General features: G+C 37.9%; 1 protein-coding gene across 1 annotated transcript; it reads right to left on the bottom strand.

Moving 5' to 3' along the window:
* Positions 1 to 49618: 49618 nt before the first annotated feature.
* Positions 49619 to 123824, bottom strand: GULP1 (GULP PTB domain containing engulfment adaptor 1; the record flags this gene model as incomplete). The annotated part of the gene is made up of 11 exons (XM_084264580.1): positions 49619 to 49849; positions 58106 to 58200; positions 62783 to 62921; positions 65534 to 65758; positions 75735 to 75827; positions 76193 to 76309; positions 78537 to 78674; positions 80135 to 80233; positions 90397 to 90468; positions 112663 to 112724; positions 123797 to 123824. 11 exons carry the CDS (start codon positions 123822 to 123824, stop codon positions 49778 to 49780), a joined length of 1140 nt encoding a protein of 379 aa, XP_084120706.1. The 3' UTR covers positions 49619 to 49777.
* Between the last annotated feature and the right edge of the window lie 20355 nt (positions 123825 to 144179).

Genomic DNA, 144179 nt, shown 5'->3' with positions numbered 1-144179 from the left:
GGACTATCCAACAGAAAGGTGTTAGGGAGCACAAACCTGAAAGCTAAGTAAGACTTAGTAGAACTTAAGGTCCTTATAGACAGCCAAACTATTTATGGGGAGTGTCCTTTTTGGTACCTCTTTCATCTTGGAGGAGGACTGGAGGGGAAATGTTACTGGCATTCATTGTATGTACCCTACATCAGCAGACCTTCAGGGTTTAATTAGATGAAGAATTTTGTTCACATGAAAATGCAATAGTCATCCAAACTGTGGTGTGTGTCACAACTGTTTGAACTCTCTCAACAGTTTCCCAGATATTGCTGAGATCAGTAGCCAAAGCCAAATATTAAGATAGATACCAGATTCCAGGTGTGTGGTGTTTCTGGACTTAATACAGTCCAACAATATTCACTCATACAGGACTACTTTCCACTCAGGAAGGTCACATTTTACCTTCCATTAGGCAATATACATGTGAGCTGGTCTTAATAAAGAATGCCCATTTGAAAAACTGCCATCATAAAGTTCAGTTACCTCAGTTTCTCCTTTCTATTGAGAACAAAACTTACATAATAGGACAATACCTATAATGCCAAACCCCAGGCAATGGTTTCTCTCATGCAATAGTCAGTTCACAGAATCACAGAATCACAGCATCACAAGGTTGGAAAAGACCTTTGAAGATCATTGAGTCCAACCATTCCCATCCTATGCTAAACCATATCCCTAAGTACCTCATCAACCCTTTTTTAAAACACACCCAGGGATGGTGACTCAACCACATCCCTGGGCAGCCTGTTCCAGGACCTGACAACTCTTTCAGTAAAAATTTTTTTTCTAATATCCAATCTAAACCTGCCCTGGCACAGCTTCATGCCATTTCCCCTTGTTCTATCTTCTGTCACCTGGCTGAATAGACCATTGCCCACCTCTCTACAACCTCCCTTCAGGTAGTTGTAGGTGCTGATAAAGTCTCCCCTCAGCCTCCTCTTCTCCAGGCTAAACAGCCCCAGCTCCCTCAGCTGTTCCTCATATGATTTGCCCTCCAGCCCCTTCACCAGCCTGGTTGCCCTTCTCTGCACTTGCTCAAGGACCTCAGTGTCCTTTTTATGGTGGGGAGCCCAGAACTGCACACAGAACTCAAGGTGTGGCCTCACCAATGCTTAGGACAGGGGCACAATTACCTCCCTAGACCTATTGGCCACACTGTTTTTGATACAAGCCAAGACGCCTTTGGCCTTCTGGCCGCCCAGGCACACTGCTGGCTCATGTTCATCCTGCAGTCAACCAACACCCCCAGGTCCTTCTCTTCCTGACAGCTCTCCAGCCAGTCTCCCCCAAGTCTGTAGTGTTGCATGGGGTTGTTATGTCCCACGTGCAGCACTCTACACTTGGCCATGATAACCTTCATCCCATTGGTCTCAGCCCATCTGTCCAGTCTGTTCAGATCCCTCTGAAGAGCCTCCCTACCCTCAGGCAGATCACCACTTCCTCCTAGTTTAGTGTCATCTGCAAACTTACTGAGGGAGCATTCAATCCCTTCATCGAGGTCATTGATAAAGATGTTGAATAAGACTGGACGCAGGACTGGGACCTGGGGGGCGCCACTTGTGACCGGCCTCCAGCTGGATTTGGTTCCATTCACCACCAACCTTCGGGTCCAGCCAGCCAGCCAGTTTTTAACACAGCTGAGGCTCCACCTGTCAGGCCAGTGGCAGCCAGTTCCTCAGTCAGAATGCTGTGAGAAACCATGTCAAAGGCTTTACTGAAGTCCAGGTAGACCACATCCACAGCCTTCCCCTTGTCCATTAAGCGGGTCACCTTGTCATAGAAGGTGATCAGGTTAGTTTGACAGGATCTACCTTTTGTAAACCTGTGTTGACTAGGCCTGATCCCCTGGCCATCATGCATGTGCTGCATGATAGCTCTCAAGATGACCTTATCCATGATCTTCCCCAGGACTGAAGTCAGACTGACAGGCCTGTAGTTCCCCATATCCTCCTTCCGGCCGTTCTTATATATGGGTGTCACATCTGCCAGCCTCCAGTAGAGTGGAACTTCCCCAGTCTGCCAGGATTTCTGGTAGATGATGGAAAGGGGTTTGGCTAGCATATCTGCCAGCTCTCTCAGCACCCTCGGGTGAATCCCATCAGGTCCCATTGACTTGTTAGTGTCTCACTGGCCAATAATAATTCATAATAATTGTTGTGATGGGCCCCTTAGACACAAAAAACGTCATCCCTCTATTGGATTGGAGCAAGCTATGTACCATGAATGCCACAATCCAGTTTTAAGAGATAATGGATATATATACGATGTCATATTACATGCCTGAGAACACATTCATAACATTGCTCTTTTCAAAGCTCAGGCTGTCACTCCTGATTTATCCTGAATCACCATTCTATTAGTGGAGACACCAAAAGAGATTTTGCATATATTAGAACAGATTGTTTAAAATTGCTTTCATTTCTTTTATTTCTGAGAGGAAAACTGAATAAAACGCTCTGTGAGGAAGAACAGATATGATGGGCCCAGTATATGAGAGTTATGAAAGAGCAGTCAGGAAGGGATGAAATAATTCTCCTAGGAGAAGAGAGTAAGAGTTGCAGTTAACAGGAGTAATAAAAGATGTGAGCTACGGGAAACAGTGAAAGGCAGAAATCAGCAATGCTAACATCTCCTGAAAACAAGACGTGGCAAATTGGCAGAAAGCTGTCCGAAGTTAAAAAAATAAGGGTCTAGTACAACTCTGCTGAGAAGATCCCAGAAGACCTTTGTGTCTCACAGCTTCTGACTCCTGCCAGCACCAAGTGAAGGAGTGGGAGAAAAAGGCCCCTTGATCTGGATGCCAGCCGGCAGCACTGCAGAACTTCTACTCTTTCTTATTTTTTTAATTTTTTTTTTTTAATTTTTTCTACAAATCAAAACCCTCCATGTGTGTCTTTTCTAGAAGGAAGCCTGGCCTCAGCAGCCCAGTCTTTTTGCTTAGTAAATTCTTCCTCTTACACAGCTTATGTTTTGGCTTTTCAACTATTAACAATTCCTTTGCTAATAGCATCAACCTCTGAGGAACAAATTTTTCCAAATCACTACACTGGATTTTATGTTTTGTATGTAATGAACAATGTTAATATTAATGTATAGCTTAAATCACCATCTTATACCTCCACTACCTTTTTTTTATAGCAAAGACTAGATTATTTCCTGATTTTTGAGTGGTTTTCATGACATGAATTTGTTTTTTTCAACTATTTTTCAATAAGAGTAGATGTCCTAAATTAATTAACTATCAATGAACATTTTCCTTCTTCCCAAGGATTTCTAGTTTGTCAACGTACAGAATTCTGCTAAGAACATTATGTGATTTTCACATTTTCCAGCATTCTGTGAAACACCCTTTAAGGTCCACTGCGTAGCCAGACTAATGAGTTTCTTTTTCAAAGCCATCTTGCCCTGAAGCTTCAAGATATGTGTAGTTTTTCCTATTGCTCAGTTCCATCAAAGCAGCTCACCAGGTCTGTGTGAAACTGAAATAAACTGGGACAGAGGCTGAGATGGGAATATATCAACTGAAAATCTGCTCTCAAAAATGAAGAATCTGTTGTGACCAAGATGGACATATATCACTTCATTAGTTCAGCATGACAACTGATTCTTTAAAAATCACGAATGAGCAGATGTTCCTTATCTGAAACACTATGATTTTTTTTTTGGTGGTTTGTTTGGGTTTTTTTTCCAAAATATCCTTCCATGACAGCACAAGGTCTACTTACTCCTGGTTGTTGGAATATTCCCTCTGGCTACACTTGCTCCAGGAAATGAAATTTGCCTGACAAGGTGTTTGAGCCCTGAGGCCAAGTGAACTGGGATGGGCTATGTCAATGCTAGACAAGGGCTTTTGGTCTCCAAAAGGAAAAGTTCCAGGAGGTATGCCTACAGGGAATGGCCACCACAATCATTTAACTGCCAGAACCCCAAAATTTGCCCAGGAATTGCTTGCATACAGCATTGTGTGGAAAAGGAGGAACTCATGCCAGGTAAAGTTCTGCTTACTAACACCAGACATCCACAGCCCAGTGCTTGGAAATATTCCCAGGCATGCTTGGATTTACTCATATAGACACAGCTTGTAAGTGTAACAGCATTTCAAGGGCGCCATGCAGTAGAGATGTGTTTTAGGACCCATATTTAATGTAGATCATCTCTTACTCATGTCCTACAATCTCAAGGGGAGTAATATAGTTTTAAATGACACTGTTCTGCCTTTGTGTAACATGGAAAAGAGGGAACAAACGTGGGGTGTTTGTATTTTTAATATATCACTGGTTTGCATAAAGCATGTTCTAGCTAAGCTACACAACAGGCACATTAGGGATTTGTAAAGAAAGAAACCATGATTAATAGTGGATATTAAACAGATCTTTTCAGTCATTCAACTGCTGATTGTTCCAGCTCACCTTCAAAGCATTTTTAAAATTTATCTTCTTAATGCAAAAAAGTTTCCTTTTCTGAATCAAGACAAGATTGCTAAGTAACCCAGAGCACACACACACTCACAGACACACAGCCCAGACTCCATAAATTTTGTGAAAGTGCAAGTTCAGATTCATTCTGATTGCCAGAAAAACCCACCAAAAAAAGAGCAGCAAATGTAAACCAGAACAAAAATCAAAATAAAGTATTTCAAAAGGTTCCCTTATCCCATTGTATTCCAGTAAATTATGCATGCTTTCCTGCGTGTTCTGGCACTAGAAAAAAATTCAAAGCTGTCTGAATTCTGCAAACATGAGGGATATACACGCCTTGAAGTTACTTCAGCTCTGCTACAAATTTTTTTTGAGCAAGTCATGTCATCCTGTCACTTCAAAGCAAGAATGTTACATTTCAGCACAGGAAAACTGGTTTGTGGAATTGGGCTTTACAAGGTATACCACCTGCAAAGTGCTGCACAGCATCTTTCAGGGTTCACCTAGATTTTTGTTCAGGAGGAGGAACGCCTCAGAGAAGTGCTTTGGCAAATGCTTCCTTTATGCAATTCTGAGTATCTTAAAAAAGTCATGGACATTTTCTAGTATGACTAAAGACATTTGCATATATATGGTTTGTGCCTGAGTGCAGGACCTATAGGGAATGGCTGAAGAAAAAACAGGATTTGCTTAGTGTATCATCATACATCATCAGCTCATTGACAAGATAAAAGAGATTGTTTCCTACCTGCAGCCTGGTGACTTCAGTGTTCTATAAATGAAATCATCAGAACAATTGGCTAATTTTTGAAAAAGGCAGATGGTAACCAGTCTGGCTGCCATTCAAATGCATAGAATTGTTTCAGAATGAGCAAAGAACATGATGAGGCCATGTGAGGCCAGCAAGAGGAGAGGAGGGAAAGTTTGGATTAGAGGCTTCCTGTATGGAAAACATCTGCCTTGGATCTGGATATACCGGGCTTTTACTGTAGTGTGGCTTCAATACTTACCGAAGTACACAGCCAATCCAGTGCCCATTGCTCACCCAACCTGCCCAGGTACACTGCTTTGGGAGATCCAGGGATGCAAGAGCATGTTCAGAAACACATCCCCTGTCCAAAAGGCAGCAACCCTATTTAGTGGTGGTTACTCAAAACAATCTTCTGAAACAACTGCATTTTGTTATCAGGCTGAGTGTCAGGTTCCCCCTGAAAATAAAACCTTGTAAATTATTCAGTTTGTGTTTCATTCAGGATGGTTGGATGCTTGAGCCATGGAGGTCTGTGTATTCACAGAATGTAATAATAAACAAATTGTACTGTGTGAATTCTAGTGACCTTCTGGGGAGAACGGACTAGTTAACATTTTTAGGAACACATTGCATATATGCCTCATACCCAAGGTGAATCAGCCAAAGTAAAAAACCTCATCTAACAAGTCAGAAAAACCAACAATAGAGGCCATAAGAAGAGAAAAGAGAGACATACGACTACAACAATGTTCCAAATTTCTCTTAGGAAACTGTTATCTCATTTAAAAGATGGTAGTACTTATGTTCGATTTCACAGATATGGATTTCTTTAGTGGTATAAACACTATTTAGTGAGTGGGCCTGGGAGGATCATGGTGAAAAAACAAAGTGGTTATAAATGACACCTCATCCTGCTGACACCCTGCAGGAATCTGTCCCCCTACAGGTCTTTTTATTATTTTTCTCTCTATAAAAACACTGCTCACCCACGCACTCTCCCCTTCCCACCCCAGCATCTCTCCCCCTCTCCATTCTATATGCAGGCTACCAGACTAACAGGAACAGAGGGCAACTTGTTCAAAGTTATGCAGCACATAATTTCCAGAAGACTATTCTCCAATTACATAACTAAGTATCAACAGGATAGGCAAGACACTCCTATGGTTTAGGAATTACATTAGGAAAAATATGACTCAGAAAGGCTTACGGTAATAAGGTCAACAGAAATAGCGGCATAGAAGAAAATACAGACTATCAGAAGAAGCTCTTTCTGTGGATGGTTATACTGGATAGCACTGTGATATTACCACTCTGTACGTAGTTCCAGTGTTTATCCTTTGGGAACAATCAGTAAGAGAATTACAACAATGTTTCAGGAACTAGAATACCTACCTTACAGGTTACTAATGGAGATCCACTGAATTGACATATCACTGGCATACGCTTAGCGTATGGTCTGTAAGAAAGAAAGTAGCAAAGCATTCTCAATTTATCAGAAAAATGCAAAATAAGATTGAACAAGCAACTCTTAAATCACAAAAAAAAAAAAAAAACAAAACCAACGAAAATCAGTAATAGTTTACTAATAAGAATTAACTGTTAGAATTGTTTTTCATTTTATGAGATATGTTGAGGTCTCTGGATACTTTCCAATAAGGCTTCATATCTCTTAGAGCTGGTGAAGCTCTAGCACAAATCATGGACTTGCTACTAAGATCACTCAGAACAACCCAAATTATCCTTATTCACTTCTGACTTTACTCTGCACATAGACGGTGTATCCCTCATAAACAGCAAGATCCAGCCTGTCCAACAGCTGGATCATATGAGCCTGAAAGAACACCACACATCTATGAAAGGGTAAGATCAGACCATCACACCATAGAAAACATCATTAAGAGGGAGCAGGACAGGCACTGGCTGTTCCTGCTCTTTTCCCTTTCTGGGTCATTAAGAGACTTGCTATAGAACAGGTACCTATTGCCAGGGGGATAACCAAATGGTGGAAGGAAGCTAAAGAAAGGATGTAAACAAGACCTTTCCCCCAAAACCACAAGGTCACAGTGGGAGCACAGCTGGTTTCTCCTATGCAAGTGAGGTACCATTCTTTTATTCCCATTGCACTCAAGTGAGGCAGAACCCCAATCTAAGCCAGCCTCTTCTGACCTCCTGTGAACCTAGTAGGAGAAGATGATGAGAAGGAGCCTAGCTAGATACAGCTTGCCAGTGGGTGCAGTCACTGAGCAATTCCATGTCAGACTCAGTACCTTGACTGTCTGCCAGTGATCTGGCATGCCTGAACATTTCTTCAGACACGTATATGACTGAGTGACTTCAGTGTGTTAGGAAAGAAGATTGATGCAGTGAGCAATGCTATAGTTCGCTATATCCAATTTAATTCGCAGAGAACAAATGCTCTTCTAAGAACACTGAATTCTTTCAAGCTGAAACAAACTATGCAAGTTGTATTGTTCTGGCTACTAAAGCCTATTATATTCTATTTTATTTTATTAAGTATGATATTTACATACTATGCAATTTCTGATTGGTAACATGAAAGCAAAATCCAAGATTACTTTCTAGTATAAATCTTTATTTCAATTTGCAATACTGAGATCATCATTCTACAAAACTGATACACGTGCTCTCAGGCTGGAAGTACTTGTGTTTATGTGGCATGAATCATAAAATCCTACACGGAAACCTCAATTTCTGTTATAATTGTTTCCACTTTAAAACTCAGGTCATTTCCAATTTACAGACATCCACTCTGACAGTGGTATTGCCTTGTAGGATGAAATAATATATTTGGTAAGAGAAACAATTCAATTTCAAATAAAGGACAGAGCATCATGTTCCCCAAAACACTGGATTACTGAAGACCAAACTGAAATCCCCACTTGGATTATTTTATCATTTAAATTTAAATTTATCTCCTTAGGGAGATACCATAAGAAAGAATGGAAACAAAACATTGCATCCATTTGTCATCTTATTAAGGATCGATACACATTAGGTTGCATCTGAGATCTTAAGACCTTTCTTTATGTGTGTTAGCACTTTATCACTACAAATCCAGGGACTTCTGATTACTCTCCTTGTGCAGAAATTATAACTCTTGTTTTGAAAAACAAAAACAATCCAAGAGCAGATGTAACAGTGTTGGAGAACTGCTAACTGATTGGTAAAACTTTCATTTTTTCTACAGCTCCTCCAAATGCAGGAAATGTAATTGTATGATTAGATTACTCTTCTGGCAGTCTCACAAATTACAACCAAAACAGAGCGGAAAAATCTTTGCTACCTGTACTCTGCAACACATCATATGTGCTACACATATTTGATTTGCTCTGACTCCTCTTGATCACATCTGTTCATCTTCTCTGGGGTGAAAAACATGATCCTGGAGAAAACAAACTGGCAAACAAACTCATATCACATACAATATATGAGTATCTGAGTTTAATCATGGTGGGATGAGAGTCAAAACTTCTGGACACTGAGAATGGACATTTCCTTGATCAGGAAGATAGAAGAAATAAGACTGAACAAGTTTTTTATAGAAGTATATCCTTCAATTTACCTTAACTGTAGAGAGATGCAAATATACTTTGTTTCTTTCTATGATAAAAGAGAATAGCAAGCTTGCTTTTTGAAGCTTCTTTATTTACTGGTATCTATTGTTTTCCATGACAGATGTTTCCCTGTCTGTTTCTTATGAAAACATTCTCTGCAGCTCACTGTGCTTTGAATGGAAGACTGCAGTAGACAGCAGCAGGAGGAAGACATCTATTTGTTCATTATCTATCTGTACATAAGTTCTATTCATTATAGTTGCAGCCTGGAAGGGGGAAGAACGGGAGTGAAGAAAACGGATACAGAGTTAAAACAAAATATTATGCAATCTAGCCTCAGTTTTTAAAGAAAAAAGGTTTTTAAGAACTGACAATTGTGATAAGAAAATTCTTGCAGAGATTATTTCTTAAGATTTATCCTACCAAATCAGTCATTAAAATGCATGAATATCTTGGTGAACCTTTGTATCCTTAAGGAAAAAAAAAAAGGCAACTTGTTAAGTAAGGTATACAGAGTAATGAATATCTGGGTAAACAACGAAGGTTTTGTAGAAAGTGTTCTGACCATACTGGCAAAGACTGTATAAGCCATTAGCAGGAGGTTATAGGGCTAGCAATTACTTTGTGTATGACTGCATCACTTAAAGATGTCCTTAAATAAAACCAGGGAATGAGTACTGGGACACAAAACACATGGCCAGTCCTTTCTATTGGCCTGGGAAAGTGATCTCAGCCTTCTTACAGTAAATGTTTTAACGAAGCAAAGCAATAGGCTCTGTCTGTGCTAGGAGCAGACATAGTGAATAAGAAAAAGCAAATGCAACAAATCAGCAAGATGTCGAAATAACCTTTCCGGCGAGGAAAGAATGTGACACAGAACAAGTTAATCTGAGTGAAGATATCTATTGCATTTTCATTCTTGGCGGTTCCAGCTAAAAGGCTAGAAACATCCTTGACTCAACAGTAACTCTGAGTGGCAGCAAACCTCTGGTGCATAAAAGCTGCACGGCACAGACGAAGCCAAGCCACGTGTCCCACCTGAAGCCCAGTATGAGGCAGGAGGCTCACAGCCTCTTTGGATTTAAGCTAGCAGATCCAACACTATTGCATGATGACCATCCCTGCTCAGACCAGAAGCAGTACAGCTTATTTCCTGCAGTGCTGTGCCCAAACTCTCTGCCTTTTGGCTGCCCAAGGACAAAGCTGTGTGAGGACAAAGCTGTGCTGTGTCCTCCTGCACATCATTTGTTTGTCTGGAACCATCACATGGGTCACAGCCTGCTCTCTGAAGTGGCATGCCAAGTCCCTGAAGACCTCTGAAAAACCCTCTCAAGGCAAACACGCTTGGCATTTAGGAACACAGATATGTCTGTTACATGATAATCATTATGCTCAGAGCACTTGGAGCCGTTCTTCAGCATTCATTTCGGTTGAGATGGAGGCTTTTTAAGCCCCCTTACTGCAGGAAGGCTTGCATGACAGGGCAACATTGTTTGTACTACAGAACTGGCTCCTCTGCACTCCATTGCCTCACTTTCCTGTTTCCTACAGAAGAGGTAGGAGTGTCTTCCATTACACTGTCCTCTGGCACTGGCTGGTAGTTCAGCCCTGGGCTGAAAGCAGGACATTTACCTTAACTGTGTATGTCACGTTTTTTTCAGAAAACAGGGGCTATTGGAGTTCACATCCTCCATAGACTGTGGCAGAGAAAAATAGAATTATGTCCAAAACAAGGTCCTATTTGCAGAAGAAAGAGTTATTTTGCTTGTGTTCAGTGTTGTTAGTGTTGATAGGGATGGCTGGATGGTATTAGCTATTTAATAAGATAAAGATGAGTTGGAATTTTAAAGTGTCTGGAGGGATTTCTGGTTTCCAGGAAATGTCAACCCTATTCACTCCTCAAAACTGAAAAACAGAAGAATCTTGATCTATGAGGATCTGCCTTATTCAACACAAGCCAGTATTTTCTAATAGCACTCTACCTCTTTAGCATGAATTCCTTTATTCTTTACAGTGTTTCTTCATGCTCACTTATCACTTTAAAGAGTCTATGTTTGCATGTTTTAAGGTTGGAGAGAAGACAGCTGTATTGTTTGGGTTTGGGAGACACTCCAAACCACAGAAGGTAGCCATGCATGCTGGCAGAGCAGTTTCTTGAACATATTATAATATGATCGTTCTTCACTGGAAATGTATAAGTGCATTATGACTGTGCACAAGGGTGTAATCCATCCAGACTCTCCTGATGTGTGGGTAGATAGATACAAGACACCTTTCCTGGGACTCAGGAGTCTTAACAGCTGCTCACTTCTGCAGGAGCACCATGGAGAAGATGCTGCCCATACTCTGTGACCACCCTCCACTGATTTGCTACTGTTAACCAAGAATGAGTTGTACATAGCTGAGAAAAAACAACCACCCCATCTTCATGAAGTTACAAGCAAATGTATAATCAGAATAGGGGAAACAGAGGCACAGTAAAGACCCAAATGGTTGGAAATTTAATTTAGCCTGCTAATGATGACTGTCATCCCTCTGACTATTACCAACAGCTTCTTATTTCTTACAGTGCCTTATTTCTTACTCAGTGATGTATCACAGTTGAACATATATATATATATATATATTCCTGGAATGTGATCTTGTTCCATTTTTTCCTAATTCTACCCCAAGCAGTTGTTTCTACTCAATTTGTCCTTGTCATGAAAATCCTGGTAATGTGTAGGAAGGACTTATGTTTTTCAAAACTTGCATATATGCTACAGCATATTCTAGAGGTGCTGTGTAATTTTCTGTGTTACTTCTGTGTTGTCTAGATTTCTGACATTGCCATGTACTGCATTTTTTCCTCCTCTAAAGGATGTTTCAGCTAACATGGTACATAAGTAATTAGCACTATTTTGTAAACCAGAATATGAGAATACCAAGTGATAAAAATAATAAGTATCAAACAATACTTTATCTAAAGATCACATATGTCTTTTTTTTTCTGAAAATTAGCCAATTTCATGTAACTAGGTGATTGCAGCATGAAGATATTCATAGTTTCTGAATGCTGAAAATAGGCACAAACATGGACATGGATGGTTCCCACTTTCACATCCTCATTATTCTTCTGTTGTGCACATCTAATGGTTATGCCTAATTTCATTTGATGGTCATCTTCTGCTTAGAAACGCAGAAGGTGCTGCTGACTTTTTGAAAAAGGAGCTGGAAGGAACTAGCTATCATTCTTTTTAGCAATAAGCTTTGTAATTATCAAGATACATTGTACAGTCCTTTCACTGTAGTTGCCTAAAAATGGAAACTATGTTCAACGTGTGATTTCATCAAAATAAGGAAAAAAAATCATAGAATCATAGAATCTCCTGTGTTGGAAGGGACCCATAAGGATCATCAAATCCAACTCCTGTCTCCACACAAGGCCAGACAAGACAGAACATGTCTTGAGCACATCATTCAGAAACAAGAAAAATACTTCCTCCTTTTTCGCGTTATTTTGGGGGTCAAATATGTGGTGGCATTCCTAAAATGCACTCATAACATTTATAAACTAATTTAATAGTATAATATTATCAACTAGGTATGGAATGTCGTCGTTGACATGAGCAGACGTTTGATCCTGTAAATGTGTATTGGAAAGACATTGGAAGCTTCATGAACCAGGAATCATTCAACCAGGAAATAATCTCTAGTTTTACAGTACAAATAGGTAATTAACATTACTCTGTGCACAGGTACTCAGTATCTACTCTTGTTTCCATTTGGCCATCTATTGTATGTAGTATACTCCTGCCATCCACATTAATGTCTTAACTTTTCATACCAACAGCTTATTCCATATAACTGTAATAATGGAAAAATTGTTTCTCTGTGTGCAGGAGGACTAAAATAGTTTCATTCTATTTCAGACGTGCTTGTACTCAACACATTGTATAAGACAAATCAGAATTAATGAGAGGCACTTAGACTGCAGAGAGAATTTTCTCTTTTAAGATTCTTAGCAAGCTAAGCAATTGAAGATACTACTGCAGTGTTTCAAATATTGTGGCACAGACCTGAAGCAGTTGAACAGTGCTGACACCCGTTGCATGTTCTCCACATTTCCTTTGTAGTTTTATTTTGTTAGCCAGATGCTTTGTCCCTTAGAAAAGCCTGGTTTATTACATTAATCAAGGAATGGTTGTCTTAGTCAAATAGAAATGCATGGAATGGGTTTCTCACATATCTCCCTTTTTGTAGGAAGGAAAGAAACCAAGCAAACACAGCAATGAAGTATGTTTTCAGCTTTTCTGACCCTCTTTCTGGTAGTTAATAGGTTTTGTGTGTGCGTATGCATAAGGCAAGAGAGAAAAGAATTAGAATCCTGGACTTTGCAACTCTTGAATGCAGAGAGTTGGTGGTTATGATCTTTCAATGCATCATTCAAAGCCCTCTATATCAGGAATGACAGAATATGCCACATCATTCAGGGAATTCCCAAGGTTAATAATTAATTCATCTAAAATAGAAGTGCTCTTTGACTACTTTTAAAGAGTGCTGGGAAATGCAATTCAGCCATGGACCACTTTGCTGGATTAATTTACAATGTATGCCTTCAAGGACTTCTTTTCTTAATTCAGAAGGGGAAGAGATTTATACAGTATTTATATGTTATTATGTAACCGACTGAGGTAAATCTCACTGAAAGGTTCATGCAAGGATTCATTGCGGATGTGGAATTTTACCTGATTGTGCTTTCATGAAAGCAGCCTGGTTAACATGCAGAAGGCAATGTTATCAGTAAAGCTGGGACATAAGGTGAGCAGCAGATGTTCAGACTTGAAATATATTTTATATACCATATATATTGCACTTGGAATTGTAATTTCATATTTTGGCAATTGTTTTTCTGTTTTTTGAAGCATTTATTTCTCTCTTCAATTAGTGTGAAAATCCTTCATTACCCTTTTTGCTTGCTTTTTAATCTTTAATCTTTTGGGTTTTATTCTACTATGTCTTAAAACACAGATCTAAGGATACTCTTCCAAGCTTTTTCTTCATCACGTTCTTATTTTAGGATTCGCCCTGCTGAAAAGCATGTACTCTTAGATCTCACTTATATCAGCACCTCTGAATATAGTGCCAATGATGGTACAGCAACCCCTATACATGACTTCTCATACAGGTGATCTGTGTTGGGCCTGTATGAATGTAGGTTCGCACTGCTACTGGTCAAAGCTGACAGCTCTCAGTTTGTTGAGGCTTAAGTAGGTGTGTCTTTTAGCAGTAATTTACTCACTAGAAGTAATCCAGACTGAAAAGTATTTCTTGCCTTGTTTGCAAGACTAAAACTTCCTTGTGAGTTGGAAGCTCCTGTGCTGTATATAGCCTGTGAAGGTTTTTAAAGCACATGGATGGTCTTGCATGAAAACAAAGAAACACGAGATGAGCATACAAACCCCAAAAACCCAGATGACATCTATCCTGTCTATTTGTATCATCTTGGATGGCTTTGATAATTTGTACCTTGGCTGCCTGGTTACCAAGACCTGTGTCATAAGTGTTTATAGGAAGTCATGTAGGTACGCAGGGAAAGGACACATGTCCTTCAACATTTATATTCAGATCACATTATTCTCATGCAAAAAGTGGATGTCTCTCAACATATGAGGCAGAGTTAAGTTTTTGTTTGCTAAAATCCTGTTTTGATGAAGCTTGCCAGACAGTCAAGTAAATAAGAACAATCACACTGAAACAAATTCAATCTTTCTTTTCCTGTGTGAAGGGCTATCATGCCATCAAAAGCTCAGATCAGCACAAGCCTAGAGATGCTTGTCCTAGCCAGAAAGATCCCTAGGACTTGGAAGCACATGCAGGGAGGGTAAGACTAAAGGGAAGCTTATCTAATGAACTGTTCTGATTGTCCAAGAATTATTATTCATCTCACAAAGTTGTGAGATAAATAAAATTGTCCATAAAAGGCAAAAATGAAGACTAGCTTTAACTCACATAAAAGATTAGGAGAAGAAATGATGTAAGCTGTACTATTAATTCTGGTTTAGTACCATAATTGCTTCAAACAGTTGAACACGATTAAAAGAAATGCATATGATAATTTTTTTTTATAGATGTAATTGATCTCTGATGTTAATCGTTCATCTTTAAGATCTGTGTTCATTTTAAAAGAGAATTATAGACTGGACAAGACAATTATCTACTGCTGAAGAGCCTTGTGAAACAATTTTCTTCTGTGGTGGCAGAACAAAGGACAGAGCAAGTGTTCCCCTAACTGTGAAAAGTTCACAGGGGACAAATAGATCTCATAATCCACAGCTCAAGGACTCAAACTGTGTATTCTTTAATGAGTATACAGTCTGGACTACTAAAACTAGTGTAGAACTGTCAACAAATAGCATCCCTGGTACTGTTAAATAATGGATTTGACTGTCTCACTCTAACAAGAATTGTATTTTAGTTAAATTAGCTCTTGATAGCAACTGGAGGATGTCTGGAGAAACTGAAATTGCAATGTTCTTTAGACAGGAAACTGTGAGAATGATATAACCAACTGCACATAAAAAATGCAACATTTTGGCCCTTCAAATGCTCTGCAAATAGGCAGATATGTTCTGTGCTGATTACAGTGTGTGCAGATTACAGCACGTTACTGATAAAACAGAGTTGCACCTGGGAGAAGAATGAAGCAATTGCTCATCTAATTAGGCAAGCGAATAGCAGTAAAGTGACTGTCAGCAGTTTTGATGGGTGCTCCCATAGTGTGTGATCACATTCCTGGGAACAAGGACTTGGAGTTCACTAGCAGAAGCTGCCTTGCATTTTACCTGCAGTACTGACAAGAGGATGCTGTTTTGAGGTACGGAGCAGCAGTAGAAAATCCAAAACCAATCAGCAACCAGTACAATCTCCCTCTGTCAGAATTAATTGTCAGCCTGCAGATGAACAGAGAAGGTCCTCATCCTAAGCACATCTCTGTCTTCTTTCCATAGCTCCCACTTTTGTGTCCAAGGCATAACATAACAGCAGCTTGACATAGAGCTGTTCACCAGATGTTTTCACACCTACCTGTATGAGACTGTTGGCTGATTCAAATTAAGAAATTCAGGATGATGCAACAGACTTCCAGGTGAACATCTTGTTTTAGGGAAAACAAGAACCTTCCAGCTTCAGGACGTGTTTGGGTATGTAATGAGGCAACAGCGTGGGCTGATCTGTGATCACATTCTTTGCCACCAGACGCCTGATAGAAACACAACTGCTGTGAAAAAGTCAAAGGTCACGCAGAATTTAGCTATCCTATGCATATCTGAGAAAAATATCACCCAAATGAAGAACAGATTACCTTTTCAACTAGTAGCCTTGTCATACAAGATGTTGAAGACCTCAGATGAACCACTGCTTTACCAACAAGGTTCTGGAATGGGATTTGCAGTGGTTGAATATTGTTACATGTTGCAGGCAGCAATTCAGTGTGCAGTGGCCGTAAGGGAACAGGAGGATACAAAACAAACTCAGGATCAATGCTGTGATCAATCCATCCCACGGGATCTCAGAGAGGGCAGAGAGGACGTGGACAAAATGGGCTTTGTAAAGCTTCTGTTCCAATGGAAAGATGTGCACAAGTTTCAGGGGTGAAAGTATGACATCTAACTGCTGAGCAAGGCCACTACAAGGAACTTAAAAATGTCCTCAGACTAGTGCTCAATCTCCTGTAATCCAGAAAATTCAAGTACCTCATTGAGTGACTAGGTGAGTAAACCCAAACCACCTCTGCAGGGACTAGGAGCAGACACTGAGCACTAGGACCCTGTGACAGCTCTGTTACTCCCTGCTCTTCTCATGCTGGCCAAGCTAACATCTGCATGGGACTTTCAGTGGGCGCCTTTAAGAGATCTCTGTCACGTACAACAGAAAATTTGAAGTAGCAATACTCCAAATTTCTTACAAATATACCAACTATTATTCTTTTATCATACTATTATTCAGTTCGGTTGCTACATATTATCTGGAGAAGCAAATTACTTTATCACACATTATTTGTTACATACTCAGCACTCAGCAGTCTGCTCGCTGATGCAGTTGGTTAATCCTATCTTCACTGGTTCCAGGAAAGAAAGTTCCCTTGGGTCAGTTTATAATTCTGTCTATAAAAGCATTGCCTTTCCAGATCCCCTTCTCTCTAAAAGCTTTGGCATAGATATAAGCTGTAGATGATTTCCTGAAAGGTGGACATTGCAGGCCACAGATGGGTCTGCAGATCCACCTTTCATAATACCTCTTTCTCTTACAGATTTTTGGATTTTGCTGCTGCATGTCACTGATCTGTGGCAGGATTTGGTCTGAAATGGGGGAAGAAAAAATGACCTGTTCTCTCATGGTAGTGCCTGACTGGGTCCAACACAAGTGCCCTTGACTATCCAGTTAGCATTTGCTGTGTGCAACGCTTAATCCCTTCTCTGAGTGGAAAAGTGTAGGGTGGAAAGCCGACAAGTGTATTTGTATGCATCAGTGTTCTGCAGTGTGATTTAATCACAAGTAATGCACAGGATTAATGAAAGGTTATTTGTCATGACCAAAAGCAAACAAATCCTGATGTCTGGCTCTACCACATAATAGAAGAAATAGCTTTGCAGTTTGCCATTCACATTTCTTTGAGAACAGAAGAACATACATATTTTGTCATGAATGGGACACGTAGGGCTGGTTTTTTTTTATATGTAGGACATTTCAGTAAAGGAGATTCTGATTTAGTTGTTTTAGTGTGTAGCCAAGACTTTGCTCAGCTCTAGGACAGGATTTAAACCAAAGAAGAATGTAATTGCTCTTACTGCACTAAACTACTTAGATTTTATAAACAAAAATAATATCCAGATGGTAGGGTAGGGGGTTTTCTTGTTTTGTTTTTAAGTTAAAGTTGAAGTATCAGTAAAATACACTTAAAGGAGAATGGGTTTTCATCTATTAAATTCAATAGATTCACCTAAAACATGAATTAAGCATATATATGAGCATAGATAAAATAAAAATACGGGACTTCACTACTTTTGTTAAAAGACACCCATATATATCCTGAGCTTTCTGTGGGATTGTTTTCTAGAAGGCTGTCTGCAGTAAATTGTACCCTTAGAATCATTTTAATGACGGCTGCAATACATGACAAGGATTTTCTGCTTACAGGGAGATGTTGCAGTTGGTGTCAGCAACCCCAGTTGGCACCACGTAACTTGTCTTTCCCATCACCAGGTCTGGTCTCCTACGCATTGAGGAGAATTATGGGGTTTTATTGCTTCAAATTCTTGCCCATTTTCCATAGGACCTGACCCTCTTTCTTGAGGCTGGAATGTTTATGGAGGAACACCATCAAGAGAAACTTCTTGGATGTTTATGCATATCTACTCATAACAAGGTTTAGTTGCCAGAGAAGTGTTTTATATTTACGCCATTTGCCAGTTTTCTATAAAAACCAAAAGGATCTGGAATCAAAAGATCTGCATTCAGTACAAGCCATTAGCGTATCCAAGCACTGTTGGACGTTGAAGCAGAAAATAATAGCTTAGTTTGATAATGATGTCTTTCACAAAATAGACACCATATTGTACTTAACTGTGGTAGACAGAAATAATTGCTATTGTGAATATATTCAACCTCTAAAAACTATTTCCTTTTATCAACATTTCTGCTTCTATGAAACTTTGAGGAAAAGATTTTCCTGACCAACAATGCTTTCTACCTCTAAGTCCTTGTGTAGCTTAATAAAATTAAAAGTTTTAATGAAGTTTAATTAAAGCTACAGATTTAAGACAACAGAATCACTATGTTCAGCATAAAGATAAGATCCACAGTTCCTTTTTGATCACATAATTCTAATTCAAAAAAGAGAAACAGACCTTTTAACATCTCTTACTCACATAAGTAGTGTGCACACAAGTGAACAGACCTTTTACTCACTCCAGTTTTCAATGGAAAACCTTCAAAACTTCAAGAATGTGTTCCCAAATTGACCCCTGAGCAAAAAAATTTGCCTCAATCCAAATGGTGTGAAGTTGTCCCAGTAATATAGGTTTGGACTAAGCAGGAGACAAAGCTATAAATGGCTACAGTTCACAACGTGGAATACTGTAACTGAAGGCAATAAACACTAGGCTGTTTTACAAACAGGAACACATAAGTTTAATAACTTTTCTGTTCCATTAACAAAGAAAGGAAATAAATTGAGCTGAAGAACTATTTTGGCTTATAAAATGAGAAAAACAAAACATAGGAAAGGAATTCTTCAAACAAAACACAATTAAAGAATAAGACACTGGGCCAGGATGTCAGTAAAGCACTGCAGAGCTCAGAAGGCTTTTTGAATTACAGCCTGGAAGTGCTACATGTGTCTTTCAAAGTATGTACACTGGGTCTATAAACTTTTAAGTCTGCATGTGTTCTCAAGTTAGTCATGTCAACTAAGGTTAAACAGAAGTATTCAAAACATATGTCTCATGAGTATTTTCCAGAAAGAAGTATAGTTGAGGAGGAAATAAAATAAATAAATCAATAACCCAAACAAAACCTGGTCGAAAAACAAAGTGGAAGTTGATCATTACAGATTTTTCTGGGGTTTTTTTCCTTAAAAACATTTAGATATAGGGCAAAAAAATATGAACACACAATTTATAATACTCTTATCTGTCTACTTTTGGTAAACAATAGACTAAATACTAATTAAATAACCAAATACATTTGTGGCCAGCATTCTTGGGACACATTAGAAATTGTCTACAATTTCTACATCTGCACTTATGTCCAGAGTATTTATGCCAAGATCCTATTCATGTTTTCCTTCAGCAAATGCAAAGATACTGCAGCAAGCAACCTGCAGTACAAACACTTGCATAATTTGAATATTGTGAATTTGAAATTATTGATTTGTTTCTTTCATTTTTGCCAAACTAGAGCTGGTGACTCTCCCCTCAAAGCTTCCTGATCTTCATTTGAAACACAACCAGAAACAGAACCAGGGGGCTTTTAACTTTGTGAGTTGAAGATGAGGGCATTTTATTTCTGGTATTGAAGTGTAAAAATAAGATAACGAGTGATTTACCAATAAACATGGGGAATTTAGGTGCTTTAGTCCTCGTGCCTCCTCTCTCGAAAAATGCAGACACCACTGCTGAGAAGTTTACTCTCCAGGGATATGATGTGTAGTATGGCTCATTCCCCATTTATACACTGGGGACTACGGTACAGGTTTTGTATAGTGAATGCTCTACTTCACTAGGCTCCAGGATTTCCTCTAAGCTGGTTGGTACCTTCTTTTGCTTTCCAGATGGTGCACATCAGAACCAGAATAATTCAGGCTGGAAGTCCCCTGGATGCCACACAGTCCCATCAGGTGCTCAGGACACAGCTAACTTCAGAGTTAGGTCAGGCTGCTCGGGACTTGTCTAATACAGCAACAAATGCCTATGAGGATCGAGAGCCCACAGACTCTCTGGGCTACCTGCTATAGTGCTTAGTCCCTCCAGTTGCAGATTTGTACCCTGCAGGGTTTCCCTAGCTGCAGTATGTGCCTCTTCATCACGATCTCTTGCTCTGAACATCTGAGAAGGGTCTGTCTCTGTCCTCCCTGTAACATTCACCCTGAGGGAGCTGAAGACAGCAACGAGATGTTCTCTGCCTTCTCTCTATGCAGAACCAACCCAAGTCCCTCAGCCCTTTTGTACATGACACAGTCCAGACCTAAGCACCTTGTTGGACCTCTGATGGACTCCCTGTTTGTCATCTCTCTTGTCCTGGGATGCCCAAAATAGGACACAGTACTCCAGATGTTACTCTACAAATGCCACATAGAAAGGAATAATCATTTTCCTCAACCTGCTGGCTATGCCTGTGCTTCAAACATGGCCTGTTTATTTTAGGGCCCCTAGGACTCAGCCTGGGCTGTGGTCCAGCTTCTGTGCTCTCAGCCTTTCTTTCAGACTGCCTTCCAGCATTCTGAAAAAAAGAAGTTTATCCCTATTTGCCTCCCGCCCCAGGGTTCTTGCAGACTTTTTTCTTCCCTCAGCCTGACCTCCAGCCCATCATTTCTGGAACCACTCCCAACCTACAGTCATTGTTAGTTTTTGTCTATCTGACAAGTCCGCGCCCCTTCACATGCTTTGTTGTCCTGCTGAGTAGCCCAGAAGCTATAAATTACCAATGTCCTTGCTTTGTGGCCACACGGCACATCCTTATGCTAAAGCACGGAAGAACTTAGCTTAAAATCCAGACATAATACAAGGGTTTCCATTACAGAAAGTCTGTTTGTCAACAGCTACCACAGCACCCCTGTGTTAGGAACAGGAAATGGTGTGGTATCTCAAATACTGCCCTACAAAAGGCTTTTCATAGCTCTTAATTTTTAACACTCTTGGACAGTCACCAAGTTGCTATATTCATCCTGGCAGCAAACCAGAGAAATTCCCTTAGTCTGGTACATCTGGTTTCTTGTCAGTATGGAGGACCTTAGGACAGACTGACAGAAAATACGTGTTGCTCTTAAATGTGGTGATGTTCCTTCAGAAAACTCTTACAGCAGAAACAGATGAGATGCATTCATGTATTATTATGCACAAAGTACTTATCAGTAACAGCAGAGAAATGTAATCTTTCTGTAATACATCCTTGCCACTGATACTGATATCTGAACAAAAATCTTCCCTGCTCCACCAGAAAGGCAGGTTTTGTTATTAGCTAAAACAGGCTGCTTCTAAATGAAGAAGCACAGCTAGCTAGGATAATTGTCATTTTCTTGTTGACATGAATGTAACAAAAGCAATACCCATATAGTGGCGCCAGGGCTCTGGCCAGAAAGGCTAGCTGAGTACTTGGCAAAGCTTCATTTTTGTCCTGCATGGGATCACAGAATCACACAATCACAGAATGTTAGGGGTTGTAAGGGACCTCTGGAGCTCATCCAGTCCAACCCCTCCGTCAGAGTAGGATCACCTCAGGCAGACCACTAATCATGTCCAAAGAGACTTGTTTAGTCACATACCACATCTAAATTAGTGGCAGGGAAAAAGACTGACACAGTCTAGTGTAAAAGAAGTTAGCAGATGACTCGGTGTGTTTAGAAAAGTTGCTACTGTTTAATTATCTGGTTTACTAAACAAAAAAAGGCTCTTATTTAAACAAGGACTAAAATTCTATTCCATTCATCTAACAATTACTAAGCGGCAAATAGCAAAAGTGTTTTACTTTTAAGAGCTCTAAATGTGCTGAAGACCCAAGGGCTATTCAAACACACTGAAAAAACTTTACCTTGATCATTTTTCCCTTGCTCATGGAGACTGTATCATTATTACGATGCGGCACAATCAGTGGGGTGGGCATGTTGATCATGGTTACACGTCATGTCTGGACCAGATTTTGCAGTTATTTTGATGCAACGCTGGCACTGCCAAGAGCTGCTGAGGGTGTTGTAAGTCACCAGAGTCCTGGTTTATTTAGAAGGCAGGCATACTATGCTGTTGGGGTAAGCTCTTGTGCAGACGATTGTGCTAGCTTCCTCTAGAATATTTTATATATTAAGTCTACTTTATCTATCAAATCAACTATATCTGATACTTACACTGTAGTTTGTAAACTATGAGTATTCTCCTTGTACTACCTGCTCCATGCTGTGTAGAAACATAGCTCTTCACTTTTTTTTTTTTAAATACTCTGTTCACAGACCTAAGTGTGCCATCATGCAAATTAGAGATGTATACTCTTGAAGCAGAAGCGTTCATATTTGGGTGTTTGAGAACTGCCTCCTTTGTTCATTTGCTGTTTTCTAAATGCAGCCAGTGAGTGAGAGCAACCCGGGCAAATTACTTCTCAGTAATTAAGCCTGAAGAGGTCACATGACTCTCGGCCCCTGCTTTCCTGCAGATGATTTCCATCAGCGGTCAGCAGGGATATGCCTTTGGGAAAGCTCCCAAACAGATGCTCCGGACAGTGTTTCTGCTTCTCTGTCACGTCTTTGCCTGGAAGGGTGCTGTGGGCTACACAAGCCTAAAAGGAAAAAGGGGGCAGGAGAGAGAAAACAAGGAGAGTATATCAATGCCCCGGTAAACTACTTCTTTACATTAACGATTAGTAGATCTTACACGGAAGGGAGAGGAAATCACAGGTTGGCCGGGAGGGACAACTGCGCTGCTGGTTAGAATCAAAGCCCCAACAAGATGAAGGCTGTCATGAGAAAACTGGAGACTAATGAAAAATTTCTTCATTGCATTAGTCAGAGTCAGAATGCCTGTGCTGCAAATTTTACTGTCATTAATGCCTGGTTTGGTTTTGGCTCAGATAGAAGCAATCTCCACTCATTACATATTAAACATTTATATATATATATATGTATATATATATATATAAAATCATGTTTTTTTAAATGTTTTGGGGTTTTTTTATTTGACCTTTACTATGAAATGAAAGGATGACATGTAACATCTGTACCTCAAGCTGCACACTGTGCAACAAACCGAACAGTACAAAAGCACAGATTAGTGCAAGCTGCACTTAGCTGCTCCTGGAAACGCTTCTCATGTCTTGAAGTTAGACTCCTTGCTTTGTTTGAACTTGCGACATTTATAAAGGAAGCATTTTTTTTAGCAGTTTTATAATGAGAATAAGATGCTTCAGTGATGGAATGAACAAAACTAACGCTGAAAATACATGCTGTGAATTACTCCACAATTCTGCATTTTATTTAACATTACACTTTAGGCTAAGACTGCTAATTAAGTTCAAATAGTAATAACACTACTAAAAAAGATTCTACATAATATAAACACCTTCTGAAAGTTAATAATAATGTCAGAATGACACTGGTGATTATGTTTTCTTCTCCTAATATTACCACCACCACCACCCATTTTAAGCAAGATTTGTTACCAGTGAATATGTGCCAAAAGAAGTTTTCATGTTAAGCAAAAGTATTTAACTGGGTTTTTTTCCCCTGATGAGTGTTATCAGATAATGTTTTTGTGTTATAATTGATTGCTTTAGCTTTAACCATCAGAAAGCCATCAGGAAGCAAAACTGCTGTGTCTAAATATATAGGCCAGAAAGCCAATTGGTACTGAATGATTTAGGTTCAGCTCCATATATACCTCCTTGCAGACATTTGACAGTCTTAAATTTCCTTGATCTGGAGTAAGACTACTTACAAGATTTGCTATTGATATGCTTTTTTTTTTTTTTTTAGAGAGAGCCAAGAACTGTTTTAAGCCTGAATTGTTTGAAGGCCTGCACTTCTTGATTTTGCACTTGCACTTGGTTTTGACCACAGTCCCCTATCTCCCTCAAAAAGTAAATTAGAAACTTTCTCATGTCTAATGACCTTATGTAAGGCCGGTTTATAGCAAGTTGCTATCTGCATGACACCGCTGTCATAATTCAGTTTCTTTGGAAATGCTGGTTTGGACAAGTCCCAGATGAATCCATCCTTTTATGTAAAGCAACTGCTTTCCTGTAAGAGTTAAAGTTGAAACAAAGGCTAGTACCGTCCAGACAAATTCTGTGCTGTCATGCATGCCATTAATTATATAGCTCATCCTTTATCTCATATGTGATATGCTCATTAGGATGAAGCATGTATTTCTTAACGAGACATTTGACTTCAGTATTGTTTCCAAGTGTTAAGGGAAATTTATATTTGTAAGTTTAAAGCACAGCCAAATTGACAGTGATAGACAGTTTGGCACTAGCCACGTTTTTCCAAGATCTAGTCCAACAGTGTCTTATTGAATACAGCTGCAAAATTCAGATCTTACAGATGGTCACCACAGTTCTTGGAGACTTAAAAAGCCAAGAGGTTGGTGCCAGCTTATGTAATGACCCTTAAAATACTGACATGTACAAGGAAATTCACGTGCCTTTACTGTGGCTTTTTACATAAGTAGGCATGATTGGAAAGGGAATCTTAACTGTATGATAGTTATAGAGATGGTTATAACTTCATGAAAAAGTTAGTGGTGAAACCAGAGATGAAAGCGAGGGTGTAAGCTTTGAGTCCCTGATTGGAAAGAAACCAAACCAGATTGTTAATGATGGCTTTCTCATGGTAGAGGGAAAGAAGGACGGCAGACAACCTTTGTTATCTTAATTTCTCTCCAGGGCATATTGACTTTCTCATGGCAAATAATGATTTTTATTTTTTTTTTTATCTGAACGTAGCTTTTATTTTGTGTGGGCTGTTCTGCAGGGAAAGACAAAATAAAAATCAAGCTGCAGTCAGTGAACCAGGATTTTTTCTGCCTGCCTAGCTCCCATGGTTATGAAATGTGCTTGTATCTCATGGAAGACATAACTTAGGCTATAATGGCTTGTAACAAGCAAGAGGAGAGGTTCTTCCAAGGCTTCTGGGTTTTGTTCACTACAGCTTGGAATCTGTGTTCTTGATATTAAAGAATTGTCTCAAGCTAATAATGAACTAGTACCATCGTATAAAGAAAGCTCTGTCCCTGTTAAATACTTACCACCAGTCCTAGTGGTCCCACTTCTTACTCGTCAACTGACATCTTAGCATGCAGTTCGTTGCTGATTTTGAAGTCACAAAGGGGCAGTTATAGAATGAAAAAGGAAATAAGAGTTAAAAATGCATAAACTTCAGTTCCAAAAAGAAAGATCCTGTTTTTATAAGGGACACAACAGCCTCCTGACAAAGCATGATGCTACAATTTTTTTCTGACACATCTTTGAGGCATCAGCACCTCCCTGAGAAGGAGGAGGAAACTGCATGATAATTCAGATGATCCAGCAGGCACTTAAACTAATGGCACAGCCCTTTCCTGTAGCCCTGTACAGCACTTTGCTTACCAAAATCTAGACAGAGTGTATGAGTGTAGAATTAATCACAACATGATAAAATGACATTCCTTTTTTTTTGCCCAGTTGCAGAGATCCCTTGCTACAAAATCCTGAGAAGTTAATTTCATGAGGTGTTTGGTATTAATTAATTATATGTGCTTTAAATATGACTTTAAAATAAGATTTAAATTGTTCTTAAATGGCTATATTAACAAATCTATACAATAAAAAATACATGGTCTCTTTCATCTTAGGCTTATTTGGTCTATTAATTAGAAAATATACAGTTATATACATTATAACTGTATAGATTATATATATTATAACTGTATATACAGTTATATATATAGCTATACTCTTACTGATTAATGCTTCGATAGCAGGAAGCATGATGTATATGTACTGAGCTCTAGACACATGGACAGATCCTTTTCAAAGCTCAGATGAATAAAACAAAACCATGCCAATTTAAATCAACTGCAATCCTGGACTGTGATTATGTTGTTTTCCATCTGGACAGAGGGATGTGCAATGTGTCAACTGGACATATTACAAAATAAAATAAAAATAATAAAAAAAAATCTAGGAGTTCTTCAGCCAGAGAAATCATTAAGCTGTATGATTTTGCACTTTTTTCTTCCCAGAAGAAAATTGGCCTAAATTCTACCTCCTTCTCCTCTGCCCTATTTAAAAGAGCTTAGCAGCACTGAAAAGTCACCACTGAACTGTAGGTCTCTACTGTGGTGCAAGGCTGAAGGGCTTGAGGAATGGCCAGCACCAGGATAAGGATAATTGCAATAGTTTGGGAGAGGAGATGGAGGGGAGGTGGGAACAAAACCATCTGGGACAAGGGTAACCCAAGCAAGGGGAGAGGGACCTGAAAGAACCAAAAATGTAAAGGAAGAAGGGAAATAAGATGATGCAGAAACAACATGTTACAGATACCAAAAAATTAGGCCTTAGAGGAATATGCATTCAATAACTGTTATGCACATTCATATAATAATTTTTGGGTTGGGTTTTTTGGGGGGAGGAAGTTTCCCAGAAGTTGGCCAGAACCTCGAATGCTTCCTGCTCTCATTGCCCTTTCCCTGTCCTCCCCTTTCAGCACTTCTCTCTAAGCCCACCAGCAGCCACCTGCACAGAGAAGCCTGCAGCACTTAGCCATGTGCCCGGCCTTCCTGCCCCACTTCACTGAAGCTGCTGGAGGAAACAGGACAAGCTTCCACCTGGCTTTTTCCAGTGCCATTTGAAAGGCCCAGATCCCAGGCGTCCTGGTCTTGGGCAAACATCACCATAAATACTTGGGTTACCAGTGTGCTGTAATTACCACACTAAACACCCTTAATACTCAGTGATCACCAAAATTTCCACATTATGCTGCCATCTTTTTTTAGGTAAGCACTTAACTATTTCAAAACCTTCTCACCAACCTGAAGGAAAGAATACTTAGAACTTACCCCATACCACACAGAAAATTCTCAAGGTGCTCACTGAGTTACCGCCATCTGCCAGACACTCACTTAAAATACATCACATGTAGCAAACTTGATTAAATGAGATCTCACAAATGTATTTTGACTTTCTTACTCTGTCAGAGTAAGCCAAATATCTCATCCCCCACCCCCATTCCACCCCATTCCAAAGCTTATCTGCACTTATTCCAGGGAGTTGCTTTTTCTATTTTACTGACATCGTCTACTTTGAGATATTTTTTTAAATAATCTTTGGCACAAGAAAAAGCCTTAACAATTTCCTTGATGTTTGCTGTTTATTTAGGGCCAGAGTAAACAATCTATTATATATCCCAGTCCTTAGATGACCATTAAATGTCCACTTAAACATATTTTTCTCAGAATGAGTACTATTGATGTAAAAAAAATCCATCTAAAATTGGTACGGACTAATCCTGTGCTGCAATGACCACGCTACTCTAATAAATTCAATCCATTTTATTTAGTCTTATCCTTCACAGGAGTTCCAGGACTTGCCGATCAAACTCTTTTGGAGTCTAGACCAGTTTATTTTTTTTTGTATAAAGTTGAAAAATATAGTTTCTCACTCTGCACATCAATGCTTTTTTGCCATACAACTAGAATGGTGTTTCTCAGGCATCAGCTGTCTCACGTGTTTGTAAACAACTTGTTACTTTCACAATTGTCACTAAAAAGTGATCTTTTTAAAAGCTGTTTGCCAGATCCCCATTGCTCACCAGGTCCTGCCTACAGCCCCTTGTCATAGAATCATAGAATCATAGAATTATAGAATGGTCTAGGTTGGAAGGGACCCCAAGGATCATAGAGCTCCAACCCCCCCGCCACAAGGCAGGGACACCAACCACCAGCCCGGATCTACACAAGGTTGCCCAAGGCCCCATCCAACCTGGCCTTGAACACTTCCAGGGATGGGGCATCCACCACCAATCTGGGCAGCCTGTTCCAGCACCTCATCACTCTGTAAAAAACGCCCCCTAATATCTAATCTAAAGTTTCCTTCCTTTAGTTTCAATCCATCCCCCCTTGTCTTTCCACTATCCACCCTTTTAAAAAGTTGATTCCCCTCCTGTTTGTATGTTCCCTTCAGGTACTGGAAGGCTGCAATGAGATCCCCCCGCAGCCTTCTCTTCTCCAGGATGAACAAGCCCAGCTACCTCATCCTCTCTTTGTACGGCAAGTGCTCCAGCCCTCCATCTTTGTGGCCCTCCTCTGAACCCTTTCCAACAGTTCCACATCTTTCTTGCATTGGGGGCCCCATATCTGGGTACAGTACTCCAGATGGGGCCTCATAAGGGCAGAGTAGAGAGGGACAATCCCCTCCCTGTCCCTGCTGGCCACCCCTCTTCTAATGGAGCCCAGGATACCATTGGCCTTGCGAGCTGCAAGAGCACACTGCTGGCTCATGTTAAGTTTCTCATCTACCAGAATCCCCAAGTCCTTCTCAGCAGGGCTACTCTCAAGGAGGTCTTCTCCCAGTCTGTATCTATGTCTGGGATTCTTCCTGCCCAAGTGCAAGACCTTACACTTCGCAGTGTTGAACTTCATTAGGTTCACCTGGGCCCATCCTTCCAGCCTGTCAAGATCCCTCTGGATGGCTTCCTTTCCTTCTAGGGTGTGGACCACACCACTCAGCTTGGTGTCATCCGCAGACTTGCTGAGGGTGCACTCAATTCCATCATCGATATCATTGATAAAGATGTTAAAGAGCACCGGTCCCAAGACAGACCCCCTGGAGGACCCCGCTTGTCACCGGCCTCCACATGGACATAGACCCATTGACCACCACCCTTTGTCTACGTTCTGTCAACCAGTTTCTTATCCGCTGGATGGTCCACCCATCAAATCCACATCTCTCCAATTCAGAGGTAAGGATGTGGTGGGGCACTGTGTCAAAGGCCTTGCACAAGTCCAGGTAGATGACATCAGTTGCCTTCCCTTTATCTACCGATGCTGTCACTCCATCATAGAAGGTCACCAGGTTGGTAAGGTATGACCTTCTCTTGGTGAAGCCGTGCTGGCTGTCCCGGGTCACCCGCTCATCCCTCATGTGCTTCAACATGTCATCCAGGAGGATCTGTTCCATGATCTTCCCAGGCACAGAGGTGAGGCTCACCAGCCTGTAATTCCCTGGGTCTTCCTTGCTCCCTTTCTTATAAATGGGAGTGATGTGACCTTTTTTCCAGTCCCTGGGGACTTCACCCGACAGCCACGACTTTTCAAATATGATGGAGAGTGGCTCAGCAACCACATCAGCCAGCTCCTTCAGGACCCTGGGATGCATGTCATCCAGCCCCATTGACTTGTAGACATTCCTTCTGTTCCACTGCTGCAAACACTGTCCCATGGCTGATCATCTCCTAATTGTTGCTGTTCTCTTGCTTTTCATTGCTCCCTGTGTCATGAACACGACTTTGGGTTGTTGCAAGTCTCCATCCAATTTGTAATTATGAAAATTTCCATTTTCTTCTAGAAAGACAATTCCACCACAGGTGCTCTTGTGTCCATTGATCCCTGCAGATACACTGGCTCCCGTGATCCTGGCACCCCCTCCAGAGGGGTGGAGGTGTGTGCAGCTTGCTCATCCATTGTAACCAGCCACAGGAAACCCCTGAGACTGTGGGAGAGCACAGGCTGGACGGAGAGGCAGCCAACAGCTGAGGCAACGCAAGAGACACATGGCAAAGGTGAGGATGCAGAGCAGCTCTTTTCCTCTAGGAAACTGTAAAATGTGCCACAAAGTAGAAAGCAATAGAGTATCTTTTGACTGAGAGTAAGAAAAGGGAAGATGTCCTCTCTTTCAAAGACAAAGAGGGCTGGCAAAGGTTATGTTCAGACTCTTATTTTCATCTTCTTTCTTTTTAGTTTTCTTTATTTCATCAGTTACCTTGTCCCAGACATTATGCAAACAAACCTGATTTTTTAAACATTTTTTTGGTATGTTTGGTTTGAACAAGGGTGCAGACAGATCTCAAAGTCTTGGCTGACTTGGGATCCTGTCATCCTTCCTAAACTAACAGAGCTCTTGTCACCCTATCTGCCAACACACTGATCACTCTTCTGGCGCTTTCAAAGCAGTTGTGCGCTTCCTACAGAGGCTGACCACTGTTTTGGTTTGTATATGCAGAGACAAATAGGAGAACACAATATGCTCTTTTTTGTGTACTCAAGTTCACAGAAATATTTTGGATTCTCTGTCATCCCCTGGATACAATAAGATAATCTGCTTTCTACACCTACCAGCTGAATTACACCAACTGGCCAATCTTTAATTACTTTATCAGGGTGTTCTTCTGGTCCTGCTGTAGTGTCCAATAAAATTTTGTCCTGGATCCTAGTTCCTGTCTTTATTAGATTTTTTCAGCACCCTTTTTTCACATGGTGTTCAGAAATCTCTTACTGTATTTCGTAACTTCCCCCCTCTTCTTACTCTCCCCTGATCAACATCACTTTATTCTTGCACAACACCCAAACCCCCAATATCAACAGACCTAGGAGACAGTCTCTAAAAGGAAAGTTATTTGAAAGGAAAAATGGGCCAGATTCATCAGTCCAGTAAGGAAGTCCCACTTCTGGAACTTCATTGCTTTCATAAAGAATTAGCTTGATGATTTTCATGAACATAATTTTTTAAGTGGCAAGAGAAAACCGGAAAATAAATTATTTAAATTGAACCATGAGAACCAGAAGAGAGAAACCACGACCTAGAACCTGCTGATTTTCTTTACAGCTGTGTAAAACTTCCAAGTATGTGATGTCAAAATGGAGGTTGGACAAAAGAATTTATAGGGTGGCTATTATTATCTGTGCATATCTGTAGTAATCTATATAATACTAGGGAGATTTACAAGACTTGAGCCTCTCTGGGAACTTTCAGCAGTTTTATTAACAAAACAAAATAAAAGATACAACAGAAATATTATAACAGACTGCAGAATTTAATATAGATATTCCTAGAGGATTTTGTTCTTGCATATTTTTACTGACTTATTTGAATACACAATTGTGCAGAGTCCCTGATTTAGTTAGAGGATATTACCCTGTAAAATAGGTGCAGCACAGTAATTACGGAAGAGTTTTCTAGAAACACAGAAATGTAAAAGTCCTTGGAATAACTATATTTATTATTTCTTATTTGTGATTTACTCTATTTATTTACGGCACTTACAGTTGCCCTCACTTTCAGTTAAAGGTTGCAATCATGGTATTTACTCACCTACATTTACTTCATGTCTTTCTTAGATATTGTCTGTTATAGCACGTGTTTTCTGTCTGTGTGTCTCCCAGTGTACACAATCCAGCCAGCACAGAGTCATGATACTGCAGATGCATGAAAATCAACATGAATAAATGAGGCATCAAGTCACCTCACTTAACATTTTTCAGTGGTTTTTCAGACTGTAAAACAAAGCGTGGTCCTGCAGCAGAGAGCTTTTAGACATAAGGTTTCATGAGAATGGACCGGATTAGTAAAGAGATTGCTAGGTGGAAACAGAAGAGTCAAAGTCCACACACAACCTAATGCTCAATATCCTTGAATAGCAAACATCAGGTGCATCATCTCAGCCTCTGCCTCATCGGTGCCTTCACTCTTGAGATTGTTTTTCATGTAGGTACATCCTCACAGGTAATGAAGAAAGCTTTATATTTGAATTGAGTCAGGCCTACAGCACAGTAAGCCTGGAGAGGAGAGAGAGCCCAGAGTTACGTGTGACCAATAATGCTTGGCATAGAGCCTAAGAGCCAGGGAAGAGAAGATGATATTCATAAGAGATTTAAATGAGGTTCAGGGAAAAAAAAAAAAAAAGATGAAGAGCTGGACACTTCAGGTGATCGATACTGCTTCAATCTACGTGGTAAATAACAAAAGAACCTTTGAATCTTAGTCCCTGAGCAAACTTATTATTTAATGGCTACATCAGGTACTGGTAGACTTATTCATATGACTCATATATTGATATAAAATTATGTAACAAGTCCATTGAAACTACACTTCACACTGTGAGATTCAAAATATACAGGGAAGAGAGAATTGCTTGAAGTCTCAGAATAGCAATTAATTGAGAAAAGAAATTGGAAATTATCATGGTGGATTTTTCTTCTATAGACTTCTAAGCCAAAAAAACCCTGGTTAAATTTATCTCAGCATGATATAGATACTTTATTAATAGATTTTTTCTTTTTAAAAAAAAAAACCCTAAAGTTGTTGTCTTTAGAAAAGATTTTAAAATATCTTTTTTATAGCAAAGTGGTTTAAATTATCTTGTTTGTAGTTCTAGTGAGAGGTATAATTGGTAATCCTGTTTTTACGTTGCACTTCAGTAACTTGATTTGTGACATAATATTCTATCTCTGCCACGTGGCAAAGGGAATATCAAGTATTTTCCACAATAGATGGAAAAAGATCCTTTCCTGACCATGGATAACAAGCAAATAAATACATAGATAAATAATCCCTCTTTTGGTACCATCAGGAAAACTCCACGTTTGGAACCACCCAGTAAGGCTGACCCACAAATATGTCTCCAAAGATTCCTTATTGCAGTTTTCACTTAAATTTTAAAAAATTCTAAGCATCCATTTTTGTCTACTCTCAGTAGTATTCTTTGCATGGGAGCAATCTTTTTTTTTCCAGTGAGAACGCATGCATCAGATAGAGGAGAGTTTATATCCCCTCCAGCAGCCAGAGGGAAGCCTACAGATCCTGAATCTCATAAAGCGACTCTTAAAGCTTTCATACAAATCAAAGGACAATTCCCTCTGTTCAGGCATGGGAGAAGATGGCCAAATAGCTTGACTGCATCCATTTCTTGGCAAGGCCTGGCACAGGGTGGGCACTTGCCATCAGCACTGGGGATGGTGGTTAAACACCCTGTGAGGAGCACCAAGGGAAAACACTGAGTACAATGGGGGCTCAGTCAGTCAAATTAAATCCAGGGATCAGGCAAGGACTATTAGGATTCAAATGACCCGAAGTACCCAGAAGTACTCAGGTCCTTCTTGGCAGACGTCTGGGAGTTCTGTCTCTTTACGACCACTAGAATCCGAATTTACAGCGAGTTGCTGCAGTTTCAACTTTCCACTGAATTTCTGTGGAATTTGGATACTGAATTCCCCCTAGGTCATGAGAAAATTGTGTATAAAATGTTGGGAAATCAATCTGCATATAAGTGAGGGTATCTAAGAGAGGTTACACCTAGACAGGCTATCTTTTAATGCATTTTTGATGAATGTTCAGTTTTGGAATGTTGCTGGTTAGAAATGCCAGGACTCTTACAAATAGAAAATATTCAATGTAAACCACATAATGACAGTCATCAAGAAGAAAAGCATGCAGTTGCACTTTCTATTAACAGATGGAAACAGTGGACAAGCCCAGATAATTTAATAATCTTTGGTAATATTAATTTCAGGTCCCAAACATTTTGAGAAAAAACAATTGTCCCCTAGGACATTGATAAAACCAAAGTCAACTAACTCCCAAATAAAACAGCCTAATAAGCATATGAGTAAGTTCTTTTGCTAATCTGCTCAGTAATTTGGTACAGTGTCACCTTGATACGGAATGCTGTGGCAGCAAAGTAAACCACATAAAGAGAGCTATCTGCATTCAGTAGAAATTAAATCAGCTGTGCTGTGGTCAGCATTTCACCAGGCAATCATTCAGAAGGGCTGTTATGAAACATCACAGGCCCCTCCTGGGGTTGGGTTGCTATAAATACGGGGCCTGTGTTAATGGTTTAAAATCGTAGCCGTGTGATACGCTTCACTAAAGTACAGCAGTGGAGTTAAGTGGGCAATACATCCCCAGTGATAAACAGAAACGAATGAAATGAAGATCCTCATTCTGTTTAGGGTTTAGAAAGCAATGCTGTCATCAGTCTGACAACTACTCCTTCCATTCCTTTCCCTGCCATCATTCACAAGCGTACAGCATGTCACTGAGCCCACCACAGAGTTTCAGTGTGAAAACAAACTGCGCTCAGCTCACATGTGACATAGATTTTTACATCCACAGTTATGGTAGTTGGACCGTGTGGTATATATAGATATATGTATTTTGGTGTCAAATAAAACCACAAAAATATTGTGGACCCTTCTTATGGCAGATATTTCTTACCAACCTCTGCTCAGTCAGTGGTAAGATAATGACAGGAAATGCATTTTAAAATTGCATAGAATAACAAAATTTTTCATTATTACACTTTTTCTTCTCCCCACCCCCATTTTTTTAACTCCATGAGCTGTGGTCTTTAAAAGGATTCAAAGTCTCCTGTTTAAAGGAAGGTGCTTTGAATTCCCTTGTTTACAGTTCTAGGGAGACACAGAGATGAGTGGCAATGCCTGTTTTCCCAGAGCACTCTCCTAGCTATCTCCTCCAGCTCCCATCATCCAACGTCTGTCCTTCTGCCCTCTAAAGAAAATATTACTGCCCAACAAGATTCCTGCCAGACTGCTTCACTCCTAATCCTATGGCAAGTACTCTTCCTTTTGGAAGAGAAGTTCATGAGGTGTGGTCAGCATGGATTCACCAAGGGGAGATCATGCTCGACCAATCTCATAGCCTTCTATGATCTCATCACTGGCTGGGTAGATGGAGGGAGAGCAGTGGATGTCATCTACCTTGATTTCAGTAAGGCTTTCGATACTGTCTCCCATGACATCCTGATAACAAAGCTGAGAGAGCATGGGATAGATGAATGGACAGTGAGGTGGGTTGAGAATTGGCTGTTGGAACGAGCTCAGAGGGTGGTGATCAGTGGGGCAGAATCTGACTGGAGACCTGTGACTAGCCGTGTTCCCCAGGGCTCGGTGTTGGGTCCAGTCCTGTTTAATATCTTCATTGACGACCCTGATGAGAAAATAGCATCCACCCTCAGCAAGTACCCGATGATACAAAGCTGGGAGGAGTGGCTGACACGCAGGAACACTGCGCTGCCATCCAGAGAGACCTGGACAGGCTGGAAAGCTGGGCAGGGAGAAACCAGATGAGGTTCAAGAAAAGCAAGTGTAGAGTCTTGCACCTGGGAAGGAATAACCGCTTGTATCAGTACAGGCTGGGGGATGACCTGCTGGAGAAGTGCTCTGTGGAGCAGGACCTGGGGGTCCTGGTAGATGACACGTTGGCCATGAGCCAGCAGTGTGCCCTGGTGGCTAAGAGAGACAGTGGGATCCTGGGGTGCATCCGGAGGAGTGTGGCCAGCAGGTCGAAGGAGGTGATCCTCCCCCTCTACTCTGCTCTAGTCAGGCCCCACCTGGAGTATTGTGTCCAGTTCTGGGCTCCCTGATATAAAAAGGACAGGGATCTCCTGGAGAGAGTCCAGAGAAGGGCGACAAAGATGATTAAGGGTCTGGAGCATCTCCCCTATGAGGAAAGGCTGAGTGAGCTGGGACTGTTCAGCCTGGAGAAAAGAAGACTAAGGCGGGACATTATTAATGTTTATAAATATCTTAAGTATGGGATGCAGGGGGGAATGGCCAGCCCCTTTTCAGTGGTCTGTGGAGACAGGACAAGGGGCAATGGCTGCAAGTTAGAACATAGGAAGTTCCGCACCAACATGCGGGAGAACTTTTACACAGTGAGGGTGACAGAGTACTGGAATAGGCTGCCCAGGGAGGTGGTGGAGTCTCCTTCTCTGGAGATATTCAAGACCCATCTGGACGCCTATCTGTGCAATATGAGCTGGGGAGCTGCTTTGGCAGGGGGGTTGGACCTGGTGATCTCTTGAGGTCCCTTCCAACCCCTATGATTCTATGATTCCTCATCTGTTAAAACAAGCGAATAAAAAGCCCCAAACCAACCAAGCAAACAAAAAATCCCTGCAGCATTAGCAGACCCAAATGACACAGCATCGCTGCTTCCCAAGATACCCACAGCAGCGGTACTCACAGCTGTCAGACCAAACCACAGGATGTTGAAGCCACATCCTGGGTAACACACTCGAAATTAGTGTGCAAAGGTGCGGAGACACCAAAGCTGACAACCTTACTTGTTCCCCCAACTTCCCCTAAATTCCACTGTGGTTTTGATCACTGTTGCTGTGCTTCAGACTAACACCAAGCTGCCCAGGTTCTATGTACTTGCCATGGTCAGGTCCCGGGAGGTCTCCTACACTGTTCCAGCCTGGGAACACCACATGGAGATGAGATGAAGCTCTTCTTCCTCGCCTCAGGCAAGATTATTTCTGTCTTGCAGACATCTGAAGACACAGACACTGTCCCGACCAATAACTAATCACTGCTGTTACGGTATGGCCATTACTAATTCAATACAAGCTTCTCTCTCTGCTAAGCTACTAAAGGAGGACAAAAATGGGACAGGCCTGATCTGACACTCCTGTTGTGCCAACAGTGGCAAAGCTAGGCCAGTGACTAAAATAAATCCCAGATTTTGGTAAGTAAAATGAAGCAGATGGTTGTCACGGTTTTCCTATCAGAGCAGCCTGGGATTTGCAAACTGCATGTTCAGACTTAGATCTAAACCACAGAGCATGTTGGAGTTTAACTTGGATTTGTGCTTTTCCAGAAACAACGGAAACTTGATATCACTTCAGATCAGGGAAAAAAACAAGAGAAGTAAAATCTTCCTTGCAGAGTTCAGCTTGTGGTCATGTCATGTGAAAGGAGGTCAGGTTCCTAGTGACAGCGCTAAAAGCTTGTCTGATAAATGAGCTAAGATATCATGAGAAGTTAAAAAAGCACACTAATATTTTACCTAAAAACATTCCAGCCTAGAAGTAATAAAGAAATTAAATTCAGTTAAAATTTGCTAAATAGATAGCTAAAGATAGCTGAAGATTGCTAAAGCATCAACTCATAGAAAAAAGTAATTCAGCTCAACAGAAAGCACCAAGAAACTCTTCCATTACTTTTAATAGTTTGGGTTTTGGCATTTTTTTGCCTTGGAAATGCTGGCTGCATGTTACTTTACATAATGGCATTATATTGTTCAAAGTGTGGGGGGTTTTGGCTTAAGAAATGCAATATTTGTGAATACTACTACTACTGCTAAATGTATTCTGCACTTTAATGTATAGTAGCATTGCATTTGTTAAGCACATAAAATCTTTCTTTATAATCTCTTTATTCTGATACTTAGCTGAAGGCCAGAAAATTGGCCAAAGGCTGCATGAAGGATTATGGAGCATCCATCCTCAGAAGCATGGCATGTTTCTTCAAAAGCCTGCAGCTATTCCCGTGAAACTTGATTGAGGATGTACGATAAAATCTTGTCCAAGTCATGATAACCTAACCTTTGAGCTAGTGACAGTTTCACCTGGTACAGAACGGACAATCATAGACTGATTCAAAGCTTTCTTAGAAATGCAGTAATATTAGAATACTCTTGGTACATGTTGTCCTTCTTTCCTTTTTAGTTAGGAGCACAGCTTTGGGACATGTGGATAGATTGAAAGTACTGGTAAGCTCAAAAAGGATAAAATGAAAAATACATTAATGTCCTTTGATTAAAAACATAACACATAAATCTTCTGAGCAATTTTTAACCCTTTGAATGGTGGCTTTGGATGATGTTCTGTATGCATTTGCAGAAAGAAGACCATATCAATCATGTTATTTCCCGGGTTTTATTCCTATTCCAGAAACACCCCTCTCTCCCTTTTTCACCTCAAAGTTAGCTCTATATTCCTGTCCTTTCAGTGGCAGCCCTGTGTCTGAGAAAGGACCACCTTAGCTAAGGACGTCTGCTGCTTAAGGTGTGGCACATTCAGAAGCTGGCTGTGGCAAATTCAGAAGTCAATCACTGAAAGCCATCCTGGGTACAAGTCTTGCACAGAGAAGATGGTCTTGCATGATGCAGGATCAGCAGATCTGGGGAAGGAGTAAGACCAGACTCCTAAGGAGTGCTTTCCTCTCTTGCACCCTACCGCTTTACCTCAGTATAGGGTAGCTGGAACTTCCAACCAACAGAATGTCTTGGGTGAGAAAGAAAATTAACTCTTTAGAATGCTAAAAATTTGTGTAATAAAAACCAAGTAGCAGTATGCACATATCTGAAAACACAGACATAAAGAAGAGAGATCCTGCAAATAATTATAGCTATTATTATTATCCTGCAAATCATTATAGTTATCTCGGCTCATTCTGAAATGTACTGATTTTTTCTTCCAACAAAACATCTTCAAAATGCAGTGTATATTTTGACAAAGCTGCCCTTATACTGTCACTCTCCAACATAGAACATAATTTATTTCTACGTAAGACTCCCTTATCCATGTTAAAACAACAGGACATGTCATCCATATCCAAACTGTAGCAAAGATACATCATAGAATCATAGAATCATAGGGGTTGGAAGGGACCTCAAGAGATCAGTATTTATCCATCTGGGTTCCAAACCACAGGTCTTACACCTAATTCATCTGGTTACTCACGGTGCTGTTGTGGGCTCTTCCACGAGGTCTTTGGGGTTTTTTTTGTTTAAATATATATATGTATAAAAATATGCACATAGAAGTCTTTGCATTTAGACACACACACACAGATACAAGTATTTGCATAATTACAGCCAAGAGGTGGAACGCACTGTGTCTGCTGATAACCCATTCCTGCCCCATATTGAGAAGCAAAAGGGTCATACTCTTATTTTGCAAACTGCAGGTTGACTTCACACAAATTTAGGGAATTATATTGTTTTATAATATAAATTACAAACTTTACTTACATATTTTCAGAAATACATTATCAAAAATGTGTTATGCTAGTTCACACAGGGGAGGAATGATGTCTGCCAACCCTGGGGGAGAGGTGCTTATGTTACCTGGCAAGTGCCTAAGGGTACTGTCGTGGTTTCACCCCGGCTGAGAGCTGAGATCCACACAGCTGCCTGCTCCTTAAAGGAAAAAAAAGCAGGGGAAGAGGGAAGGGGGGTGTGAGAGGCAAGGGAAGGGAAAAGGAAGGGGCAAATAACCCCAAAACCAAGAAACTAAAAGGCCCGTGGGTTGAAATAAGGATAGTTTACTAAGATAACAGAAAGATAAAATATAACAATGCTAACAGGACTTCAGAGCAAAAATATATGAAGCTGTTGATACACAATGCAGTTTCTCACCGAACCCACAACTCAGGCCGTGCCACCCAGAGCCGTGCCGGAACCCGACCGTCCCCCAAGAACCGCGCGTCCTGGAGCCGCCCCTGCTCTTCCTCCCGTCATCCCCCCGATATCCTGGGCAGGATGTAATTGGCATGGAATACTCTCTTTGGCCAGCTTGGGTCACCTGTGCTGGCTTTGCCCCTCCTTTCTCATGAATAGAGAAATATGAAGAGCTAAGAAAGTCCTTGACTGTCTGACAGCAACTAAAAACATCAGGGTGTTATCAGCACTGCTTTCATTTTAACTCTCAAACACAGCATTCCATCCCCTGCTACAAATGAAGTTAACTCTATCCTGACCAAAACCAGGACAGGTACCTACGGGACAATCACAGAGACAAACACTGTTGGCTTGGAATAGTTTATTATAACCTGTCAATAATGGGTATTATGAAACAGTATCAATTAAATGAAATGCATAATAATCCATGAAAGGCTCCTATGCACCAACAGAAACATATATCCCTCGAACCAAGGGATTCCTGCTGTTAGCAGTTAATATGTTCCATGGCTTTGAACTACACAGTGGCTGGAGAAGGACTTTCTTCATGCATTATCCAATTTGAAAACTCATTTTTTTTGCCCCCAGCTCAAACCTTCTCTCCCACCAACCCTTTCACTTATGCTTGTTTGCTCAGCTCCAGACACAGCTTGCAAAGGGAACAGCTAAAGCTGTCATAATCTGGCTTGGCCCAGCCAAAGGCTTGACAGCCCTTGCATGGACAGACAGCATCCTGCAGTTCCCCTAGGCCAGATTGCAGCACACACCTCCCTTTTCTCCACCAGAACTATCTGACTAAAGTGTGTTTTACCTACAGCAGAAGTCAGGAAAGACCCTGGCCACACCGGCAAAGACTCAGAAGAAAAGCTACTCATACCCAAGGCAGTTGAAGATAAAAAAAGTTTGTGGGAAGACTTTGACCACACAAACCTTCTAAGAACCTGCCTTCTCATTGTTGCTTGACATGCTTCCTCCAACCATCAAGGAAATCCCTTGCACAGGATCCTGTCTGTGTCCCAGGACTCAAGCTGGCTAACTAGGACAGCCTGAGGCAGTGGTGCATTTGGGAATTAATCCATTAATCAGCAGTGGAGATGAAGCTGTAAGCTTGGATGTGTGGTCTTACCCTGAGTTAATGCACAGATGTGGAGGATGCACTGCCTTTGGTCCCTATTTTGGAATTCCTAAGCAATAGCGCCCAGGCATGCAGCAATACACACAAGGATGCAAATATTAACAGGAATATTGGTCACAGAGAATTGTGTGGGTGGCAGAGTTTGGATAGTGGAGGCAGCCAAGCCTGTGGGGCAGCAATTCACTTTTCCATGTGCATTTAATCTGCCATAGCCACAGACCAGTCCTGAGAGAGCACTGTGGAAACGAGGAGTACATTTGGCTTGGCCTCAACCAGCATCTCCTCACCAAAGGAACTGCTGAGGACTATGATGGCAGCCACACACATAAACTGTTCCAGACAGACTTTAAAGAGAATCCGGGACTGATTCATGAGAAGTATCTAGTCTGCTTTCATGAGGTTTAAATACACTTCAAACAGGTCCTATAGCAGTGGGGCTTCGAAGCCTGGTTTCTCTCCCAACACAGACAGACACTCCACAGGAAGCAATTAAAGATTGTGGAGAAAAAATAAATAAGGTCTATCAAGTGACCTTCAATCCATGAGCTTGTTTCAAGAGCAGAAAGGAAAGTCCCATATAAACTAGTCAAGAGACCAGAGTAATGGATGTGGCTGTAACAATGCAAGCATGACTCTGGTGCCTGCGCAGGGACTGCCAGGGTGAGGAGCAGGGGAGCTGGAAGAGTAAGGTGGAATCCAGAGCTGAAATATCAAAGGCTCATTTAAGTCCAGAGTGGGATACAGATCCCCATCAGCATCTGCACAGGCGGTCTCAGCACTGGGAGTTGCTGCTTCTGGTACCTTGGGTCAGAAAAAGCAGAGTGGGGCTCTTCAAGCAGTTTGAAAAACTTCAAAACCCTTGAATTGTCCCTGCCTTTCAGCAGGGCTCAGGACATGGAGCACTGGCTTCCCTGTACACTCACACCGAAATAGGTACCAGCTCCCCATTAGCTCGTGCTTAAAACAGTATTCTCCACAAGTGCTACTTCCCAAGTGTGTAATCCTGGATCCCTTTCAGCCACTGCTCAAGCCGTGTGATGCTGTTGCATAAGGGGTGTGTGTGTGTGTGTGTGGGGGGTGTCTGTGTGTGAAAGAAAAGCACAACCATGAGGAGACCCAAAGCTGCAGACTACTTCAGCATTCCTGGAAGACAACATGCTTCCTGGGGCCAACCATGGGATGTTTTCCAACTTTCCTTGGTAGGCTTGCTTACCCTTAGAGACATCAACATGCAATTTGTAAGTCCTGGGAAGAAGACTGGATTTTAGGTTTTAAGAGAGAAAAATTTCTTGCCGTTATTTCTAGGCAGAAAAATCGGAATATTGAAATATACATAGCCTGCATACTCAACACTTTTCTAGAAAGTTCTGTAGGAAAATTAATATTGTGAAAAAAAGAAAAATGAACACATAAGATCTGAGCAATTGTAAGAAAACTAAGTAGCATTCAAACAAAGGGAATTTTGAATGGTCTCTGAGCAAGTAACCACCCCAAGTTTCAAAAGCCTGCATGTATAAAGCATAGGAGTAATGCATTTTTTATATATATTTACACCATTAAACTCTCTCTTGTTTACTCTTTGCTTTTTAATTAAATATGGGGAGTCAGAACATGCCCCTATTTAATCTAAATTCTGCCAGAATGTATCTGAAGATCCCTTTTCCCATGGGTTTACTCTCCAGCAGGAAAAAAGAAAGTTTTAAATCTCCTCTGCTTTATAATAGCTGAAAGAGGGGCCAGAGTCTGGAGTGCCTTCGACATCTGTCTGCACTTATTTGCATTGTACTTGAAATCCTGATGGAGATTAGCTTGACATTTCCATAAACTCTGTCAGTCTGGTGATCTGTATTTTCGTCCAAAAATAGCGCTGTCTGAAGCATCTCCCCATTTAACCAACTCAAACTCCCCTCTTGATTCCAGAGCTACGTTTTGAAGCACCAGCCTCCGTAGGAAAAGCCTTCAGCATACTCTCTTGCACGTTACCGCCTGCATATCACGCAATGCTGTGTGTGCAGTAACAGCTATCAGATTTCCTGTTCTAACACAGATAGATCACTAAGCAAAAGTTACATTAGATAACTGTGAACAGTTTGTTCACATTTCTTTCTGAAAACTCATATGAGCTGCCCCCATTTGCCTTTCTCATTGCTTCCCAGCATCCTTTGTGACCACAAAGTCTGCTTATGAACGCACGAAGAATCAGGATGATCCCTCCATGAATACTTTAAAATAAGAGTGTTAAAGCCATAATAGAACTAAATCTTCCCTCAGGCTTTTCCAGCCTCCTACAAGTAATGATATTATTTCCAAAAGGTTGCACTGACTCATTGTACAGTCTGCCCTACTGCTTGTGATGATCATAGTTCTACTTCAACCTTATGTAAACTTATCTATGGCAATACAGTGGATCAGAGTCAAGCATTGTTTAGAATATCATGTAAGGTTGGTTTTTTTCCCCTTTGGTATTCAACTTGTTAACTGGAGAGGGCTGTGAGAGACTTAATCCATGGTCTTGAGAAAACAAATCCCTGTTATCCTAAGTTTCAAGTAAATTCATTGTGGCTACATGACTCATGAGCCTTTGGTGGCCTTACTGGTTTGTTTGTTTATTATAGTGCCAAGTGGCAATTTATCTTGTGTACTTAGGTCTCTAGTCACATATTTGAGTTTTAAGCAATGCTCGGTTCTTTTAAAATACTTACATTTTTAAAGGACTACTAAATAATGGAACCTTCTATGACATTACCTTGAGTTTCATACATCAATCCATTGCGACGTTAGGACAGCATCCAACTGTGATGACACAGGCTGCACCAGGATCCCTGGCAGTGCTCAAGGCCAGGTTGGATGGGGCTCTGGGCAGCCTGGGCTAGTGGAGGGTGTTCCTGCCTGTGGCAGGGGGTTGGGACTAGATGGTCCCTAAGGTCCTTTCCAACCTAAACAGTTCTATGATTCTATGAAACAGTGTAAGGCATTTTAATTATCCAGGTGTTTGCTTCTCAGCAGCACTATGTCGGCTTTGCAGTTAAAACTACATAAACCTCACTTAGGAATAGAGTAAGGCTGAACCCTGTCAGACAAGCAATCCCACTGAGCATTTTCATTCCATTACAGGATCTCATTAACTCTTACTTATCTCCAAAACTCTCTCACCTTATTTTTCTTTCCAAATGCAGTTGCTTTTTGTGCTCATTTTGCACCCCAGGCACAAATTACACGTGATCATGTCATTATTCTACAGGGTTGAAGTGTCTCAGAAATTCAGATCTATTCCAGCTTCTTCATAGTACTCTAATACTTACAGGGTTGTAAAAACATGAGCCCATTAACTGCATTGTTTAAACTGTAGGTGACTTTAGTTGCTATGATAGTAGTTCTCTTCCACTACAAAAAAAATAGCAAAGTAGGTCTGTGATTAATATTCTTCAAACATACCCCCCAAGTTAATGATGAGCATGAAAAAAACAGACTTTTAGTCTATCAAGGCCTTTCAAATAGGTTTTGTTGTTGCTTCCCCAGCCAGACCCGTATCTTGTTATTGCAACGCAGCACACAGGCTAAGTGTTTTCTCAGTCTTTCCACAAGTGTCAAGGATTGCTCCATTTGAAAACAATGATGTTCCCTTAACAAAAACACAAGAACACCAGAGTATTTTAAATGCACAGTAGTTTTCAAAAGTGAACCACTTGCTGTGAAACACACGTAAAATATTACAACTATAATTTTTGTGCAGAAGCTTCAAAAAGCATCTTCTTTTCACTGAATTAAAATGCTTACAGAATACCATCCTATGAGAAATAAAGCTCACAACCATTTAAACACAATACATGGTGGAACCTTGTGCAGTTTTCACAAATGATCAGTTCAATAGTTTTTCTGAGTTGCTTTTTTCCTCAGAAAAGCTTGTGTGGAGGGAAGAAGCTGCAAAGGAAACTGAATCGATGAATACTGTTAAGGGTCTATTCCAAGAGTCCTCTTTTGGGAAAGCTCTTGTCATAAGGAGATAAATTGATATAAACAACTTATTAATAGGCATTCAGAAATCATGGAGGATCATTATTCTTTTTGTCACACTTTCCAATCAATATGGGAATAAGAATAATTAGCTAAAGCACTTTTGTAATGGTTTAGTACAGAAGACTCTCCTTCTGGAAGCCTTCATCAGATAAACAATTTAGCTAGGCCTTTAATATGGTACAAGCTACTAGAAATTAAGATAAATGGATGGAAACTGGGGCTTGCGGCAGTGTGAGCCACCTACTCTGCGTAATGATGCTACATGGGGTAGGAAAAACTCTTCTCGTTCCTGGCTAGACAAAACAGCGCCAATAGCAGTCCTTGTGGGCTGCAAATACAGCAAATCTGCTTCTTGGCAGCCCTGGTGCAATCCTGGGATAGGCATAAAAAGTGAGGGGGTACAATGAGAGAAGTTATCAAATCAGCTGGGTTCCACAAAAACCCCACGGTGTTATGAAATTGCCTGCTGGTGGCCCAAGATGACGTTTCTCCCCACTCCCCTTTATTTTTCTTATACTTCCTTCCTAATCTATGCCTGCTGCTTTTGGTCCTTATTCCAAGGCATAAACTTTGATGAAATAAAGAGTGGAATATGTGGAGGGGAAAAATAAAAATGAGGGGAAAAGAAAAAAAAAAAGAAGAAAAAAATGTCCAAAGGCTCCAATATACTGATTTTGGCTGCTGTCATCTGTGTGAGCCTTAAAATAGGTCAAATCCATTCCAGAATTCACTGTAGGAGACTAAACCTGCAGGGCTTATTATCCCAAACTCTATATAAATTACTCTCTCAAGAAGTTTCTTAAGTACGAAAGGTAAATTCCATATTTATATGCTGGGAAACTTTTCCCCCACCACACGCAAGCATTGCACATGCAGCTCATGAAATCCACCAGTTCCAGGAAGTGTTTTGGTGTGATGAAGAAATAAACATGCAGCCCTCCTTTACCTACGCACCACCACTCACTGAATGTCGAACATCCCCAGAAGGCTACACACATTACTAATGATGTCAGACTTCCAACGTCGAGAGGACACTGCCTACCATTCTGGAGTTACGGAACAAAATGATGTACCTGAAGTCCTGTTCACCATTTCAGCACTGAGAACCACTAAATACATTTCAACAGCTGACAAAACAACCTATGTCTCAGTCTCTCATTAAGAGTGTGTCTACAAGGGGGGAAAAAACCCTGCAGGCTAATTACCTACCAAAGCTAAACTTGCTGTCTTTTAGCTGCAGCTTACAGAACAACCTCTAGCAGGAGGATTCGCTTGCATTTTAAAGCGCATGGCCAGTTACACAGAATTTTATTCTTTTTTAAGCATGACTTCTGAATCCTCTGATTTTGAAAGTCACAAGAAAACCTCATCATCCAGTTAGGCAAGTTGGTTGCTTGCCTGTAGTTATTAATGCATTCCTTAAGAGGGTGTCCAAAGGGTGATGATCTCTAGGGATGAAGGGGATACATGAAAACAGGAGCTCTGGGCGTCTGACTAGGGATTTCTCAGGCAGTGGCACTCTTCCTCTGCTGAAGGGACTCTTTTTGTGAAGCAGAATCACTCAGTGAGAACAAGCCCATCCTTACCTCCATAAATTGAAAAATAATCATCATAATGAAGTCTCTGAGCCAGCTCCGTTCCTTGGCACGTTCAACCACCTCTGGGATTACACAACCACTCTTACTTCTGCAAGTGTGAGAATTTTCTTTCTCCTGTCTTCCTTTCCATAACTGAAGCCAAGATGAAACAGAATTCCTTTTACCACATGAAGGATTTGAACTTTGCCAATTTGAACAATTTGATCAATTACATATTTAGTGTGAATCACATCTGTCACAGGGAAGGATAACAGATGGCCACTTACAAACCCATATTATCTAAAGACAAAGGGTTAAGCTGAGAACATCCTGCACTGATGCTCAGTAACTTATTAAAGGTTAAAAAGTCACATGCACACTCACCTTGTATCAGCTTATTTGACCCAGGATGAATTCTAACCTAAATACCTGTTACTCAGGTGTGGTGCAAGGAGCAGGTACGAAGATTAAAATATTTCCTATCATGCAAAAAGAAAAGGAGTAGAAAGCAAGCAGTCTTGTTTCCAGAGTTTAATACAACTTGGTATGACACACTGGTGCAGTACCTGGGCAGGCAACAAGCAGAAGAGAAGTCCAGAATGACACATCCACAAAGCAATACAGTCACAGTTGGCATGACCAGCAGCATGATCGCAGTTTAGAGAAGTTTGGGGGGGGGGGGGGGGGGGGGGTGGAAAGAAAAAGGCAATGAGAAGATATCTAAAAGGAAGAAAAAAGTGTGGACAAATCTGGTATCACCCAGTTGCATGGATATTTTAGCTTTTCTGGAAGACAAATTTACCAGTCCAAAAAAAACCCCAAAAAATCTTTTCTTCACAACTTAGCACTGTGTCTGTAACCTAGTCACTGTAGTCAGCGTTACTCTCTCCTTACACACTTCTCTCTGAAATGCCTGTGGCCACATAATTTGCAGAACCCCTTCACATTCTCAAGTCCAAACCAGCCATCAAGCTTTTTTTTTTCTTCTTTTTCTTTCTTTAGAAACTATGCTTTTAATAGCTATTGCAAAGCACAGGAATTTGTAGCAAGAGACATTCCACAGGAGAAAAATAAAATCTATTCTGAGCAACAGGAGCACTCCTGTTTAAGCAGAGCAGAGCAACCGTCTAGACTACTTACATTGCTGTCAAATACCTGTTTTCAAAGACAGTCTGAAGATTCAGCACTACATAATTACACTATCTGTAAGGAACTGTAAGAATACTAGCAGGAACAGGGAGATGTGTACAGAGGAAGAATCATCAGATGACAACTTCACTTGCTAGCCCCAACCACGTCTGAACTCCCTTTCCCAAATGGCTTGGGAATTAGCGTGCAGAGAAATTTTGCACTGGAAGTAATTACCAGGCAGTTTAAGATTAGTCTGGTTGTCTCAAAGGCGTCAACACCATGTGCTGCAGTTTACAGAGGTTGCTGCCTAGGATTCAGAAGGACTTCAAGTACATCCTTTACTCCTTAAATAACCATTAGGGTTATTTAGTAGCTAAAGTATATTTAGCAGCTAAGAATATAAATTAAAAAGCAATAAAAAAGTGTCCATTAAATCCACGAAGCACTGTGGAGAGACTTACCCCCCAATTACTAGTATTGGGTCGTTACGTATAGAATACAATTTTTCTCTCCTGATTACAGATGAGACTGAACTCAACAATAAAGGTCAAAGGTTGGAGTTACTCTAAAACAACTGAGATCCAGCATCTAAGGTGACTTTGACACGTTTCGGCACTAAATCATTCTTTGTGGCAGGTCCCACCCAGCATTTAACCACCTCCCCATCACACCTTCCACCGGGCATTTTACTGAAAGAACATTGTGTTCTAGGATGCAATTTATTTAAAAACATTTATTTTAGGCAAAATTAAACAGATATTTGAGATTACATAGAAATACAGTTTCCGATTGGATGACATAACCGTTTCATTAAAAATGCACTGCTGTGTTGATCTGGGTATTTCTGTATGGATCGAGCAGGTGACAGTATCTAACCATGCCGTCTGCAGTCAACTAGTGTAAAAATCAGTAACGAAAAAGGTTTCTTAAAATGTGCAAATATTATCTTAGTGTTACCGCTGATAATAAATGACCGCTAAATAGATGCTTATTATGTAAAGCTTTTTAAAGTACAATAAAAATACAAATTCTATTTGTTAAAAAAGGCCATTGCTATGGCTACTAAACATTCTCATTATACAAATTCCAAAATACTATATGACAAACAAAATTATAAAGACTTTTCTTTATGAAACATATACTATTCTATTTGTTAGTGACTTTATATATTTTAATATATATACTTACATATAATACTCTATATGAATGTTTAACACAGAGTAAGAGAGAAAGGCTAATGTAACGCAGAACATTAAGGCCCCTGTTCAGCAAGGTACCAGAGCACATATCAGACTCCGCAAAGGAACAGTCCCATCCATTTCAGCGGACTCTGAAGGTACACGCTAAAGTACCTTGTTGAACACGGCAGGAAAATATACATGTCATAACAAACTTGCAAAATGTGTTTTTGGTGTAAACTGTAACCGTTAAGGACAAAACCTCTCGTGAAAAAGGAAAGGAAATATTTTTAAAAATCTAAAACGTCTCTTTTTTCCACCGCCACATCCGTTTCCCCTCCCATTCTGAGGCAAAACGTAGAGTTTTTGAAGTTTTTGAATTGAACTAAGGGGGAATTTGGACATCAAAACACTGATGATACTAATTTTCTGAGATAGCTTTAAGTTGGCATTTTATTGCTTATGCTAAAGTTTAATGAGGAGTATGCATAGACCAGTCAGCATTCAACTCACTAACAGCTGAAAATTCTGGTGTGCAGTTAATTCTGTAACATGAACGACCAGTGGGTACGAAGGGCTTACTAACTTAATGCTGAATTCTTGCAGCAAGCTTCAAAATGGTAGTCAGACAGAGAATGTTAAAGCAGACTGCAAAAAAGCCACTCAACAGAGCCTGACTGTAACCACTCAGGATTGAGCCCAGTGTATGAAGCGCCTGCTTGTACACAAAAAATCAGGCCAATTCCAAAATAAATTCAGGACCATAAGTTTTCAAGTTATGGTCATCATGCAATGAGTTCCAGATTACATACTTTGCATTTCAGCTATAAAATATCAAACAAAGGGGCAGGTACTTTGTCCATGCTGAAATTCAGCAGTTGTTCTATGCTCATTAAACACTAATTAGCATACTAACAATTCATTAGGTTCTCAAACATGAATTAAGGGCCCAAAAATCTTCTGGATTTTATAAACTAATAACAACATATATACAGCACAGTAATCATAGACAGTAATGGAAATCAATTACGTGGCACGCCGATTCACCTTTTAAGCATATATTAATGGTTAGTAATTTCCTCTTTTTCACTGCAGTTTGAACTTTTTGTACTAGATATTAATCATTTTACAGCTTGAATAATTAAATAATGTCTTAAAAACAGAATTTCAAAATGCTGCCAGGTAAAGTATTATGTAAAAAACCATGCTTGCATGTTTGCAAACAGAGAGAGGTATGTGTGAGCTTTCTGAATAACTTCTCCAGGCTAATAGTCATAAAGCATAGTAAACTCGGGCCAAAAGGTGAGAGAAAGAAACACAACAGCGTAATTTAATTCATATTTCATAAACAAATACAACTTTTTACATTTGTACAGGGAAAGGCTGTAACTAAATTGGGATTTTTACAGAAGCAAACCTCACAAGAGTTTACATGTTGAAAAAAGCAATTTTTGGCACACGGATAGTATCTGTGAATACATGTTCAGAATCCAAAAAGGTAACACACTGCGTAGATATTTCACATTTAGTTTCTTGGCATCAGCACCTGCTGTCTAGTGGGTCAAGACAAAATACTGTGCCTTCAAGAGTTAATCCCATTTTGAACCCCTCCTGCAATGAAACAAGACACAGTTAATAAAAAGGAAAGTGATTTCTGGAGGATTAAGCTATCTTTCAAAAAAAATCTGAAGTTGGACTTATCTTTAGGTAGATAAACCATAAAGAAACTTCAGGGTGAAATCACAGACATTGGCATTATTTGGTCAGGTGATTTTCAGTAAATCATAGTGGTGAACTTACAAAAGTATGCATCTTGCACAACAAAAGAAATATAGTATGGATATGAAATGAAGGCAGGGTTATAAAATAAAAGTGTTGACTATTCATCTACATAGCTTGATGGAAAAAGAAATAAGCTTGACTTGCACCATGTTGTTCCTGAGTAAAATTCAAGATTATTTTGAAGCAGGAAATATTCGGGCTGTACGAGCAAAGAGTTCACTGTATTTATACTTCAAAGATTCAGATAAGTCATGAACATTGTTACAAACACCAGGTGTCTCCTGCATTCAGTAATCCCTTTTCTTAGAAGTAGTCTAACAGAAAAGTATAGTACTACCTCTCAGAGGGTTTCTGAATAGCTCCCTGAGCAGTTCAGTTGACAGTTACATGCTTTATAGCTCCCTGCCACCCAACTTTCACTAAAAAGGCAAAAAAAATTCTGTTTACTCATCTGCAAATGAACAAACCATGCACCTGAAATGCATATCACTCAGTGAAATAAAGCACAATGGTCTTTAGAAGGTGCAAAGAATTTCTTGGAAAGTTCTGACAAAAATTCCTCTTTTTACTCACATTAATTTGATTAGTAAAGGCACAAAAATGGTAATAAGCCTGATGCTACCACCCCCTCTACTGAAAAGACTTTCACTCTAGAAGTACTTGTGTTTGGTTTACCCAACGCACTCAGTCCGCACCACTCCTAAAACAAGAGCATTTTTAATATAGGGAAACTGTTCTTGTTTTCATTTCTTTGTGCTTTAAAAGAAGCTGAATAACTTTGGTGTTGAGCTTTAAGAGAAGTCACCTTTGAGTCAAAAAAACTTCAGCCTGTTAGGTGAACATGCTGTAAAGCTATAAGCAATCAGAAACAAGGGCTCGGAATAGAAATGCTGTGAAAACATCAACTCCGGTGGCAGCTGTCACAACGTTCAGTTCGGTGTTGTCTTAACTTCTAAGTTCACTTAGAGAAAGCTGATTGTATTCTATGAAATCAATAATACGTGCTTTCATGAAGAAAACATAAACAAAATAAATCTTTTTTTGTAAAGCAATCTGTATTGGGATTAGGCATAAACTCACGGCCTTTCTCATAATGCACAGCAGTACCTCAAGAGCATACCTTTTATTTTTAAAAGATAAATCCCAAGTCAAACCAGCTTAATTTCAAATAAATGTGAACAGCAGGCTGGAATTTTAAAAGCCTGTGAATACTTAATAACCCCACCATCCACTGCCATCAGAAGAGTTATGTTGAGAAACAGAATAAACTTCCTGGCAATAGCTACTTAATGATCTGAGATTTTCCAAGTAAAGTTTAATTTTTCCTAAAACCAGATCCATACTATAGTATGATGGGTCAACAGCAGTAATGTGGTGTAAAGCCCTTCCAACCAATTTACTCACTTTACCCTACCTGGGTGACAGGGTGCTGCCAAAGCTCACGGCTCTATTTGACTTGTATTGCCCTCTATTTGACAAAGGGCTAACAGGAAGAGCATTCGATGCAAAAGATACTTCAAGCAAACAGTATCTGACATTCCAAGTCAATCACATCCTGTGATAACCACACATTAGTCATTTACCCAAAGGATACTATTAATTGATGTATTAATTGACATAAAGGAGGACAGCTTACCCAGAAGAAGAATTCAGCGAGCTAGCCCTACAGCCTAGCCTGTAAAGCCGCCAACCCCCCCAGTTACAGTGTGCATGACAAGCTGACCTTTCAAAGTATTGAAAGGCTGCTTCCAGCTTGGAGGGTGTAACAGGGATAGCTTGTGCTTCAACCTGAGGATGCTAGCTAGATACAGATGCAATAGCAGGAAGGCTGTGGCAACTGCTTCCACAAGGACAACCAGGTTCATCCTCAGCCATACAGAAAGCCCTTTCACTGGATGTGCATCCCATTCATGTTCCTTATCTTTCTTCTGTACATTTAGGCACTGTAGGTGTCTGAGGTAGCTGCAGCTCCAACGCCCACCTGCTGGATAGCTAAGAGCAAATCAGATTGTGCATTTGGGAAGCCCACACCTGTCACCACTCTTATGTTGATCACATGGGGTTTTCAATTTTTGTTTTATTACACAGAAACTGATATTTTTGTCACTTAAAACTTAGCTTGTGTTTGCTGTGACTTTACTTTGAACTATCTCTACATTCAAGAACGGTTGTCTCTTTAAGCTCTCCTTCTCAGCTTTATTCCAAACCCCTTTCCCCCGCGTTTAGTCCCCCTCCTCTTTTAAGCAGTGACATTTTACATTTAAAATGATCAGATTTTCACATATTTGCAACATGATCAATGTTAATCCATTAAGAGATTGCTACATTCTATGTACCATGATTATTTTAAAAGCCTTTTAACTTTATTACCATAATGAACTATTGTCTGTTCTGAAAGAAAATAGCAATGTGGTTGCCAGGTGCTGTTATAGCAGCTGCATACCGAGAACCCAGCTTCCATCCAAGGCAGAATCATTAAGGAAGCAAAACCTACTATTACAGTGCTGGGAACTACAGCGTTAACACTGGCACACTTAAACGTGGTTCACGCACGTAGCTGTCTGCAACAGGAACGTAACATTCAATGTCTGCCTGTTAAATCACACAAATGCCACTATCATCACCAGCTAGATACTACAGTTACTGGTAGCCTCAGAGTTCCATGCCAGTCACAGGATCGAAGAAGATCAACACCAGAAAGAGGACATCAAGGCACTCTATGTGGCTACCTCAGCTTTTTTCAGATTTTAATATTATGTAAAATCCAGGGTTTTTTCTTCCTGAATATCTAAGTGGAGGACAAGAAATGTGTAGGAGTATAAATATAAGAAATTTGCACTGTCTTGAACAATAGTCCCACTAAATCAAATGCAGCTCTCAAAAGGGAAAAAAACCCCAAAACATCAGAACATCCTTGTCCAGCAGACTCTTTGACAAAGTGATTGCAGCCAAATTTCCATAGACCCTGAAAGCATGGACTTCAGATCTTTCACAGACATTTTAATTTCTAATCCCTCAAGTCTGTCAAAATAGCTCCAAATCTGAAATAATTTTGGAATCTCCCAAAACTGTACTTCAGTAAATATATCACAGAATCACAAGGTTGGAAAAGACCTTTGAAGATCATCGAGTCCAACCATTCCCATCCTATGCTAAACCATATCCCTAAGTACCTCATCAACCCTTTTTTTGAACACATCCAGGGATGGTGACTCAACCACCTCCCTGGGCAGCCTGTTCCAGGCCATGACAACTCTTTCAGTAAAAATTTTTTTCTCTAATATCCAATCTAAACCTACCCTGGCACAGCTTCATGCCATTTCCCCTTGTCCTGTCTTCTGTCACCTGGCTGAAGAGACCGTTGCCCACCTCTCTACAACCTCCCTTCAGGTAGTTGTAGGTGGTGACAAGGTCTCCCCTCAGCCTCCTCTTCTCCAAGCTAAACATCCCCAGCTCCCTCAGCCGTTCCTCATATGATTTGCCCTCCAAACATATATATAATATAACATATAATATTATAAAAACATTCCCACAGGCTGTAGTTAAGCAAGTGGTGAAAAGACAAGGTTTTAAGAACAGATTCTTTAAGTCCAGCTGTGATTACTGCAGATTACAGAATAAGCATCCTAATGCTGTAATTCTCACAGCAATGCTTTATGTCTGCTTTCAGGAATGCAGCTTATAGATATACCTGAACTGCAGAAGTCTCTCAAGTATTACAGCTCCTGCTTGAAGCTGCTGTGTGATTATTCCAGTACCCATCCTACCACATATGCCTGCTTTCGACTCCCCAGTCCAAAACCCAGAATTTGCAGCTGTAATAATAATGAAGTCAGTTGGAATGACTGATGGGATTATAACTTGATTTGCTTTTATCTTTTTTTCCTAATAAACTTGGTTAATGTGTTAGGCAGAATATTTTTTTCTTTAAAAATAACATATATACTCAGCCCTTGGTACACATCACATTCTATATATATTTTAAAAATGCATAATTGATTTTAAAACATAGCATTTAAAATATTTTGCCTTTTGAAATTTAAGATATTTCAGCTTCTAATAATGTGTTTTAAACATAACACACTGTCCATCCATTAAAAAATACGTGTGCCATGGCCCTCTGTACTTCAAAGGTTCAGGAAACAGTAACTCCTCCTGTGGTCAGAAAAATCTCTCTCATTTGCTGATTTTCATGGAGTGCAGAAAACAGCCGTCCTTGGGGGTGGGCACAGGAAGAGCTATGAAGTATGCATAGACACTGTGCCTGACTTCTGTACTCTCAGCCCCATGATCACAGTGTCAAGTTGTTTTTTTACTTCCAGGGTGATTTAAACCAAAGACTAAACATCCTAGTTACTCCGATAAAAAATGGGATCGTACTGATCGTACAAGATGGGTCTTGTAATGATAGGAGCAAAGCTTGGTTTTGCTAGAGAAAGTAACCTAAAAACAACCTCTCTTCCAGAACCTTTTATGTCTCTGATAACACAACGTGAGATATTCCAGATAAAAGCAATAAAAAGAAGACAAAGAACTTCCACTGTATCAGAAGATAAAACTTGCTGAAGCCAGTCGTCATGGCTCTGAAGTTAACTCACTTATCACTTCACAATGACTTCATTCAATGAGGTTAAGGCAGCACAAACCCAATGAACCAATGACAAATTTACACATCTCTGAGACGATAATTCAGAGGGCTGGACATTACTTATTTCAGATGGGAAGATGACAAGCCTAATGTCTGCTTCTGGCAATGCAGAGAGAATGGCTTGCAGCTCCTGGAAGCTTTGTGATATTAACTACCTTGAGATTTTAATAAATTATAGCAGCTGTTGCTGATACGATTCACGATCCAGGGAAACTCCCCTCCTTTCTCCTGCTAGATTTCTGGGAAAATAGATTCATTTTATTAATGTCTGGATACAGTCAAAATAGAGAGGATGAAAATATGTTTCAGCAGAAGGGCGGGGGGGGAAAAAGGAGGTTGGACAGTCATCAGAGAGAGGCCTGAACTGTGAAAGCCACATCTCGGCACATGTGTGAGGTTTGAGCTCTCCAAAAAAATCAATGGAGACTGGACTGATAAAAGCAATAGAAAGAGCTTAAGTGTGAAATCTGGATCTTCACTAAAGTTTAAACATAAAAATATTCCCTGAGAGATCATAGAATTTGATCTGATTTCATTAAGTTCAGAATATCAGATGCAAAGGAAAAGCACCCTCTGCTTAGGAGTTTATTCTCTGACACCTTTTCTGCTTGCTCTGTCTTCCTCTCCCACTTTGCTTCTGCATCCCCTCCCAAGGCACACACATGCTTTGTTGAGAGCAAGCTTTGCTGAGGCACCTGCCATAGCTCTATGTGATACAAACAGGTTCAGAGACAAACAGGAATGAGCCACTCTGACCAGGCTGGCACTGCCTGGCACCCAGGCACCTTGCTTGCCACTCAGCATCAGATAAACTGCATTTAATACCCTCCCAGAACGAGTTTGTGTTTTGAACTACTAGGTGTTTTGAACTACTTGTAAACAAGTTATCTTTGTATATTTAATGGAATACATATTTACTGAAACTCAGGCTGTACTTTCATAAAGCGAAGATAACAGATCCCTTCAGTTGATATTCCAAAGAAAGACAGAAGTCTTAGTTTTGCTCTCCTGTTTCTTAATGTGTCCCAGAGCACATTATATGTTGAGTGGTTTCAATTTTGTAGGTCCATTCCAGGTTCCTTCTTAGAGGCTGGGCATCTAACACCCACCGACTTCAAGCACCACTATCTTTTTCTTATTGAGGTTTTTAAATCATTATTTCCAATTAAAAGCACAGTCACAACTGTGGCTGTACTAACAAAAAAAATCTCTGTGTCAAAGGTTTTGCTTAAAATACATCACTAATGATAATCTGATGATGAAAACTGGAGATTTTACTGCTACGCATGGAAAACAAACAGCAATGCAAATGAAGGCTTATTAGTACTAGAAGTGATAAAGCAGACTGAAGAAAACTACGACCAGCTGCCCCACCTTAAAAATTGTAGGACCCTAAAAATTAAAATTGCCCTGACCGTTCTTAAATATTTTTATATATATATTATGTACACACATATGGATAAAAATGAAAACACCAGACATGAAAACATGCACACTTCAACTGTAAATGCTTTAAATACCATTATTAAAATATGATATACCAACCATCGCTGACGCTAGGTACCCAGGAAAGCACAAGGAAATAAAAGAGACATTAGGAAAAAAAATTTTTAGTCTGTATTTTGCACCAGTTGCTTAGTAAAATAACGCCACATAGCTTTTGCTTTGACCAAAATAAACCCTTCCCCCGCCCCAACTTGTCAGCTTTACACTTGTTTTTAATTGGATTATACACGATTAAGTTTTGTGCCTACATAAAGACCCACAAATTAATTTTCTGTGAAAATGTCAGGGTATGCTAAGACTGGAATGCCAGACTCTCTACTTGTGAGACTACTTTATAAAGCAGATCAAAAACGAAGAAAAAATGAAAGATGGATGTGCAGGAGGGAATACCTGAGCAATGCAATACTCTTTGCAACAGAACACAGCAACAACCTAAGGTTGATAAACCTTATCTTTAGTTTTGATAAAGATTTCCACTGTTCCATTCACTAATGTTTTGTGAGTTGATAACACTTTGTAGCCTTATATGCTAACAACATAACATTTCACCAAAATATTACTAGTAAGGAGAACTCTTAGTGCATTTAGCTATAGTCACAGGATTCTTCCTGGCATCCACAGATACCACAGGATATTTTTGCCTAAAATGTGCTACCCACAATGGAAACACTGATACGTGTCATTGTGAGGTGCTAAAAGACTTAAGGGGTTTTGTGCTAAAAGGCTTGGTAGTAACATGACAGCTTTCACAAAACACAAGCATTTTTACCAGAGTTGCAAAGAAGCCAGTTTTGCCTTTTAGCTGCTATCAGAAATTACAGGGGCCAGAGTACCAGTGAGCAAGAATCTAAATGTCTTACTTGGCTGAGAGGAGTTTGCCAGTAGCACCATCCTAAACTGATGTGGAAAATGAAATTTCACAGTGAACAGGACTTGAACAATTTCACTTAGGTAAATTAAACAGTATTTAAATCTTATTTCAGCCATTTTGAAATGTTTCTGCTGTTCTTGAGGCAGAAGTGAGGAACTGAAGGAGCCTGAGAGCTAGCTCTCTTGGACTTTGTGGGCTCCTGAGATACAAGATGGCTGGAAGCCCTGGGAACACTTTCTGCTAAGGAGCCAGGATCCTAGAAATTCAAGTTCCCAATATTTTCAGCCTTCCGCTTTGCTGGCAGGCTGCTGAAGGAAAAACAGATAAGCAAGCTGGCAAGGAACTAGCATTTTGGAAAGTCTGACTGAACAGAGTAATTTATTCCAAAACTTGAAGGCTTTATCCTAGAATTACTTCAAAACTGGGTCAAATAACCAAAGAGTTTTTTTAAGCATCTCAGAATCAACAAATATTTTTTCTGATAAAAGTACATCAGTTCAGAATTCTTGAATCAATTTCTTAATAGTTTAATTGCCCCGGAGTGTCACAGTCCAGTACAGGTATTTTTAAAGGCAGCGGAAAGCTGCCATGGCCCCTAAGCACATACTCTGCCTACGCTAAAGCTATGAAAACAGGGCTAATGCTGCTGAGGGTAAGATCAGGGTATAGCAGTGGTGGTACCTGCTGGCAGTGAAAAGTGAAAGCATCAGTATATCCATAGGACCCTCATCTCAGGTCTTATGTGAGGTCCCCTCAGTCCCTTCCCAGGCAAAAGCAGCAGTATTGTAGTTTGAATACATTATGGATAAACCCTAAAGTAGTGCCAGGTGTCTGTAGCAATATGGTAGGCTAACATTTGTAAGGACCTTCAGGCAGACAAATTCAAGTTCCAACTCAAAACCCATGAGATATACTTACAAGAACAGGCAGAAATAGGTGGGTTTTTTCCTACGAATGCCAGACTGTGTGAACAAATACATGTCCAAAGGATGGTAGCTATGTATTTCAAGAACATTCATGCAGCCACAGAAAACTGCATACTTGATAACCCAATAGTTACCTGCATCTCATCTAGTTTGGACTGAATGTCTGGAGGGAAATCTCCTGCTCCACAGCTAAAAGGGTCAAAAGGTTCTGCTCCAAAAAGGTCTCTCTCTGGAACAATAGAAAAGTCAGTCACTGAGAGAAAATGCACGGGCTATGACAACAGGTCTTTGAAAAACTCAGCTTACATCTCCTAACAAGCTGTAAAACTGCACCTCCAGATATGCAACTCATTAACCACACCTTTTAACATCCAAATTTGAAAGCCAGGTCTTGATTAGTTTTCCAAAGTTTAAAACTCAAACAGTCTTCCAAGAACACCATCAACTTCTGTTTAAGCTTCTCGTTAGCTTTCATTAATTCTCTTGCCTTCTAGAGGAAATCTAAGGATTGGATGAGTTCCCATTTGAACAAGGCATCTCCCATCTCCCACTGAAGTATGCTCTGGAATCGGCGTGTATAGGAATTTCATAAAGAAGGAGGGAACAACTGGAAATCAGTTGTAAAATTTTGTCTTAGCATTATGTCAGAAACATATTCTTGCAAACAGCGTAGCATTCATGTCCCCTGCCTGCCTCTGCCTACCATCTGGTTAAGGACATCTTTAGAGAACTACCCCTACTCATGGAAGGTACAGCTGGCGCTTGACAGTTTCTCAATGCATGGCTCAGAGTAACTAAAACCAATTCTCAGGGGATTAAAATCTTGGTTAATATCAGGGCAAGAAAGAATGAATGCAGGGAAAAAAGCACAGGAACGTGAAAGGTCACTTACCCTAAAGTTCCACTACATCTGGATTCATAAAGAGAAAAGATGCAAATTTCTCTCTCTCAATATCATAAAGTTTGTCACTTTTTCTTAACTGTAGTGTGGTTTCTAACAGCCAAGGGTTTTTGTTTTTCTTTTTTTTTTTTTGTTGTCTGGACAAGGAGAAACACCTCCAATGCATTTTTCTTTTTACTTATTAAAACAATACAACACCAGATCCTCACATCTATAGACAAATACTTTGGGTTGGGAGATTTTGCTTGGGTTTTTGGGTTGTGGGTGTTTTTTTCCTCCTTGTCAGTAATGGGATTTTTTCTTTCTTCTTTACATGTGGTGCCATCAATATAAACTTTTTTCTATCGTATGCTGGGTTGAACTAAACCAGTAATAAGATAAATTTGCTAATCCAACCTGACCACACTGATTGCAAAATTTGCAGAACCAAGTTAATACAGTCTTGTCATTTATGGAGAGAAAATTAAAACCATAGCCTATCTCCTAACTTTCATGCCTGTCCAGGAAGAATCGTAGTAAGCATACTATGTACCTGAAAACAACTATAGCTTCAGAGTATGAAAATGAAAGGGGCTCTTAGTCATTTTGAAGATACTAGTTTTCCGGCTAAGCACAAAATTTTACCCTTAAAATCTGAGATATGGAAGCTGATAAATGACTACTTGACACAAAATCTACACTGGAGTATTACCAGTTACCTTAACAATTCTAAAGATTGTGCATATCGCAAAATCAGTGTCTTTATTCTGGCCTCCTTGAAGTCAAAGTTTTAGACCTGTATTTAATCAGGCTCTTCAACATTTTATTGTGCATGTCAGTCTCCCTGGGGTTTGAGCTAATCATTTAGGTGTTATCAGGCTGCACAACAGGCATGTGAAATAATTAGCACCTACCAGCATTCATTCCCATAATACAATGAAGAAACAAGCAGGAACTTGATTAATTACATATTTCAAAACCCATGACTAAACAGCTACAAACCGTCCACTGGGACCAGGAGATGGCCCAGATCGGATAGCCTTATTCCAAAAGCCCATTTGAGCCAAAACAATATATCTAGTCTTTCCTGGCAAAGGCAGACCACCTGCACACAAAAGAGACTTCAACTATGATAATGTAATGTAAAAATTAGGGTCAACCTCATCCCAGGCTCTTTCACAGCCAAAATGGGTCTGCTCCAGTATAATCAGTGTCCTCACATGCTCCAATGCTACTTTCAAGTAACCTTCCGATGTGTAGCAGCTTTGACTTTCAATCTAAACTCTACTTGGCAAAAAGTGATTATGTTTTATGATCCTGGTAAATCTTTTTGTTCACTATGTAGGTCCTTCCCCCCTTGCTCCCCCACTTCTCCATAGGTTCATTTTACCCTTAAAAGGAGCTGTGTGGTCAGACAGCTAAAGGCAGACAGTTTCAATACCAAGCCTTAGCAAACATTCAAGGAATGTATTTATTAAAAAAAAAAAAAAAACAGTGGGCGACACAACTCTTGCATTTCTAAGCACTGAAATATGCCCTATTGCTATTTTTGAAAGCAAGTATTTTTAAACCATTATGGGTATTTTCTAATTCATGCCTTACTATTGGGCTTTCATTAGCAACAGCACTTCTGAACTTATTAGCAGGAGAATGCAGAAGTTTTAGCTCCTTTAACATCACCTGCTTTTAGGCGAAGGATTACTTCATTTCTATTGTTACTCAAGGCAGACTGTAAAATTAACCCAAGTGTTACTTATTCTAAGTGAAAAATGTATTCTATGAAACCCTGTACAGGTTCAAATTAAGAATAGAGAAGTATTTCCTAGCTGCATTTCTCTGCAAAGTTATTATTTTGGGAACTATCTGTATTATAACATGCTAGGCATTTCAGTACAGCAGTTGAAAAAGTCCAGAGTACAATTAGCTCTTCTGCATTTAAAAGTTCTATGTTATGTGAGAGATTGCATTGCTAAGAGACAGGAAGGGAGGATGTTCCATGAAGTATTTTCCATATCATCACGAGTCATTCTCTTTTGAACAGAAGCTAAAGAACACATGAAACCTGAAGGAATACTAAAATTCAGCCACTGCAGAGCTGCACTACTATGGGGTCTCTGTAAGATTATCTGCTAGTGTCTGTTCTTCTCTGGCGGAGATGGGATAAATAAGATTGGTTTGGGTTCTTTTTAATTTCAGGCTAGAGTATTTGCATGAAGATTAACTATACTGAGAAGATCTTGCCGGGCACACTTCCCAGAACAGTTGTAGCATATACAGGGATTTCTTTCTCCAGTGCACAACCACCAGTAAGTCTCTGAAAACAATCCTTTCAACCAATATGTATAATTTCTTTTCCTTAACCATTTCTTTCTGGATGGAAATAAATTCACAGTTGGAGAAAACAATAATGAATTCAAACCCAGGAAATACTAATGTTTTACAACTGCAAACCACAGAAATAATGAACAGGTAAAAAATTCTTGTTTCTGTGACCTGACACTCAGGACAAGCAAAATGTAATACTGGAGACTAGCAACCTGTACTCTGCAATAAACTCAAAACAAGCAATTACTAACCAAAACTACAAATACTTGGCTTTTCTGCTGCATTTTGCATGCCAAACTTTTTTACCTTAGCTATCATCCAGGCACAGAGTTATACTGATGTAAGCTTTCCCCAGTATCCTGGAGGAGCTGTGATGACACATAGAAATTAATCTTGCTGAAAACAATCACCCAAGGAAATATTTGGAATAAGCTGAAGATAATGAAGTCCAGCAAATCTATATATGCTAATTTTCTTTTGAGTCATTTAGGGATAGTTAATATTAACTAGTCTTAATACAGTATTGTAGATTTTGTTAATATACCCCTTGAGAAACCCACAAAAATAATCTAAATGAATTTAAAATCTTCCCTTAAAAATGAACAGAGTTTTTTAATGAATCAGTAACCTCCACATCTACATTCTCTTTAGAGGGTGACAGCCATTCTGAGCAATGGAACTCAAGGTGCCTAGGATACGGTATTGTGGAAGTTACTTACTGATTTAATTTTTACAGTGTACTTGTGTGTGCACGGCTCTCATTCACACCTGAAAATTCTACATACTGACAGCATTCCCCAAAATTGGGCAGAAGCTTTTCAAGTGTAGTTTTACACGGTGGTAGGCAGTAACATTAATGTACCTTATCCATACTAAAATAGGCATCAGAAATATAAGATACTATGTACAGACTGATATTTCTACAAACTCTACCACTGCTTGTGCATGCTCCTTTCTCCTCTCCCACAAGGGATTCCATTCAGTGAAGCTGAGAACCTTACCCTAACTGCTTTCAAGCTTTTGGAAAATAAAATTGCTATTAGTCATCATTTGAAGAACTTTTAGGACTGGTTCACAGATCTGGAGAGGTTCATCAACTACAATTAAAAAAAAAAAAGCTGCAGATGATCTCAAAGTAGTATTCAAAATTGCATTCCAAGACTGTCTACATCTTGAAGGATTTCTTCAGCTCTCCATTCTGCATCATCACCACCATACTTACTTCACGTTCTGTCTTCCCCGGGTATGGAGGCTTTAGATGCTACAACTGTGGCTTGACAAGGAAAGAACTAACAGGAAGTAAAAATACTGCTTGAAGTAAATACAAAAGAGATATGGTAAAAGAAAAGCCAAGTTATAATCCCCAACCAAACTCCTTCAAACTGTTTATGTAATAGCTTCAGCAAGTAAATAGATTTGTTTATAATGTAACTTGGCAGCAACATCAATGACTTTGGGAAGATGGTCTAAAAATGAAATGGCATTATCGAACGTGATTTACAAAAACTATATTTGGCTTTTCATGCAAAACGTACACAAAACTTTAAAGATGCTCTATTAAAAATATAATGTAAGCAAAAAGTAGGTCAGTTGTTACAAAACTTACTGATCTCTGTAGATCTACTGGGTACTGGAGGAGGCTGTGTACCATTGCGGGTAGGTGTTGATGACTGAGGGGATATGGGAGAAAAGGGAACCATATCAAAGATGTCAGTGGAGGGTGATTTAGGTGTCACACTGCCTGCCTACAATAAGGACAATAAATATTAGGGCAATATTTCACATGAAGAAAAAAAATCACAATACCGAATTCTTCAGCATGCAGATAAGAGCCATATTTTCAAAAAAGTTAAAAATAACCATCAGCATGCAAAAACCAGCTCCTGACACCAAGCAAATGGCATTTGCAGTCCAGAGTCTGAGACATGCTAAAACTCTCCAACACATAACCAGCATTGTAATCTTTCCATTTTCAGTCCATCTGGTACAGCCAGAAACGTATCACTGTTAAACCTGAAAAAGCCAGTGACAAGCAGTCCTGTATCGCAGACAGACGAGTGCAGATACGTTTACAAGACCCATTTAAGGTAATACTGCAACAACAATATGCTATGCTCCAGAGCACACAGAACAAGTAGCTAAAAGATACAAGCCTAATATTTCTTATTAACTAATCGTTACACGATAACTTATTTGACAACCTTGAAAGCCTGGTGTGATCTACATGTCAAAATGTACTGTTTTGGTAAGTAACAACCTAGTGGTGTAAAACACTATTAACATCCAAAATAAAAATCTTATTCTTCAATGTGGAACAGAAGAGATTTCATTAGTAAGGTCCAGGAATTTGGAAGGGTTAAAAAAAAATAATGGATAAACAAAGAAGCCCCAAACCCAACAATTACTATGGTTCTGAAGCCCCATTTATTTTTTAATGATTAATTCCTCCTGCCATCATTCCATTACCGCAGGACACAAAACGAGTCACAGTCAAGTCACAATAAGCTAAACACTAAAGACAGATGGTGAAATGGATTAAAAAGGAGATTGACAAGCTAAACCAAACTATATATATAGGCAAAATTAGTTTGCATGTTAATGTTATTACTTAGACAATAGACACCACCCCTACATTTCTATTAGAAAGACTATACAGTCAGGCACAGGGAAAACCTGCTACATTTAAATAAGATTCAATTTGACCAAAATACTAATTTTGAAATTTTTTAAGCACAAGTTAAATCACTCACGTGTATCCTTTTAATCAGAATACATGATAGTGATAAGCTGGTAAGTGAGTTGTCTTTAGCATTACTGGTCCATAGAGTTTCACCAACCAAACCTTATTTTGGAGTGCTACATTCTTTAGTGCCTGTGTTGCAGCAACTGAAGCTGCTCTGTGACAGCACACACCACAGATATTCTGTTTATAGGTAGTCTTGAACTACCTTTATTGCTCTCTAGAGGCTGCTGAGAAGGAAGGGACATTGTTTTATGGTCTTCCACTGAAATCACTGCTTAAAGAGAAAACTCAACTCTGAAGCCCTACATTTCCTATTTCTTAGGAGTTCTGAATTCATATTTTAAGCTTGGGTTAGGAGAGATCTAGAACTGTTCAATATCTCCAAAAGCCTGGGACATTTCTACCTAAGTACTGAAGTGACAAGAAAAAAAAAAAAAAGAAATTAAAATTTCCACATTTAACATGCTGCTATTACTGCTGCCCATGGCCCTTGCATTAACCTCCTGAAGCGCTTGTGCATAGTCAAGAGAACCAGTACAAGTCAGGGAGATCACTGAATGTCATCTGCTCTGATGCAAAGCAGGGCAACAGATGTGCTTGACCCAAAGTAAACAATGAATGTCTTATTCCATTCTTCATGCCAACAAACCTCGCTTGTAAATAGGGAGGTGGGATCAGGTTTAATGCACAGGGACATGTCACAGGGACCTACATTTGCCACCAACATTGATGGATAATCCTAGAATGTTGTGGAAATAGGAAATGCCAATGTAGATTCTCCTTATTTGCTAAGTGTTTATGGCTACCTAGAAACTGGATAAACAAACAAACAGTATTTATGTTTAGTCTTAAATGAGACTTTCAGGCAAAAAAACAAACCCAAACTTTACACTGCCATTTCCTGTCTATATGCCATTTTGTTGAAGTTACTGGCCATTTTGATACAACTGATATAGCTAGTTTAAGTAAAACTATAATTCAGTTGTTATAAGAAATATATATTTTGAATACATATGAGCACAAGAAGCATTTTTATTTAGTCAACGCATGCAGAAAGCCATGATGTTTGCCAAATACAGCCAAATGATACTTGCAAATGTAAGAATAGTTGACGGTATAAGCATATGGCTATGAAAAAGCAGGCAGTATGCCCATTTTATATTTAAGAATTATTTTCAAACTTCATTTTGCACAGAGTTTTTATAGAGTATGCTAAAAGCTAATTAGTGGCCAGTTCCTCTTCTATTAATTCATGGGGGGTGAAGGAATCCCTTAAAGTTGGACCTTTAGAATTGTTTTGAATAACTGTTCTTAAAATAAAGAATTTTAACAAAAGATTGACAGATAACACAGAGGTAATTATTTAATGGACTAATTTAAAAATGCCAGGAAAGCCAAATTTATCTTTTGGGGGTGGGAGATAAAAACCTATGTAGAAATAAGAATAAAAGTTGGTAAATTCTGTATTTTTAGAGTATCCCTAGGGAATCTAAGATACATCTGCTCTGCCCTTTAACCACTGTACAAAATGCAAATTTTCAATGCAAGTTAATATACAACAGAGAACAAAGGAAAGCCAAAGAAACTAAAAAGGCTATTGCACAGCAGGATTACACGAGGTCTTGGGCAGCTGTATTCACTGGTTGGCTTTGGAAGACCACTTTTTGAAGGTGGTGGTATTAACAATCCAGATGGTAGTCTAGAGTCAGGAGAACTCCTAGGAGTAAGTGTAATGGAAGAGATATCTAAACAAGGAGGTGAATCCTCATTGTTACACCAGAAAAAAGTAGAGGGTCTTTGAAACATGTGTTCATCATTATCACACTTTATGTGCAGCAGCTGAAAAGGAATCACAGAAAGAGAAAACATTCTGAGGAACAGAACATGATAACATCAGGGAAAGAAGAAAAAAAAACCAAAACAACAAAACCCAACACATTTCATACTCCCAAAATCTTGTCAGCAACTTGCTGTTCAATGCTATAGTTAGAAGATAGGGAACTTGAAAATATTTTAAAACAAAATCTAAAACTATACCGCTGTAAGAGGTAGTCCAGTATTAACTGGAAGGAGGATGACTTGCTTCTTGACAATTACACCAAACAAAATGAAGACAGGCACGTGCCCAAAAATGAATGTTTCAAATGCATTGATAAATGTTTAAATCCACCAACATATCAGAAATATGTCATCTCTGCACATGTATATTAGCACATATCTAGGGAGTAGAGTTATTCTGGTGGTTAAATCACAGGCCAGCATTTTCTTTCTTCAAACCAGGAAACACCTACCATTTATATTCCACTGATATTTAAAGATAAATTATTTCACAAAAAAAAAAACTTGTCACAGTAATATCCACACCAGATTATGATGGTAAGAGCATTTGTCTAAGATTACAGTGTTGACTACAAGGTTCTGGTCTGTATTAAGCAGACAAGAACTTGAATCTAGCTACTTCACATAACCAGGGAGTATTTAACTGAATATTCCATCAAGATTCACTCTGTATCAAAAGCAAAGCTGAGGACTTTGTTCACTATGATAATAAATAAAAACCCTTAATTATTTTTTCCTGAATGGGATATCTCTGAAATCCTGAAAGTTTCAAAAGAAATGGATCTCGTCTAAGTGAAATTAGAAGCAAAGAAGCTTTAGGACTGATCCTGGAAAGAAAAGTAAACAGGAAATGTCTTTAAATATTTAAGAAACATGCCCAAAAGATCATTATGTTGGGGCCAAGTTGTAAGTCCTACCTCATAATCTGAGGAAAACACCTTTGGACAGGTAAAACAAGTCTTTAGAGGACAGATTAATCTTTGAACCTGAACAGAAGGGATTGGACACTTGTGCAGGCAGTAACACTTGCCTAGAGCCAAGTACTCATTCACTGAGAAAACAGAAAATGGATCTGTGCTATAGATACTTTACCTGAAGTACCCACACTTTGCACAGGCTGAAGCAGTAGAAGATATACACAGCAATAATTTGGAAGTCTGCTTTTACTCTTTTCACACAGTCTTACACAATCAATATGACATCATTATTTCATTAGAAGTTTACTCCAGAAGAGCAAGATTTAATCAATGACTTTAAACCTTTTTTACGCCTGCAGAATTATGTATAAACCACACCATTTCAAATCCTTTTAATTTGTGCCTTGGTTCCTTTCTTTGCTTCCTTTCTTAATAAACCAGGTTAAGGGTGCAGGTATCCAAACCGACTAATTATGCCACACTTATGAGACCACCACCAAACACCACAAAATTATTAAAAATATACAGATAATAAGGAAAAAAATATAATCACAATTGCTAGCAATCTGTTGCCAAGCTGGTACAGTAAAACAGAGGGTTTGGAATGGTAATCAATAAAAGCGAAAGCAAAAGAAGCTACAAGACAGAGAATTTTGCTTCTTATTTCAAGAGCATCACTAGACTACAGGTATAAGACTTGCGATCTTACAATTTCTTGTGTTATTAGTACCACGTAATACTTGGTGCTACACATATATATGGAAAAAATAGATCTCATAATAGTAGACATTGGAAGCTACTAAATACGAACAGTAAATTAAGAAAGCTAAATATTTCCCTGAAATACAAAACAGCAGAGAATGAGTGGCTTACATAAGTATGTATAGCGCATGAAAAGTCATACAGAAATCAGCAAAATGTATATAGGACACAATGCAGCAAAACTATAAGGATGATGAACATGTCCAGGCATGAAAGGTTTCAATACAAAACTCGAATACACACTACTTGTATCATTCCAGCTCTGAACACTGAGCAGTGACATACCCTCCTATTTATTTAATAAGCAATCACGTTTGGACATTTCACATCATATAGGGTGTCAAGATTCATATGAAAATTTTTGGACTGTGTCCTGACAACACTAGATTTTCACTAGTAATTCCTCTTTTGCAGGGCCATAGGGAAAGCCATCGCCGGGCTCTGGGGCCTGCCTGTGTTGTGAGTGCTTTTCTGTGTGTTGCATCCCATGATGCAGAAATTCAAGCAGCCCACACACAGGACAGGTACAGCAGGGAAGTGTATTCAACAATGTAAAATAATAAGTAGAAGGTCACAAAGAGAAGGACTGCACAGAAGACTTTTCAAATTAAGAAAACATCACCAGATTCAGAAAATGCAGGCAGAGAAGGGAACAGACTTCTGAAGCTTAATACTCTTGCACTAAGTTATAAAGGAAGAAAATACAGTAAAAATACATCAAATTGTCATTTCATATGGAATTAATATTTTTTCTGAGTGCAACACTGAGCATGCAGCATTAGTCAGGTTGATATATTACTTTCTAGTTTGGGCCACGTTTGATTAACTCAAGAAAACTGTCATGAAATTAACATACCAGTTCAGTGGATTTGGTCTCTATTATAATTAGATGTTATTATGTATGTGCCTGTCAAGGGATTTATTTTTGACTCATTCTTCTTAGCATCGTGCTGAAGATGCACTGGATGGCTGCATCATACTAGAAAATGTAGCATGATTGAGTTTTTGTTAATCATTAAATCATTTCAAAATTGTTTGGTTTTACTAGGTGTCTCAAGACATTGATTGCAATCTGTGCCATACCCCCATAGGAATCACATAGCTGTATTAGTGAGTTAGAAAGTGTTTTTCTTCCCTAGAACATTCAAGTTGGTAATACACAGAACAGCCACAGTGGTTAACTGCTGTGAATGCCGCAGGGAATTAAGGGTCACCTTGAATTGGAAATTATGCTGTTAGTTACAAAACCACTGACTAAAAAGCTACCTGAGATTTGGGACTCCTAAAGATATATTAATTTACTAATTCATAAAATATGGTATAAGCATTAGCAGTTTCATTAATTAACTGCTACATCTTCAGCTCACTTAGTACTTTTCAGTACCATGAAACCTGGCAAAGGCAGATTTCAAATTTAATTTTTAACACCAAAAACATAATAGAATTTTAAGCCCTCATGAAGAAGTTCTCACTGCACTGAATACAGAATGTTATAAAACTGAAAAAGCAGAAGATAGGCAAATAAAAACCGTGTGCATATTCCCCCTTGGCAGTCACAATGGAAATATGAATTATATGATATGCCTAAAAACATTCCAAAACTGTTTTCTGAAATATGTTTACAGTTCCAACATCAATCTTGGAGTTTTCTCATCAGTGTGTTAAAGTCTTTTAAAAGAGGGTAATAGGTGCAGGTGACCTATACTTCTAAGTGATAATTTAAGAACTTTAAAAAGAGGTCTAATCAATACATGTAATGCTCTATTTCAAGATAGACTGGTTTTGCAGCTGTGATATGAATATGTATTATGTACTACTTCTTTGACAATACTTATGGTGACTGGAAGAATGCTGTTCCTTTTGGGGCTGTTGCTCCAATAATTCTTTCTGTTGCTTTTTCAATTCTGCTTCTCTTAGATTTCATCATTCACCAAGTTATTTTCCTAAGTATCCCTGTTTTCTTCCATCTAAATTCAGAGTCACACAGTTGTCACAATTTACATCTCTGCCTTAAGCATGTTGCCCAGAGAGAAAACCTAAAAGGCATGCCTGACAAACTTCAGCCAAGACCAAAACAGATCAAGACTCTCTCTTGTCTTTGTGGCCTACAATAGTTTCTTGTTTAGTTGGCTACAAAAACTGAGGGTGCTAACTGCATCTTAACTGCTAGCCCAAGCTGCTTTAGCAACATAAATAGCAAAAAAAAGACATCATGTCAAATAGTGTTCCCAGGGATACATTGATCTTTGGAGGTTGGATTTATACATCACAGCAGCATCCAAAGTCTTACTGTGATACAAACTTGAGCAGTGTCATCATAAGCAAACAACAAAATGAAAATCAGATTGTTCTCATATAATCAAGACCAAATGCAAAAAAGGCCAGAGACTAATGTATTGCCAAGCCACGAAAACAGAAGAAAAATAAACAGATATAATAGTGGAAACTTTAGCTGTATATGCAAGGCAGTGAGAGACAAAAGAAATATCCCATGCCAACATTTCCCATGGCACATGTAAGTGCAGCTATGCAGGCGAAGTAGTCTAAGGAAACTCCTAGTTTGGTATAGTCTGTCTTTGACAGATCCATTCAGGAAATGAAAAAAGTGAGTTTCTATTGCAAAACATTTCTGCACTGGTAAATATAGATATGTTAAGGACTAGCTTTAAAAAGTTTTAGCAAGACTAGCATATTTTAAAACATCAACCCCAAAGTAGAAAAAAATTACCACTAAGCAATTTGTTATTTATAGAATGTGATGAACAAAATTAATTCTAAATAGTTACAACACCTTGAGAAGCGTGTAGAAGACTGATGATTTGATGTTCAACTTTCACAATACATATTATGCAAAAGTATTTGATTATACAATGTAGTTTGGGGGGGGTTAATGTATTTCCAAATATGATCTCATTGTTTTCAATGGCTGCTTCTATAAGTATAGAAAGAAATTTTATTTTTCCCATACAGTTTATGAACTGATAGAAAAAACACCTAGATTAGATTAATGTTGATTTGGCCATAAGGATAGATTTAGAACAGCCACAGACAAATTTTCACAGTGATACTAATAAACAAGCAACAAGACAATTTTGACAATATGTCAAAATGTCAATGTCCCTCAAAAGCAGAAGCCTACTGCTGTCAAAGCTTTGCACCCTCTTAGGTATTGCAAAAAATGAAAAGGGTATGTAACTGCATTATTCATGCATATAGCTCGCACCCATTTCAGGCCGCCAGTATTTTACAGTACGTCCTTACATAAAACCTCACATGGCTTGTGAAAATAATCTGCAATACAAGCAAGGGGTATCAGAAAAGCAATTTTAGATTAGACTTCCCTTTGTGTTTCCAAAACAAGCCTATAACTTCTACTGCTTATGAACTGGAGAGAAAACAGGTGGTCCCTATTTTTTAAAAATTATTTTCAAGTTTCATATGCAACTGGATTTTCTTTAAAACAAAGCAAATGAGGGATCAAAATAAAGATTCTAATACGCCGTTATTATATCCTAAAAATTAATTTGTTTACAATAATTAGTAGCAAATGTTTCAGCTGGAAAAAGATTCTCTCCTATGTGAAATTATCAATCATCCAAGGTATTTTTAATTCTGTGCTTAAAATGAAAGATTCAACTTAGAACTCACTTCATGCGTTTGCTTCTCTTAGACCACTGATGGGTTTTTTGATAAATGACCATGTGCAATGTTCTTTGTACACATACTGATGTCACAGATCAGCAAATAAAGATATTTTAGCACTATGTTTTGGAAATAAAGCATTCTGCATTTTTGCCAATTAGTTCATGCTATGAACACATGAATTAAATCTGTCACTTAAGTCACATCTTGCTGTATAGCTTTCTATATCTTATTCATACTTGAGCATCACGTACATAAAGTATCATCTTTGATAAACTAAAGGCAAAAATATTTTTAAAACATTTTGGAAGTAAAAGAGGATTTCAATTTTAAGTCCTGATAGTATTAGGGTCAAATGACCCTAAGTATGACTCCCAGCAAATGGCTTTATGTATGCCTTTGTATTTACTAGCAAGCGTTAGAGACGCTTATTTAAAATGAGCCTGGATGCATCTACTTAGAACTGCAGCATGCTGAGACTGCTTTTTATTTTTAAATGTGAAACGAGCCAAATGGTTAAAACTATATACTATATACTATATAGGAAGTTATCTATCCACAGTTTAGAGATGCTCTCAGATTCTATTGTCTTTTTGATAAGTGAGAACAGGAGATGCAATCTGTTTCTGTTCAAGGGAAAATGGTCTGGGAGTCAGATGACCTTCATTGTCAGAAAAAGCAGAAATGTTTTTTTTAAAAAAAAAAAAACAGTTTCAAGGGTCAATACAAAAAGAACCGATCTCCAGATTTCTGAAGGTATTGTCTACTTACTTAATTTCATTAAAAATTAATGGGATGACTAATTAAAGACAGAAAAATCAATCAACTTCAGATGGAAGAAGCAGCAGTAAAGAAATGATAGACTGGCACTGCATACAAATGACACCATGGTTTCTCAGTAACTGACAAGTGGGAAAGATATTCTGCCCTAGAGCAGTATTTTAACAAATAAAGCAGGACAGTGCTATCACTTGGGGTCTGTAACAGCACTCTTTCACACTACTGCAGGTGCAAAAGTATGTAAAACTCTAAAAGTATATAAAACGCTAAGTCTTCTCTCATGGGGAAGGCCTGCTTAGACCACATGGCTTGTGGTCCCCCTGCCATAGGGATGGATCGAAGGAGAAGAGGATATAGCACACAATGTGATTTCAGTGTTTATATTTGTCATGCTCTGTGAACTGTCATCACAGGCCCTTGCAACATTTCCTTCTCCTTCAAGTATGCACTTGATTAAACAAGTTGCTAGTGTTGACTTCTGAAGTGCTAAATCAATTGCTGACTACCCTGCATTTCTGTGACCATGCATTAATCACTAAAGGAAGAGCACAGTCAACAACCTATAAAACAGGAAAGCCATTTCAGCACATCTGGCAAAAGATGAGAAATTACAAACAGCATGCAAACAAACAAATACAAAAAGGAAAGCATAAGATAAAATCCATGATATGAATAAAGTATAAACAGCAGCAACTATATAAGAATCTGCAGCTGACTCCTGAAACTGAACATTTCTTTACAAATTAGGTGATGCCATTAATGGTGCATGTATCCTTATCAAATTAGGTATCAAGTATGAGGGATTAAACTTTCCATCAATTGTTAAATGATTCCTCCCCTAGACCTGAGGACACAGAATAACATCAAACTGGACTGATAGATATGGAGTTAGAGCTGTATCCAATTAACTAAATATAAATAAATCAAGTCACTCTATCTCTAAAAAAGCTTCAGAAAGCTCTTATATAGCACTGGCATCTCTTTATAATTTGATAGCATGGATATGAAAGCTGTGAGAAAACATAAAACATAGCTTAATAAATCTGTTTTAAATCATGAGAATGATTATGTTATGTTCACAGCATGTAACATGAAGAACATCTGCAGGGAAGCAAGTTTTTCCCCATCTAATAAAAAAATGCTTAGGAAGTGACTCAAATGAAGTCCGATTCCCTATGCTAGACATTCTGGTCCATTTAGGTAAGCTATTTTATTTCAGTATTTAAAAAATTTGAAATCTTTACTCAGACAAGATGATGACAAGATAGAACTGGATTTCTTTTTCTTTTCTAATTTGGAAAATGCAGAGTGGCAATAGTACAGATTTTTCTAACAATACGCTACTTAAATTATTTAAACGTAAATTCAGCCAAAATTTAAAAAAAAATTCTTTTTTTCCTTTTTTTTTAAACTAAAGTGATGTTTTTCATCAGAAATTAAGTGAAAATAGAGAAAAATACTCTTTATGTCACTTCTGCTTTTTTTAATAGGAGCTAAGACCTTGCAATGTCATGCTTGAAATGATAGTTGAATTAAAAGCATATATAGAATCAATTCCAAACTATAACAATAGTCAACTGTCTTATATATTGGTAAGAATTCCTTCTTTCATACATATTTGTTGCTCGCATAGTAAAAGAAGAGATGAGGCATCACCAAATCACATCCACTGCTATTCCAGGCACTTTGACTTAAGATCCCTTTCTCAAAGTCAATCTTAAGCTTTATTTTTCCAGCAACAAAGTCACTCTGTAACCTCACTATTTTATATATTTATTTATTTTCAACCTGTTTCAATTATACACGTACTGTTACACTAGCATCATTAAGAGCTCTGATTTACAATGTACACAATTTTACTGTTCAGTGTATTGTTTAAAGCAGGCCTACTTGAATGATGTCTCTTGGTATGGTCAAAAGATGACAGCGTTTGGGGATACAGCTATGTTCCTAGATTTGAGACTATACCCCAGAAATGTGTGCATGTGTGTTTGATTGTTGCCTTCACAACCGATCAAATAATCACACAGGAGGAAAGCAGCTTAATCCAAACTCCTGCTCGCAGCAGGATTCAGTTCTCTGAAGCTGCTGAGGATTATGTCCAAGGAAGTTGTGAATATCTCCAAGAGCACAGACAGCTCAAACCTCACTGGACAATCTGTTCCAATATTGATCCATTTAAATTTTGTGGCAAAACAGATTTAGATATTAAATATGCTGTTAAATGGTTCTTTCTGCAATTGCAATCATGAGCAAACTCAGATATTTGTGACAGGAAATGTTTGTGGTTTTCTTTCTGAAGATTAGGGAGTAAATAAAGCAATAAAATTATATGAGAATACTAATGGCAACTTGGGACTTATTAATTAATATTTTAATAGGAATCATTATGCAAATCATATATATATTTATAGCACAAGTGCTATTTAAGCAATATGTATATTAATTGTACCAACAGTAATTAACAATTAAAAAAACACCCAGGGCACAGAATTTAAGTGTGGCTGGCAAATTTACACATTTAGATCTTAATTCTTTAAGGAATAAGACACCATTATCTTAAAAGACAAATTAAATCACAAATTATAGGATATATTTTGGTCATTATTAATAATTGTAATTCTTTTGCTTAATTTAGTTCTTCAATAATATAAATGAAAGGGAAATACATCTATCACGAGAAACTTAGAAGGCTATGTAATTGAATTCAAAGATACATTTATTTATGATATTCATAAATAAAACCAAACCAGCTGCCATCCCAGTTGAGAAAAAGAAAAGATTAAAGAATAGATTAAATTGATTATAAATCTAGCATTTAATTTAATTGCCTACCACTGAATGCTTCATAAGTGAGAAGACATCCATAATTTACAAGTTTCACTGTGTCAGTTGCACAGTGCTTATAATTTATGGTGCTCTCTCCTCTACAGAGGTTTTAGTAATATGAGTTGACAATTCCTCATGGGAACAACCATCTAATCAATATCAAAGGATAGCATAAAAAATACTGATAAGCTGTCATCTCCATTGCAAATATATTTTTACATTGCCCAAATTTCTAAACATCCATTTAAAGTGAAATGGTACACAGGTGTCCCAAAATGCATGGCTTCAAAGCAGTCCATCTTTTTCTAGGATTTTGCTATGCACACATTAAGAAATTTTAGTTATTTTCATAGTTACCTAAAGCTGTACAGATAGAGTACACTTGTAAGAAGAGAGGAGTCATTAGGTTAAGGCTGCAATGGAACCTGCTTTTTTAGACGTCCTCCCTAGGTATAAGGAACAGTCAGCCAGTCATTTAAAAATACTTTTCTTGTGTTCAGCTACAGTAATTGCAGAAAGGGTTAGAAATTTCCAGTGATGAACAATCTGTACTTGCTCCTTTTACTTACTTAGTTCCTGAGACATAACAACTCCTTTGAAAGACAGACAAATTTATTTAAGTCATTTAGAAAATGTCAGTTCTAAGTGACAATACAGTAGTGATGCTGGTTCCTAGAAAAATGCCAGGTAGCATTCATGAACCAAATCTTTTAAGCACAGAAGAAATCTTCATCCTTAGCTGGAATGCTTTGATGCATACCAAAATGAGTACTTACTGTCTTTAGGTAGCAACAAATAGGTATGACAAGGGGAGTAAAGAACCACAACTTGAGACACTGCAATTTGCAACTTGGTTGGCTTGTCACAATCTTACTATAACTACAGTACTACATTTCAACAGCTGTGTTACTTGATCACCATGTGTTAATCACAATCACTGGAAACAACATGGATGCTAATATTTATCATAATTGTAATTCAGCTAATAATTATCAGAACACAATGATTATAAATTTTAAGTAACTTCAGATATAAGAGTTACTTACTGGAGATGCATGGACTTGTGTTATTCTTAACTGGTTTTCCAAATCTTGAACTTTATTTTTCAGTTCTGTGTTTTCAGTTTCTAGTTCTTGAATCTACAATGCAAGTGAATATTGGGAGATTCATTCATTTCAACAATGCAGGTCCCATTCAGAGTAAGTTTTATCTGAGATCTGGTGATTCCAAAGCATTGTTTAGCTAGCTATATGATTACAAAAAATAATTAAATTTCTATATCTTCCATATTTCAACCTTGCTTTTCTCTTTAATGATCCTGCAAGGTGGCAAAGCATGTAAGACTGTTTTACAGTTACCTGTTCTTTTTCCAGTTTTCCTTTATTAGTTGCAATTCCTAGTAACCTTAGAATAATCCTGGAAATTATGTTGTCAGAGAAGGTAGATAACACAAATCCAGTAAAGTATTCTTTTATATCTTTAAAAACCATAGTTCAGAACTTACTCTTTTTTGTAACCCTGCAATTTGTTTCCTTGTTTCAACATCTTTTCCTCCAGACTCCAGGAACTTCCTGTAAGCTAAGTCAAATGCTTGACCAATTGTTAAAGTTATCTCTTCCGCCTTTACATAAAACATAAGATTGAAATTAGTATATTAATATTTTGTATAATTACTTTCATATCAGATCATCACAAAATATGCCATGTATCACGTTCAAAATGTTTGCTTCCTCCCTCATCAAATCAACTCTACAAAAAAGCATGTTAAAAACTTTTCAGTAAAATACTTCAACAGAAAGTGTTACAAAAGCAACTCAGAAATACGTCAGAAAAAAGGGAGACTAAACAGGCAGAACATGGCTAGCTATTTTTTGGCATAAATTATACCTCTGATTTCTGTATAGATAGCATGCTGCATTATCCCTTTTTCTGATGAGTTTTTTAAAGCAAATACAGGACTTTCAATCAATACATAAATTTGTTTAGTTTTAATGGATTAATGTTTTCATGTTAGTGAATGCTTTGACCCCTGTTGCTTTTAAATTTGTATTTCAACACTTATTTTCACTATTTACTTTATTTTCCTATAAAAATCTCAATCAGCATACTGTGGATAAATATATTTATCCATGCAATTATTTCCAATTATAAAATTGGTGTATTTATATGTGCAAAATACAATAATTTATTAGCTCTATGTGATTATTAGCAATACGCTGTTATGATGCGTATACAGAGCTGGTGCAGAAAATCTATTTGAAAAATAACAGGAGTAAAAATAAACATAACAAGGAGCTGATTAAGCAGGCCATGGTTTTGGAAAATAAAGCTGACTTACAAGAAGCCCCAGTGAAAGATGAACATACGGTTTCACCATTTGCCTTAGTGCTTTCATAATGAAAGTAAACACAGTAAGCAGTAGCTTTTTTATTTTTTAAACAATTTGGCAGGGGAACACCAACAACAAAAAATTGGAAAAAATATTAATCCCTCTATCTTTTGCTTTGAAAATAACCATACACCCACCTTTATTAAAAAACCAAACAACAATACATTACTTTGACTAATTTAGACTGAATGAAGACCAAAACATCTGAAGTAGTCCTGCTTTAGAGAATAACCATGTTAATAAAAGAGTAGTGCAATGGACACTGGGAGCATGCAGTCCTATCTTCTTGGGAGGATGACGGCTGAAACCAAAAGTACCAGCTGACGCGGGATCCTCTGAAACCTCAGAGTACTAATGTACCAAGAGCGAAATAGAGGAGAAAGGCACAGCGGGTGCAATACCAGGTTAGGTTAGAGAGAAGGAATGGTGCATTGGTCTGGAATAAAAGCGGTACTATAGTGTGCAGAGACTGCAAGGGCAATTTAAAATCATGGGAATGTATGAAAAAGAAGCACAGGATAGAAAGTTGAAGAGAAACAAATTGATATGTATAACATTTCTGAACAGTAGCTACTGAAGGAGGAATGCAGGTGAACAACAACACAGCATTGTGAAGTAGCACATGCTGCTACATAATTGCATATAAATAGATGTGGATATGCATCTTTTTCTAAAAAATAAATTATTTCCTTAGTACTTCCTTTGTATATGGCCTCAGCTGCTTTAGAATAAAACAAAAGAGAGGCTCCAGATTATAACCGCCCCCCAAACATCCATTTTCTGTGTTGCATACAGTGTTTTCATTTGTTAATTGCCTTCTGCCAAGGTAAACACATAACCCTGTTTCTAGATACCATTTTCTTCATTTCCTGTCCTAAAGTTGTTGGGTTTTCTCCTGCTATTGCACATTTTTGAACAGTTGCCTTGTCCTATCTCAGGCACGAGAGAATTGTCAGTGGCTGCAGCAATGAATTCTAAGAAGCTTGAGAGACGTGGTGGGGGAGGCAGGCAGAGAAGGGAGAACCATGCCATTAAAAAAAAAAAGAAAATTAAAAATTAAAATTTAAATGTGAGGCAGATACCCTCACAGGCTCTTCTGCTGATGTATCTGAGCCACAGGGTTGCAGCAATGTCTGTAAAACAGCTGCACAAACATTTCAGGCTTAGTGAGTGGCAAGCAGTCTGCTCGCTGTGAGTACTGTAGATGCTCAGCCTAGGATATCGAGCTGGGTAGTAAGAAGAATTGTCCCTGAAAACCACCTTAAGTCAGTGAAGACAAAGGCATTCCTTTAAATTAAAGCATCTAATTTACATGACACTGTGTTGGCATGATTATATCAGTGACCACAGCTACAAGGCAGGCGATCTGCCTTTATTAACCATTGCTGCTTTATTTAAAAGCAGCAATCAAAGCCTGTACCAGCCACCCAAATGCTTTTAAAGCACCTCGCATACTTACACACTTTTCACTGTCAAACACATAGCACAGATGCTTATTTGATTCTGAGTCTTTGCATATGAACGTAAATATTCTCTTGTCCGTTTTATCATCAGCACAAAATGATATCCTGTGGAGCTGACAGTTGTGCTGGACTTCCTGCAAATAGAAAGACAGATGATTTTCAAGAAATTATTATACTTGCTTAGGGTATGGATGCACAAAGTAAATCTCTGGATTTCCTCATGAACATAAAAGCAGGAAAGTTGAAGTAATGTGTTTGAATGTTTCTTACTGTACATCAGAGCACCCAAAATGTACTGAAACATAGCAGACCCATTTCCTAATAAATGTTCCCATTTTCCTTTTCCAGGTGCACATCATCTTCAGATTTCATCATCTCCCAGGGTTTGCTAAAATGGTTTGACTGAAAAAAGTCCTTACCTTTATCATATATATAGAAAGCAGAGATAAAATTACATTGGTATCCAAATACAGGGGAACAGATAAATAGATTAGACATCTAAATAATTGCTTACTTACAGTGCAATTTAAACAGCTTTTAAACATTATCTGTATATGTTCAATATTATATTTCACTTTCCATTAAACACCATGTTGCGGCTATTTAAAAAGTTGCAGTGTCAATGTTTTCCAGCTAAGAGAACTTGACAAGACTGAAATAAGCTCAACTATTTTTTTGTTGTTTTTCCTCAACACATCTCTTCTTGGTATTTTATTTTATTTGGCTTATTACATGGGAAAGCAGTATTTGTTTTACAGAAAAATAGGCCCTTTCGATGTGAACTATTATCTATTAGAAAAGGAAAGTTTCTGTGCAGCACTGAGGTTCCCAGATTGCTGTAAACCCATAAAGAAGGGCATGCCCTCTCTGCACACAACCATTTATCAAAAAAATGTGCCATATGAGCAATCTTTTCCCTGTGCCGTAACTGGATTCCTTTTCTCAGTATTTACAGTCGTTCTTCTCTGTATCCTATTTCTCCCATGTCCCTAAATCTCTCTCACACTTAAATCTCTTACTGTTGTAGCAATTTAATAGTTATGTATAAGAACACACACTTCTTTTGGCTCTTTTAGGTTTACAGATCTATAATTACTTTGTGCATTTAAGAACAGAACCCCTTTTCTATAATCTTTCTTTATTGAGTGTCAAGTACAGAATCATCCTGAAACACGAACAGGCCTCCTGTCCCTACCACAATGAATAGTCATCACATGAATGTGAACTGGTATTCCTCTGTAAAAATACCAAAGTGATTTGTTTCAAAAACACAGAGAAAAAGATATTGTAATCACCAATACTATCATGGAATTTAACTCATTTCCTAAAGCATCTATAAACTGTGAAAAAAAAAAGAACAACTTGCTTTAAATTTATGTTTACATGAAGCTTAAAGAAATGAAGTGGGGGAAATAAAAAGACTGCTCATGGTTGATGTACCTTCATGGGAAGATGTCACCCACATGTTGTAACCACATGTAAAGTCATCAATAGAATGGCTTTTATTATAATACTTTTAAAAATACATAGTAAGAAAAACATTAAAACCATATTTAATTACTAGTTTAGCACCATAAAGATATGAGACTCTTACCTTTGTTTTTGGATCTAGAATTTTTACACCATAGATTGAGATTTGCAATTCAACTTTGGGTGTCTTCTGGCCTTCAGATTTCTTGATATGCCTTGCAAACTGTAAGATGAAAAATACACCAGCAATCACATTAATAGTGAGCTTTCTTTTTTCTTTTCTAAATATTTATAGAATCATAGAATGGAATGGGTTGGAAGGGACCTCAAGGATCATAGAGCTCCAACCCCCCTGACACAGTCAGGAACACCAACCTCAGGCCTGGATCTACATGAGGTTGCCCAGGGCCCCATCCAACCTGGCCTTGAACACTTCCAGGGATGAGGCATTCACCACCTCTCCGTGCAGCCTGTTCCAGCACCTCACCACTTGCTCCGTAAAAAACTTCTCCCTAATAGCTAATCTAAACCTACCTTCCTTTAGTTTTAATCCATCCCCCCTTGTCCTGCCATATCTGCCCTTTTAAAAAGTTGATTCCCCTCCTGTTTGTATGTTCCCTTCAGGTACTGGAAGGCTGCAATGAGGTCCCCCCGCAGCCTTCTCTTCTCCAGGCTGAACAAGCCTCAGCCTCTCTTCGTAGGGGAGGTGCTCCAGCACTCTAATCAACTTTGGGGCCCACCTCTGACCCCTCTCCAACAGTCCCACATCTTTCTTGTATTGGGGACCCCAGATCTGGACACAGTACTCCAGATGGGGCCTCACAAGGGCAGAGTAGAGAGGGACAATCCCCTCCCTGTTCCTGCTGGCCACCCCTCTTCTGATGGAGCCCATCAACTCCTTCCACCCGAAGTTGGTTTGTTCCTCTTTCAAAAATCTCTTATAAACAATGTGAACCATTCCCAAAGTCCAAGCTGGGACAGAACAGCATTTCTGGCTGCACACTATGCACTATAGAATATTTCTTTAATTCAAGAAAAGCCTTTTCAAATTACTTCACTGGTTCTCCTGATTATGCCCTTAATTTAATTTTGTATAAAATTTCTAGGAGAATACTAGAAACATGGTCACTTTCAGACAGTTTGTCAACTGCTTGGGTGTTGAGCATTGAACATTGTTATGTTTTCCACATCCCACTATTTCTACACTCACACCTGTACACACACATGGAGGATACTTACCATCTTTTCCTCTAAGGAAATCAGTTCTTTTAAGTAGGTTCAATGTAAAAACACTACAGCTGTCAACACCTAAGAAATATTTGATCTCTTTAATCATATTCTCAGGATTTATTTATGAACGGTTGACTAGATGATGGTTAGAGAGCACTTGATATAACTGTGTTGGATAATGTGTTCTATTCAAAACATTTTCTATCCTGTCTGGACGCCTATCTGTGCAATATGAGCTAGGGAGCTGCTTTGGCAGGGGGGTTGGACCCGATGATCTCTTGAGGTCCCTTCCAACCCCAAAGATTCTATGATTCTGTATCTCCTTTCCTAGCGGCTAGATCTGAATTATCTTTTCTCATGAACACTGCACATAAAACAGGCAGAGTCTGTAAAATTTGCAACTCATGGCAGTTAAGAAGTGACAGGAATTTAGATAACTTTGTCAACAAAGATAAAGAATTGCTGTATACTTTGCTTTGGTACCAGCTGTCGTCTTCTCAAGTTTTTAATAGCCTGGAAGTTTTGGCTTTTCCCAAAATACCTAAACCCCCCTGATTTTATTTAAGTGATAGTTGAAGGTTTGGGTTTTTACTCTGTCCCAATTTCTATGTCAACTAATACTTGGGAAATCTCTTCATGAACTCAACTGCTTTACACAGTATCACTGTCTCCATCTATTTTATTTCATTTTCCTTTTAAGTAGCTCTGTTCATGGCAAATTATCAGCTAGTTTTAAAAAAAAGCACTCTGAAAGGACATAATTAACTTTTTTTCCCCTGCCTCCCAATTTTATTCATAATTTTGAAAACTTTTATTGAAAATTTTAGTAACTAAACATTAATTTACAATTAATCCTGTTGACTTCATACAGTAACATAACCTACCTGGAAAATTTATTACTGGCTGATTTATCATAGTAGCTGACACATATCACAAGTTAGTAAAAAAAAAAAAAACCCAAATCATCTTACACCCCCCCCCCCCCCCCCCCACTTAAGCCACTCTATACCACTCTCAAACCAACTCTTACATCTAAATAACTGTTCTACATTTCACCAACGAGGACTGCTACAGTCATTGGCCAAATAGTTTATGAACATGGTGCCTTACTAGTGAAAACCAATTAGTCAAAACCCAAGCAAACCTAACATAATTTCTATCCCTGTCTCTCTCTTCAGTATCACATATAAAGCTCTTGCAATATATACACCCTTTTCCTGCCCTCCTCTTGATATTCAGGCCCATTTCTCACATATTTAGGGTATATTTTCAATAAGTTTAATGACTATATTCATCCCTTTGATTAAGGTAGGTCATCTCATCATACATGTCTTTAAAAAAATAATTATAGAAAATAAAATTTAAAAACCTAGTAATTGGTTTACAGGTGTTTTAGCCAACAACATTTACTGACATTCTAGGACAATTCAAACTTGCTACAGGAAAAGAATTTTTTTTCTTTAATGAAAATCACTAATGACACCCCCCAAAAATAATCTGACTTCAATTTTATATTACCGATTTAAACTGTTTGATTCTAAAGTCTTTACTCCAACAAAAATAACATGATTGACCAATTAATGTTTTACCAGCACAGATTTTTTCCCCAAAATTTACATTAAACTTATATTGTCTTCAGATCATGTTAATATGTTTACTCAACACCCCCACTCCACCACTTTCCTCTGATTTACAATTTGATTATGTCCTTTAATTAGTCAGAACTCAGATGACCTATATGGTCCTTTTTCATACGAGTCCTGCACTTGGCTCACTTTGCTACACATTAAATGGAATGGCCACCAAAACCACAGATCACCTGGACTCTTTGGGTATCTCAAAGCCATGGAGTATGTTTAGAATGATGATAAAACACTTGGTTTTCGAACTGTAACAAATCTCAGAGTGCTGAACAACAGCTACAACATAGGAGCTTTTTAAAATAAGTAAAACTTAATAACTTGCATGGATTTTAGAACAGCTGTCCAAAGCTTGCTCCAAGTAGTCAAAAAGTCTTACAACACTGAGTTCCAAAAGATAATTCTGTGCCAATATTAAAAAAATGGTAAACAAAATGACCCTATCACTCTCAAAAGGCATAAATCAAGTTCAATCACTAAGGAATTCAAGTGAGATGAAGTTAACAGTGATCAATATGGATTTTACTGAAAATGCAGCTTGTTAAAATAGACAAAGCATTTGAGTGAGCTGTGCATGCCATTTTATTTAGGAAATGAAGCAATACAAAGAAAGTATTAGTTAAGTTAGTTACATTAGTCTCCAGATGCAGTTATAAACAGGAAATTGTCATTGGAAAGATATGTTTCTAATGTATTCCAGCAGGGTTTATTTCTTAAGCATGACATTATTGAACAATGACCAGGGGGAAAATAATTACTGATAAAATCTGCAGGCAGGAAAAGAGGAAAAACTGGGGAGAAAAGTAACTAGTGACCTGAAATCTAAAATCATCACAGAGGAAGCTTGCAGATCACAAATGCATGGATTTGCCCCCCTGATGGAGGGGCAACTAACACAGAAAATACTTCACCAACCAGAACACTACACATACTGTCTGTATGCAAACCATCTGTGTTGCAATACAAAGTTTGCCAATCATTAGAACAAACTTACTTTCCTGGGAGACTACCCTTGTGAAGATGGAATTAAGAAAAGCTTGATGGCATGGTAGGCTTTCCACTAACTGTGGACCTTCTCATGAAACTGCAGTTGGGAAGATTAATGCAATCCTTGGATATTTCAAAAGAATCCTTAAGAAGACAACAACGGCTGCATTGCATCAATTACTTGTGAGAAACTACTCAAATTTTATGTTCTGAGGTTTTCACATGCAAGAGGATGTTGTTAAAATGGAGAAAGACCACAGGATATTTGCAGAAGTTCACAGAGGACTGGAAAGCCACTTAATAAGAAACTCCATCAAATATCCCAAACAAGCTAACACAGAGTCTTTTCACAAAAGAATCTCTTCAACACTGACATCCAGAGAGACAGACCATTTTTTTAAACAAAGTTATATTGAGAAAGAGTAAATGAAAGTCCATGTAGATAAATTGAGAAACTCTGTTACAGTTACTTTCTTAATGCTTTTCCTGCCCAATCTCTGTTCTCTGAAATAACAGATAACATACAAATGCTGATCAGCATTTTCTTTTGTATCCGACCTTCTCTAGACAGCCAAGTTCAACCACCTCCCAAACTCATGAACAGTAGATCCTAACACTTAGTCAAGTATCAGCCACTCTGCTTTTTTTAATTCTATTTTTTATACTCCTTTTTTCTACCTAAAAAGGACTCTGAGGGACTCTGGAAAGGGGACATTTACAAGTATTATTTTCTCCTTTCAGCACATATTTGAAATAAAATGATATTTGTAGCTCACACAGTAACAAGATCATTTAAGTAAAGATCTGTAGCCTCCCATTGGCATCAAAATGGATAATGATATAAAATTAAAATGATTCACAGCATGGCTTGGGAAGAGATATGATGGGCCAAATTCTTAAGCTGTTAGTTTATGCATATGTTGTTCTCAGGCAGAACACTCACATTTGGCCCAATAATAATAAGAGCAGCTCAGTGGGATAGGCTTGGTTTTATTTAACCACTTTGGAATCAGCATCATATTTTCCTTGAATCTTTTAGGGGAATAGGTAGAAGTATATCTATTTTTGTAGTTTAATTTAGCTTTAAAGAAAAAAAAAACCCTCCATATGTCTTGTCTTTTATTACAGTTATTGGGAAAATTGCAAACTTTGATTCTCTTACTGAAATTACATTTGAAATCCTAATGCATGAAATCTTAGCAAACCATAATCAAGAGGATTAATCAGCAAAAATAACATGAGGAAAGAAATAACATTAAAAAAAACCCCAGAAGCTTTAGTTAAAGAAATAATGGTTAAAATAAATTCTATCAAAATCAATTTAAGCTATGCAAATGAAAACTATGTGCTATTTATTTCATATTTACACCTCATTACACAATACAAGAGTTCATTAAAAAAACTTCGTCGAAACAAAGGTAGGTTTTTCTGTGATTTGGGTGCTAATCTTCAGTACAGGGAATAAAGGTTCACTTTGCTCTTTTACTCAGTGAGACATCAGACATCATGTGGACACCTTAAAAGATGTCTGTTTAAGGGCAGTGCAGTTGTCTAAGCTGAGAGAAAGCTTTGTACCCGGCTTTCAGAAGATGCTTTTACTCTTCCCCCCCCCCCTCCCCGCTCGAAACATTTATTACAAGAAAAGATGTCTAGGGGGGACAAAAAAAGCAGCTCCCTATTTCTTTTGCAATGGCTACATATATTTTTGGTCATATTGTGGTCCAAACTTTCATGCACTTTTTATGTGGGTATAATGAAATCATAACCTCTAAAAAATAGCTGTCAAGAAGAGGAACAGGATGAAAAGGCCACAGAGATGTGAACTTGAATCTCGAATCAACTGGGTAGGGAAAAAGCAGTTTCAGAAATTGATTTTTATGGAATATGTTGTATTTTATTTTGCAAACGCACACTCGACTGAGAGGAAGTCTATTGATCTATTAACCACAGTGCAGAAGACTTGCAATATAATCTTTTTTCCTTCTCTCACTCCCAGAAGGTTTTTGTTTGTGTTGGTTGGGTTTTGGGGGGGTGTTGGGCACTCTTTTTATTGTTGTTGTTATGGGTTGGGGTTATTTTTGTTGTGTTTTGAGGTATGAGGTTTGGGGGATTTAGCGGGGTTTTTTGGCGGGGTTTTTTGGGGGTGAAGATTTTTTTTGCTGGGAAGGTTTTTGTTTGGGGTATTTTTTGCTGGGGTTTTTTTTTGTTTGGTTGGGGTTTTCTTTAAGAGAGGATAAACAGGTATTCTCTTTTCCAACTCTTTTCTGATCTGCTCTGCTCTTTAAGCTGTGCCTGGCTAGTCCCAAACCACACATTCTGCTTTCTGCAGTACTTCAAAGAGAACAGTCATGGCTCTAAGGCTTGACTGGAAACCTCTTTGTCCCAGTATTAAAGATTTTCTGTACTCCACCCTCCTCTGACTTTTCAACAACAAATGAAAACCAGCTTTACCACAAAAGGGAGGTGAAAACAACATCCACTGATGGTCCATTGAGGGCAGCAGCAGAACAGCATCACAGCCACGTGTGGAGGTGTGTGAAGAGCACTCTACTTTGTGTATCCTTATGGTCTGAGATGTGATGAAGTGATTCAAGTGATTTCAAAATGATTTATTCTACATACATTGTCTCTGCTTATCTCCATTTACAGAAGGAAAGAGGGGGAGAAAAGGAGAGTGAGTTGGAAGTTGGGTAAGGGAACAGCCTTAAGTTTGGTCCTCATTAAAATATCCCTTTGAAGTCTGCAGAAGGAACAACCCACAACTCAGGTCCTTGTTTCTGGTTTCTCTCAAACAGCCCTCCTAGTTTTCTTACTAGTGGTCTGGTTACACCCTTTCCATTTGTTATGCTGATCTTTCCACCTGCTCTCACCTCTGCCAGCCCCTCAAGTACTTTTTGAAAAGGACCAAATCAATTCCTACATTAAATAAAAAATTATGTCCTTCATTATAAAGTGGGATTTGATAACATATACATATTTGAATAATGCAGATATGTTCTGATGCAACATCTTAGTACCATTTTCCTTCATTTTTTAATTTTCTTCTAGAAATTATTTCCACTAGAAAGCTGGAAGGAAAAAGTTATTTGTAGTAAATCATGAGAACAGCTCACCTTATCTTAGAAATAAAACCACACATTTTAAGACATTTGTGTCCAACTTTCTTCTTTCTCCAGCAGTGCACCTCCAAGTAACTTGAAAACACAAGACGAAATCCCAACTAGAAAAAACCACTGGAAAACCCTCTATAAAAACCGGTCTATTCAAATTTCAACTGACCCAGCAAAATCGTCCAGCCTTTAGAAAACACAGTAGTTGTATTTGGGATAAAACAGATACAATGAAGCATCAAGAAAATTTCCTCCACGTTATGAATTTTACTGTAGAACATCAGCTCCACCTTCTGGTAGAAGTAAATTCATGTCGTGGCATACTACAGGCTTGCACAAACCTGTGTTTCGCAGGCAGAGTCTGTGTGGGTAAGAGTTAAAAACTTTTGATTCAAAGACGTAAAAAGTTATATATCAAATGCCTGTTCTAACACAGTTTGGTGACTTGATGGCTTAAAAAAAATAGTTTACAGTGACAGTATTTCACAGTCTGGATACCACCGCAAGCACGTGACTTCAAAAGGTTATTAATGTGATGCACAGCAGTGGCAAAAATAGCTCAGAACATTAAACAAGTCACCTGTTTTTCTGGTAGCTAATTATTTTCATCAAAAAGTAATCATGATTAACGATACTGTGATTAAAACCAAATCCATATAATAAAATCTATAAACATAGCATCACAAGCTCACAGCTTTTAACAACTCTCCTACCCAAAAAACACCATATATCTTTTCTTTCAACATAAGACATTAATTTCCATGCTGTTTTCATTGGTTTAAAATTTTTCATTAAATCTTCTAAACCCAAGCTAGAGATGTGTGATTAATAAGAAAATTCAGTACCTCTAAGGCTTCTCTCCAAAGAATTCAGATGCAAAACATAAATCAATGTTGAAATGAGAATCCAATTAATTGCGAATTGTTTAAAGCATAAAACCTTTTTATTGCTCTCTGATTTCTGTTGCAGGATTTCTCAAGTCTTTCCAAAAGTTGTCTTGAATTACTTCGTTAGTTTTCTAATAAACTTGTGATTATATAAGATCCCACTTGACATCTAAGCTCAAAACTTCCAAGCTTGAATAAAATGGTCGCATTCTAACATCAGCAATTCAGACAAGATGACTTATTTAGGGAACATGTGTAAAAAAGTTAAAACAGTTATCTACATACTCCAGTGACACCACAACCATATACAAAAGAATTCTACATTTAAATTTAGTACTCGGCTGAAAAACACTTTTTCGCAAGAAAGAAAAATAGTTCTGGCTCTTCCTACATTTCAGAGAGCAGTTATTTGAACCACTTTTGGACCTGCTTTCAGAGTAAGCTATTTCAAGATACCAAATCATAAAATCAAACTCCCCAAAAGCCTCCAGGAATCAGTGGGAGCCCAGGTTAGCCTGGAGTTCCACCAGTAAGAGAGACATTTAGCAGCTGCTTTACTTTGAAGAAGTCTGATAAAGCATCATTAAAACAGAACGGTGGACTTGGCAGTGCTAGGTTAGGGCTGGACTTGTTGACCTTAAATGTCTTTTTCAACCTAAAACGATTCTATGATTCTGTGAAAGCTTCTCTAAAGCAGTGTATTATCTTGACAGATTTCTGCACAGAGTTAACTTTGCTCACAGTAATGGAATTTTATAAACACAACACATATATTACAACAGGTTTCATTCCAGTATTAGCCATAAACCACACAAGGTGCACACAAATTATACATTTTGTTTCCACTGGCAGCATGCTGCAATGGTTAAAAAACAGTCATACTCACGTTCACCTAAACCACTTGGAAACAAATAGGCAATAACTTGTCTGATGAACTGCAGCATAATAAATCTTTCTGGCATAAAACATTTTAGGAAATGACTGAAAGAATCTTTAAAGGCAGTTGTACAATACTGGTAGAGCAAAACTAATGGCAAAGAACTTCTGTTTCATTACCTTAACACAATTACTAATCAATCTTGGAAAGATGGCTTTTTCACAGGAAACCTTGGTCTTAAAGCTGAGCTATATGAATGGTGTTACATGCCTTATTTCTTCCTTTTGTATTATAGTAACAATAAAGAATCAAATTTTTCAATTTTGATCCCCCAAATTTTCTGGCCTTTTCTGAGGAATTTCTGTTTAGATGAAAACCCCACAAGAAGTTATGTAAAATCACAATAGCACACAGAACAATTTTTACATCTAAATAAACCAATGCTCCAGGATAGCTCTAAGCAGCTGAGCATGAAACCATGCAGTTCAACAGCTATGTGAGTTAGTAGAGAAATCAGTGTTCCCTACCACATCCCGTAGCATTTGAAAAGCTGTAAGCATGTTAGCTGCCATTCAACAAGTCTAGTCAGACATGTTATCAGTTAGGAACTCTCAAATGGGTCATGTCACTAGAATATTTTCTCATTGTCCACCAAGACCCCTCAGTGCCCAAGGACGTATAACCAAAAGGAAACTGAGAAAGTCTGTCCTGGTGTCACCAGGGATAGAGTTAATTTTCTTCTTAGCAGCAAATTAGAGCTGTGGTTTGGATTTAGGTTGAGAATCATGTCTCCATGATGCACCAGCACAGAGGTGGTGTTTGTATGGTCAGACCTATTTCAATGAAACATGAAAACCCTGAGGTCAAGGCAGGAATGCCGCATGTCATGAACAGGCTTAGTTTGTGAACCTTCTTCTCCAACTCTATTTCCAGATATATCATCAGTTACCACAACTGGATGGTGAAAAACATTCACACCAGCGTCACAAATCTTCACCTCCAGTCTAACAGTCATTTTATGTGGATCAAGCACATTAGCTTTAGACAAAGAGGTGTCAGGGACAGTCAGTATGCAGAGAGCTATCATAGCCCACTTATGGTGTGGTTTGACACTTACTCCTGATCACCAGCACCAACTGCTTACTTTAAGAGGTGGGTACACCGTGGTTTGCAACAAGAGACAACTTGCAGGAAGCAACACACAGCCCAGAGGAATGTAGGACAGGCATTACCAAAGTAATTTTCTGGTGTATGAAGAGTCCATTTTCCTAAATTCTCTAGCAACATGTTTGAAGTCCCATAATTAGAGGCATTCAGTAGCCATAATGTGAAGATAGAGCTAAACCAAATTGTTGCTACCCAAGTTTGCATTAACAAAGTCCTACATTTTCCAAAGAAGAATCATTACACATTAAGGTATGTAAATTTTATACTATATGGAACAATATAATCTAGGAGACAACTAAATACTTATAGAGCAGAACATCTGATCATATGGACATAACAGGAAAGGACTTAGACCCCACTGAAGAGATTGGTAAAAGTAACTACTTCCAGAAACAACAAATTTACCTAGAAACACTTAAAAAACATTTATCCCTGAAAACAGGTTAATAATACATTCCATTTATATGGCATTAAAATGTCTTTCTTACCTTTAATTTTCTAACAGCATCTCTTACAACTTCTGTGCCTTTGGGCTGCTCCACTTCTGTACTGCCAAGAAACTGAAAAGATTGTAATTTGTGAGAAATGAAATCCCTAATTAACTCAAGTAATTATATTTTCCAATTATTTCCAAATAGCATTTTGGAAAGACAACCATTAAATAGATGATAAAATAACAACTTTTCATAGAGCTATTTCTAATGAAGACAACAACAAAAATTAAATTTAGACAAGAGTTATCACAAGCATTATTTACAGACTTGTGTAGAATGGGGATAAACTAGAGGTTAAGTACTTTTTCCCACTGGGAAATTTTCATGTTAATAATATCATCTCTTTTGGGAAATAAAGAAAAAAAGTAAATAAAAAAAAAAAAAAACAAACCAAGCCCTGATATGAGATACTTCCCATGAGTCAACATGGTCAATGGTTTGGACCACATTACTAAAACTTTCATACTGTGACACAAGATAAATTAAACTAAAAAGACCTGATTTTGCTCTCAGAGCTGCATGGTACAGTAATTTCATAGATTTAAAGGAAGGAGGCTCCAACTTAAATAAAAACAAGGCTCATCTTCAAAGGATTTCTACCAGAAATCGTGTTTTAGCCAAGTAAGGTTTTAATGAAAACCAAACATACACCTGTCAATATATGAAGTGTGATACTTCCAAGGGACCTTGCCATTTCTTTAGTGGTATTTGCCTTCATGTTCTTCTGAATACCTTTGATTGCCTTCTGCTACACTGTTATGAAAGGTACAATAATCTTGCCCAAATTGCATCTGTGTAATAATTATTTTCTAAGTGCATGTTTTTTCACATTGAGGTACAGTTGATTAAAGCCACACCATGTACCTGCATGTGCCAAAATAACGCTAGTAAGACAGAATAAACCCCTTTTCTCTATAGTACACAATTTTCTGTGTGACAGGATGCACAGAAGTCTCTATAATTTTTAACTCTTAGCAGTTTCATGCTACACATGCTTTCAACACAGTAACTTTGAAGTTTTAAATTTTATTAAAACTTAAAAATGTGCTACTGTAGTCAATGTACTCAAGCAACACTCTACCAATAATTAAGTCTCATTAAAAGCTTACTACTGACTCTGAAATATGATGTGCCATCTTGAATATAACCATGTGTAAATCCAAACACCCCATACATCTGCTATGTTCTCCACTATTACAATTCTCCAGCTAGATGACCAAGGGTTTGTAATACCAAAGCAGAAAACTATTACTGCCTTGATGCCTTTGGAAGACATCCCTGATGAATTTAAATGGAGGGTGTGCTCTTCCCTAGAAAGGTGACAGTTGCAGAAAATTCTTATAGAGAAAGAAGAACGATTCTTGGACATCACAGATACTACATGTGACAGCAACAGAAAGGTAAGTGAATATATTTGAGCAAAAAGAAAAAAAAAGTAACCACAAGCTTAAACTGACAAGAAAAAGAAGATAAGGTCAGATGGGAATTTAAGAGGAATGCCAACAATAGCAGGTATCTGGTATTTATATACCACATGCTTGGCACAATGTAAGAGGTAGAAGTATAAATGCTGCAAAGTTTGTGAGCAGGCCAGGGTGCGTTACATACAGCGCAGGAATCCTGCGCCAACACAGGAAACAACAGCTCCAGGTGTGGGCAAGGCTCAACGAACAGAGACCGCAGGCCACTGCTGGCCACAGTGAAGTGGCAGACGGCTGAGCTTATTCCATCCGTGCGTGGCTCTTAGTATTTGTGTAGCTTTGAAATGGCAGCTCCACAGGCATTGTCAATGTAAGCAGCCTGGTACTTCTTGATACAGATTTAGGGCCAGGCCTTGAGTGGAATTGTGTCAGTACATTGCTATATGCCCTGGGGTATGTTGCCTTGCCTGCAGCTACTTCTCCAGAAGGGCATAGGGCTGCCCTACCTTTCCTATTTGCTTACTTCCATCCAGATGATTGGGTTTTGAGAGAGCAAAAGATATCTCAGTAGCAATAAAAATGTTTTCCTCCTCCTTTCCTCTCGGCTATCTTGCTCTGACTCCAAGTCCAAGAAAGATGAAGGCCTCTTTGCTGTATTCAATAAATCCCAGCAGCTGACCAATCTGTCTGTGAACAACAGCATCCATAAAAATGGTTTTCCCAGGGACTCACACCTCATACTAATTCACATTACTGCCTCAGAATGTGCAAGCACCAAATTAAGCTTCCGCCATTGCCAGGGAGTCTGCTAAATGTCACTGAATTTTTAAGCCCAGAGTATCGCTTCCAAAATCAGAAATTACCATCTCTGATCATGGAGGAGAGGGAGACATACACATCTAAACCCAAAGATAAACTGCCGAAAGCACAGGTTTAAATAACTGACAAAACCTGGAGAAACACATACTAATTGGGTTTGCCCAGCAAGTCAAAAGATGTAAACAACCAAGACCCAAGGTATACAGATGCTTCATGAGCATTACATCAATATTTATGGAACATAACTTACCCAGCTAGTGTTCCACCAGTCACTCACAATGTGCTGCCTTGCAGATGAGTATCAGCTTTGACATTAAGCATCACTACTGAAATTTTTATTGCTCTCAGCAGTTTTGAGCTGGATGCAGAATTAGAGCTGATGCCTAGCAAACTATTCAGCATAGAAAAATTGAGTAACATGCACTTAAGATAAAAATCCTCTTCGTATTTCTGGATTATGTGTTAATATCAATCAGAGATGATGACACCATGCCATGGGTTGCCCTGTTTGTATCTCTGCTAACTGCAGTTCTATTTTTTTATCACATAAACTCTAATTTTAATTGTAATTCATTTTAATTTAATTATAATTGCTTACACATTTTCTGTCTGACCTTCATGAACTTATTTTGTGAGAGATTAATAAAGGTAAAAATGGCAATTAAAGGAAAATATTCCTGTTAATTAATTCTTAATATTTTGGGTAAAAATATTAATCAAATTTCAAACCAAGCAAAGAGTATGTAATGTAATACAGGTTTACTAGACAGGTAACGCATTAACTGGAGGCTTTTTATTGCTTGCTTTTCCATCTGCTCTGTACCTTTTCTGTGTGATCTGCCCTACCACGAGATTTTATTTAATACTAGGTACCAACTGTTGTGGCATTACTTGTAATAGTTAAGCTAAGCAAACACATATGTATTTGGAAATCTGAGACTTTATATGACAAGTTCAATGTGACCAAGGCCTCTGTTTTCATATAATCCTTAACGGGATGGATGCACTGCCACCTCTGGGATTTCTAAAGTAAATAACTAATTCACCATCCTCATGAAATGGGGAGATGGTCATTTCATTATGGTCCTTTCAGTAGATTTTTCTCACAAATCTCATGCAAACACAAAGAACAAATATTTGTTGTATCAGGAATTCAGTACAGCTGTGACACGAACTATATAAATACTCCTAGTAAGAGGTTCTGCAACAAAAAAATCAAAGGAAAAATCCATAAATATGAAAATTCCCTTTTAAATATACGGCCCTTGAGAAAGAAAGTGTGATGCACAATTCTAGATGGAACTTTTAAAAAGTTAGTGAGTGCTTTGAGCACTTTGGGCTCCATCCCACAGTTATAGCTCTTCTGCAGATGAGTGATGAGGAAGGACAACAACATGAAATGTAACTGTTCCTGAGACTCAAGCTAATACAATTCCTACACTAAGTTGCAGAAGTGAGAAATAAAAAATTAATGTAGTGGTTTCTCTTCAGTACATTCATTGCTAATTTCATATGCAAATTAATAGATGCATTAAATTCTTAAGTATTCATTAACATCAAATGCACAATACAGATGAAAACTGTTTACATATGATTGTTAGATGTATTTACTGTTTACAACTAGTAAAAAGTTATTCAAGTTGGCATACCCCATGCATAACAAGCAAGTTCAAACAAAAACGCTGTTAGGCATCCCACTATGCTCATCTTTTCAAATAGTTATGTATTGTTAAGTTTAGTGCCAATGAGAAGTTCTCCATAAAGTATCCATCTTAGTATGATTATAAAGCTCCAAGAGGATGACATTTAATATTTTGTATACATTAAAGCAAGCTGAGGCAATGTTTTTTCCCATGTAAATTACTACACATTACTGCCATTCTTCCAAATGCATTCCCTAAACAATTGACAAAATATTATTTTTCTAACATATTACTTATTCTGATCTCACTTGCAGCTGTCTACAATCAGAAATTACTTTTATGAGGTCAACAGATCTTATCAGTCAAACCAGTTTAACTGTTCCTTAAAGTACACCAAGACTCATTTTTCCCTAATCGATGGTTCCCATTAAAAAGTGAGCTGTTGACCACCCATATACAAGACAAACACCTCAGATCAAACTGCTTATAATCTAATATTAACAGACAACCAGATGTGCTTGCTCCACATGCAAAGATCTGCAAGACAAGGCAGCTGCGGAGAATTAACAGACAGCATTTCATCATATTAAAATCAACAGTTTTATCATTGACAGCAACAGGGAGAATAATTCATCACTGTCATAGCCAGGAGGGCTGTCTTACACAACAAACTAGTAAACAGACCCTTTGTGGGGAATGCATCTTCCTTCAGAATGTAGTTGAAACAACAATTTCCCCATGCATTTAAGTTAAGCAAGTGAAATTATTTAAGATGTTTTCATAGTTGTACTCTGCATTAACAGAAAAGCTAAGTCTTTTTTACTTGTATTTTGCTGACCGAATTAAAAGTCAATTTAGATACAAGGCAACTACAGGCATTCAGTTCTGAGTCCAGTTCTGACAACTCTATTGCTGTTATCACATGCCCATTAGTTATTAGTAAGGTCAGGTGAATTAACGTTAACATTCATTTCTTTCCCTTGCCATTAACAAGACATTCTCCAGTAATTATTCTCACTCTCAGCTTACATTCTGACCCTCAACATTCTACCTGTCTTACATGGAAGTATATCCAGGTGCTTTTCTTCAAAACTTTGGGGGAAGATGAAAAAAGCCACAACCCTACCCAAAAAGTTAGTTTTACCAGGGCCAAAATAGTTGTTAAACCTAAAACATGAATAAGAAATAGTTTTAGGTGCACTTCTGAATATTTAATGTAGGCTTCCACTCTTCCAGTAGAGAGCAGTGTAGGATATTTTAATAATAAAAGAACATCTGTTTTCTTTTATCATCACATTTCAGTATTTAAAAAAATTCAGTCTTTCACAGTGCCACATTTCTTCATTACTCTGAAATTCCTGAACATTATGAGTTCTCTTTTATGCAGATTTAAATGCAATTATATAAAAAAAAGTACTTACCAAACTCATACAATAAAGGCAGGCAAAAAAGCAATGCAAAGTTACTAGATACCTGCTGCCAAACTTTGAAAAAATTAGCTCTTTCTACAGCAGAAGTTGAAGGGATGTTGATTTACCGATGAAAGGAAGACAAATGTATCCACATTCTGATAACTCAGAATGATAGTACATAATATAAAGTGAGAATGAAAGAGGATTGGGACCAATTTTGAAGCTATGCAGAAACCAGCTAAACAAATGTCTAAGTTTTAATCACCTCTTAACACATGAACAGGTTATGCTCAGCCTTGCACATGTGAACCTTCCTTGTCAACTAAACAGCAGAAGTACAGCATGGTCTACAAAATACACATCTCCTTGTGTTTCTTTCCCCACCCAGCAAGCCCAGTTCCACAGCTGTAACAGCGTCCTTAGTTCTCTACTCAGATGTGCATTTGCCAGAGTACATAAATGTTCGTATTTTTCCCTTTTGGGGAGCACTTCTCCAGTGACACCCTACAAACAACTGCCTCTCCCAGGCATGACTGCTACTCAAATGAAAGCAGAAATCAAACTCACCACACAAGAGTATGAAAAAGAAAAGTGCCACCGACATCAGCACATTCCCTGCATATCCCCTGCTTGTCTGGCATGTCATGTTCCACACAAATGGTGACTCTATGCAGGGGAAAAAAAAAATCTACGCAATTTTTGAGGCAGTGTTTGAGTACTATTTACAAAAAGAAAAAAAAAAAAAAAGGAAGGAATGCACAATCAAAAAAGTAAAGAAAAAAGAAGATCTTTTAATGGAAATTAGAAGACCTAAGACCATCAGAATGGCTGGGGCTTTGAGCAACCCGGGCTAGTGGAGGGTGTCCCTGCCTGTAGCAGGAAGGTTTGCAACTAGGTGGGCTTCGAGGTCTCTTCAGACCCAATCCATTCTATTATTTCGTGATTCCTCAGGTCCTACTGCCAGATCAGAAAAACTAAATGGTACGAAAAGGAAAATACGGTAAGAGTACACAGTTACATTAACATAACCAGTTTGTTTGTCAGCAGAACATCAGGAGAATTTAGGACATGCTTTATAGATGATCAAAACATAGACCTTCACCAGAGAGATGACTGTGGTCATATGCCAAGAGGGCTATTAACAAGGATATATTTAAATCAAATCAGATTGCAACACAGCTATGAAAGCTGTTTCTCTGCGTAAAAGCACCTAATCCTAAAGGCAAAATAACATTAAGACCTAGAGCTAGTGCCCCTAAAAGGAAAAGCAGGCTGGAATACAGAAAGAAAGTAGAAAAGGTAAAAAGCTTATCTTGTCAAGACTGTCACTCTAGAAAATGCCAGTTGTAAAAGAAAAAAAACATTCAGTATTTTTTCAGTCCATCAATCTACACAGCACTTCAGAAGCACGTCTCAAACTGTAACATGCCCTGAAGAGCTGTCAGGCTGAATCTGAAGATTATAGCAGAGCTGGTGTGGCGGGGGTGTACACTGCTTTTCCAACGCACACACCATTATCAGCCCCCTTACAGCTACCCAGATCTTAGCCACAGGCTGAGAATACTTACAGCTATACAGACTTACTTCCACCTTAAACAACTGGATGTGGAAAAATGGCTCTTGGGCTCTGGTCTGCAGAGTTCTTAGCTGGAGCTAACAGTTCACTGATGGTCTAAGTGAGGTCTACATTCCCACCCAGGGGATGGGGGATGGATACAGCAGCAGGAGGGGCATAGGAATATCCCCAAGGGACACTTCAGCTTGGAGCAAAGCCATCAGCAAGCTCAAGTGCTTTTTAGGAAAAAAACCCAATGTTTAAAACTTTTGGTGTATGGGAAAAGGGCTTTAAAAAAAGATTTTAACAGCACACAAATGACAGTGATGCTACTATTAGTAGCATATCATACTGAAGGTTTGTTTTTCTTTTAAGTCCCAGGTGCACTTCCCATAGATGATAAACAAACCACTCAGAGATTATATTTGGCATTAAAGAAACAAGGGCAAGGGAAGATCGTAGTGAGAGCAAGTTTATCACTGGAGAAAGATAATTTCTTATCATACATTCCCTGGTTGTGACCAGGACAACCACATTCTTTGATAGCATGTTTCCTTCATGTGTTGGTGCAATGTTCAGTAGCACTCACTTGCCAGAGTCCTTTGCTCAGAGACTGATTTAAAAAAAAAAAGGAGTAAATTAGAGAATAGCATGCTTCCAATCTTCATCCTATGGGTTTCAATATGTTCAACATATCCAGCCTTTCCAGTTCTGGCTTTTACACATGGGAGTATAATTGGTTTTTTTTCAGAAGCAGCTCCGTTTACTGCAACAGGAGATGCCTGTGGGTAAGCAAAAGGCACCACCATTTTCAAGTTCTTACAGCTCCTTTGCTTCAATACAGAATCTATTAACAGACAGATTCACCTAACATCCAACAATGACATCAAATTATCTTCTGTTTTTCCATTGCTATTCATCAACTTGGTCGAGCCTCCTATAGCGTATCATTGTTACTGTGTAGAGGTTTTAGGATAAAAGGAGATAACTCATAAAATGAGCATGCTGCTGACTAAAGCCATCTACCTTGAGCCTATTTGTGGCCTTTCTGAGTTGCTTCTGACTTGCCTAGAAAATGACTGAGCCACCCAGCTCTGCTCTATGCTGAATAACATCCTTGCCAGCTCCTGAAATCCTCTATCATTACTCTTGCAGTAGTTTAGATTTTATTTAGTTTCTGACCTCCAAGTACTAAGAAGTGGCAACTCTATAAATTCACTGTTGAATCTTAAAGTATAGTACGTCTTTATTTCTCTCAGACTTATTATTATGGAGCCAACATTCAGTGAAGGTCAGTATTCAAATAATTATACTTCTGATAATATGGGTGCACAGAGAAGGGTATCTGTACATTCATAAGAACCATTTGGTATCCAGACAGGGAAAGCAGAACTAATTATCAAACCTGGCACTTCCTTGGGAAAGGTATATTCCAAACATGAAGCGCCTCTGATATTCTCTGATGACATATCATACTGCTTGAATGCCTTCAATCCAGAAAATTTGTATTCCTGACTGGATTGGTCCCAGTAAAAATATTTACTTTACCTTAACTGAAGAGAGTCCCCCTAAGAATAATTCATGTTCACTATTTTAAACATCAAATTTCCAGCTTTAGAAGTGCATAATAACAGAGTGGGAAGATTTTTCATTTTAAGAAGTCCATAATTAGACAGTAGACTTAGTTCTGCACCACAGGAATTGGATTCAACTCAAGCATCATTTTTTTATGGAAACAATAAAGTCAGACTAAGCCTGGAAATTTACTAAAATACTATTTTGCACCAAGTCCTAGATGTTTTCAACTATCTTAAGGCAAGAAAGTTGACATCTTGTTTGCTTTTTTCATAAAGCAGATGCCAATATGGTGATTTAATTTATATTAACCATAAGAGACAACTTCAACAACTCGTATATATCCACTCAAATGTACCATACAAACAGCTCATCATCTACAAACTCTTCTGCAAAGATGTCAAATGTAGTCCTGTGTTAAAAATTTTAGCACGCAGAGACTGCCTGTGCTTTAATTCCCACTTGCTGACTAGCAACTCTGGCAAGGGTAGAGAGAACTTCACAGCACTGCAGTGTGAAAAAACTGTTTTCATTGTTACTACTTGTATAAACCCACCAGTCTACTTAAAATGAGGTTACAGGGCATTTCCATGCTAATTCTTTAGCATTCCCATAAAGCTAAAGGATGGACCACCCCCATACTCACCCCCTCAAAATCCCCCAATCTTGTACAATGCTACAATTAAAGGAGCAGGGAGATCAAGATGTTTGTGTCCTCACAGCAACTCTCTTAAGAGTTACCACTAAAGCACCCCGCGTAAGACAGGCAACACTTGTCCTAGTTCTTGGCTCCTTCGCCCTGCTGTATCAACCCTCTGGTTTTCATAACGCCACTGTGCCTTTAACTGTAGCACGTACTGGTCTGGTCCGTATTAGCATTCTGCAGGCTACCTTGCTTTTTCACAAAATATAGCAAGTTCAAGCCTGAACTCTGTGTTCTCAAGCTCCATCTGTCCTGCTATTTTTTTCCCTGTTGCAAATATTCAGTTTATCAAACAAAACCTCCCCAAGAACAATGAAAACCAAACCAAGCTGACAAAAAAAAATCCTTATGAAGAAACAAGTTATGTTATCAAGTATTCGATTATCACATGGATCTAATTTATAAAACTATCAAAAGCATTCTGTTTTACCAATAAGATGAAGCCTTCTAAAACTTTGGAGTGTTTTGATTAACTCAGAACTTCTTTAAAGGGGTGAGGCAGCTGAATTCAGGGGGGCACCCCTGAGACACGAGTAAACTGTCCATGACATCATTCAAAAAGTGCCTGTCCTTTCACAGAGATATTTCCCAGATGACTTCACTTTTAGGCACGAAATGGAGTGCAGGTTTCAGATTCTTGCTTTCATAACAACATGTACAAGAACAGCAAGGAGTTTCCATGTGTCATTTCAAGGTGGGATTGTGCAATTCTGAGCATTCAGCTTGCAGAAATTTCTTCAGAGTGAAGCTGGACACAGAATCATTTGAGTCTTCTTCTGTGCAATGTAAATAAACTACACAAGACGTGGAAGAACTTGTGATGGACTTTTATGTATATAGCATATACATACCAATAAAGGCAAATGGAACAGTATTGAAGTTATTCTGTTGTACTGAAAAATACTAGCAGCATCTTATAAAAGCAGAGGTACAATTTGACAGACGTGTTAAATTTTGTTAATAAAGTTTACTTTGCTCAACTAATCTCTACATCTTTTGTCCTTGACTAACATGATAACAGCTGAAATTGTAGTATCACACTCTTTTGCCATGGCAACACGCAATGACATTAGAAACACAGAAACAGGAATTCCCTGTGGGACAAAAACCAGAAGCAGGCAGACTTGGGAACAAAATTCTCAAACGGAAATAGCCTTAGTAAAAGGAACAAATAACTACTGTCCATTACTTTCAGTTTAATAAAGCCTGTTTCCAGTTTAATGAGAAATATGGAATCGCCTATTCTAAGGTCTTCACCTCTTTTCTGAATCAGGACTTTTAATACAGTGAGACTTACTGCACCATAGATTAGAATAAAAGACTCCTGTTTTAATTCTTGATTCATAGAAACACTTGGCTGTCAAATAGAGAAGAAGCAGCACACCAGAAAACAGTTATTCTGGAAAAAAATCATGAATGCTTTGAGATATTGCTTTAGCTTTAGTATCTGGGAAATTTAATACAAATTTTGATAATTTTTCATGCAACACAGATTTTGAACATAACTGAAAATTTTCTTTTAAGCAAGTACCACACAAGATTATCTGGTCTTTAAATTCATTATAAGTACCATAGCATGTAGCAAATAATTTATACGTACATTCTACCAGGGAGATAATAGAAACCAACAGACAAATATACATACTGAAGTATATTAAAGGACAGAAACATCAAGTGTGAACTACCTTTAATTTTTTGTTTCCTAAACTGTAGGGGTCCTATAATGAGAACTGCTATATTTGCAGAGACAGGATGAGCCTAACATTTTCTTCATAAAGCCGCTTTGATGGGGAAATATACTGAGTCATTATGCAAAGTGTAATCCATAATCATATGGATAACCTAACAAGAATGTGTTACTATAAATGGTACAGTCACAAAAATTACTGGTAGTATTTTGCTAAGCAGGCAAGGAAAAGTCTGTTTTCTAACTAAAAATGTAACTTTTTAATTTGCTCCTAAAAATCACTTCTTAAACTCCAGGTACTACTTTAAAACGTATTGTTAATTTTACACAATGACACCTTTAGGCATCTGAGTTACTGTTTCTACTGTCACAAACTTTCAGACAACATTTGACTGGGATGACCATGCTAAAATGAGATTAGCTGTTTATCTGTGGGACTTAAAAAGAAGCTCCATGCAGCAGAGAAGAAAAACACAGGGGACAAAAGAGTACTAGCCGTGATCCAAAAACTGCATCAGGTTTGAAGTTCTGAGAAAATATCTTTAAATAAAGTGGGGTTCTTGTGGAAAAAGAAAAAGAACAGGGAAGCCAATGCCAGTTCTGGGTGCTTTGGTTATCTGAACAGAAAGGGGTAATAGCATAAAGAACGCACGCCTAGGAGGCAAGCTGAAAGAAAACCCAGTACAGAGGCTGAAGTGTACTAGAACATATGGAAGTTTAAATGGGTGGCACTTAAACACAGCAGCTAAACAGCATTTTCATCTACTACAGGTTCATGACCACAGTACAAGATAACCTGTTACAGCATCTTCAGGGATCACATTGAAAACTTTTATGGAATAACATAAACTTACTGGAAATATTTCTGTGAACCTACTCTTGACATACCTCTGCCTAACTATCTGCAAATATCCTGCCTGCATACAAGTCAGGTCCTACTCTGAATCCCTCTTCAATTTCATCACAGATTCTGGAAACAAGTACTACCTAGACAATGAGACTTAACAAGAAGAGCACTTCTTAAATTCATTTAGCTGTACTAAATCTTTCACTTTTCCTACATGCAACTGGAAGTGTCTTCTTTGTGATCAGTAGTGTTTTATGAACCTGTTTATATTGTCTCTTGTTAATCTGTTTTTTAGAAGAAGCTGTCTATTCTTTACATAATCTCACATGAAAGCCAACTATAAAACAAATGCGATCGCCATAATTCAACACTTGGCTTTCAGGCACTTCAAGAATATCGGTATCAAGGGTTTTTCTAAAACTAGCTGGATGAGATTCATTTATTTTGAAATAATACTTGGAACAGAAAGAACTGCCCTCTTTAAGCTACTGTTCTCTAGACATTTAAAACAAATTTTCACAGCATTACCTAAACATCAAAAGTATTTTTCCCTATAAAAATGCAAATTAGGGAACTGATTTTTTTTTTGTTAGATTATTTTAGCAAACTGCAAAAATGTTCAGTAGTTACTACTTCAACAAGTGACTGATAACATCAGATACAAAATGAAATCACTGACATTGAGACCTTAAGATCCATCAGCAGATGAGATGGACATCTCAGATGAACTGTTCTAAGACAACATAACTGAGCTAGAAAGTAAGTAATAAATTTTACAATTGCAATCCAAACCTAATGTTGGCTGTCACTCCTTTCTTCATAAAAAAATTACTATTCTTTTCAATAAAAGACCCATATTCTGGGGCCAAAGTAGCAAAATGATCTAGTGTATAACATTGTAGTGATACTTGCATCGTGAAGTGAACAGAATAACACAGTGTATTTTGAAAACCTTCATGTAAGGATTTAGAACGTTCTCTAAAGAAGCAAAATAATCCTTTTCACTAGGAATGCAGGTATTGAAAATAAATCTAGTCTTGAGCTCAAGGCACTGAAGCAGAATTCAAAATTTGGGATCTGATTTAAGAAAAAAGATCCGAGACTGATTTGTGGAAAGCCTCCAATATTACCTCAGTCCCAGATCTTTAAACTGAAGATAATAATTCACTCATATCTTGTCTGCATTAGCATTTAATTATTCCAACTGAGAAGAAAGCCTGTGAGAGTCAAGTCCAAGGTCTTCTTTTGCTTACTTATTCTGAACTTTGATCTATGTGTATTTGCATCACACCTTGAGCCTCCATCTCATTATTTTAGAGGCTGTACTAACGAACTGTGATAAATTGCACTAAGCTCTTCCAAATGCACAGCAGCATTTTCAGTTAGTACCTCTGAGTGTTACTGATAAAAATCAGGTTGAAACATTGAGCCCCATTCTTCCTTGTACACATAATTTTCACAGCAAATACTAATATAAAGAAAACAGTACAAATTGACACAATTCTCTAAGATTTTAAAAATAAAACACACATGAAGAGGCTCAACATTCCACTTCTCCCATCATTTGATTACCCAAAGGCAAGAGGGAGAAGATGGCAAGCCCCCTTAATCACTTCACTAAATGAGGAAGGAGGATTCACTTGACTGTACTACTTGTACTGTTATTTAGACATTTGTTAAGAAAAAAAAAAACCCCTCACAAAAACACAAAATAAAAAACCCCAAACCTGTATTTACCTTTAAAGCTTTTAGCTATTAAGTATGCAAATGCACCTTGGTCAATGATTTTTCATTTTGGGAATGGGTTTCCTTTTAATAGTGGCAGTTCCCCAAAACCTCATAAACTCTAAGCTGCAATATGGTCTCTAAATTCTGACTCAGGAAGACCTATGCTTTCCTGAATTCAATGGCTTTTCAGCAGTAATCCTATATTCATGAGTAGAGAAGACTTCTCTTCCATCTAATCTTATTAACGGAATGCTCTAATTAATGTGATTTGCTGAGTTAGTTATCTCTGTCTATACAGTATTTCTGATTTCAGAAGCTCGTCAGTGCACCAGCAACAGTAAGAGATATGGCTTAGGGACATTTTTAGTCCACGCTTTGAATTATCTATTCCTTCAAATGCAACTTCTGGTTCCACACATATACAAGACTTGACGTACATCCTTGGTTTCCACATCTTCCCTCTTTTCAGTAACAGTACAGCGACGAATTGAAAAACAACTTGCAAACTACAGGAATTGAATAATTTGATTCCCTTTATGGATTTAAAATGAAGAAAATATTACTTAAGCAAAACTATACTGCAGGAAAAAAATTAAAAGTTTACACCAATGTAACCCATCACATACTCCCTTTCAGTGGCCAGTAATTTCTAATGAAAACGGGAACACGTTAACAAAGCTTTACAAAATAGTTTATGCAAATATTTTTTCTTTGCTATGTCCCAAATTTGCTTTCCCTAACAAATGATTAGGTCCTCTAGTAAGATACACCTAAAATACTCAGGTTCAAACTGTAAAATGCTTTTTAAATTAAGCCACAATTGAGTGATGCCCATGTTTATTCTATTAATGTTAATTAAGTTAGAGATGGCAGTTGGTGACTTGTCCAACAGTTTCTTGAGTACGAGTCCTCATGGAGATCAGTATGTGTGAAACTTACCTGAACAGTGAACAGCCTGACTGTTGGCCAGACTCCTGTAGTCTTGTTTTCATTGGTAAAATTGTATGCCCTTGTTCAAAAAAGTTGTGCCATTTTCTCATTTTCTATGATCTAGTCCTACTTATTTTTTCTAGTTTATTTTGGATGAGTTTCCTAAATAATTTTGGTCCATAGTAGAGGTTAAAAAAAAGGCAGTAGGCTTTTCAAATGTCACAAATACTGAGCAAGCAGAAATAACCAGCTTTGTTGAAAGTAAAAATGGGAGATGAGGAGGAGTTATTTCATCTCCAGGCCTGATTGCAATTTAAATCAAGAACAATCTATAAACTGCTGTGGGCCACCTAGTCCGAAAGCATGATAATCCAGATGTTTGAACTCTATAGCCTATTAGTTCCAGTGTCAGACATGCGACACTTGACATGTGACAGTCGAGAGGCTAAAAAGCCTGAGTAAAGAAACCTCACGTTCTCACAGCTGACAGCTCACATGGAAACATTACTGTGCAGAAAAAATCCCCAGAGGGCATGCTAATGAGGCTAATTGGTAGTTTCAAGCAGACTTAAGGAGAGGCAAGGGAATAAATATCAGCAACAGAGAAGGAGCAGAAAGAGATGCAGAGAGGTGAGTAAATCTTTGCTGACCCTAAGGTCTGTGGAAATTCTATCCTTATTCTTTGCACACTTTTTTGTTTGTTTTGTTAATGCTGTTTGAACAAACATCAGAGTATTTTTTTCAGTCGTCTTGAATGGATGGCTCACATCATTAGTCAATTGCTGCTTGCTCTTCCCTAGTGCTGAGGAACTCATGACACTGAGTATCTTTCACAGTGAAGTGGAGATTTATATTCAAATACTAATTTATTCTTTTTCTAAAGTATAAGAAAAGGACATTACAGAAGTTGTTACAAAGCTTCTAATGATCTTGTGTCTGCTGTTAACAGTCTCATTGCGCAGCTTTTCTGTGACAGGTGTTGGAGAGTGCAGTAATGAATCTGCTTAAAATCGTTTCAAAAACTTTTAGTTAACACATTCCTGCATGCCTTAATGGGTTACACATCAGCTTCAATAGAGGGGCTCTATCCCAATCCTGCTTCACCACACAGTTTTAACATACTGCTAAATACATTAATGAGAAAGGGACTTAAAATGCTTCTCAGATCTTACGCCACATATGTTACCATTAATTGATGTGGTGTGTTTTTCCTTTTGTCATGGAGTTATAACTTCCATCCTTTAGTTGCACTGCAAATCTGTTCCATGCTTGTAACGGAAGTATGTACTTCTACATTTCAACTGAAACTGAGTTTATGAAGAGACTAAGGGATCATAAGCAGAACTTCAGAGAAGATGAGGTCTCTGGAGAACAGATCAAAAAACTACTGTCTTGTCTTTCCGTTGCAGCTTACAATGTATTGAAAACCATGACCAATATTTTTACTTCATTCCCTCCCAATTAAATTTATTGACGTACTTTTTACTAGAATCTACCAAAAAGTATTTCATTTAAGCACATGTGCTCTGTTGATTGCTTTTCCTGAGAGTGGAAATGAAAGCAAGCATTACACATTATATTGAACTGTCTCACATTATTTCATAAGTTTTGAAATGTTTTTTGTTTTTTATTAGCCCCGAGTTATCAAATGATGATGACATGCCAGGTACAGATGTAGTGAGTATGCAACAAATAGGCTGTTTTCGGTGGCAGCAATCATGCTATCGCAGTCTCCCCGTGCTGCAATTGTGCTGGGTGGACAAAACCAAGAATGGTATCAGACCATCACGCTGGCTATAGTTCATGTCTGCCTAAAATCAGCTGCAATATTCGTAAACTAGAAGTTAGGGATTAGGTTTTATTTATGAATCTTGTCTCTGCTTTCAGTACACATATGCATTCATCATCATACCCATCGATTGCAGTGCAGTATTATTGGTATGTGCACCTGCAGCATGCAGTTATAAACCACTTCCCACTCCCACCTCTCCACTCTATGAGTGTTTATCACCTTGCCAAATTTTAATTAGTTAACTCTGAGCATTCTGCCTCATGCACATGCCTCAAAATGATACATTTTTTTGCATTTATGCATGACATTAGGAGCTTCAGTCAAACCTAAGGTTCTCTGTGCAACCTACACAGAACAAATGGACTTCAAGAAAGAAAAACTGGAATTGCTGATAAACTTCGTTCCTTTTTTGAAGCAAATCATACTCTGAAGAGCGGTCTGTAAGGACTGATGTTGTGCAGCTGGCTGTTTTACATGACTGACAGAGGGCTACAGACACAGGGAGAGAGAACATACGCATGGCAAAACCATGCTGCTGTTATTGGGCAGATTTTCTAAGCTCCTCAACCAGTGCTCAGTCATAAAAGATACCAGCACCCCAGTTATGAAAAAGTCCCTTTTTTCAAAGCTTCCACCCAAGCAATACTAAATGGATCTGAAATACAAAACTCTAGGTGCAGATGCACACAGATACTAGAAGACACATGCCTACTAATTCTTACACAGTGATCCTGACCTGCTGATGTGTAGGGGACATTTTGGGCTACTCGAGCATACGCAATATACATTCATACAGTCTTTGAACTCAACACATTCAGGTGCAGATGAGATTTACAATTGTCTGCAAACACTAGTCAGCTTCCATTTCTGTACAGTGATACACTACTGACAAAAAGCGAGGGGAGAATTTGTGACTGGACTAAGAGGCAGGAGGTACAGACTTATTCTTGACCATTTACAAACTGGCTATGGAACCTCAGGCAAGACAGACTGACAGCTACCCAAAAGCACTCCGTACTCGATAGAGCTTTCTGAGGAACTAATGAACCTTCAGTTTAAAGCTGCAATATTCATCATCTTTCAGACACAAGTGACAACTGAAAATACTTCATGCTGAACAGTACATATGTAGTTCCCCTTCTTCGACTACCTGGTATGAGATGACGTTTGTTGCTATTGAAAGTCTAGATACAATCCTTCTGCACCACAGTAATTTCTTTTGTGGGATATTTGTAGATATAACACTATCCTCCCCTCCTACACTTCTCCCTTTTTAATTATGTCATCTTATAAGCAAGATGGAATATGTAGCTCCATTTCCCTGAGGCAGAGAAGCCTGTTGACAGTAGGCCTTGTAGGCTCTAAATATTCTATGCTTTGTTTATGTGATTATTCATCTTTTGTATAATGAGTCCCAAGTTTCATGACTGTAATGTATCAGAATAACTAAGTTCAGATTTACATTTCCTTCTAAAATTATAATTTTCTGCTTTCATATTTCATTTGGATATTTTCACAATACTCATTTTTCTTGTGCTTAAACACTAAATTAATTATGATTATATCCAAGACATTTTGATACTCTAAAGTTAATTGGAATTAGGCAATTAATTCTAATTATAATAAATTAAATGTAGGAAAATGAATTCATTCTTGTAATCCCTTCTATTTAATTACTTTCTTATTTTCAACATTTCTGTGCTGTGTTTGCAATATCTTGCTATATCTAACTTTGCCACATAATTGTAAGCATACTGTTTAATAATGTGCCTTGTAACTGCTTACCTGGAAAATCTATATGCAATTTTCTCTTTGATATTCCTTCATTAATTATTTTTACTGACACAAACTGATGATCATTATGTAGTATGCTCACTGAATAGAAAAAGAGAAATTCCTAGTATAGCTACAGGAAAAAAAACTTGTAGAAGTACAGTTTATGAAAGAATAGCTTTGATAATACTGTACACTAATGATAGCAATATGCAGATATTCAAAAGATGTCATTGCACCTAGCGCACTCCTATGGTAGTTACATCAATTAAAAGCAGCATGATATCTTTCATCTAAAAGTCTTGTACAAAATGCCTGCTCCAATATCTGCCATTCCTCAACGGCAAGAAAGTTGAAGGAATAAAAAAAGCTGAAAAATTAGCTAAACTCTGTTTATCATACTACAGTGAAGACTAATAATAATAGATATGGCAAAGCAATATCTTTTGCAGGGTATATATTATTAATCCTTTTAATTTTTGCCTTTTCTACAGTTGCAATACAGGTTCAAGAAAGACACTGAATATTGAGAAGAATCTTCATCCATGAAACTGCACAACAGATCACAATTAACTGTCATCAAAATCCCACAATGAAGAGGTGTTTAAAAGTCTTTTTTGGGAAATCTTTGCAGACTCATGTTCAAAGTTTCAAATTTCAATTTCATCAAGAATCACAGATATTATGACAATATACATATAAAATATGTCTGTGGTAAACATCAGGACTGTTGCTCTCTCCACAGTATGCTGGCAGCCAACATAACAGAGTACCCAGAGAGGTTGTGGAGTTTCCTTCTCTGGAGACATTCAAAACCCTCCAGTATATATTCTTGTGTGATCTAATCTAAGGTGATCCTGCTCTGGTGGAGGGGGTTGGACTAGATGATTTTTTGAGGTCCCTTCCAACCACTACCATTCTGTGATTCCGTGTGTGATAGACACCAGGCTTGCAAAGCAAAACCTCTAATCTACAAAATGGAAAGATGTGCAAATGCAAATTTGATATAAGACAAAAAATAGCAAAGATACTATAAAGGGGAATAAAAAATAATATATATACATACATATATGTATATGCATATATTTACACACATACATATAAAGGAGACTGTGTATATATATGCATAAAATTGATATAAAGGGACATAGGAAACATGGCTGTTTTGGGCAGTTGCAACTTTTTATTAGGAGAAAGACACCTCTCAGGATAGTATCAGTTATGTGACGACAACAATCAGTCCATTTTTAAGGTTGCAGTCAGATTCCATTATAAAGTCACACTTCTTTCCAATATGGAAAATAACATAAACATCTGTTCTTAGTTACGGAACATTACAGAAAAAAAGACCACACATGAGAAATTTTCCGTTGTCTTGGCATTTTATATCCTGGTAACACGAAAATTGTCATACCAATACATCTACGTGAGTCCTGTATCCACATATTTAATAATAAAAGATTCTAAATTTTTGTTTGTGTGTTTTTAAAAAGTGGCAAATATGCTTTCATTTGGAGTGATATAGTCAATAAAAATATAGGTCCACAAACTGATGGCAGAATTCTGGCTTCAGTATACTCAGATTTCACCCGAGAACATACTGGAAAGTGCAGAGTCTTATTATCAATACCTTCAGCAAGACATAAACTGGGGACATCGGTGAAATTTAACCAAAACAAAACAAAAATTTACACCAAATACTCATACCAAATCATGCCAAAACACAGATCTGGGTATGCTGGAAAGAAGAGGGAGAATCAAGATGCTTTTATATTTCAAGGCATCCTTATGGACTTGTGGCTTCTGGATTTTACATTCAGAAAAAAAAAAACAAAACCAAATTTGCTCATGTTTTCTTGCCATAAATCATCCTGAAGGTGTATGTCCTAAGAGGTACAAGACATTACTAATTCTCTATTAAACAGTCCTCTCCAATTTACAGGAAAAAAGCCCAGCTGTCTATATTGCAAGGATTTGCAAATCAACTTCGCTAGGATTTTTTTTTAAATAACATTAAATTCATGAACTGCATTTTATGAACCTTCTTCAATTATTAAAGGTATCTTAGGAATCAAGTAAACAAACTAAATCCCACCTTGCCAATTGTTCTTAAACTTTCCTTTTTCTGATGATCTCAGAAGATTAGTGTCAGAGAAATTATTTTTGTTTCTTATAACAAAACCACTATTCTTCATCCATGGTAATTTGCATTGAAAAAAACTATGGAGCAGAATATAGCTCACTTGCCCATGGAAAAAGAACATCTCTAGTATTGCTTTCCATCAAACTGATTTGACTTTCTGAACATGTCATTCTTCACTCACATAATTACCTTTTGAAATAAATCAGATAAAGTGTTGTTTTTTCCTCCCAACAAACATAAAAGTTATATGAACAGAATTGCAAGTGAAACAATACGAACATCTGAAGACAAAAAAAAATCAATGAGCCTTTTTCAATACTTGCTTTATGAGTGCTTCCTGAGTTTTTAATCATTATTTTACAACGTAGTTACAAGATATGAAATCAATGGGGTATTTTATTTAAAAAACCAAACATTATAAAACCCAAATGAGGTACTAACAGAAACATGCTCTCCTTTAGAAAAGAAAAATATTGCAAAATGAAAACAGTACTTGAGAACTGAGGTGGAAACATCATGTAGACATAATCATGTCGTTGTGTCTGCATATGCCAGCTAACCTCATAAAAGCTGTGCAAATTCATCCCAGGTGTCAACAACAGAAAAAAAGCTATGTGGAAATTGCATGCCCTTTACCCTTTACTTACAGCAGAGCAATTTTTTGCTTGATTTGGAATAATGAATCCAGTAACTGACAGTCCTAAATAATAATGTCTACTGTAATCCAAATGAAAAAAGGGTAAACTTGAAAAATAAAAAATGCTGTACCACATTGCAGCTGCCTGTGAGTATTCTGACAGACCTTAGAGGCCAACAACACAGAGGTCGAGGAGGCCCCCATAAGGTCAGAACCCACATTAAACAGGAGCGGGACTGCAGAGGACACTTGGACATATATTAGCCTAAATAAAAGGAAAAAATTTTGCCAACCGAGAGCCTTTCTAACAAGGCTAAGAACTAACTTCCTTGGGATCGCAATTCTCCATCCTTTTTTTCTACTCAAGAGGTTGATGTTGATGCTTCTATAGTTTTCCTTATTCTATTGTTTTTTCTTTTCCTTCATAGCTGTACTGACACCTATTCATAACATACGCTCTTAAGAAAGACAAGAAGACAGGAAAGATGAGGGAGGTTTCTTTTTTCTCTTGAAGTAAAGACCAAAGTCAAATGGACATTGTTCAGCACATTAATGGAATAGTTTCAGCTTGCTTTTAAATCAGATGTTGTAGTCATCCCAGCAAGTACTCCTTCCTCCCAAAAACTGTAATATAAAAGCCAAGGTGTCTGGCAAGGCTACAAAGTTAAATGGCAGTACATCCTTTGGTCAAAAATTCAGTTTGAGAGCACACAGAATAAAATATGTTCACCTGGCAACTAGCAGAACAAGACTCAAATTTCCACTACAAACACCTGCTCACTGGCAATACTAAGGAAAATAAAATTGCAAACAATACAGCAGGCAATACCAGTATAGGAAACTGAGTCCCAGCCTGTGAAACAATTTTTATTTTTATATTAAAAAATACCAATCATATGAGAACTTCATCCAAAACAGACCATGGTGGAAATGTTATTGAATTATCCCTCCCAGTTTAGACAACAGCTGCTGACTCATTTTACTCTGTGTTATGCTGATTACTGCATATTCCCTCCCCCTTATAGTAAGCCATTTTCTCAGCTGTTATTCTGGGGAGGTGAATTTCTGTGAACGCCTGTTAGACTAACTGAAATACTATTGCAGAACTACATTGTAACTGGATAAAAAGTAATACTTCTGGTTTTACTGTGCTAAATTTCCATTATTATTCTACTATATATCCACAGTATTTGACATTTCAACACATCCAGCAGAAAGGATCATTCTTCATTGCCTTTGCTATTGTTAAAAGAGGTTTGTCCTATTAATTTTAATTTTTCCTAGCATTATAAGCATGCAGCCTGATGTTAAATTCCTTTCCATTCAAAATTTCCATCCATTTAGCATCCATTAAAAGGAAACAGAGCATCAAGCAGAAGACAAACACTTGCTGGCTTTCCAGAAAACCATCAAATAATTCAGAACAAGAATCAACTGGCCATTCTTTAAGAAACACATTTTTTTTCATCTGCAAGAGACATTTACTAAGTTTTTCTTTGCTATTTTATTTGGCTAATTCACGTCTCTGCAGTTTTCAAATGAAAAGCAAAGGTAAGGTAAAGGTAAGAGGATAAAGTAACTTCATATTTTCTTACCTTTGCATTATAGGGAATATAATGCTTTGATAAGGCTTCAGGAGTGTGCATCCATGTTTTGTCTACAGAAAAGCAAAATAAAAGAAGCACTGAATAGGTTATTCAATAGTTAAACTGTTATAGCATCTATCTGGAAAACATCGACAACTCTCCTTTTACTCAGGTATCTGTCTGAGTAGTTATTGCAGCTGGAGGGAAAAACAGCGTATTTCACAATTTCCCAGACATTTACATGAAAGAACATGGTTACTTCTCTTGGACACACTTCCCTTTTTGACTGACTTGATTTACCGTAAGAATTCCAACTCCTCCCCCCAAGTACATTTGTTAGTCTAAGGATGCTTTCTGTTTCTGCCTCAAATCAGTGTTTTCTCCATCCTGCTGTTGTTGCTTAAAGCACTGGGTGCATGTTGCACTTCTAATGACAAGGGTTTTATGATGTGGGGTTTTTTTGATGAATTATCAAGATGTTAAAAGCACAAAAAGAAATTACTTTGGAAAAATTATCAGAGTAGTAACAGACAGAAAAACCCCTAACCCTTCTAAAAGAAAAAAGAAGGTGTATTTCCTTACATACCCGAAATGAAGTTGCATATTTTCCTTTAATGATTTTCACATCATAAAGGTGCACTATTGTTTTACTTGTCCCACCTCATGGTTCATATGGTGCTGTGAGTTCATCATTTGTGAAATACATCTTTCCTCCTTATTTTTCAATAGCTTTTTAGAATATTCTGTATCATTTAAGGTGTGATTCCAAAGATGTGATTAACTTTATTGTTATGGGGAATTTAGAAACTGTTTTTAAAGTTCTCATTTGAAAACATTTAAGAAAAGGTGTTCCAAAATCATAAATAGTATTAACAACCACACGAAAGATGCTGAAACACTGAGTAATATTTTATACTCGGCACATTCAATATTTAGTAGTGTTTTCTAGCATGAGACCACTCCTGTTTTAATTAGAATGTATTTAAGTTACAAATCTGGAACTTTATTGAATTAAGACACGGAGTAACAGCTTAAAGCAAATTTCTACCCTTGGATATTCACCAACAATTCTCTTTCCCTTTAATGGGAGATGGAGTTACAGCAAATTACGGACTTTTTTGTGAGTTACACATAAGAAATCCTGTTCACTTCAAACCGGTCAAGACCAAAATCTGTGACAATTATTGGCACTAAACCAGTAAGTAAAAGGTTATGAATATAGAGAGGCAAGAGAACTGCTAAGCAAGATAGTCACCACAGTAACAGGATGAAAACTGCAAAGGTGGTGGTATTTTTTTCTTCTTTAAGCAAATTTAATTTTAGATGACAGCAATGTTCAGCTCCATTACCAAAGAGTGATATTATCGCTTTTTAATTCAGAAAGCATGATTTGTCCATTTAGCAGCACCCAGGAGTACTATTATACACTGAAGTGGCTCTTCTTTTCAATTGTGGCTTGTCATTGGGATACCAGAACTGAGAACCACATTCATTTCCCAGAACATGTTAAGATCTGAAAACTGATCTCTATTTAGAGTGGGCTGATTCTCTCCTCAAGTAAAAAGTAACAATCTTTGTGAATTAGGAATGTGGCAATAAAGCCTGACAACCCCACAGCTAACTGTAAGCATGCTACTTCCAGTCAGACCATTGCAGAATGTGAGACAAGCAGACTGGTGAGGAAGCTGAGCTTCTTCAGAGGAAGCAGAGGACAGCAGAGGAAGCTGATGGCAGTGGCAGGACAACTCTCTGTCCCACCATGCCTACTGCAGCAGAGCAGAGACCCACACAGAGCAAGTTTTGACTCTGAAATGTGCTAATGCAAATGTTTTATTTACCCATTTCTTACACATCAGCTGTTAGCTATCTTCAGCAAGGATTCTGTCATATTTCTAAATTCAGATAGGAAAAACTAGTAAAAATAAAACACTGAACCCCTTAAGAAAAACCTCCAAGAACAAAACCAGTCCTTCATTCATTTTGTGCTCAGTGCTAGCAGGAACAATTGACAGGGTTATAGCTTCTAAAGCAATTTTATGGATAGTTGATTGACTACACAAGTACCAGTAAAACTATTCCTTGCAAATGTTTCTTCCTTCCCTCTTCCCATTCCCAAGCAGGGCAAGTTCAAATCTGAAGAGAAATTACTTAATTTGAGAGCCAATTTTGAAGTGCTGGTCTTAAATAAACAGCTAGCAATCTTCCCAATATTACTGTTATTAAGTACAAAGCTTGACATTAAATGCTTTTATGAAATCTTCCACTTGCTACCAACCTCAAACTGTAATGATATAGGGATTCCAGCAAGGAATAATGCTGTCAGAAAACATAACTCTAGGTACCTGTAGTTAAGGGGAAGATTAAGAAATATGGACAGGTACTCTCACCTTAAAAGGAAATCAATACCTAAGCAAGCTACCAAAAAGATGCCTGGATTCTATGAATCTCATGCCATTGTTTAAAACAGTGAGTCAGCAAGCAGCACTACCAACACCCAGATGTAGATCTGCAGGCACTGTAGCATGGGTTACTAAAGTTTTCCACTGATGTTGGAAGCCCATTTCCTAGAGGCAGGTAATAATCACAGAATGGTGGCACTTTTGAAACAGCTCTTAATGCTGAACCATAGCAATATAAGATAAAACTCACACTGATAGCAGACACATGCTAAAAATCACACCAACTGTTATAGAGAAGTTTGTTACCTTCTGGATTGTAAACCCTGCTTTTGGATTTATGCCCCGCTCAAGCAGCTGTTTGAAATACTGCTTAGACTTAGTTTGATTTTACTGCATTTGAGAAACACCAAGTTTCAGTGATTCTGCATACAATAAACCAGAAAAATATGGAAAAATAAAAAAGAAAACCTGTAAAACAGGTATATGGTTAAATACCTGATGTAGATGTGGCTTGTAGTTTGCATGATCCCTCAGTTTTAAAACTAATTTTAAACAGGTTTTCACAGCTTCATATTTAATTATTCAATACAAAGAAACAAAATATGAAAACCTACAATGGAAAAATCACAGTTCATATGATTATTTTATTAGTTATGTTGCAAAAAGAGTTTTAGAGCCTTCGTAGATAAATAAAACAGTAAGTCCTGAAGCAAGGACCAAAAGCCTAGATAAAACCAAAACCGACAACTGCATGCATTTAACATAAGAGCAGTAGAAAGCTAAGTGAGAGTCGTGCTGTCACAGTGGGTGAAAATTCCAGTTATCTCAGATCTTGTCTGAAGTTCTTAATCTAGGTTGCCTTAGCTTTTACATTAAAGTTTAAAAAAAAAGGTGCTCAGTTATTTTTTTGACAATTTTATTTTGTGCCAGAGCCCATTAAAGACTATGCAGAGTTTAGCCTGAATGAGGTACAAGAGATTCAAGAGGTAAAAGGCTAAGCATGCGGTGGTTTTGCCAAACATAGTGGCACTGCATGAGAGAAAGGGTGGAGAATTCAAGGACATAGGGTAAACCCTAGCCCTGCATAAAAGAGCATTAGTTTATCATCTACACAACACCTCTCAAGCAAGGCATGCATGAGTGCAGCACAGGCTTTTAGAGAATCTCTGTGGCAGCAGGACAGCATCCCATCTAACTTTTAGGAGAATCTGATATGAGTGAAATCTTCTGAAGTTTTGCTCCCTGCCAACATGCATTGGTCTCCTAAGGACAGTGGAAAAACTCTGTAAGATTAACATTTGGAAACTGTGTGGTTTGACAGAGAATTGCAAGGGTGGAGGCAGGGTATTGGGCAACTCTGCAGTCAGAGGATTAACTGTGCTCGGAATTGAGACTTCACTCCTTCTAGTCCCCAGTGAATCACACTAGCCCCCTCCCATTCTAGAAGCATATCCTTTACAGTCTGCATTTCACATTAAGTGCTTGGTCATCACAGAACCTGGAAGCATCAGTGTGAGACATTTCAGAGTGCTCAGCAGTGTTGGGAGACCTGGGGAAGAGGAACAAACTGACAAATCACATGCTGAAGTCAGTAGACTGAGGGACTTCATAAAGCACCCAGAACAACTATGCTGCACTTAGCAGAGGATGATATTAGGTTAGATAACAGTGCAGCTGACCATTTGTCTACCAAAAAGGAAAGCAGTAACAGTGCCAAGAAATTGTTCTCCCTTTGAGATTAATTTCTCCATACATTGCTGCCCACAGATATTATAGAATGGATTTAGTAGAGAGGCATTGATGAACTATTTTCTAAATGGCAAAACAATGCTCAACAGTGCGAGTTTGGTTAACTGCTTCACTAAACCCCACTATCATTAGTAATTCATGCAGGCTAAAAGTGACTCAATACAGTTCCAAAGTGTTTATCAAAGCATGAGACCTAGTGGCCATTCCATTTAATACAATGAACAGAAAAGAATATGATTTCAACAATTTTTTTTTTTAGTGCTATGGTAAAAATACAACAAATTTTTGAAGGTAGAAACTAAAAGCCTTTAATTTCTTACTGAATCAAAATATCTGACATGAATGGATATTTTCCGAACTAAAAGAAGGAAGTAGTCTTCGAACTCTCTCTTCCTGCTTTACAGAACTTGCTGTGCAAAGGAAGATCTTGTATGGCAATCAGCCTAATAACAGTCTCCTGAAGAAGAGAGCATCCCACAAGATCAGTGCTACATCTAGGATGCCTCAGGGAGGAAAGGGCTTATTTGCTTCAGTGTGTGTATATATGTATCTATATCTTTCATTTTCCCTAGATTATCTATATCTGTGTAAGTAAAGAAAAACTTCACAATAGGATGTAGAAGAATTATCACCCTGTGAAATTATATCCTTTATCCTACCCCACAGGAGAAAAGGCAGGTTGTCACAAACCTTGCTCATGTTAGTCAGACAACACGGTGGAATCTGTCTTCTTGACTGCTGCAGGCAACAAATGAGCTGATACGCTGAGCCTTGAGCTTTAATGTTTTGTACCAGTTTTCATCCGAATGCAATACCTAAAAACTTTATTAACGAACAATGATCTACCCGTGTTCTTCTATAATTCAGCTACAGTATTTGTTCCAATCACCTTCTACAGGAATGACTGAATACAATCCATGTCTACAGCAGTAATTTGTTAAAAGTTATTACCAAGCTACTATGATTAAACAGTTGAAATGATGACTTAGATTCTGCCCTAAGCATGTATAGGCAAATATCCATCAACATACATAATTCAAAAATCATTTTGTTATTTCTTTTTCTTTTAAATATGAAATGTTCTGGAGATGTATTTATTCTTTGTCAAGACAACAGAGCTGTATCTCCCTAGAATAGAGTGAGCTTTTCAGAATGTTTTGCTTTTCTCTGTCCTTATACTATTTCGGACCTTAAAAATTGTTTTAAACAATTGATTACTAAAACAGCAAAATGATATCACAAAATGTCAAGTTGACATAGTTGCAAAATGAAGAAAAAATAAAAATCAGCTATTTTCATTTCTTCCAATAGTAGCACTCACTGCGTAACTGATGCATTTTATGTTATATATATTTAAGATACAGGTGCTAGTATGTAGGTTTTACAAGGAAGGAAAATAGGACCATAATAATATATTACTGCAACTAACCAAGGATTAGTAGTAAATCTTTGCTTTTGCATTTCTAATTTGTTGATGTAAGGAACTTCTAATAAATTCAACTTCCTAAATAATGGGAAAACGAAGAAAAAAAATTCTTAACTATTTAGCCTGTATCTCTCATGTTCTTACCACAGGATGAGCTACACTGTGTCTTTGACGAAAGGTACTAGCTGAAGTTGAAAACTGGATTACTGGTATAGCATAATTTAAGTGGTCATATTTTCACATGGTTTTAATTTTAAGTATGTACAGACCAAGCCTACAACTCCACCTTTCACTTCTGTATTCATTTTAGTCCACTATTCCAGTATATAACTACAAATAAGTTTGGAAAAGTATCAATTAAGATTTAAAAGACAAGTTTTGGAAGAATTTCAAACTGTTAAATCATGAAATTTGTGTTTTTCACTTTTGTAGGGCAAAACAACAAAAAAAAAGGAACAGAAATGTGAGTCTCAATACAGTTAAATTAGAAATTTTTTTTTAATACTGGAAAGAGAGGAAAGTAATGGCAGCATCCATTCAGAACTACAAAATGCATCTGCTTACATACATACAGTGCATCTTTTCATGTACCTAAAGCATTTGATTTCACAAAACACTGTTACATATTTTGGATGTTCTTTGCAATTCTCCAGCAGCTTCCAAGAGTCTTAAAAAACAAAGCAGTCATTGTGATTTTTATCAAGGTATGGTTGGTATGCACCCAAATTTCACAGGGAGTAATGCATCTTTCTTGTCTTTAATTAGACATTTATCCAGTGAACAAACATCTTACCTACACAGCCTAAGGCTCTAGGTTTTAGCTGCGGGGAAGTTACTTGTACTAGTACACTTGGACAAGAACTCTGTACACTAGTAACAACTTACATCAAGAATTTATTAGCTTGTATGTTTGCCAAACCACTGTGCAAATCATTTAACATTCCCTAAATGAAGCTGCAGAAATTTTAATAGGGATGAAACCAAAAAGCTTAGGACTCCTTCAGTCCTGTTCCCATTCTAAAGTCAGTATTTAGTGCTTTATGGTTAAGCGGTGTGTGTGTTCTTAAAAGAAGCTCCTGAGGTTTTGCAGATGCAACAAAGACTTATTGTGGTAAACATCATTGTTAACTTGCCTAGAATACTCTTTAAAGCAGGCAATAGATATGATGACTTCCGCAATATCTTTCCAAAGATAATGCAGATAAAACAGCCAACAGGAAATTATCCTCCTGTTCTCACATTAACAGAAAGAAAAGAAAAACTAGTCTCATCTGTGCAGACCTAACATGAATCCTATGGAGCAAGTTTCAAAGCGTAATCCTGATTTGTAGCTACAGACACTCTAAAAAGGATACGAGTATCTACTCTCCGTGGTTTTTATCCTTAGTGTTAATTCAGAGGTTGAGCCCACAATAGCCCAAATTTATTTAAATCACTGACTAAAATACGCTCTGACAGAATAAAAATATTTGCTTTAGGACTATACTTACCGTCTTTTGCTCTTTTGGGGCTTCACCTGTTGTCTACTCACCCCCCCAAAAAAAGAAATACACAATAAAACATTTTTCAAATCTGGAATTCAACATAAATAAAAATAAAGATCATATTATAGCCAGTCCATTCATATAAAAGAGCATCCCATAAACTTTGATTGCACTTTTTTATATGTCAGATACTGTCCATTAAATGCATATGTCTACACTCTCATAACTGAGACTCATAAAAAGCCACTGAACAGAAATGTTATTGCTGAAACTTATGATTTATGACAGGTTATTACTTCAATATATTCCATTTAGCATTATGAATACCATCTACATCTCATGACCTGATAACATGACGCCAATTACCAACCTTATGAACTACCATCATATGGAAAAAAAGAAAACATTAGAAAATTCAGGTTCCTGCATAGGACAGCAGCCTTGGCACTGAACTTTGTGCCATATGTAAACATAGGCTGACATTTATTCTAGGATGGAGGGGGACCACTGGGGTGTAATAAAGAATGAACTAAATTCAACTGATTTACACCCTCCACCACCTCACTGAAGTCCACTGGATTTCATAGATTGCAATTTACTGATAAATTTAGCCCAGAGTAGACACACTTTGCTACATTTTTGGCACTATTCTTGAGACACTCAAAAAGTTTCGCTTTTTAACTCCTAGAAGGTTTGGATTACAGTCATTCCATGTTTAGAAGTGCCTCTGTCTAGCAGGAGCAGTAGTTTTCTTTCACACTTCTCGTGAGGCAAAACCCAACAAATCCTAGTAAATGTTTGTTTACTTATATGCACCAGTTCTTATACTAACTCTTTTTGTTAGTAAAACGTGCCAAACATCTGGAAGACGCACCTCCATTCACTAAAAGAATAACCAAACTCAAACAAAACCATAGTTAATGTTTTCTGATGTGTACACACATTTCATACACACACAATCACGTAGAAAATAAGGTCAATAGATACTAATACACTAATGTCCTGGTTTTGGCAGAGGTAAGAGTGGATTGCCTTTCTAGTAGCTGGTATAGTGCTGTGCCTTGGACTTAGGATGAGAACAATGTTGATAATATACTGAGGGTTTTATTTCTTGATGGGTACTTGCAGTGCCTACACTAAGTCAAGGACTATTCAGCTTCTCACACCCAACCACGTGTACAAGAAGTGAGAGCACAGCCAGGACAGCTGATCCAGACTGGCTAAAGGGATACTCCCTGACATGGGATGTCATAGGTAAATGGGGAAGCTAGCTGGGAGAAGGGATCACTGTTGAGAAACAGGCTGGGCATCTAGTTGGTTTTTATTCCCTTCCACATGCATCACATTGTTACCATTATTATTATTATCTTCCTTTCTTATCCTATTAACCTGTCTTTATTCTAAGTGACGAGTTTCTTTCCATTTTCTTCCCCATCCCTTTGGATGTGAGGGGTGAGCAGCTACCTGGTGCTGTTACTGGCTAGGGTTAAACCATGACAACTAATAATGAGAAAAGTTTATGAGGAAATAAAGCATTTATAAAGATCTCTTACAGGAGAATTATATTAATATTCCTAAGGTACTTTAGAGACACTGACTTTATCAAGATGCAAACATATTTCAAGATGGACAGACTTCAATCTGCCCTACAGATTTTTATCACTACCTAATTTCCAAGTAAGCATGCTACTGCACCTCACTTCAAAGGAAAAGTTAAGGGAAAAATTAAGAGGCCTCTTCAGAAATCATGACCCAAACTTGGATCACATACAAAAGCAAGTTCCTGATACTGTGATAGAGACATAAATGTTTTCACAAGTTTTCTCATAGTAACAAAGCAGCAAGAACATACATAACATTCTGCTTAAATTCCCTTCAAAATCATGTAGGCTTATGCAACTTCAAGGTAACAGAGTGATGTAAACTTGTTATTAACACAAACCCCACCAGGACATTTAGAGAGAATAGCTAAGGGAAGTCATGGCAATCACGTAGTTAACTCCACCAAATAGCCACGCTCCTGTGAACAGAAGAGACCCACAAACAACCTCGTTGAACACAGGCATGGAAATTGTACTACTGAGGTCCGGGAGTAAAATCAGGAAATACAGTAAAGGAAATTCAGCAGTTGAAGTTTTTGAACCTCTTCTTAAATGCAGTTATTAGACATGAATGTTGATAGAGCCAAGATCTTCTCAACTTCAACTGGCCTGAAAAATACATAATTTTCACTTATTCCTGACAATTGCTTGCTTGAAATCTGTGTTTCTCCAAGGATAGGAGAATGGAAATGTGCGGATTACTACGAGTGAAATAAATGGATGACAGTATTTAACTCTTTTGGTTGCTCAAGTTCTGAATTATTTTTAAGAATCCACAAGAACCACATTTTGTTGTGCCTGACAGCTTCTTTTATAGTTTTTTCTTGTTGGGTAAAGAGAACAGCACACATCATCTACTGAACACTACAGGAAGTGCCCTTGAATAAAATGAAACTCCAAGAAGTTAGGTGAGGTCAGTAAGAATTTTCTTGTGAAGAATTAGTGGAAACAGAAAGGACTGAGTCCAGACCCCCCAAATGATCCCAGATATCTGAGGATACAACTTCACAAATTGACCACAAAGGCAAGATGCAGACGCTGCCGAGGGCAATGAGAATTATTGAAAGAGCATTTTAGACCTCTGGGCACAAGTGAAAGTATCGTGGAAGATATCCCATAAAACACAACAGGTCTGTTTCTGAAACACAGAGGGGCTGAGTTTCAAGTATTATCAGAAGTCATACAAAAAAAGGAAAAAAAATATGTGGCCACCTAGACAAAAGAAAATCTATGAAACCCAAGTTTCTTTCCCAGCTGTAATAAATAAAACTTGAAAGAATACTGAAATGGTTCCAAATTACTTGGAAGAAGCCAGGCAAAACTATCGAGGAGCGGGTAGGTACAGATCTCTTGATAGCACTGTTACAAAAAAATATATCAGTGCTTAAGAAGAGCATGGGCTATGGAACTGAGCTTACTTCCTCAGCATCCATTGTGCTACTGGCTATAAAACAGTCTTTCATCGGGTTTTGTAGCCTTTGTGAATAAGTGTCTTCCTTCTGCGATCAAGCAATGTCTACTGACATTCCAGACTACTTACACTGATTGATCTGGCTTTAACAAATACACGCACTAGACTTGGAAGGATGCAGTCATGCTGTCATTTCATGACAGCATAAGGCATGGCAGATTTCTTTTACTTCCAGCTTTGATATTGACAATAAAGCAGGAATTCTTGTTACATAAACAAAACATTTAAATTTACTCTAGCTGAGTTTACTCCTAGCTATTCAAGCAGGGACTCTTGCTCAGTGTTTGTCACACTTAAGAATCTTTCAAAGAAAACATGAAAAATAAAGATATTGAACCTGCTGAATATTTTCTACGTTATAAATAAAAAGAGGAAAATAGCAATAAAGCTGTCAGTAAAAAAAGCTGCATCTCTAATGCTCCATCTAAAACGCATGTTTATTCATAAACAGTCCATAAAAAGAGAATAATAAGCAAGCCAGAAGAGCAGCAACATACATAACTCTGAATATTTCGCGGTTTGATGCTCTTTTGGAAGGCATCATATTTCAGATTGCTACAAATTCAGAACAGCTTCTTAAGGATAAGGGATATTCTGCTGCCTGAGATATTTCATGTGTATTAAATACTGTTTTCTAAAATAGTTCTTCCAAGAATAAAACCCCAATGAGCGTATATAATAAATACAGAAGAGTATTTAGAAGTTCTAAAGTTAGAAGTCCAACACATTCTTTGGTGTGTACAAAAAGAAAAAAAGTGTATTTCATATATATACACATACATACATATATAAGCACACAAAAAACCCCCTCAATAAAATATTAAATTTAATATAAGCCTTACAATCCAGAAAGCTCATTAGCTGTGAATTAACATCTTACAGAAGACAGCCCATTTCTACCTACTTAATAAGGTGCAATTATTCATAAGTACTTCCTCATATAATTCTTGGTATTCTACAGAACTTATACAGGATATTTATGTCTCCCATGAAACATAAGCTAAACCACTTACCTTTCTTCCTGCTAAAAGCACGATTCATGTTGAAAAATCTATCCAGGCAAGAGTGTTTCTGGGTTTGGTTTTGTTTTCCCCCCACTTCAACCTGCAGAGCAATACACAGAAGAAAACAGGAAAGTCCATTATTGTATTTGAAGTTAACTTATTATTTTCATGTTGAAGACTATGTAAAAGATTTTAAAGATTCTGAAATAATTCAGAGAAATAAAAGGAAGATGTGCTTTGCTGAGGAAGAAATTGCAGAATTGAGATTTATGTTCGAGTGCCCAGTAGGACTTCATCCACAGAGACATTTTCAAGCTTTCTGTAAAGGTCTTCTCACTGAGATTTCAGAGACAGATGGTATTACACGTATAGATGAAGCCAAATGCTACAGCACAAATAGGCTGGAAAGAAAGTTTTAAAATGAATGCTGACTACAGGACTCCATAAATACATTTCACTGCCCTGTTTTGTGTCATTTAGGCTCTTAGATAATTTCATACTGTGTTTACATCTTCACCTGGGTTTTACATTGGAAAAAAAAATAAAATCACAATATAAAGACTCCTCTCAACCAGAGATTCAATACTGAAAAACTGCCTATCAGCACAACTACCACCTTGCTCTGATTAAATCAGACTGTTCAGTAAACTGCAAACTTGCCTCACTTAAAAACACTTGGCCTAATTATCTTTGATTCATCAGATTATTTTAGAATTTTACTCTTTACCAACATTTTGCAGATTAATAAAAAAACCCCAAAAAACCCAATAAAATCCCCTTCTGTATTATAGAGATTTTTCTTTTCAATCATGAAGACATACCCACAACTTCTTTCCACTCTGTTCGGACCTTCCAGCCAAACAGTGCACCAGTGCCCTTCCTCCTCTGCTCTCACAGCAGTCCAGTCACAGGAGAAGGGAAAAAAAGGAAAAAAAAAGAGAAAAATCGAAGCACTTAGCACTGTGCTGTCTCTGAAATAAGCTAGAATTTTACCACTGCTTGGAATAAAAATGAAGCCATTATTTCAAGTGCCTGCATCAAGATGAGTATGACAAATTCATTTAGGATGCATTAAGTGTCATTAAGATACTTTATGCAACAATTGTGGTGCTTGCCCCTCCTTTTTCAAATAATTACATTCAATACCAATTAAAGCAATTATATCCCAATTCCATGTAGATAGTTGATATTTTTCAGATACATGAAATATGGGCAATTACAGCTAAAACCCACCTCCAGTTCATTTTATAGTAATCACTGATATGGTAGGACTTCTTTTCCACACAACTCTGAGAGAATGAAAGAATATAAACTATGGAGTAGTATCCTACTCTGCAACCAGCATTTGCTCTTGAACGTACATGTACGAGATCATTTTTGTTTTACAGACTTTATTGAGTATTTCAGAGGGAGGATGCAATGGAAATAAATAAAGGTAGAAGGATATACTTTCTATCTAGTTATTTTGACACAAAGTCAAGAAACAATGCAGTTGGTACACTACACAGTAGTGCTTAACAGCACAGCTGCAGAAGCCTTATGTACACCCACAGCCATTCCTGGTGGCTAATTTCACTGTCATTGGTGCTACAGAAAAAGCGGTGGCTCTGAAGTCCTAGGGATGATTTCATCAGCATCCCTGGAACAGGCAATGGCATTACTTAAGGTAATACAATGAGTAATAGCTCACCCGTGAGAGTGTTTCACCGAAAGCTGCCAGCCCACAAGTAGTTCTCTTCACAGGAATGGTGGAAAGTAGGACTTTCAAGAGTGTAAATAATGACAATTTAGTTTAAATGAAATAACAAACAGCGAAGAACATCAGGACTGCAGCTTTTCAAGAAACTGACAAGTGCGTTTGGCTTAGAGGTTTACTTTCACAGGGAACACTGACAGCCTATTAAACACACTTAGGATGGATAAGAAATGGCAGAACTTTGTTCAGGATGTTCAGTATTCCTGTCCTCATCCCAGTTAACACATTTGAGGTGGCTTGCTGAATAGAGGATCTCCTGAACAGAGACTATGCATGCACATCATGAGGCTATTGGCTGGACACATTTCTACTGATCCCCATTCAAGTGTTTTGTTTCAAACACAGTGTAACTATTTGGTTTTACTCTAATGGTAATACAGCCCTGTCCATGAGGGAAATCTACATTAATAAAAGCCAAAACTTTCTGACCGCTTACCTAAATATTGACAGTATTTGCTAAAAGTGTGTTCGTCATTTCAATTTCAACAAAATATCAGTAGAAACAAATATAAAATATGGCTTAGGCAACAGCTAGTTTCACAGAAAATGTTATTTAAGAGGGAAAGAAACACAATTAGCTACATGCAACTGCTTTTAAAATTCTCTAAATTGTATTATGAACAACTTTGTGAGCCTCTCAGATGCAGAAAAAAAGATAGTTAAATGCCCCACAAAATGCTGCTATTTAAAAAATAATTTCAAAATTATTTTGTTTCTGAAAATGCTCAACGCACAAAGCCACTGGAAGGGGTTGAGTTGCAAAACAATCTGTTAGAAGCTTGCAATGAAGTCAAAAGGAAGTCAGAAAATCCCATTGTGATACAGAGAGCCCTGCACAAGAGGGGAGAGTCCACTTGCTTTAGAAAGTCTAAAGCGACAGTAACTATTAGATGCATCAGAGATTAGAAACGTGGACTAAACCATCTCATTACTTATTGCTTCAGAAGACACACCGACGTAAAGAATGTTCCTCTACCTTATTCCTAGGAGTTTTCTTCAGCTCTGTCCAGAAACCAAACCCTACTGGGAAACACAAACCTGCATGCAATTTCTCAAAATAGTATCAGCAAAATACAGAGTTCTAGCGTGTATAAATGACGGAATTTTTAAGGTTACATCGGGTTATGTCTTTTGGGTCAGTGAGAAAATAGAGACAGAAAGAAAAAAGTGTTAACACTTTTATGAAACTAACAATAATAATAAGGCAAGTAACAGCCAACCATCCCAGGCTAGGATGCCAGTCTGAACAGTGACATGGGCAGATGGCATCGGGACTTGAGTATTTAAGCTGCCATATCAGACATGAAACGGTAACAGGGGAAAGTAAACACCTTCATCTCCTTTTCCTTTTGTCTTCACTATCCTTAACTCCTTACTTGTCCTGGCAAGGTGCTTCCCACAGTGAGGAGGAAACTGCAAGGGGATGCAAGGAAACTACTGGATTTGGTGACTGTGGTGTTAGCAGGCATTTGGGATAGTGGCAAGGGTGGTAAGATCTGAGCCTGAAATTTGTCACCTCTGTCATTGCTTTTTAACGCTAATGCTAGTGTTGGTTGCTCTCCTCTGTGCCTTATGCAGCAAAGGAAGGCAAAACAGAGGAAGAAGAGTGGCAGTCTTCCAGCTTCCAGCACAGGCAGCCACAGCCCTCCCTGGCTGCTAGAACACCACCGAAGCTTCCGCACAGACATCTTGAAATGCCTGCGGCTCCTTCAGAAATGTTGTGTTTTGGTATTCTTTCTAAATTTAGAGCTGTCTCAGGCAAGCCAAGAGAAGGGGTACTTAGGAAGGGGATGAAAAACTACCATTGGTACTGGTCTCCTTTGTCTCATTTCCTCTTTAAAACTGGGTATTCCTCAGGATTTATTTGGGGTCACCACCCCACCCCCCACACACACACCAAAACAGTTCCTTCGAATGACAGGAGCTGTAACAATTACCTGGGCTGAAGCCTTTTTCATTCCACAAATAATTCTTGTAACAAAACCTCTCTAAAATACCTAACTTGCACCCACCCAGTCCCTTTAATAATAAAAAATAAAAATGTAAAACACCAATCTGACCCTTCACTCTCAAACACATAGAGTGTTTCCGGTCAAAGCCAAATTTGGCTTCAGACTTCTTCCCCTCTCACACCACAGCCTTTCAAGCAAACTGGATAACATGTCAAAGAATGAAGCACAAAATGTCTTAAACCTTGTTTTCAAAAGGGCTGCGGCACACAGGAATGTGTGATTCACTGACTAGCAATGAAGCTTAGGCTTACAAAGTTACTTCTGAAGGTAAGATGAGAAATTTTGGAATATGGTAACAGCTTTAAAATTCTGAGTTGGATCAAAACATCCTGAAAATACTTTCCCCGATATGACATGTAATATAACGAAGGAAAAAGATTATAATAAAGACTACATTAAGTGATACACAAAACTAAATAAACATCATGATATCAAAACCTACTCCTCTTTCTTTCACTTGACAAGTAACAAACACTAAGGTGCCGACTCCCTCTCTTCTGAAACAGTAAAACCATAAGCAAATGAAAAAAAATCAGTGCAGACTTGACGCTGCAGCCACGTGCAGCCTTTCCTAGTGCTTGGGAGGCAAGCAGTTCCATTCACAGCTATGATTATTTGTGTCTTATAAGTAATAATAGAAGCCTATAGGCAATAGTATTTAAATGACATTTAGCGCTATAAAAAAATGTAGGAAAAAATCTCTTTTCAAGATCCTCCAAACCAGTGCAGCTCTCTGGGCTTCACCAAAACAGAACAACCTATGTCAGCTGAAGTTTTTAGCCTAAGCTTGGGCTTTATAATTGCACAAAAGCACAAAGGGAGTATAAAGAACATGCAGTCACTGCAAAGCTTGTAAGTTTTAATAATCTTTGCATTTTCAAAAACATGCATTAGCCAGAATGAAGTGGCAGGCAGACATCCTTTCTGGCTGGAGGCAAATCTGCAGCATGATGTGGTTAATTCTTGGAATTTTTGACATGTGCAGAAAAGGGAGGAAAACTGTGGAAGAAAGGTCTAATGATCTCATCTTCCTACAAGCAAAACATACCTTGCTGTCAAGATGATGATATACTAAACAGGGCAGAGCTTAACCAACAGCTCTGGCAGACTATTAGCCTTAAGTGCTAATGCTAGAGCCTGCAGCTAGGGTGACAAGAGTGACATGACAGACATGATCTGGTGTATACCAAAACAGCTGGAAAACACCCCTCTAAAATATACGTCACTTTCCAATATGCTCACTTTCTTTCTGTGAAAGGAACGGGTAGGAACATCCTAATCCAAAGGCTAAAAATGGTCCTCTGGTCTGACAGATCCCAGCCCCTGTTCTCCCCAGCATCCTGAAACCAGCTGGAAGGTACAGAAGAATAACTCACGCATTAATTTTTTTCCTCTGTCAACCAGTATAAGCCTAGTACCATTGTGACAAGGCAGCACAGCAAGAAGTCTTTCAGACCTCAGATAAAGCATTTCTCGTACAGTAGATCTGCCAAAGCTAGAGGAGTATTCACAGAGACTAGGAGGACAAACAGACAGAACTGTTACGCTATAAATACCAACATCAAACACAGGACAGGAAACAGAACATCTATGTGAGAATCATGCATTTCACACCAATCTCCAAAAAGCTCCAGTAAGTGGCTTTTTACTATGTCATTTCTTAAAAATAACTTGCTCCTTTCAACAGGAAAAAAGCCCCACAGATGAGTAACAGGTGGCAAGGGGGTATGACTGAGCTATCTGATGGCAAAAAAAGAGCTCCTTAGGTAAGGTTACCACTAACTTTTCTTTTACAGCAAGAAGAAATACCAGTATCAAGGAATACAATAAGAATAAATTTCACTATTACAGTAGGCCTCTGAAGAAAATGTGTTTAAAACTGCTGCAAGCACCAATAAACCCGCAGGCAAGTTGCTAGCAGCACAATCATAACAAAAAGCAAAGAAACTCACTTGTTTCAGAAAAAAACAGCTCTCTAGATATTGCTTTTAAAGCATTTGAAAAAATATTTCATTTTAAAAGTATTGCATTTTTCAGCATATTTATTTGTAAACAATTAGCATGTATTATGCTTATCAGTGGTTATGCTGGTATCTGTTAGCGGATTACCTTACTCCTAATGAACTAAAGTTCATGCTGTACAAACAAGAGGAGGAATTTTAAAAACAGAAACATTGCCTTCTTCCAAAACTAGTTAAACATTGCAAGAAAAATTGATACTCCTACTTTGTTCATTTTGATATAACAATTATAACAGGATCCAAGAGGAGCTTCCTTTCTCCTCAAATCCACAAGTGCCAGTGTCTAGTGAAAAGCAGTGAAGGATTTCAGTTGCATCAGCCTAATTCTTTTTCTGCTGCATGAGAGCTTACAGAAGTCTGCTGCTTCTAGTCAGTAGAAAGGCTTTATACATGCTGTCTCTCAAAGAACTAGGGCACTTTCATCTGCTTCCAAAAGACAGACACATGGCAACCATCTTGCTCACTTGCAGAAAACAGAATCTGTATTTGACATCCCATTAGCCATCTATTTTGAATCTGAGCAAGATTTTTGCTTGTCCAGCCATTTTCAGATGGATGGATGGATGGAGTGCCTGGGGAGCTTTGCTAGTGTTCTGTTTTTAACAGCAACGGAGTGGGATTCAGTGATGGAGTCCACCATGAACAGGTAAACATAGCTCGTACAGCTAAAATAGTTCTGCTAGAAGGGTGGCTGGACTCTTGAGCTTTTTCACTAGCAGCATGAGTAATTCTCAAAAATTTTCCACACAGTCCTTGATTGGATGCATATAAAGAGTTAAAAGGAAAAATATGTTCTGACACTGAATGTGGTTACTTCTATGTTGGCATCATCCCTTCTCCTCTGGGACATCATAATGTTCCATACATAAGCCATTTATATAATTACCTGTAGATTATTTTCAAACCCAGCATTTAATTTTCTTTTTGAGGGGAGTGGAGGAGGAAGGAAAGGAAGTGTTTGAAATCTTCAGGTTTCCAATAGCAGCAAATTCTTGTTAACATTCTGAAAGTTTTAAGGTTTTATATTTATTGTAGACATTGCATTGTCACAATGACATTGTAACAGGTGCCACTGACAGATAAGGCAGAGATGGAAAGACTCATTAGGTATTCTAAAGGTAATCTCCAAATAACGCACAACAATTTTAGAAATAACTTCATTTAGTTCTGCATAGAATGAAAAGCTCAGATCTGTTGTAAAGGTACAACAGTTTAACAAAAGGTACTACACTATTACTCTACCAAAGCATATTTGGCCAAACTTGAAAAGTGCATTAGAGTCACCATTGTGCACACTTACTCAACAGGTCCCATCAGACCACTCCACATGCTTTCCTCAGTCTGTGTGAAACTTCAGTTAAGTTCAAGAGCTGATTTCTGATTTTCACAAGATGATTAAAAGGAAATGAAAAACCCAGAAGTCTCCTTGGCCAGAAGCAACCAGAGAATTTCAATGTAGGTACCAGGGAACAACCAGCAAGAGAAGGGTGAAAAGAAATATCCCTGCATCTCCCCACACAAATCCCCGTGTATTATCTTTGTTCCTGTAGGCTTCACAGTAATCACACTACATGTTTTTTCTGCTGCAGTCCCCTCTCCAGGAGCTCAATAGGCTTGCTTCAATTTACTACAAATGCAAAATGAAATAAAATCTCCCTTTCCCCAAAGGCTCTGAACTATGACACTACTAATGGCTTTGTAACTCTTTGAAGTTGCACTTTTGGGAGGGTTAAAATTATATATGCTTTTAGTGTTTGGCTTGGTTTTGGGTTTTTTAGTATACAAGTTCAATACAAAATTAATAGAGATTGTCCTCTTATGGAAATTGTAACTCCAGGATAAAAAGCTCTAAACATGTCAAAAGGGGGGAAAAATAAATTATATCATTATTCAAACTTATTTATCTGCAGGACTTCAAGTCCATAATTTTGTACCTTAATTATTTTGGGGATGCTTGTTCCACAAGTGTTCCTTAGAGGAGAACCAGAACCCCGTAAAACTCTAGATATACAGACTGCTGTGCAGAATGTATATTACTTGCTTTCTGATGTTTTACAGTCCCAATTCCTGTGACCACTTCCCTCCCACTGCTAAAGAATATGTTGAAAAAAACCACTGCCATACAAATTTATAACAACTTATTTTTTCTTAACTAATGAACATATTACAGATTTCTAAATCAATAGCATACAAAAGCATCATTCATTTAACAAAGTCTAAAAAAGTATCATTCAGTTCAAAGCCTTAAAATATATGCTACTCAACAAGATCCCTTACTATTAAAGTCAAGAGATTTCTCATTAATGTTAATACATTCACAATCCTGGCTTTAATTGGTTAGCCTTGAGGACAGCATTAAATTTTATTTCTAAAGATGAGATGGGCTTTAAGTGAATGCAACAGTTTTCAAAATTGAAAAAAGTTGGTGACAACCATTTTGTCACTTCCACTAGATCTCAGAGCGTCTTCAAAAACCATATTATATTGTTTATTAGACTTCAGCACATTACATTCCTTCATGTTATTTCCTTTAGGCCTTCTGAATGCATTCCAAATAAGCCCAACATTTCAATAAGGGCATGATACGAAGTTAAAAGCACAGATACGAAATGGACAAAAGCATGGCAACCAAAATAATATTTATGACAAATTAGTTTCCTCATGTCTGTTTTATAGATCATGTCTGTGTTCAAGTAATTCATCATAATGTGTATTAAAGAGAAACATTCAGGTTTTTCACAGCATCACAGACTATTATGGCTATGATGAATTTCATTTCAAGATCCATCCTTACTGTAATTTAGTGGAAATTATTGAGATACAAACTACTACACAGTAGAACTGCCAAGCTAGCAAGACTTAAATTTCTTCTGTTTTCCTGGATAAGAATGCTCTGTATCTTTTAACACAGATGGGACTAAGGAGAGAATTTTTTTAAAAGCATGACCAGTCAGCAAGTTTAGACTCAAACATTTATTGCATTACACAGAGAATAACACTAGCTAGCTGGGGCTGGGAACCATGATCCCAGTCCCTGCTCCAATTAACTTCCATGTAGTTGAAACATGCTGCGAGTCCAACACCATGTTCACCGTTTGTTCAGCTTTTCACAGTTTGCTCAGCTTTGCTGAGAAAAACCCTCAGTGAGACAGCTCCAATATTTGAGGATGACAGAGGATCTTATGCCCTTTATCAGCATACAATGCTTTGATGACAATCCTTAAACCACTACACATAGCAACTCACTCCCTAGATAGGCACTAATCTTTGCTGAACCTCCAGAACCAGAAGACAGAAATAAACACAGGCCATCCTCCTAAATATACTGAGGAGTCAGCTGGCAACACTAAACCCAAACCAGCAACATAAAACTGCACCCTATATCCAAGTCTCACACCAAACTACATGGTACTGTTTCCTCCCACTACCCCCTACAACACACACTGATTGAGTCAAAGTTTATGACTCGTGCATAACTATTCAGATTACTTAAGCTAGTTCCAAGACAATCACATAGAAATGATACCAGTACTTGCTAATGAAAATTAAATTAATTGATGTTTTGGATTCATATACAAACACAACTTTACAAGCACTTTCTGAATACTGCCTTTCCAAACACTCTAATGTTGCTTTAAAATCAAAGAATCAACCATACAAGACAATAAGCTGAGCATTTCTACTGGTATTCATGTATTGCACAGAACTTAACTTCAAAATAAATACCTAGGAGGGCTGAAAAAGACCAAGCTTCTGTAAAATCACAATCTTCTGCAGTTTCAAGTGTTGGTTAAAAAAAAAAGTACAAAGGTAATAATGATGAAATGCAGCAACATATGAGAATTTCTGTAATAGGGAACAGTCATTATGGTCAAGTTCTGTTAAAAAATCCCATTCAAACACGAATCTTTAGATACAGCGTTCTGCACTTTTCCAAAACCCATTCTGTCTTAATGGAAAACATGCAAGAAAACTCAAGCAAAGCTCATTCTTTGGAAATTGCTTGAATATACATGCACAGGCATAGACATGAACTCTCCAACTGGCTCACTGATGGCATGGATGCAGACTAAAAGGACTGTTACTGAATTTTTACAAACATCCTTAAAAAAAAAGTACTTGTTGCAGAACAGCAGCACCTAGGTCGATTGAGAAAAGCTGCACTTCTCAAAGAAAGAAATCAAATATCCCAATACTACTGAAGTAATCCACAACACTAATTCCTTTATACAAAGAAAAAGATATGAAGAAAAAATAGTTCCATTATGGCTGGGGAGAAATATACAAAAATCAAATTGACTAATTAGCAATTACTTTGAAAATTAAAAGCATGAAGAATTATTTCATCTAGGAGAGTAAGCTACATGCAAAATTAGACACAAGCCTTAATAAACTGGAAAGTAACTGAAGAGGAAGAACTGTGGTAAACTGAGAGTAATGGAGACATTAAGTACTCCAGTGTAATTGTGGAGAGAAGTCTCTGATCACTCTGTGCTCCTTTTTCTCCACTTTGATTAGGACTGCAAGATGCAAGCTCTAATTTGTTTCTCAAAGTTCCTATATTTAAATCTTTGGGGAATTCCACTGCACAAATGATCTTGCAAGATTAGTCCCAAATGTGTCTCTATGCTAACTATATTTTCAAAATTATACCTTGCGGGTGATAACTTAGTGATATTTTTAAAAAAATGTTTAGCTTTCTATGTTTAACCTTCCAGAAATTATCCTTGTTATAATCAGACTCTGACTTCTTAAAGAAAGCACAACCACTATTAATCCCACCAATGTTTTTGAAACTTCACTGAAATCACAAGCAAGAAGATGAGAAAATAATTACTATAGGAGCCAAATCAACATATTATTCTCACTCTGTAGCTCCTTCAAAAAAAAGAATACTGCTGAAAGTGACAGTATAAGAATGTATATTCTTTTCAAGCAGTAAAACCTCAACATACTGACACTGAAACTTCAATGGCTTTAACAATCGAACAAGAGTCTGTACCATTTAGTAGGTACTAACTTTTCAAATGTCACTAGAATCAAAACAGTGGAAAATAAAATGTATTTTTCAGTCTTTCAATTTACAATACATATACACAACCAAACAGCACCATTTAATAATAAAACAAGAGGAAAAATGCCATTTGAAAGCAACTTTAAACAAATGAAATACCCTCTGAATTTCCTTCAGGTTCTCTGGAGAGTTTCACAAGCCACCCCCATTTCCTCTTCCCCATGGGAAAATAATAAAGAAGTCAGAAATAATAAGCCAAATGCTTATTTCTTTTTTTATGCCAAAGTGATGTTGGAGCTAAAATCACTGTAACAAAGGAAAGTAGTTATTTGTTAATTCTGGAGAAGCTGCTTCCTCTCCCATAACACACTCAGCATTTACGAAATTTTTCAACAAAGGATGTAGAAGCATCCATTGACATTAGGGAAAGTTTATAAGTACTCCTATGAGTATTCCATCTTGTAAGATGCATAAATTAAGACATGCATAAATTAAGACAGAGAGACAATACATGGCCTCCCAATGTCACTGAAAGAATTGACAGCTGCAGATTTCTCTAAACTGAAAATATTTTCTAGCAGTTATTTGGCACAATCAAATGGAAATATACTCTTGACAAATTTTTATAATAAACTTAGACAGTTTCTCTTGAATTTACAGCTAGGAGATCATTACTACAGAACCAAAATTAAACTAATCAAACTTTTCAAACAGAAGGTCTCAACTACTATTTCATTAACCACAAGTGAAGTGGAGGTTTCAAAGGGAGAAAAACAGCACTACAAAAAGGACATTGTGGCAACTTACACTAATTCTATGGTGGCCCTAGTATCAGCAAAAGGAAATGGATGACACCCTACATATTACACCCTTGCTCCAAGTAAGGATTACTGTGCCCATGGCAATACAGTGAATCACTGAATTAGGATATACCTGAGGTGCTCAAAGATCACACCAGCGAAGCTCTGTAGTAACCTCACACTCCTCACTATGCCCTTGGGATCCTTCACAGAAGTTGACATTCAGTCTTTCAAATTGTCCTAGCTGGCTGTTTAAGACTAACAAATCATGGTGGCATCTCATATTCCTTACTGTTGCTCTGTGAACACAGGAGAGTTCACTTGAGCAAGGTCTTTGCCAAATACTACTCTACTTTTCATTTAAGAATTTTATACCCAAGGAATTTTTCCTCCAGCTGCCTGGAATAAAAGGAGTGATTCATCACCATACCTTGAATTCTCCTCAATTATCCAATTTAGGAAATAACCACACATTTTCCATACAATTTACTTCAGCTACATGTTCCTATTTGCATTCGGTATCATTAAATTTTAGGTTAATTATCATTTTCTGGCTATTTCATGACACTAAGGGGATATATTGTCTTCAAATACTTTGCCGCTGTATTACTTAAACTGTTAGTAGCCTCAAGATCTTACAGGACTGCTCTATATATGTGGTATAAATACAGATCTTCACTGTTACATAGTCAAAACATGTTATTTACTTTTCAGGGTTCTCTTTCTCCTTTTTTTTTGGTTAAAGAAAAAGGGAGCAAATGCACACACAAAACCAGAGTAAAACTTCCCTGTGCATCCTGCTTAGGTTTCTTTGCATGAAATACAAACTCTCGTCCCCTTATCAACTTCAAGACTATCCCACAACTCACATTAAATAGCATTTATTTATTTATTTTTAACACATCTGTATTCTGGCAATGTGTCCATGGTCTCCAGCACTGAATAGATTCATTCACATGAAACCAAATCTTTGCTTTGCTCAGGGTGATGAACAACCTCACTTGTGACATTTACATCTATTGATTCACCCCTTTTGTGAATACTCCATTACAATATGCTGATCAAAATCATATAAATTGATAGTTCGCTGCATTAGAAGATCTGCACTTTTCACCCCCAAAGTCAAAATGATTTTGTATTTTTTACCCATACAAAAATCCCCCTTTGATACTTTTTTTAAATTATCTGTTTTGTACTTTTTCAAATTTGTACTTTTTCCAGACTCAAAGAGTTGGTAGCCAGATTGTGTAGAACTTCATTGGTGATAAATGGAAAGTTGCTAACAGACACTGCTATTTCCCCGCTGTTTAAAAAGGTAATTTTGAGAACTATCTTTATTCAATAGACTCCTAGGCATCAGAGATCTGTGCATCTTTCTCTTCAGCAAGAGCTAATAAGCTGCTTTTCTGCTATTGAAAAGCTACCTACCCAGTAATATCAAAATTAGATAGAAAATATCACTGTAAAGGCCAAGAACATAGCTGAAATGCTCTGTGATGTCCACCATTAAACTCTATACTAGATTTCAGTGCAGTCCAGGCTGTATAAAAACACAATCTTGGGATATTTCCAAGTACAGAGTCAGTTTTATGTTATCAATTGGGGTATTTTTAGAAGCAAGGAGATCCACAGCTCCCTAAATAAAAGGGATATAAACTTGCCTTCAAATTTGTAACAAATTATCACTGTTACTCAAGTTTAAAATACCGTGTTTTATCTTGCACTTGTCATGAAGCCGTATCTGTGCAATTAATACGGCTTATCTGATTAACAGAAATTCATTCAACTGCATTAAATCATTTCTCTAAGCTCAATGGCAATTGAGTTACTAGAAAATCACGTGGCTTACCTGTCTGTTCTTGAATATCCATACAGCTGCCATTATCATTGCATTTAACAAGTTCTTTAATCACATAACAAGGGCTTGCCAACTGCATAGGTCAGAGAAGACCCAGGAGAGCAGACCCACAGAGAACACATGTTCAAGAGAACACATTTTCCCCACATACTGGAGAGACTGTATTGAAAATCATGTATAGAAAAAATGTATAGAATAAGGTGCTGGGAAGCAAAGACCTGGAAACATGTTCTGTGTTTTGAGAGAACACCTACAAGAAAAACAATTTAGAAGTTTAAAAGAGTATTCAGATGCAACCATTAGTTTTGAGTAACTCAGGTGGCGGGTAGGATCAACATTAGAGTCTGAACACTGACAGTCTTAGATGAACACTGTGGCTGTGGAATCTGTCGGAACATTGCGTGAATGACAATTCCCAAAGTATGCAGTGCCTTAGTGATAAAAAATTGTGAAGCACTGAGGTATATCATTTATTCCGAGGTAACAGAGTAGTCTTTTTACATCACAGTAACACTGCACTCACACCCCTTAGGGCTGTCACCTCAGCCCTGAGCTACTGACAACTAGTACTGCCAAAAGCAGAGGGGTAGTCAAGCGTATATACTTTTTAAGAGTCTTACATATTAATGTCCTAGTATGGCAGAGTAAACACATGATAATGGACATGCCTGAGAGTTACTTTTGGGTCAATAAGTCTGCAAAAGAGATTAAATTCATCCAGGGAAAGAAAACATTCTTGAAGGGGAAGGGATGAAGGCAGCGTGTAGAAGAAGAACTGGGAGCGAATCTCCATTTAACCCCACATAACCATGACCCCCAGAGCAGCACAAGTTTAAAAATTAAATTAAAATATGGCAAGTTAATCTTCAAGTTTCTGACTTTTTAACATTTTCTTTAAAAGTGCTTTTAGTTTAGGTGCTACAGACTTCATAGGAGGATTTGAATAATTTTTTTTCAAAAAACACCCTAGTGTTAAAAATCAGTAATAGGGTGGGCCTTTATTTCCTGTTAATCTGCTTCACTGAAACATGACCCATCCGGTTTTCAGGACTGATTTTCTTTCTTTTGTTTTTAATTTGTTGGTTTTGTGTTGTTTTCTTTTTAAAAAAAATATAAAGAAATTTAAGCACTCCTGTCTGTAATAGTAGATTTTGGTTTAAATCTAGCAATATTCAATTAAGTTTAGTCAGAAATCTACTTTGGATTTTTCATCTCCATCTCAAATTCCATAGTGAGTTAAAAATGCAAAATAGAAATGTTTTAAATACTATCTATGTCTACTGAGCCAATCAAGTAAATTTTTATTAACAACTAGATTATTTATCAAGTTTTTGAGTTGTAAAGACTTACATAAAACTCAAAACATTATGAACAAGGCTGTCATTTACAGCCTACATGATATTTAGGTAAAAGATACATCTTTGCTCACAATGTGTTTTGAACATTTGTAAGCCTAGCTGGTCTTTGTTAATAAAAATCAGGAAACAGGGTACAGAACTGGGGAAACACCGTATCTAATACACCTAGGTCATCAAATACACTTAGGTTAGCTCAAATCACCCCATTTCTGTAGTACAACACAGTTAAAGGTGCTGATAAAAAGGAAACAGCAATTTATTACAAAAAGGAAATAATCTGAATAGGGGAGGAAAGGCACTTCACTGCTTTTAGATTTGTTTTACTACTAACCTTCAATTTAGTTATGGTACTTCTGTCTGTAAAAGGCCAGAATCAAACAGCCTCATAACTTAGATTAACACAATAAACAAATCTGTAAATTTTTCAGCTCTGGAACTGAATTACAGGCAGTGATTTATAAATATAAAACCAAATACATAAACAACAAGAAAATAAATACAACATGAATATAATACCTTTTGTCTTGACAAGAATATTACATGTTTTCATGCTAGATTCATAACCATTGAGATGTGAAATGTAATTCATTCTCCATCTCAAGAGCAATCAAAATAATATTGGAGTTGATCTTTTCACTCCAGGAGGACTTAAAAATCAGAAAACCTTTCATACATGTTAGGAATGTTAAATTTAGGAAGAGTTATCTAAAAAATTATGTCATTTTTAAAAGAAAATTAGAAATCGCAACAGATTGCATTTGGAAGTTTAGGACCAACTCTTTTTCAATTTCACATATCATGTCATATATAAAAAAAATAACCTAATAAATAAATATCTGCTGTGCAAAGCCACTGAGCTGCTTACCACAGATGGATTGACTGGTTTTTAATTTAATGCTTTCTTATGACTCAAAAGTAGGAAAAAGTAGGAAAGAACAGACTTGCATTTAAAAATAGGACTGAGGGTTAGAAGGGCTGTGTAACTTCTCTGTCTAGATCTCTACTACAAAAAATAAAACATACTATAGAGTTCTCTCACAAAACCATTCAGATTGACCTCTGATACTTTGATTCATATATTTACTCTAATGAAAAATGTACCTCTATAAATGTAGAATGGGATAGCCATTACGTATTTCAAATAAGGCCAGATGAAGTGGTTTCTGTAGGCAAGTAAAAGAAGGAAGTAATTTTGAGGAGGCATTTCAATGACAGAAACCCAAACAAGCATTTAGATAGCAAACGGGCAAATTAAGCACACAGGGATTTCTTCCAAACACAGTTCAAGCAATAAATCCTTGGTCTGGGGGAATGACTGGGAGGAATCACAAATGCAAAAAAACCCCAACCCAAGACAAAAAAAACCCCACATTAGTTTTTTGCTTGTTTGCTCTTTCAAACACAGATTACACATATTCAAGAGTGTTGACAGTCTTTTGTGGAAACCATTAAAGACACACCTATCTCCACCTGTCACCCTGGAGAGTGATGGCTGTCCCTTGCATTATGCAAGTCAGCAGGATATTCTGTTAAGAGTACAGCAGATCAAAGGAACAGCAGGACATCTAACATCAGCAGCAGCTGCATCAAGCAGGCTCCCTGGCTGCTGGCACTTCTGAATGACAGAGCAGATCTTGGTAGTGATGAACCCCTTTCCCCTACAGGCAAGTCCTCAGTTCTTGTGGTTATTTAAATTAACAGGGATAAAGCAGCTAGAATTACATGTCTCAAACATACCTTAAACTAGAGGGTAATTAGTGTTGACCTTACACATTATGCCAAAAGGCACAGCAATGCGTGCTGTTTAATAATACTGCAAAATGTTTGAGACAGTGTTTTCAAATGATACAGCTGCTTGACTTTCAGAGATGCTAAAACCTACTGCTGAACTAAAAATAAAAATAATGCAACCTAGAAGCAGGTTAAAAAAAGGATAATTGCTTATAAAGAAGAATTTAATTAGAAATGTAGCATCATATTCACCACCTGCAAACTTTTTAATGACCCTCTAAAAAGGAGCAATTCTCTCCCAAATGGTGACCTATGTTAAGCCTGTAACATAGCTGATTTTAAGAAGCTCAAGATAAAACCTTGAAACAGACCTGGAAGAGTTTTTACATTTTGAATCATTTGGCTGCAGCCTTGGCTGGCTCCTTGCCAGTACCACAGGCAATAAAAGGAACCAAGAAAGAGCAGTGATAAAGCCACTCCCGCTGTTTAGAAGGGGCAGCAGAGATCCAGCGGCAAACAGACAGGAGGTACGATGACAGCTTGGCAGAAATAGCAAAGCAGAGAAATGGAGCTTTAAGTAAGCAGATCAGGATTAACAGTAACCACAGACTTTTACTGGTACCCCAAAACTTGCTATGTCCCCAAAAAACTGCTGGATCCACTGCTGAATTAAGAAAAACACATTGTTGAATTAAGAAAAAATCAACACACACACAAAAAAATTCCAATCAGGCAAGCACCTTCCACCTTGGGGTGGAAGCCAAACCAACAGAAAACCCCACAAACTTCAACTGTGTAAAGTTTTCTCCTACCACATGCCAACAAAAAGAGCTGACAATAAGCACTAGGAAGTGGCAGAAGAGCAGGACTGTCTCTGCCAACTTCTGCACTGGCTTGTGCTGTGACACTGAACTGGAAACGATGGTATTAATGTACATTGAAAATCTTTCAGTAAATAACGATCCTTTCTTCGGTGAAGTGACAGTCACACTTCAATCCACAGAGGGGCTGCACCAAAAATACATCAGGAAAGACATTAATACAATTCATTTATCCTCAATCTGCCACCACTACACAGCTCAGCTTGACAAAACAATTTAGATGCTAACATGGAGACAAGTTCTCTGCATCTTATAAAAATTCTTTTAAGTAGCTAAATGTAGCTCAGTACCAAATTTACAAGAAATGCAAAACATCGGTTAATGCAAAGTCAGAGTTCATTAGCTTGCTCTAACTGCTTGAAGACATTGCCATTATGCTCATTTGAGTAGGCTATTAAAATATAAATCCAAATATAGGATCTAGGCAAACAAATACTATGGCACCTCTGATGAAATAAAGCTTTTCCAATGAAATGTTAAATGGCAATTCTGGATTAAGTGCAACCACTTTCTTAATCTTCCTTGAGATTTTAACTCCACATGCCTGTTAAAAAAAAGAACACAAGGGACATGATGTGTCCCACTGGCCCCTCCTGCAGGTCTCTAAAGAGTACTTAACATAAACACTAATTTATAGTATTACACTCTTGGAAGTCCAAGTATCTCAAATTCCACTTCAGGGTATTAGGCCAACTGCTGTTTAAATTATGCGTGAAGTAGCTGAATCATGACCCTCCACTGGAAAAATCTGCCTTTATCTACAGATCATGTCCTTAGGGAGTCGAATTCTGTACTGACAGCTTACCAGTGAGCTAATAAAGAATCAAAAATGAAGTTAAAATTAACTAAAGCAAAAAAAAAAAAAAAAAGGAAAGGATAAAGGAAATCAATAGTGTTATCCAGCTGAACCAGGTCATGCATGCCAGGACTTCCTCCCATTTGCTACTGCAGTACATCACTGCTGCAACAAGAATAAATTTTAACCTTCTGCAAAATAACCCACCAAAGTTGAAAGATTTGCTTTAACTTTGCTACAATGAAATTAGAGCACATTGTCCATTTAAGAGATTTTTAAATCCTATCACTGGTCAACATGTGATTTGGATAATGCCGATCCTGGCCCTGAAGATATCTATCTCTGTGTGACTATGCACTTGCCATGTCATTTCTGCTGTAATTCTGCAACACTACATTTTTCAGTAATGATGGATGCCAAAACTACATACACCTTGAAAATTCCAAGGATTTCATGTTCTTAAAATAAAGGACTACGCATATAAGAATAGCTTGTCTTTAAATTCCAGAATTTGAAATACTACATAAGCCTACTTGCAAATCAGCAAAAGAATTTGGATACAAATAAATTAAATAAATCTGTTTCAAGTAAGTCTACATCTACAAAATAATTCTGTGTTCTGGACTAGTAATTAGTCCTACCAACAACATCTTTCAACAATGGGCCTGGTTTTGCCCAGTCCCGTGGAAGGAGAGGTCTATTAGGTAGTCTTTTTCAAGTGCAGAGATAAAAGAATCCAGTACATACATGTGAGAGATTTTGAGTTGCTGTTGTCAGAAAGAAGGAATCTGTCTCCTCCTATTTGTTCCCAGGCTACAAGATCTTTTGCTACTGGCAAGCTTTGATTTATTTTTTTAAAAATCATTATTTCTCTTCTCACACACACTCCCCATCCCCCTTTCTTTTTTATTTTTGGTCTAAGCTCTCATCTCCCCATACAAAAGATCTTTAACCAAAGGAACTCTTGCCTAAGTAGTGAAAGAGTCTAAGGAAAAAAAATCTAAGGAATTGTACATCCATTCTTTTATTTTAGAAATTCAAGAATGACAGCCTTTCATCCCAACCATCCAGGAAATGGGAAGTATAGGACCTGTTGGAGATGGAATTGGGAAGTAAGAGCATGAATTCATAAACACAGATGCTGACTTCCAGCAGCAACTTGGTTATCCTACAAAATAATACCGTGTCAGTTATTCCACTTGATATATTTTCATACCACCTATGTGGAGAACATCAAGATACAGAAGAGAGGTCAGAAGGGAACTGCAGATTAGTGCTCTGTCTTTGAGAAATAATGAAATCATTCCAGTACTTTGAAGAGATTATAATATCATAGCAACAGCCACCTTGGTGCCAGATTTAAGATAACCTTTGGGAAAGCCATCAGCATCAACAGACTGACTCAACCTGATCTGACTTTAGCTCAACACTTTCTCAGAGGTATTTCAATGGATTTTTGGATTTACAGTCAAAGGAAGCTATGTGCACTTGCTCTGAAGCACATTGCTGCAACTGAAAAAAGCAAGATGAGAAAGTTTTGTCAACCCTCAGATTGCTAAACAAATGCTTTTGCTTATACAAGGCACATCAAGAGGACAAAAATTTGCTACATAGTTTTAGCTCACCTTCCTGTTGCTGCCAAAACATTTGGCTTTCCAGAGGCCCCTGGATACCAACCTACACTTCGAAAGCGTTGTTTTATTTAATATTTTTGAGAAGCATATCACAAGCACTTCCACAAATAAACTCTTAACCTTAGCATTTTAAGTCCCCATATTTTGCCTTTTTTCCCCTCTCCCAGTAAATCAATTGAAACTTCACAGCTGCAGCTTTTAGTTTAGAGAAAGGAGGGGCGTAAAAAAGGGACAACCACAAAAAAAAGAAAAAAAAAAAAAAAATAGAAAGAGAGGAAGAAAAGAGAATTTCTACATCAAGCCAACAAGCATTATTCTCTGACTCCACAGCAGGAAACATACAGAGCTACTCAGAGTGAGTACAGAGTGACAGTGTCCTGTCAACAGCTTGGTCCTGTGGACGGTGCTCTTTAATAAGGGAAATGAACATAAGCACCTCTCAAATCCCCAAAGTCCATAAACATAGCCTTTTGGGTTTGTTACAAGCACTTTAAATGGAAAAGAAACAAAAAAAATTATCTTGAATCATTC

The sequence above is a fragment of the Gallinula chloropus genome (genome assembly GCF_964237585.1).
Source record: "Gallinula chloropus genome assembly, chromosome: 5".
In the NCBI taxonomy this organism is placed as follows: Eukaryota; Metazoa; Chordata; class Aves; order Gruiformes; family Rallidae; genus Gallinula; species Gallinula chloropus.
The sequence above is the reverse complement of the archived record's forward strand: the minus strand, read 5'-3'. Positions and strand labels throughout refer to the sequence as shown.